Source organism: Mus musculus, chromosome 7 (assembly GCF_000001635.26).
Source record: "Mus musculus strain C57BL/6J chromosome 7, GRCm38.p6 C57BL/6J".
NCBI classification, from domain to species: domain Eukaryota; kingdom Metazoa; phylum Chordata; class Mammalia; order Rodentia; family Muridae; genus Mus; species Mus musculus.
Window position 1 is genome coordinate 38,888,426 of NC_000073.6, and position 112,346 is coordinate 39,000,771.

General features: G+C 41.3%; 1 protein-coding gene, 1 long non-coding RNA gene, 1 other non-coding gene and 2 pseudogenes across 7 annotated transcripts; 2 read left to right on the top strand and 3 right to left on the bottom strand.

Moving 5' to 3' along the window:
• Nucleotides 1-13,460: 13,460 nt before the first annotated feature.
• Gm21142 lies at nt 13,461-20,880 on the bottom strand (annotated as a pseudogene).
• On the bottom strand, nt 29,138-33,753 carry Gm21152 (predicted gene, 21152; annotated as a pseudogene).
• Nucleotides 39,340-91,507, top strand: Gm32110. 5 transcript variants are annotated; one of them, XR_391306.2, is made up of 5 exons: nt 39,340-39,458; nt 44,622-44,821; nt 74,568-74,714; nt 81,899-82,107; nt 91,465-91,507. It is a non-coding gene; the product is annotated as a predicted gene, 32110 (long non-coding RNA). The 5 variants fall into 5 exon arrangements; XR_391304.2 differs by lacking the exon at nt 91,465-91,507 and adding an exon at nt 82,738-83,134; XR_882004.2 differs by lacking the exon at nt 91,465-91,507 and having other exon boundaries at nt 81,899-82,718.
• Nucleotides 40,456-40,562, top strand: LOC115486858. Its single transcript, XR_003947205.1, has one exon. It is a non-coding gene; the product is annotated as a U6 spliceosomal RNA (small nuclear RNA).
• On the bottom strand, nt 63,849-74,073 carry Gm6833 (predicted gene 6833). The gene is made up of 3 exons (XM_003688835.5): nt 73,805-74,073; nt 67,788-68,543; nt 63,849-66,586 (listed from the first exon to the last, which is right to left on the bottom strand). Exons 1-3 carry the CDS (start codon nt 73,809-73,811, stop codon nt 64,782-64,784), a joined length of 2,568 nt encoding a protein of 855 aa, XP_003688883.1. The 5' UTR covers nt 73,812-74,073; the 3' UTR covers nt 63,849-64,781.
• Nucleotides 91,508-112,346: the final 20,839 nt, after the last annotated feature.

The window sequence follows — 112,346 nt, forward strand, 5'->3', positions numbered from 1 at the left end:
TGTCTTTTGCCTTACAGGAGCTTTGTCATTTTATGAGGTCCCATTTGTCGATTCTCCATCTTACAGCACAAGCCGTTGCTGTTCTATTCAGGAACTTTTACCCTGTGCCCATATCTTTGAGGCTTTTTCCCTCTGTACCCTATTTTAAGTTGGGTTATTTGCTTTGGTGGTGTCTATTTTTTTTGAGTTTGTTATATATTTTGGATGTTAGTCCACTATTGGTCATAGGGCTGATGGCTTTTTTTCTATCTTTAGGCTGCCTTTTTGTCCTATTGATGGTGTCCTTTGCTTTACATGGCTTTTCAGTTTCAAGAGGTCAAATTTAGTCATTATTGATCTTAGTGTCTAAGCTTTTGGTGTTCTGTTGAGGAAGTTATCTCCTGTACCAATGCATTCATGTCTATTTTCCAATTTCTCTTCTATCAGGTTGAGTGTGCCACTTTTTATGTTGAGGTTTTTGGTCCACTTAGACTTGAGTGAGTGTTGTGCAGGGTGATAAATATGGATCTATTTGCATTCTTCTACATGTAGACATCCAGTTAGACTTCTACCATTTGCTGAAGATGCTTTCTTTTTGCTTTGTATGTTTTGGGCTTCTTTGTCAAAATTCAAGTGTCCTTATGTATGTGTGTTAATTTGTTGACTTTGATTTGATTCTATTATCAACCTGTCTGTTTCTATACTAATAACATGCAGTTTTTAATACTACTGTTCTGCATACAGCTTTGAATCAGAGATGGCGATGCTTCTGGGTATTCCTTTATTGTACAGGATTGTTTTTGCTATCCTGGGCTCTTTGTTTTTCCATAGGAAGTTGAGAATTGCCCCATCAAGGTCTATAAAGAATCGCATTGGAATTTGAATGGATTTGTACTGAACATGTAGATTGCATTTGGTAAAATGACCATTTTTTACTATGTTATTCCTACCAATCCATGAGCATGAGAGATCTTTCCATCTTTTGATATCTTCCTAAATTTCTTCCTTCAAAGACTTCATATTGGTTTTTCACATGCTTTGTGAGAATTACCTCAAGGTATTTTGTGTTAGTTGTTCCTACTGTAAAGGATGTTTTACAAATTTCTTTCTCAGCCTGTATATGGTTTGTATACAGGAGGGCTACTGATATTTTTTTTTTAGTTAATTTTGTATCCAGTGGCTTTGCTGAAAAGATGAAGTAGAAATTTCTGGTTTCTTTGGAAACCAAGTTGTGACATGGAATGCTGTTTTGTGGAAGTTGTCTTATGAGAAGATGTGACATGTGAAAGGATATTTTGCTAGGCAGACATGTATGAGGATGTTTTGCTGAGGCAGACACATGAGAGGCTGTGTGATGTCTGAAAAGAGTGTAAGCACAACCCAATAGACCCTGAACAGTACTCTTGCATTGGTTTGCCTTGCAAAGCTTTGCTGGTTTTTGCTGATCTTCATTTCTCATGACTTCATAGAGAGAAACGCACAAAAGAACTTTGAGTTGCATTCTATTCTACTTCAGTGAAATGGACTAGTAGTGATTTGGTGGAGCCTCACAGGTTCTTCTGGATCAAACTGTTGCTACTAATAAATATTTGGTCTTTGCCTATTGGACAAGGCCACTGCTACTGATCTATCTTTGATATTTAGGACTGTACTGCTGATATACTGACAATGAAGATTGGAATCATCTAAAACAAGTACTTCTAAATAGGTGTACCAATGGGCTAGAAATGAGGTTTGAAGCATTTAAGAACGCTAACTAAAGTCAGTTTTGAAAAATCTAAGCCATCAAAGGGTAACACATTTTCTTTAACCATTTTTTCAGTTCCCCTCAACTGAACATTTAGGTTGTTTCCAGATTTTGACTATTACAAAGAATGCTACTATGAACATAGTTGAGGAAGTGTACTTGAGGTATGGTGGAGCATCCTTAGGGTATATGCCCAGGAGTGGTAGAACTGAGTCTTGAGGTAGATCTATTCCCAATTTCCTGAGAAACTACCAAATTGATTTCCAAAGTGACTTTTTAAGTTTTCTCTTCCACCAGCAATGTAGGAGTTTTCCCTTTGTTCCACATCCTCAACAGCATGATCTGTTCCTTGAGATTTTACCATGGCAAATCTTATCATTGTAAGATGTAATCTCAGAGTAGTTTGACTTGCATTGTTCTGATTGCTAGGGATTTTGAATGATTATTTAACTGCTTCTTGCCCATATGAGATTTCTTTGTCAAAAATTCTCTGCTTAGATCTATACCCCATTTTTTCTTGTTGTTTCATACAACTTTTTCTTTTTTTTTTCATTTATTTATTCATTTCACATCAGAATATTACTTTCCTCTCTACCCATTTCCCCCTTACTCTCTACTCCAAGAAGGAGTTGTCTCCATCCAAGGCACCACTACAGTCTGGCACATCAAGTCACTGCAGAACCAAGCACATCTTACCTAACTTAGGCCAGACAAGGCAGCCCAGCCAGGGAAATCGGAACCAAAGGGGAGCAACAGGTTAAAAGGCTGGCCCTGCTTTACTAGTTGGGGGACCAACATGAAGACCAAACTCCACATCTGCTACATATGTGTGGTGGACCCATGCCTAGCCCATGCTCCCTCTTTGGTTGGTGGTTCAGTCTCTGGGAGCCCCCAAGTATCTAGGAGAGTTGACTCTTGGTCTTCCTATAGAGCTCCCATTCTCCTTGGGTCTTCTCAGTCCTTCCTCCAACCCTTCCACAAGACTCTCTGAGCTTATTCTAATGCTTAGTTATGTGTCTCTGCATTGGTTTCCATTGCCTGCTGGATGGAGCCTTTCGATATGTGCTCGATTTATTAACTGGGTTATTTGATTTGTTGGTGTCTAGTTCCTTGAATTCTTATTTTGAGTTATGTATTTTGGATATCAGGCTTCTGTTGGATGGAGTGTTAGTGTAGATCTTTTCCCATTCTTCAGGCTGCCATTTTGTCTTTTGATAGTGCCTTACAAAAGATTTTTTAGTTTCATGAGGTCCCATGAGGTTAATTTATTATGAATTAAAAATGATTTCTTATTGATCTTAATTCTTGAGTTCTTGGTGTTCTGTTTAAAAAGTTGTCCTCTCTGGATATATGTGTGTGTGTGTGTGTGTGTGTGTGTGTGTGTGTGTGTGTGTGTGTGTGTGTGTGTTTGTGTGTGTGTGTGTGTGTGTATATCCCACTTTCTCTTTCATTATATTTAGTATATCTGGTTTTATGTTGAAGTCTTTAATCTATGGAGATTTTAGTTTGGGAAAAGGAGATGAATATAGATCTATTTGCATTCTTCTACAAGCAGATATCCAGTTTGATCAACACTATTTGTTGAAGATGCTTTCCTATTTTCTACTGTCTAATTTTGGCTACTTTGTCAAAAATAAGTGTGTGGATTTATTTCTTGGCCTTCAATTCAATTCCATTGTTCAACCTGTCTGTTTTTATGTGAATGCTAGGTAGTTTAATTACTATTGCTCTGTAGTACAGCTTGGTGTCAGGAAGGATGATAACTCCATAAGTTCTTTTATTGTACAGCGTTGTTGTAGATATTATATGTGATTTTTGTTTTTCTATATAAAGTTAAGTAGTGTTCTTTCAAGGTCTGTAAAGAAGTGTGTCAAAATTTTGCTTGGAATTGCATTGAATCTGCACATTGCTTTTGGTAAGATGGCCATTTTTTACTGTTTTAATCCTACTGATCACTGGGCATGGAGATCTTTCCATCTTCTTCAATTTTTTTCTTCAAAACTTGAAAGTTCTTGTCATTTGGATCTTCATTTGCTTTATTAGAGATACTGCATATTATTTATAGCTATTGTGAAGGGTGTTGTTTCCCTAATTTGTTCTCAACCTATTCATTGGTTGTATATAGGAGAGTTACTGTTTTGTTTTTTAGTGAATTTTGTATTCAGATATGGCACTGAAGGTATTTGTCAACTGTAGGATTTCCCTGGTAGAATTCTTGGGATCACTTGTGCATACTATCATATTCTGCAAGGAACAACACTTTGACTCCTTCCTTTCCAGTTTGTATACAATCATCTCTTCTAGTTGTCTTATTGCTCTTACAAAGACTTCATGTATTATATTGAGTCAAAATCATCGTCTAGTGAGATGATAATTTTTTTCTATTTCAGATAGTCTATATTGTGTTTACATTGATATATTTGTATGTTGAATCATCCCTACATCTCTCCTTTGACTCTGACAGGGTGTTTCCCCCACCCCCTCACACATCCACTGCTAACTCACTCGCCCAGCATCCCCATTCCTTTGAGCATCAAGTATCTATAAGATTAGGGCCAACCTCTTCCACTCAGGCCAAGCAAGGCAGTCTACTGCTACATATGTGCCTTGGGCATGGAACTGCCTGTATATGTTCTTTGGTTGTGGCTTTGTCTTATCCCAGAAGGCCAGGAGGATTAATGGAAATATGCAGCTTCAGGGGGTTAGGGGTCAACTCTAGAAAGTCCCAGAGTCCTTGGATATGGGAGGCTCCCAGGACACAATGGGGATGACATTTGCCAAAGTGCTCAGCAGTGTTGGAATGTAACCTGAAGAGACCACCTTCAGTAGTTAGACACTGCCCTCAGTGGAGAGATGGGAACACCAACCCACCTTCATATTTTTTGACCCAGAATTATTCTGTCTAAAAGAAATGCAGGAACAGAAATGGAACAGAGACTAAAGGAAAGGGTGACCAGTCACTGCTCTACCTGGGATCCATTCATGGGCCAGCACCAATCCCTGACACTATTACTGATGCTATTGTGTACATGCAAGTAAGAGCTTAATATGGCTGTCCTCTGAAAGGCTCTACCAGCAGCTGACTTTAAACCAACCACTGGGCTGAGATCAGGGACTCTTATGGAACAGTTATGAGAAGGATCGAAGGAGCTGAAGGGTGTGCCAACCCCAAAGGAAAAACAACAGTATCAACTAACCGGGACCCCTCAGAACTCAGTATAATTTTTATACCCACACTCTTGTGTCTGATTTTGTGAGTTTTGATATTCTCTCCTCACTGTTTACTTAGTTTGCATAAGTGTTTGCTTATCTTGCTAATTTTCTCAATGAATCGCCTGTGATTCATTGATTCTTGGTTTGTTCTTTATATTGGTTTCACTGATTTCATTACAAAAAGTGATTATTTCTTACAGTCCCTCTTGGATGTGACTTCTTTTTCTTGTAGAGATTTCTTGTGTGCTGTTAAGTTGCTAGTATCAAATAGTTCTACTTTATTTATAAAGGCACTTGGTGCTATGAAATTTCCTCTTAGTACTCTTTCATTGTGTCCCACAAGTTTGAGAATGCTGTTTATTCATTTTCATTGAAAGTCTTTAATTTCTTTTTTTGCCTGGCCCATTTTTCATTCAGTAGAGAACTGTTCAGTTTCCATAATACTTTAAGCTCTCTGTTCTTTCTGTTGTTTCTATCTAGCTTTAATCAGTGGTGATCTGGTAGCATCTAGAGGATTATTTCAACATTGTGTATCTGTATGGAGTTGCTTGCTCTCTCAGAGTATGTGGCCAGGTACTGGTATTCTGCTTTATGTGGTAGGATGGAAGAAAGAGGAAGAGACTATGTGAGTCAGTTTCTACATACCCTCCTTTTGAAGAAATCACTCATTACCTACACAATTCTAATGCATATGAGATTTCCTGGTTTGCCAGGTATGCCTCTAAACTAAGTTATACAAAGGCTCTGAGAATCCTTCAAAGGGACAACTCCATAAAATCTCAAATAACAATCACTGAAAAGGGCTACTCCGAAGCCTATAGGCCATCACTCTGGAATTCATGCCACAAATGATGGCTCTTCTAAAATTCTGTTCCTTTTCCCTGTTTTGTTTAAGCTATGCGTAATTATGTTGAGGAGATTATTGTTTAGCCGGTCAGTTTCCTTACCTGGCTCTGCACTTGGACTGCTAGTAGAGTTTGGTCTTGAATTTATTTTAGATTCTACACTATTTAATATTCTTTTAGAAATGACTTTCCATTGGCATTGTTTTACATGTTGGGTATAAGTATAAGTAAACACCATGAAAGCAAATTTCTCTGTATCTTGTTCCTTTAAAAGGATAGTGAAAAAAATAATCATGAAACAATATCCATAATAGGCAAATCTTTAGGTAATAAAGAAAGTAAATGTATCCCATGCTATAAAGACCAACTTGATTGAATTACTTTGTTTACAGCTCTCAAATCAGTTGATAGTCTTGATTTTCCAGATTTCTTTTTTATTATAAATTTAGAAGAATTGAAAGGACTAGAAGTTTTCTCAAAATGATTAGCTTCTAACTGCTCTTTTATTAGCTGTTCAAACATATGTAATTTCTTGTTAGTCAAGGGTCATTGGTCTACCTAAACAGGCTTACAAGTTAACGATTTTAAAGGGAGGGCAGTTGGTATGTGAATCATGGCTCCTACTCTAAATTTGGGAAGCCAATTCCTATTTTTTTCTGCTGTTGGACAAGCTGTGTAGGCTGTGATATTGTTGATAATTTTTATTTTTAAGGAATGTATCCCATTTTTTATCATTTTATGAGTTGTTTCTGAAATTGAAGGTGTTGTGATTTAAACCTCAGATTCCACATGCAAAAGATCTGATGTGGAAGGGTCATTCAGGGGATGGGATATGCAGAGGCTGTCTCTGAGTGTGGGTAGAAGGAAAAGAGAACAAGAAAAGGAGGCACTGGCTTTTTATAAGGTGAATAGTACATGTGATTGGGAGGATACATGACTCATGGTGACAGTGAAAATGTGTCACATCTTGGCCACTAGTGATAATGTATCCTGCTGTCATTAGGTCCTTGAGGGCAGGCTGGTAGAAATGCCTGCTAACATTCCTCTTTTTGTTTATTATTTTACAAAATGTGGAACCTGAGAGGGGTGATGTTAAGGCAGGGAATAAGAGTGCTGTGTTCTTTATACTACTTCCTGCTGTCATCTTCAGGGCAATGTTGATACTCACCATCAGAGAATATTCAAGACAAATTCAGTAATCATGTGCCTCCAGCTGTTAGAGGATATTTGAACCTGATTTAAAAGTTAGGGTGTGGCTTACCTCTTAGCACATAACTTTAGTCACTCTGACAGGAATACACACAAACCTTTAGAACTTACCTTTAATCCCAAACAATGAAGGAAGTACCCATTTTTAAAAATGAAGTGTGAATAGCAGAAAAGTGATGAATCAGTGAAAGGTTGATTGAATAGGATACACCCAACTCTCATGGGAAGAGAGACGAGGGAAGCTACTTAAGGGAGAAACATACAGTACAGGAAAAGAGAGTAAAATAGAGGAGTACAGTAAAATTCATGAAGAACAATTGATTTGAGAGGTAGAGAACAGAGCAGCACAGAGAGGAGGAAGAAGGCAGTCTTACCAGTAGAGTTTTAAGGAGACAGATTGAAGAGAGAACAAGCTAGACAAAGGTAACAACAGAACAAGCAAAAGAATGAGCCAAATGATTTTTTAAAAAAAGATTTTTAGAATAGTTTGATGTCAAGCATGGCATTTCAGAGGCTGAGAAAAAAAGGCCAGATTTATAATTCAGCTGGGAGATGACTTTGAGCTAGAACACCTGAGTTGAACCAGCCAGTTAGAGCTCAAAATGTCTCAAAAGCTGAAAATGTTCTAAGCCTAGATAAGATTTTACAGACGCTAGAAGCTTCCAGGTCTAGGCCAAGGTTAGCTGATAGAAGCAATAATCTTTGCAGACAACACAGCAGGAGAATAAAAGTTACTATTATGTCCAGCTCTGCCTAGGGTTTGGTAGTTCTATAATCGTAACTGATTGTTTAGGGATTTGTTTTTAATTTGTCATTGGAAAATGTAGAGAAAAAATGTCTAAAGCATGGTTTGATTAGTAAAAGCAGAAAAATGTGAAGGGACAGGAAAAGAAGTGTTCTCTTACGTATAAGGTCTTCAAAAGTCCAGGGGCTGGAGGCATTGAGGTGTTCCTTACGTTTTTGGAGGTTTGTTTGTTTGTTTTTACTAAACCTGATTGGTTGACATGGAAGCAGCATTTCTCAGGGAGGAAGAGACAAAGGCCATCTTTTTCAGCTATGAGAAGATCTAATCCCCTTTAGTTTTGGAATACCTCTGTAGCCAGGGATTTGATTTGTCCTTGAAAGGTGAGTATTGTTTGGCCCACCTGTTGCAGTTCCTAGATGCACTGAGAAGAAAACAAATGATAAATGATCCATAAAATTGACAGTCCTGCTGTCCATGTGACAACACATGCAGTTATTTCTATGACAGCCAGGAGAAGCAAGATTTAAGCTGCCTTTTTATTATATCATGCATCAATTGAGCCCAGGACCAGAAGTGGTAGGGGCTCTTCTCCACGTACCCAACCCCCTAATTTGGGGAAGAGAAATACTAGCATGCAACCAACTAGTAGGGCAATAATAGACTTGAGTACCATAAGAATCAAGGTATTATGGACTGTAGGGCACTGGGGATAATAAGGTATCAAGAGTTAAAGTTTTATATAGTCTAGAAGATTTAATGTCCCTACATAGTGTGTCCGGAATGCCTTGAAGCAGGTTGCCATGCCAAAGAGGATAAATTGAAAAAGGTAAGGAGTCATGACAACATAGGGATCAGGGAAGTTGGTGAATGGTAAGGTAAAGTAATTTGGAGGGTTATAGAAGAAGCTGTAAGTGAAAGTTGTGAGCTAGTTTCAGGAGGAACAGACTGCCAGAAACCTCCAAATTGGCAAGGTTGTGTGACATTAAGGAGCCAGTAGGCCAAGATCTGAGTCAAAAGCAAGAGACAAAATGATGGGTTTATATTATTTATGATAAAGGGTTAAAGAGGTAATAACCTTGGCAGAATGTATAATTATGCCTTCTACTCCTATATCCATGGATTGAGTAATTAGGATATTCTCTGGATATTGATCATGCTTACTGGATACCAGATGTTGATCAGTAAAGTTTACCAGCAATACCTGTTTCCTACTTAGGATTGTATCAGTCTTGGATATAGAGGTAGAGAGCACCCTCTTGTCAACAGAGGAGGGAATCACAGTGAGGATGCACATGTGACAAATAGTATTGACAAGACCACTGTGGAAAGCCTCTACATCTGTCTGGCTATTCTTTACAATAACTATTTGTCTGGTCATAGAAGACAAAGACAGAAAAGTCATTAAATTAAGGAAGGGGCATGGATACAGGAATGATGGGAATTCTAATTGTTCTATAGAAAACATCCCAGGACCTATTTGGAAGGTCTTTTTACTATGTGTGAGTGTTTTTCAAACCTCAGATCTTAATATGTAACAGTCACCCTAGACAGATGCAAACAAGGGGTAAATCTATGGCCAATCCAGTAGAGTTGAGCATAGCTGATAGAGTAAAGCCTCATTCTTCTGGAACTGGGGAAAAGGTGTTTGATCTTGGTGTCCTCTGAAACATAAGGGAGTAGGGAAATTATCTTGAGATGGAAAGAGATCAAATGGTGAGAGCACATGGCCTGAGAAGAGCCAGCAGCAGGTTTACCCAACTAGAGTGAAGTTCTTAGGATAGTTCAACAAGGATTTTTTTAAAGAAGAGGACAGTTTGTTGTGCCTTTACTGGGTACTGGGGATGTCAAGATATGTTAAAGGATTTAGATAAGTTTTGAGAAGTGAATTCTGGGCCATTCCAGTATCTACTACAACAGAAACGTTCAGGGATCAAAGCCATCCAGATGATTAAAGGCCCTTGAAAGAATATAATCAGTAAAAGCCAGAGCAACATGATATCTTCAGAGCCTAGCTACCCTACTATGGCAAGCCCTGAATATCCTAACACTAACAAAGCACAAGAAAATGACCTTAAATCAAATTTTAACTCAAATATGTAAAATAGGTGTTAAGACAACCTTTGTTACAATATGGAGTCACACACACATACACACTAACACCACCACCCTCAAAATAACAGGAAATCACAATGGACATTAGTATTTCTCAACATCAATAGACTCAATTCCCCAATAAAAAGATATAGGCTGACAAAATGGATGAAAAAACAGGATCCATTATTTTGCTGCATACAAGAAACACATCTCAGCAATAGACATAAACATTGCCTCAGAGAAAAGGACTAGAAAAAAGTTTTACAAGCAAACAAACAAAAGAAGCAAGCTGGAGTTACCACTCTAGACTTTCAACCAAAGTTAATCAAAGAGAGGTAGGGATGCACACATTGTACTCATCAAAGAAAAAGTATACCAGGATGATATCTCAATTCTAAATATCTATGCCTCAAACATAAGTCAACCCACATTTGTAAAAGAAACATTGCTAAATCTTAAACTATACATCAAACCCAACACAATAATGGGGGACTTCAACACCCCACTCTCACCAATTGACAGATCATCTAGGCAAATCTAAATAGAAATAATGGAACTAACAGTCATTATGAATCAACTGAACCTAACAAACATTTACAGAATATTTCACCTAAACACACACACACACACACAAATGTGCCTTCTTCTCAGCACCTTATGGATCCTTCTCTAAAACTGATCATGTATTTGGTCACAAACCTCAACAGACACAAGAAAATTGAAATAAGACCTTGTATCTTTTCAGACTCCCATGGATTAACGCTGGACTTCAACAAAAACAAAACATCAGTCCTGGAAACAGTCATGGAAATTAAACAACTCTCTCCTCAATAAGCATAGGAAGGAAGAAATAAAGAAATTAAATACGTTATGGAGTTCAGTGAAAATGAAGGATAAGGTACCCAAATTTTTGGGACACAATGAAAGCAGTGCTATGAGGAAACCAAAAAGAGATGAGAAAGTTTCATACCAGCAATTTAAATGTAAACCTGGAATCTCTAGAGAGAGAAAAAAGCAATTACACTAAAGAAAAATAGAAAGCAGGGAGTAACCAAACTCAGGGCTGAAATCAGTTAGGAATAAAACAATACAAAGAATCAATGAAACCAAGAGCTTGTCTTTGAGAAAATCAACAAGATAGATAAACCCTTAACCAAAAGACAGAGGGACACTATTCAAATAAATTCAAATGAAAAGGGAGACATAACACTGAGGAAATTCAAAGAATTATGTGCTCTTACATCAAAAGTACAGGGGTACCATGCCAGTGCCCATATCTGGAGTTAAAGCAGCACATAAGAAATGATATAATTAAAGATCTCCCTAATTTATGTCTTTCCATCTTTCCCTTCTACCAAAATTTTCCCTTATGAGGATAATGTGATTCAAGTGGTGGGATCTTTAATGTTGTCCTTGTTAATGTTCTCTCCAAGGGTTGCTTTGGACAGCAAATAGCCCTTGTTAGACTGGACAGTATTGGGTATTCACAGATGTTGTCAATTTGATATTTTGAAAATACCTAATCTATGAAAATCTATCTAAGTCTGGATACAATCAGCCAGTAACATTCCAATGTTTTTTTTCCCAGAAGAAAAGCAATCTTAGCATTAATAGAAAGTACAAAATAACCTGGATATAAAAATGGCACCCCATTTGAAGTCATTTTGTCACTGCCGTGGTAAGTAGTACAGCCTACTAATGGCATAAAAGAGATTATAGATAAATGTGTCTGAGTTGACTTCCAGTTGTAAACACATTAGTTAAATCTCCTATGTTTGTAGATAGATAACAAAAATGCACCTTGGCTAAAATATTACCTCTTCATCAAATGATGTGAAAATTGGATATTCTTATATAAAGTAAGAAACTTGATTCTGCCTGGCATGGTGGAGTATTCCTTTAGCTTCAGCCCTCTGGAGATAGGAGTACAGGCTGTGTTAGGTACAGGAGGAGACAGATTCCTCTAAGTTCAATACTATCCTGGTCTACATAGTTAGTTCTAGGACATCTAGTGCAATGGAGAGATACCATATTTCAAGAAACTAAAAGGAAATCAAAATAAAAGTATAGGCATAATTAGCTTGATGTAATATCACCCTGGAAAAGGCCAATGCCATATGCATCAGAGCCCTAAATGTAACAAGTGTGAAACTGTCAGAGCACAGAGTAGCACATAGATAGGCACAGGGATACGCAAGGATGTAGAAAAACCCCAGCCATGCAAGAAATCCTGACAGTTCACAAACTGTTCCTCAGGGTAAGTAAATGGATCCTTCCCAGCTAAGAAAGGAGTTGATATGGCCTCAAGAACAGAGGCAAATATTTTCTATAGATATCTTAGAAGATAAGTATCTAGATTATTTATAATTAGAAAAATATCAGCATCATAAGAAGAAAGGCAACTCAGTTTGTTGAAAACAAATAATTTCCCCAGACTCAGGAAGAATCAGAATTGTACAGTGAAACTTCAGGAAATGTCATCCAAAGTCAGTCAGAAAAGGAAAGACAAAAATCTCTGAGGGAATGCACAGGAAGCTATGAACTGTTGGTGGTGATGTGAAGTATTCCAGCCTGTTTGGATGTCAATTTGGAGGGTTCTCCAAAAGCCAAAACCTGGACTACCACATGGTTAAAGTATACCATTCCAAAGAACTCAGCATATTGGAGAGATCCTTGTGCATCAGTGCTGACTGTAGCCATATCTGCAATAAATTAGGGAACCAAGCTTGGTGTCCTGGAGAGACCCTTGTGCATTAGTGGTGATTGCAGCCATTTCTGCAATAAATTGCAAAATTAAAAAAAAAACAAGCTTGGTGTTCAAAAGCCTCATCATGGGTGAGGAAAACATGTTGGACATAGATAAAGATGTATTTTCAGCCATAAAGAAAATGAAATCATGTTATTTACACAAATCGGCATTCTGCCTGGGCCAGGTGAGATGTCTCAGCATACACAACAGCATATTGTTCTTGGAGAGACCCCAGTCTGAGTTACTAGCTCTCTCATGGTGCCTTTCAGCCTTCCTCAATTCCAGAACCAGAGTTCTGACACCCTTATCTTGTTTTGTTGGAAGTACACACACATGTTGCCAAAGAATATATAAAGAGGAGACACACACTTTAAAATAAATTATTTTCAGAAATGGATACAACTTGAGACAAATACATTTATCTAATTCAATCCATTTCAGAAACATATTCATCCTGATAATGTTTTTCTCGTGTATGAGTGCTAGGTTGTATATACATGAAAGCCTGTATTTCATCTCACAAATTGCAGGAAAAGTTCTGTTACAGAATAATGAGTAAGAGCTGGGGTGAGAGGAACTGGTAACAGCTCGAGTGTCTTCAGATTACAGTATAAATTTTAGGGAACACACCATGTTCAGTGACTAGTACAATGAAATTATCAAGGAGAATAAATTTATTACCACTATAGCTATTGATGAATTGCTTTAATAATAAATATTATCAGAATTTTATATCATATGATATATTTATGTAACCTATATCACTTGAGCAACCTAGATTTTTAAAAATCAGTCATGAGAATAAAAACAAATCCACTATATACCATGAATTAAAGGATTGACTTAAATTTCTCCAGTCAAATATTTACAAGTATGATAGAAAATTTGTCTGTCAATTTTTATAAACAAACATTTACATAACACAGATGTACCCATGTCACTACTACACATTCATATACTACTCATGTATATGTATGTATCAGTGTCTATATTTATCCTTGTCCACACTGAAAGATCTGGGCAGCTCTTACATTGCATAGCCATAATATGGGGAAATTTCCATATCTTTTTCCCTCTGGAGAAAAAGCTGCAGTTTCCCAGGAGAGGTGTACTTGGCAGCATTCTCTCACTCCTGTTGAGCCCTCCTCTTCATGGCCTCCCTCCCTGGCCTCTGCTCTTTTGTGATGGGCTGTGAGACAACTGGTCCCAGAATGTCAACTTTTCTCCATGGAATGGGTTGGCAGCTGAAGTCTTGCAACAGATATTGAGTTTGAGGTTCAAGAGGTGCTGGAACCTTGTTCTTGGCAGCAGAAAGAAGCTCCATCTGGAGGGAAGTCTGAGATGGTTCTCTATAGGATGTAGGCCTCAAGGTGCCTGACTGAGGCCCAGTGCTAATGTAGATGATGTTGGTTACATTAGATCGTGTGGAACTGGAAGAAATTGGCAGAGCTGGCTTGGCAGAAGCCATCAAAGATTTGCTGATAGAAGGTGGTTGGGATGGCTTGAGTGTGGTAAGCTGAGCTGAGAGAAAATGACACCTCTCAGAGTAAGCTGTAGTGGGCCTGTGTGAAGCCAGATTGAGGGGCTTTCTAGAAACAGGTCTGGCTTGAGGATGGTCCTGGGTTGGGAAAGGCAGAGCTACTAACCTGACCTTCCCAGCTGGGGGCAGCTCATACTGAGACTGAGATGGACACTCCTTGAGAGCACTGCTCTCTGCTCTCTGAACCTTGCCTGGAGTTTTGTCAGGGCCCTGGCACTCATGAGCCATATCCTGTAGTACTATTGTGGCTGGACCTGGCCCGGGATATTTGTTGTTGCTAGAAGTTCCCAGAGCCCGGGAAGAAGTGGTGGCAGCTTTCTTCTCACTCTTCATCCCCAGAGGGTGGAAGACCTGCTCAGACTTCAGCATGTGCATGCCAAGGTGGGTTCTAGGCTTTTTGAAGCTGCTGTGGCTAAGCTCGGGTAGATCCCTCTTTATCTTGGCTTGGGGATGGTGGGCTTCTCTTCAGCTTTGACTCTGTCCTTGACTTCTTGAGCTCCTCTGTTTTCTTGGAATTATTTTCTCTGGTCCATTTGGTCTTGTCTTGCCCTTGTCCCCTAGCTCTGCAGGGCATGATGGGTGGCACTTTGGGAGCTTTGCCCTCCAAGTCCTTAGCCATGTTGTCAATAGCCCTGCCACTGACCCCAACACTGGCCATAGCCCCTTCTCCCTCCACCAGATCCAAGTTTTGGATTTTGGCCTGAGGAGCTCCATCAATCAACTCAGAGGTGTCATGGTCTTTCTTTCTCACCTGGTCAGAGGACCCACTGACGACTCTGGAATTTTCTTGGGCCTGATCCCTCCAGATGACTGTGGAGTTTTTGGATTCAATTGCTGTTTGTATCTTTGTATTGATCTAGGCCTGTGAGGAAGTTGAAGAGTTGGGGAAGGTCAATATCTGCCACCAATGTAGTGATATTTGCAAAGTCAATAGTAGACACCATCAAACTGTTCAGTGTTCCTTTCTCTTCCAGACCTAGGCGGATGCCTCCCAAGCTGGCATTGTCAGAAGCAGATGTCTGTCTTATTCTCCCAGTGTCAGTGCAGTGCAGAGTCTGCTGCAAGTCAGGGTGTGATAAAGGGAGGAATGATGGGTCTTGATTTTCTTTAGTATCCTCATAGGCATCCCGAGGCATCAAGTGCTCAACTTCCATCTCATGCATGTTTTTAATCTCTGTTTGTTCAGAGCTTGGAGCTGCAGGCAAGGCGAGGAATTCTGCATGGCTACGGATAGGGGTTGTTAATGGCCCGTCCCCATCAACAGATGGTGTCTTCCTCTGGGAAACTGTGGTGCAAGTGATGTATAATTCTGGACTCTGTAGCAGAGAAAGTGTTTGGCCTGAAGGCGACAATCCCAGGGATGTATCCAGTTCCACCACTGCAAAAGAGTCAAGGAAGAAGTCAGTACACGGTAAATAAGATTTTCTCCTTTTGTAGCACTACAGGGAAATTGGTACCAGCATAGTGGGGTATCCCTGTGATAATCTGACCTTGTTTGTGAAAGGACTTTGGAACTTTGGGCTAAAAGATCCATTCGGTGTTAAATGCTCTGTGGGATGTTGTGTAGGAGCTTGGAAGACATGGTTGAGATCAATGCAGAAGATGGAGGCCTGACTTGTGAAATTTCAGTTTTGATTAGCTGGGGCTGAAGAATCAGCTGTGATGAACAAGATACCAGAACCACTAAAGTGAATCTTTGTGTTAGTGGGACTATTGATGCTGGTTAGCTGGAGCTAAGAAATTATCGGTGATTAAAAGGAGACCAACATTGTGAGGTGAAATCTTCTAGGAAGATAGGCAAGTTTGTACCTTGTGTTGTAGCTGGACTTGGTAATGTGTAAGAGTCACCCAGGTGGTACTGGTGTTGAAGGCATTAAGAGCATTTGAGGCTACAGAAGGCCATTGGTGAAAGTGCAGCCTCAGTTGCAATTGATGGCCAAGAACTGAAGGAGTCCTGCAAAGGAATTGAGGCTTGCCACTATGATGAGACCCTATGAGAAGCTATTTATGAGGACTAGTTGCAGTGGAAGACAGCAGAGTTTTGGAGATACCAGCACCATGAAATGGCCACCAAGCACAGCAGCAGCAGTGGAATATAGGCATCTGGAGCCTAGAAAAAAAAGTGTGTGCTACAAAGAGCAGAGCTGGAGCAGTGTTCCAAGCCTTTGGAGGAGCCCAGAAGATCATGAGTGGATCCCAGACATCGGACGGTTAGAGTTTGATTTTGCTTTTGATTGTGACTGTGCCCTGACATTTTTCCCTATTGAAGGAAGAAAGTGTTTTAAGTGGAGCCCACAGTTAAGAGACTTTGAATTTTTAAAAGACTTTGGTTTTAAAAGATATTGGCAATTTTAAAAGGATTGAACTTTTAATATGTAAAGACCTTGGGACTTTTAAAGTTATTTGGATCTTGGAGATGAATAAGAAAGTAAGGGTTGAAACTTAATAGTGAAGTTTGTGTGTCAAGTTGATAAGGGTCATTTGTACTGGCTGGTTTTGTGTGTCAACTTGACACAGGCTGGAGTTATCACAGAGAAAGGAGCTTGAGTTGTGGAAGTGCCTCCATGAAATCCAACTGTGGAGCATTTTCTTAGCTGATGATCAAAGGGGGAGGGCCCATTGTGGGTGGTGCCATCCCTGGGCTGGCAGTCTTGATTTCTATATGGGAGCAAACTGAGAAAGCCATTAAGAAATATCCCTCCATGGCCTTAGCATTGGCTCCTGTATCGTGACCTGCTTGAGTTCCAGTCCTGACCTTCTTTGGTGGTGAACAGCAATTTGGCCTCTGCAGCCATGGGAAAGGCATTTCTATGAGCTGCCTGCTATGTTTGCAGAAAGATGGTGACTGCTCTGTTGTTTCTGGTATCCATGCCATGTCAGGATTTCTCAGATGATTTTGTGTTCCTTTGAGTTTGTGTGATGTGTGGATGCATAGCCAACATGGTAAGGTTCAGAATTCCTTTGGCGTGTGGTCCTTACTTCCCTTCCCCTTTGTATAAAAAGATAAATTGCCTCTCATTTCCTTGGAGCTTTACTATTAGGTGGGTTATCTGGTCAATAACTTCTGAGAACTTGTCTCTGTGAACTTGTGCCAACAGCATTACACAGATACTCTCAGAAGCCTGGATTTTTACATGGGTTTAGATATCCAAATCCAGTCCAGACAAGAATTTCAACAACAGAGGCTTTCCTCCAGTCCCATGTTTCACAAGCTTCTTACAAGTGGCATGAAAATTGATATAAGAAACTGAAATCCTTGGGTTTGCGTGTGTCTCAGTATTAGAGAACATGTCTACATAATCTTAAAATTTTCGTCATGGGTCTCCTCTGAAGTACACAGCAAAAGAAAAAAAAAAGAAGTCACAGAATGGCAATTTCAGCAGTGGTACATGCACTGCATCTAACTCACTATATTATTTTAAGCGTAAGAGAATTCCAGGACAAGTGTTTGGGATCTGGGAGGAATATGTTCTCTAGCATGGTTCTTTGCTGTGTTAATCTGCAGAAAAATTTTAACTTATGGATGATCCAGTCACACATACTTACACACACACACACAATTCTTTGGTGTCTACTATAGCTCTGAGCAACATACCAGGAAAGAGTTGATTACAGTGTTGTTGGGACATGAGACTGATCACATTGGGCAGTGATGTATGAGTGTGGTGTGCTCTGTGGGCATAACTTAACTTAGTGTGGATACTACTCATTATGCCTTGCACGCTCTCTCATGATAGAGCCTGAAGGTGAGGATGGAAAGCCACAGCTGTACTTAACCTGGAAGGACCCACATTCTCCCTCTGTGTGGGACATCCATTACTGAAAGGTGGATTGCAGATCCCACTCCTTCCCCTCCTGACTCACTACTTACTAGGAAGACTGTTGTACAGCATGGCTTGAGCAAATGTGCAATACATGGTGGCAGAGGTAGAGAGAGGTGTTTGGACATTTCTTTAGCACCATCACCATCTCTGGTGATGGGGCAGAGGCCTGACTCTCAGGGGAAGAAGCAGAGCCATAGTCCTGAAGGCATTGTCTGAGTTCCCCAGGTATCAGAGGTCCCAGGCTGTTGTGCTCATAGTAATATATATGGCTACCCTCCTGGTATGAATGTACCAGGCTATATTCTTGATTTAGCACCACAGGTAGTGTGGCCTGAATAAAGCTAGCAGACAATGTTGTATAGAAAGTGCTATGGCATTTCGATCTAAAATTTTATTACACTAGACTGATGTAGATAAGGACATTGTGGTGTCCAGGAAACATTGAATTCCTAGGGTGCAGGTGCCCTCCAGTCTGTGCTTCCTGTGATATTCCACTCAAGAATACCTGGACAGGAGAGTGTGGAGTTGGAGACCTGGCTCTGGTCACTCAGCATTGTCAGCATAGTCATGCTAGAATTTGGGTTAAGGTAGTCAGTGCCCATGAGTGGCTGGAGAGAAGTTCTGGATGCTGATGGCAGGAGCCATGCTGAACTCACAGGTGGGAAGGAGGCACTGGCGTAGTTGCACACTATTCCCAAGGGTGTGGAATTGTTCAGCACAGGCAGAGAGAGCTGTAGAGTGCTTTCTGTATCAAAAATAGGTGTGCTTTGGAAATTTTCTGTAGGGAAGGAAGAGGACAGTGGGAAAATGAGATGGATGTTTTCTAGTGACATTTGGGGAGCTAGCTCCAGGTCCTACTGTCTGGGAGAGTGGTTCTAGACCAGTGTTCCCTCGAATATTTCCAAATGTTCAGACTAATTCTTGGTACTGGACATGATGACACTCACTTGATATCTGTTCTTCCTGTGTGGGCAATCAGTGCCTAGTTGACTTGGTAACCTTTGCTCTATTCTAAACACAGTTCGTTTTCACCTGCTTTATCTTGCTCTCATACCTACTCTGATATAACCTCATATCTGGGTACTGTAACAAAAGTGTTCAGGGGTAGGAGAGCCTGAGACAACTTCTCATGCCCCTAACTTTGCCCTGTTTTGTGCATATCTTACTTTATGTAAAGAGACAGGTCTCTCTACTTAGATATGGCTTGCCTTAGAATCAGAAAGACTGGTCTTGGCCTGACTCTGCTTCTAGAATGGTACTATCATGGATGTCTACCAAATCCACCAGCGTAACTTTTATTCTGAGCTTAAAAAATATATATCATGGAATTTCATAAGTGAATTCTGGGTTTCTTAATTATCCCTTACCCCTTCTAAGTCCTCCTGTGCCACTACAACTCCTTCTATAATTCATGACTTCTTATCATTTAAGTATACCTGTTAGACATTTATATGACTTGTTGATAATATTTCAGGGTACTTTTGTGTGTTTAGGGCTGACACATTGAGATGTGCTAACATATTAGAAATTCAACCCCAAATAAGACTGATTCTTCCTCTGTTACTGTTACTTACCTATGACTCTTCTGGAGGGGCAGCATTGTGAGAATTCCAGGTTCTGTGTCAGTTAGCGTTATACAGAGAACAAGTGACTGTGATGTTACCAGCCCCAACTGATATTATCCAACAAAACCTGTGTACACAAATCTTAGCAAACTCTTCACAAGATGTGATAGATAGTAGGAACAAGGGAACAGAGGGGGATTGTGTCCTCTATATATAACATGGAACCAGCACCCAGACAAACCTCAACAGTGTGCTTGCCTAGACAAGACTTGGGACATTGCAATGCCTTGATTCTTTTTCATTTTGAATCTGTGGTTCTTTGCAATATTTGGTCTTTAATTATCTTGGTGTTCCTTTAGGATATTCTCTGAGTTTTGACTTATTTGATATCTATGTTTTCTAGCCCCTCATCTTTATACTTTGGACTGTTTCGCTCTCTCCAGTTCCTGTGGGTCTGTCTTTCATATAACAGCCTCAAGATTTCTTTCACTGCATTTACTGACTTCACAGATTCCAGTCCCCTCTTAGATTCTCCCACATTCTCTTTTTAACTAAGATAGATTGAGTTCTCTAGACATGGTATTCACTCTCATCCTGTATTTTTTATTTTGTTTGTGTCAAGGCAGGGCTACTGTAGTCCAAGGTAGACTTAATCTGATCTTCATTATTTCAACCACTACATACTGTGTTCATTGATGAATCTGTTTATAGTACCCACATAAAATACGAATGTAGGTGTGCCACCATACCTGTGTGAAAGATACATTTAGAAAAGCACTGAATTTGAACAGTAACAGGGAAGCAGTAGTGGAGGGAGACCATCCCAATCATGGTATGGACTGTTAGATTCTTCACACTTTTCTACTTTATGTTTCTGTTAAATTTAACAACATCAATAATTACCTGAAATTTTTTCCTGTTTCCTTGCCTCTTAAGACACAACTATACTATGCTTAGAGCATACACTGTAATCTCCCTGAAGCAGATGAAGAAACAGTTGAGACTAAATAGTCAGTCCAAAATCATATTCTTATTAAGAACCAAAACTAAATGTGCTATTCAACTTGAGATATTTGTATCTTTAGTATCCATAGTCTTCTGAGGATTTAAATTTATACTAAAGATAAGGAAAGGTATGATCGACATTTTAAAGCTTCATTCCTTACCTGACATTGTCAAGGCAAGGGTGGGAGGGAATAGCAGTAATTCATGTTACAATGGAGCAGGATAAATGGTTGTCCTTGACTGATCTTCTCACCAAACTGGTCCCTCTGTCCACTAGCAGACATTTCTCACTGGTCATAGGTTGCCTGTGATCCAATTTGTTTACAGGTAGCTCCATGGAACCCCCAAGATTCTACCAGATGCTGGTAGGGTAGGAGAGAAAATGATGTCATAAACCAGGGAGTAGCCAATGACAAGGTAAGGATCTGAGGTAAAAGACAAGATTGGGTAGAAGCTATGAAGGCTGAGGTGTTAGCTGGCTAAAGGAAGTAATATTTTGGCATAGGTGTTCCTCTTCCTATGACATTTTCCCTAAAAGATCATGGCAATGTTTTTTATAAAGTTCATTACTAAAGATGTCCTGGGCACAGTTCTTTTGCATGCCGCAAAAAACCAGAGCTATCAGCCCAGACTACAATATCCAGCAAAGCTCTCAGTCAACGTAGATGGACAAACCAAGATATTCCATGACAAAACCAGATTTAAATGCCTTTCCACTAACCCAGTCCTGCAGACGATACCAGAAAAAAAATCCAATGCAATGAGGTTAACTAAACTCAAGAAAACACAAGAAATAAATAATTTCACACCATTAAACCCAATAGAAGACAAAATCACACACATGCGCATGCACTCACATATACACTCAACCAAGACTAACATCAAAATAACAGGAATTAAAAATCATTGGTCATTAATATCTCTCAACATCAAGGGACTCAATTTCCCAACACACAGGCTAATAGAATAATTACATGATTACATAAAATGAATCCATCTTTCTGTTGTGTATAAGAGACATATCTCACCAACAAAGATGATCATTATCTCAGTATAAAGGGCTAGGCAAAGCTTTTCCAAGGAAATAGACCCAAGAAATAACCTGGAGTAGCCATTCTAATATCGAACTAAGTAGACTTTCAACTGAAAGCAACCAAGAGAGACAGGGAAGAACACTTAATATTCATCAAAGGAAAAATCTACCAAGAGGACATCTTAATTCTGAACATCTGTGTCCCAAAAGCAATTACATCAACATTCATAAAGAAACATTACTAAAGCTTAAATTACACATGAAACCACACACATTAATAGTGGAGGACCACAACACCATACTCTTACCAATGGACAGGTCAACATACAGAAACTAAACAGAGAAATAGAGAAACTAACAGCATTATGATTCAAATAGACCTAAGAAGTATCTATTGAATACTTTATCCTAACACAAAAGAATGCACCTTCTCAGCACCTCATGGAGCTTTTCTCCAAAATTAACCATATAATTGGTCACAAAGCAAATCCCAACAGATACAAGAAGACTGAAATAACCCCATGCATCTACAATGGAGTACTTCTCAGCTATTAAAAAGAATGAATTTATGAAATTCCTAGGCAAATGGATGGACCTGGAGGGTATCATCCTTAGTGAGGAAACCCAATCAGAAAGGAACTCACACAATATTTACTCACTGATAAGTGGATATTAGCCCAGAATCTTAGAATACCCAAGATATAAGATACAATTTGTAAACGCATGAAACTCAAGAAGAACGAAGACCAAAGTGTGGATACTTTGCCCCTTCTTAGAATTGGGAACAAAACACCCATGGAAGGAGTTACAGAGACAAAATTTGGAGTTGTGACGAAAGGATGGACCATCTAGTAATTGCCATATCCATGGATCTATCCTATAATCAGCTTCCAAATGCAGACAACATTGCATATACTAGCAAGATTTTGCTGAAAGGACACAGATATAGCTGTCTCTTGTGAGGATATGCCGGGGCCTAGCAAACACAGAAGTGGATGCTCAGAGTCAGCTATTGGATGGATCACAGGGCCCCCAATGGAGGAGCTAGAGAAAGTACCCAAGGAGCTAAAGGGAACTGCAACCCTATAGGCAGAACAACAATATGAACTAACCAGTACCCCGGAGCTCTTGTCTCTAGCTGCATATGTATCAAAAGATGGCCTAGTCGGCCATCACTGGAAAGAGAGGCCCATTGGACTTGCAAACTATATGCCCCAGTACAGGGGAACGCCAGGGCCAAAAAGGGGGAGTGGGTGGTTAGGAGAGTGAGGGGTGGGTATGGGTGATTTTTGGGATAGCATTGGAAATGTAAATGAAGAAAATACCTAATAAAAAATTTAAAAAAATAAGATTACCATGGATTAAAGCTGACATCAACAATAACAGAAATCTCACAAATTCATGAAAAAATCCCTTTTAGCCTATGACCTCTGAGAAAGGATTACTAGTAGAAAAGGAAGGATATGGAGGAAGTGAACTTGTTTAGAAATGGTGCTTTGGAGCAAGTCCCATCTCTGTTGTCTGTAAATCAGCAGTTCAGTTCACAGGTTAGCAGCACAGCTTGATCCACTTGTAAACACTTCATGGATATAACAGCAATCCAGTTCAGTAGGTTTTGGATAGCAAACATGAATCAATAAGGGTAGCACAACCTAACAGAGACAACCACACCTCTCAGCCTCAGCACAAGGCAGCAGGAGGGACAGCAAGAACTCCAGAAGAAGTTTGCCTCTCTCAGAAAATCACAGACCTGAAAAGATGTGAGACCAACAAGCATTCCACAACTAGCTCTATAAGCAAAACTAGCTCAGCCTCGATCACTGTCTATCTAGTTCTTTTTATACTCCCTCTAAACATCATGTGTCCTTCATGCGTCTTGCCTCATCATGTGAGCCTGTCTTAGAATCACTTGACATCACTCTGCCAATCAGCCCAAGTCCACAGAAGTGGCAATGAACTGCACCACATAACCAGAAGTTTTTTGATATGTTCCTTTCTATGGAGTCCCAACAAATAGAGCTTAACTACTCAGTGCAGGGTGGACAAATATATGCCTCCTATTAGTGAAGAATCCTTGATCACCTGTCCTTTCATGTTCTTGCTTTAGCAGAACATCATTTTTCCTGTACCTGCTTCAATGAAACATTCTTTCACAAGTCTGTCTTAGCCTTTGACCTGTGTCCACTTCACAAAAACACTCCTTCATGTTTGCTCCAAGAAAACACCATCAAATACAACTGCCTTTCCAAAGAACCCTTAAGTTTCTACTCCAGGACACTATGAAAACAATCCTAAGAGGAAAGTTTATAGCACTAAGTGCCGTCATAAAGAGATTGGGACTTCTCAAACTAGCAAAAGTCCATATGATGACTCTAGACAAAAAAGAAAGAAAACACACCCATGAGGAATAGACATCAGGAAATAATCAGTATCGGGGTGAAATAAGTCAATTAGAAACACAGAGAATAATAAATTGAATCAACAAAAGTAAGAGATGGTTCTTAGAAAAAATCAACAAGATAGACAAACCTTTAGCCAAACTAACAATCAGGTAGTACACAACAAAATCGCAAATGAAAAAAAGGAGATATAACAACAGACACTAAGGTAGTTCAAAAATCATTGTCTTACTTTATAAGCCTATACTCCACAAAATTGGAATATCTAAATAAAATAGATGATTTTCTAGACAGATTCCAACTACCAAAGCTAAATTAAGATCAGGTAACCTATCTGAATAGTCCTATCATCTCCAAGGAAGTAGAAGCAGTCATTAAACGTCTACCAACCAAAAAACCCCCTGGGACAGATGGTTTTAGTGCAAAATTTTACCAGACTTTTGAATAAGCACTAAGGCTAATACTCCTCAAACTATTTCACAAAATAGAAACAGAAGGAACACTGCCAAACTCATTCTAAGATGCCACAACTACCTTGCCACCTAAAACACACAAAGACTCAGTGAAGAGAATTTCAGGCCAATTACACATATGAATATTGATGCAAAAGTACTAAATAAAATATTTGCAAACTGAATCTAAGAAGACAGCATCCACCATGATCACACAGTTTACCTTCCAGTGATGCAGCGATGATTCAATAAACAAAAAACCATCAATATAATCCACCATATAAACAAACTGAAAAAAAGAAGTGTTCATCTCTCTCAGTGCCCAAAATGTGACAGTCCCCAAACCTCCTTTGTGATAAAAGTTTCAGAGAAATTAAGGGTAAAGGCAACATACTGCAATGTAGTAAAGGCAGTTTACAGTAAGTCAATAGCCAAAACCAAAGTAAATGGAGAGAAACTCAATATAATTCCACTAAAATCAGGAAGAAGACAAAGCTGTGCACTTTCTTCATATCTATTCTACATCATAATTGAAGTGGTAGCTGGAGCAATAAGATACTGAAAAGGATCAAGATGATCCAAACTGTAAATGAAGAATTCAAAGTCTTGTTATTTGGATATGATACAAATATGATAGTACAGACCTTGAAAAGATAATATTCAATATGATATGGAAAAACAAATCCCAGACTAGCTAAAACAATTTTGTATAATAAAAGAACACCCAAAGGTATCACCACCCCTGATTTCAATCTATGCTACAGAGCTATAGTAATAAAAATAAAACCTTCATGGTATTGGTATAGAAACAGACAGATTGATCAATGGAATCAAATAGAAGACCATAAAATAAATGTACACACCTAAGGACACTTGATTTTTTGACTAAGAAAATGGAAAAAAGAAAGCATCTTCAACAAATTGTACCCATCTAACTGGATGTCTGCATATAGAAGAATACAAATGGACCCATATCTATCACCCTGCCCCAAACTTAAGTCCAAGTGGATAAAAAACTTCAACATAAAATGGGATAGACATAACCTGATAGAAGAGAAATTTTAAAGTAGATTTGAAAGCATTGTACAGGAGACAATGTCCTCAACAGAACACTGAAAGTTCAGGCACTAAAATCATCAATTACTAAATTGGACCTTCTTGAAAGTGAACCACTATGTAAGACAAAAGACACTATCAACAGGACAAAAAGGCAGTCTTCAGAATGGAAAAATTCCTTTGCCATCCTTATATCCAACAGAGGACTAATATCCAAAATATATAAACAACTCAAGAAATTAGAAACAAGCAAGCCAGATAACCCAATAAAAGTTGGATACAGATCTGAACAGAGAACTCTTGATGTGAGAATCTCAAATGGCTGAGAAATACTAAAAAGAAAAGTTCATCATCCTTAGCCATCAGGGAAATGCAAGTCAAAACTACTTTGGAGCTCCATCTTCTACATATCAAAATGGCTAAGATCAATAATACAAGTGACAGCTAATGCAGGAAATTATATGGAGCAAGGGGAACACTTCCCCACTGCTGATGGGAGTGCAAACTTACACAGTCACTATGGAAATCAATATGGAGGTTACTCAGAAAAATGGAAGTTGATCTAACTCAAGGTCCTGCAATGCTCAAAGGATCCCCTATCTGACTACAAAGACACTTGCTCAGCATTGATCTCTCTGGAAAGAAGACTATGGACACATGGGGATGGGAACAGAAGGGCTCAAGCAGGGGAATAAGGGGAGAGAGTAATGTGAAGGCAACTGGAATCTGGATTCATTTAGAGGGTTATGTAGAAACCTAGTGCAGTAGAATTTCCCCAGAATCCATGAGAGTGATCCTAGAAAATCTCTTATTTTCAAATCTTCATAGTGGGTATGGAGCTGAAACTGTTCATCTTCTATAATCAGGCAATGCTAACATCAGTGGTACTAGGACATCAACACAACCACAAAACCTTCAACTAACAGTTTGCCATGCCTGTGCTGGGCTAAGAGAGGCACCAAACTTTTGGGAGTGGCCAACCAGTGACTGGTCCAACTTGTGGCCCAAGTCAAGAAAGGGAGTCCACACCTGACATTGTGTGGATCCCCAGGAACCAGAGGCTAGTCAGTCCAGAGACTCAAGGTAGAACCAAATAGGACTTGAAATATTTTTCAATGAAATGATTCCTATTGATACTCTGCCTAGCCCAGTTGTCATCAAAGAAGTGTAGTTCAGCAACTGAGCTAACTAGATGCAAAGACCCACAGCCAAACAGTAAGTGATGCCAGGGAAACCCTGAAGAAGATGAGAAGAAAGGAATCTAGGAGTTAAAAGGGTAGAGAACACCATGAGAACACAACCTACAGAATCAACTAAGCAGAGCTCATAGTTGCTCATAGAGACTGAAGTGACAATCAGGAAACTGCATAGGTCTGAGCTAGTTACTCTGCATATGTGTTATGGTTGCATGGGGATGACTACCCATACTATGTGGTTGACCAGGATCCAGAGGTTAGTCAGCTGAGAGACCCAGGATAAACCAAATATGACTGGAATTCTTGTGTGCTCTTATGAGACCCATCCCCAACAGCAGGAATAGGGGGTAACTCTGACTCTTTTGCATGTGCTTGGGATCTTTTTCCTCTTAGTTTTTCTATTACCTTGTCCAGGCTTGACATGGCTGCAAACAGTTTTATTATAAATTGTTATGTCATTGTTTATTGATGCCTATCTCTGTGAGGCCTGCTATGTAGTTGTTGTTGTTGTTGTTGTTGAAGGTAAATGGAAGAGGAGTTGATCTAGGAGAGGGGGAATTTAGAAGGGTAACTGGGATAATTGGAGGTATGGGAACCTGTAGTCCAGATTTAATGTATGTAAAGAACAAAAAAATTAAAAATAAAAAGTTCTCTGGTAGAATTTTTTGGGTACATTATGTATACTATCATATTATCTGCAAATAGTGATACCTTTATTTCTTCTTTGCAAATTTGTACCCCCTTGATCTCCTTTTGGTGCCTTATTGTTCTAGCTAACACTTTGAGTACTATATTGAATAGATATGGGGAGAGTGGGCATCCTCGTCTTGTCCCCGATTTCAGTGGGATTGCTTCAAGTATGTCTCCATTTAATTTGATATTGGCTGTTGTTTTGCAGTAAATTGCTTAAATTACCTTTAGGTATGGGCCTTGAATTCCTGATGTCTCCAATACTTTTAACATGAAGGGGTATTGTATTTTGTCAAATGCCTTTTCTGCATGTAAGGAGATGATCATGTGATTTTTTTCTTTGAGTTTGTTAATATAGTGGATTATGTTAATGAATCTCAATTAATCTGGACCCCTGAGATCTCTCAAACACTGAACCACCAAATAGACAGCATACACCAGCTGATAAGAGGCCCCCAACTCACATACAGTAGATGTCTTCCAGGTCTGTGTTCATTAAGAGATGATGCACCTAACCCTCAAAAGACTGGAAGCCCCAGGGAGTTTATAGGTTAGGTGGGGTGGGGAGTAGAGGCATCCACATGGAGATGGGGTGGGTAGGGAGGAGATATAGGATGTGGAACAGTTCACAGGTAGATGGGGGGCTGGGGAATGGAATACAGAGTGTGAAGCAAATTAAAAATAAAATTAAATTTAAAAAAAGAAAAAGAGAAAAATGAAAGGACATGACTCTTCCTAGGAATGGTGGAAGAGATAAAAGAGAATGTATACAGAGGCAAGGACCTCTGGGAGTGTCCAGATGAGCATTTATGACCATGAGCTGGGCCATATAAGGAGAGGTAGGAGAGGAAATGGGAGAAACATATCAAGAAAAAAGGAGATGAAAATGGCCAAATAACCAAGTTTCATTTCTATTTTGGTGTTTCCTTCTATAATATATTAATCTTACAACCAAATTTTTAGTTCTATAAAGATATTTGTATGGGTTATGCAAGCTGCATAGGTCAGTTAAGGATGAATTCTTTCTTATTTGAGCAGGTAACAGACAACTGTCTTTTTTATGAATTAGTTCAATCAACAACAATTGTAAAACATCTTCATTCATGTCTGTTTGGTCTTTTTGAAGTCTTTCCTGTCTGTTGCCAAGATCTTCAGGGGATCTTGTGCCCCTATCATATTTGATCCATATTAGTGTGGAAGGCATCTGAAGCCGTTGCTCCTTTTCTGTTACACAAATACAAACCTCTCTCCCAAAATACCACATCCTTGGTCTGGTAACCCAGCATGGACTGGTGCAATTTAGCAGTCTCATTTTTCTTAGGGCCTGCTCTACTCTGACCTTTCTCCCAAAGAAATAGTAATGTTATCAATACCACCAAACTTATAACCACCTTCATTGGGTAATTAAAATAACTCAAAAACACTTAAAACATTTCAAGCAATTGTTACTGTTTCTTTCTCTTTATCTCCTTGCCTTTGTTTTCTACATTAGGAACCAAAGGCCTGGTTTTCTTTATTCTTCCATATATATTCCAAAACACTTAAACAATTAGCATTATTTCTCCCTTGTATCCTTAAAACAATGTAGTTTTTCGTTATTCCTCCCTTCTATGGAGATTAATATTGCTTTAAAGCAATTTAAAACAATTAATATTATTCATTGAGATAGGGTTTTTCTCTATCTCTACACTTGGTTTCCTACAATTGTGATCAAAAGCCTGGATTTCTACATTTTTCCATGTATACTTAAAAACAGTCTAACAATTACCACTATTTTTCCATTCTATTCTCTTTTTAAAAAGATATTTAAGTTTAATATAAATTTTATACAAAGAAAATGTGAAAACAATACTCCCATATGTTAAAATCAGTTATACTTCCCAAATAAGGCCAGCAAGGCTAGATTGTTTTTGCTGTTGTTGTTTTGTTTTGTTTTTTTGACAACCACAATTCACATTCACAAATTCTCTTACTCACTGTGTCTCTCTCTGTCCCTCTTTCTGTCCCTCTCTCCCTCTCTCCCTCTTTCCCTTTCTCCCTCTCCCCCTCCCCTCCCCCTCCTTCTCCCTCTCTCTCCTGTTTTCTTCTAGTGTTTCTTCCTTTCTTCTCTAGTAGGGGTAAAGTAGCTGGACAATGTGCATCTTAAATTCTCTTATCAACAATGAAAAGAAAGTAAAAGGAGACTAAAATGTACAATGGAATGTACTGGAATGATATACAATTAATATTTTTTCTGATATACAATTAATATTTTTTCTGATATACACACCTCACCTTTTGCCTCAATTGATGCTCATTTTACACAACATACAAAATGGAACTACAGCAGATGTAGTGTTAACGGAACCATAACTGGAAACAAATCACACACGCACACACACACACACACACACACACACACACACACGTACAGACACACACACATAAACACACACACACAAACACACACACACTTGTTTCTGTGTCTTTCGAGCCCAGCTAGCTTGTGTTTTAGAACATCGTATTATAGGATCTGTGAGGGGTGGATAGCTGAGAGGTAGATGGATGGCTTGTTGTGGCTGGTCCAGGACAGCACAGCCTAACAGCCCCGATCATAGTGTGCAACAGTGAGTCCCTCCCCTGGTTATCTGATGACAAGGGCCTATGTGAGAATAGCAACCCCAGGGCCCAGTCCTGCCACCACAGTGAGGCCAGTGGTCTCACTATCCAGCCCCTGGATTATCAAAGCATTCCATATATATATAGTCTTGCTTTTCTGTTTTATTAATAAGTTAAGGTCCATATAGATATGAAAAGGAAAAGTATGCTAGGTCAGTGACATCAGAAAGTGTACCTACTTACACCTAAAGTGTTTGGCTCATAGGCAGGAGCTGGGATGAGTCAAGTTGCTGTCCTGCAGCCAAGCCCACAGGCAGAGTCTGAGTGTTGGGAATTCGAAAGGTGGTAGAGACTCCTGGGACCCTTTGGGCATGATGTTTTTCCTGCTGGTCTCTGCACTGTGTTCAGACCTAGATGACCCTCGCTCCTCCTCGCTGATGCTCCACAAACATTCCTTGCTGCTCCGTGGAATGGAATTTCTGGTCTGGGTAGTTGGGGTGAGGCTGGTGGTCTGTAGTGGTTGGGGTCTAGACAGGCTGTTTGTCACACCTCTTGCTAACAAAGTCTTGGTTAGAGCCTAAGATCATGGAGGAGGGCATCTCTCAGGAGCCAGAAAGGTCAAAAGGTCTAGTTACAGTCCTTGTTCTTCATTGCTGACTCCTTTCTCTTTGGGGGCGCTGGCCTGTTCTGAAGGTCCTGACTGTGTGTTGGAGGAGCTGCCCTGCGATGACTTATTTCCTGTTTCTGTGCTTGCCTCGGCATGTGCTTCCTGCTGAAGGACAGTAACCAACCGTAGCAGACTGGGTACAGGACTTCATGTGCTCGGGCCAGTGGACCTGCTGACAGGTGTAGTCACAGTAGCCAGTGGAAACGGCCTCCTTCTGGCAGTTGCCACACCACTGCTTCTTGGTTCTCCAGCTTCAGCTGCTTCTTCACCTTAGCGATGAGCCGATCCCGTTCCTGTTCCAGGCTCTGCCACATCTCAGCCATGGTCAACTCCAAGTCGTGCTTCATCTTGTGGAGCTCCTGCTGGTACTGCCACTGCCGCTTCTCAATCCCAATCCTCAGCCTTCGAATCTCAGCTATTGTGCTCCCAGTGGTGTTCTTGGGGAGATCATTGTAGATTTCTGTCATCGTCCCCTTTATGGTGTCCATCATTTTGCTAGTGTACTTGGCAATGTGCAACCACGTTGGCTGAGGCGGTGACAATGTGCAGCAGGTTGGCATTGATCCCCGATGCTAGGGTGCTTGCAAAGCCCCAACTGCTGACAAGGCCTGCCGGCGGTGTGCTTGTCACCAGCTGGTCACCAGCACGATAGTGGATGTGAATGAGCTGATCTCCTTCTCCTGAACAGTTGGTGCATTCCACATGACCCGCTGCACAGCTGGGACAGTCTCCTTCAGTAAGAGCAATCTCTGCTTCTTCACTGGGCTTCCTGTGAAGGCAGAACCCAGCTCTGTGACTGTGATGGTAGACATCATGCTGCTGGTGGCTGCCACGGTAACCCCAGCTGCAGGTGCTTGTGTGGCTCAGTGGGTGAGTACCATCCACTCTGGGGGAGGCTGGTTGCCTGCCAAAGTGGAAGGTGGCATCTTGCTTATGCGACAGCACCTTGGACTCTTTCCTGTTTTTGTTTTTTCTTTTGGTTTGTTTGTTTTGTTTTTTTATTTTAGTTTGGGTTTTTTTGTTATGTTTTGTTTTTTGAGCCTCCTGCCCAGAAGGATCTTCTCCTAAGTCTATGACAAGTTTGTTCTCTGAGTCTGAAATCAAGCCCAAGTGCACTGTGAGAGAAACTGTTTCATCCTTTCCCGTTAGTTTGTCCTTTGTGGGATGAAGTAATGGCTTTGCTTTCTCTCCAAAGTCCTTCTCAGGCTCGGGACTAGCCCCGTCCTTGGTGGGTGTAAGGTCTACATTCTCACTGACAGGCAAGTTACTCTTTACATCCTCTTTGACCTCCACTTGGTTTGTGGGCTTGGGCTTCCTTTTGATGGCAGGGGCCTCTTTGTCCACCAAACTCCCTTCTTTGTCCTCGGGGGCCTCTGGCTCATTCTTGGGCTTCTGTTCCTCATCGCTGGAGTACTCGCTGTCACTGCTCTCTGACTTTTTGGAACCCTCGGAATCACTGTGCTCCACGGCTGTGTAAACATCCTCTGAGATCTCATTTATGCATAGCTGTGCTTTGCAACTCTATGGTATTTACCAGGCTGAGCTGGAACTGGCTTCGAACCTGCTGCTTGGGAGAGATGAGGGGCACAGGGACTGACTGCTGTAGGACTGACTCACTCAGCTCCTTCAGGTCCATCTCAGCTTTGCTTCGATCCAGGTTTGGCACTTGTGGAGAGAAAGGCTTTGGGCTGCCAGACAAACTCCCTGCTTGCTCAGTCTTGGAGGAGCCTGGAGAAGCTCTGCTCTTATCAAGGAAGTCCATAGACTCTTGCACTGAAGTGGTTGGATGGGGCCTCCTTCTTGGGGCCATGCTCCACATCAGAGCCCATGTGCACAGAAGAGTGCAAGTGAGAGGCAAGTCAGACAGGGAGATCTTGAGACTGATGCCCCACCCCCGCTCAGAAGAGACCTGCTCAGAATGATCTTAGGGGACGCTGGCATGTCAAAATTGAGCTTCACCTTCTCCTGCTTGTCTGTCTTGACAGTGCCGACGCTGGGGTTGCTGGGATCAAGCAGCGTTTGGTCCTGGTTATTGGGCATGTAAGGCGTCCTGAACAGAGAGTAATTAAAAACCCCAAACTTCCTCTGTATGTTCTCCAAGTAAACTTCCATCTCTCGAATGGTGCTGTTGAAGATACTTTTAGTCTTTTTCACAGAAAAGGGGATTTCTTTAGACATGAGGTAGCAATTATTGACTGGAACCCAGGCTCTGTCATGTTGTGCAAAGAAACGGGCATCAACCTGCCCATCTTTGTCTCTCGGAGCTTTCGCTGGAAAGAATGAAAACAATTTCAGTTTCGCCAAGACCAAAAGGTGCAGATTGCTACAGGGCTCACAAAACCAGTTATCTCATTTTTTTGGCAAGCTTCAAGATAACATTCTAGACATACTTCAATTTCATTCATCTCTTGCTCTCAGATTTTGATGACAACTTTTGCTATTTGCATCAACTTATGGTTTTGCTATTTGCATCAACTTATGTTTCCCCCATTATTAATAATGCAGTTATGCAGGCTCCACTTGGCATCAGCCAGGAAGGCTTCTGTATAGCTGAGCATCTTCGTTTTTGCATTCGTTTCCGATATACAAAGATCCATGGGGTGAAAAATATATTCTGCATAGTCGGGATGCTGCTTCAATGGAACGGACTTCTGAAATGCATCCATCCCTGGCTGCTTCATTTTCTGAATGGCAAACTTGAGCAGGTAGGACAGCTGTCCAATGGTTAGCATGGCCATGGCTTTGCTCTGCGTCTCGATGCTTTCTGCTACTGCAATCTTCTTACATTCCAGACAAAAACCAGTCCCCCTCTGGTTGTAATGTCTGTCTCAGACACTTAGTGTGATAAACCCTGAGACAGAGCTCACAGCAAAGAACTTGTCCTTCCTGGTGACAAACCCAGCTATAGAAGTCATTCCATCTGGCCTGCGGTACAACATCAACAGGGTCTATGGGGAGTGGCTGCTTCATACAGTAAAACGGACCATGTCTTAGCTCTGACTGTTCCTTATTGCTACTGTTCAGTAAGCCGGGTGTCTTTTTCTTTTTAATGGGGCTTGCAGATGAGCCTTGAAGTGAGTAGCCATTGGAGGAATGTGGAAGGCTGGGGAACTTCCATTTTGGGGCTTTCTCTGTAGAGACAGGATCTTTGGAGTGAATAGGGATATCCATTCCCTCCACCACCTCCTGCTCAGTTTTTATTTCCTCTTCAGCCAAGCTTTCCGACATTTTCCACCCCTGGCTTTATTTAATTTAATTTACGCAGGATGAGTCAAGTGAAACTTCATTGCAGAAAGACATTAGTACTGAAGAACAGGTAAGGTGCCTACGAGGGGAGAAGCTTTGCAAAATCTGTATGGATATTGCTGTCATTTTTGTTCTTTGTGGACATCTGGTCACCTGTAAACAGTGTGCTGAAGCGGTAGACAAATGTCCCATGTGCTACACAGTCATTATGTTCAAGCAAAACATGTTTATGTCTTAGTCCAGCACCACATGTTATGTTCTTCTTGCTCTAATTGAATGTGTGATGTGAGCGAACGTTAAGTAATGTGCCTTGCATTCCATTAGCATCTGCTGTTTCCAAATGGAGACAAATCTTAACAGCACTGTTTTGGTCTAAACATTCAATTTCTGGATCTTTCAGGTTATCAGCTGTACCCTTTATCCAATGTTTTACTCGATTTAAGCCTTAGACAAACAAGCATTTTATAACTTTTCACATGTATATTTGTAGTACACTGACTTGATGTCTATTTTTCATGCCTTTTGCATAAGCTAACAAATGGAGTATTCTGTATAAGCATGGAGATGTGATGTAATCTGCCCAATCGCTTTAATTTGCTTATTGTAAACAGGGAAAGAACTGTTCCTCACTGCTGGGAGAATAAAGATTGTTTTAGATGCTTAAAAAAGTAAAATTAACTCAAACAAATCAGAAGCCTCCCTTTATACCATTGACAAATGGGCTAAGAAATTAGGGAAACAATACCCTTGACTATAGACTCAAATAATATAAAATATCTTGGTGCAACTCTAATTAAGCAAGTGAAAGTTCTGTATGACAAGAACTTCTGAGCCCCTTAAGAAATTGAGGGAGACCTCAGAAGGTGGAAGAATCTCCCATGCTTATAAATTGGCAGAATTAACATAGTAAAAATGGCCCTCTTACCTCTTCAATGCAATCTCTATCAAAATTCCAAGACAATTCTTCACAGACATAGAAAGATCAATTCTCAACTTTGTATGGAAAATTTAAAAACCCAGGGTAGCAAAAAAAAAAAAAAAAAAAAACAACAAAAAAAAAACTCAACAATAAAAGAACTTCTGGGGGCACTCACTCTCCCTGACCTTAAGCTGTACTACAGAGCAATAGTGATAAAACCTCATGATATTTGTGTAGAGACAGATTAGTCAATCAATGAAATAGAATTGAAGACCTAGAAATAAACCCACACTCCTATGGACACTTTATCTTTGACAAAGAATCCAAACCACATAGAGGAAAAAAAAAAAGACAGTATCTTCAACAAATGAGGCTGGTCTGTCTGGCAGTCTGCTTGTAGGAGAATGCAAATTGATCCATATTAATCACCGTGTCCAAAGCTCAGGTAGATCAAGGGCCTAACTATAAAACCAGATACACTGAATCTAATAGAAAGAAAATGGGAAATATCCTTGAACGCATTGGCATAGGGGGAAATTTCCTGAACAGAACACCATTAGCTCATGCTCTAAGATCAACATTTAACAAATAGGATCTCAGGAAATGGCCAAGATGCATTTAGAGACATGTCCAACATCCTTATCCATCAGGGTAATGCAAATCAAAATGACCATGAGATTCTACCTTAAACCAATCAGAATGGCTAAGATAAACTCAAGTGACAGCACATGCTGGTAAGGATGTGGAGAAAGAGGAACACTTCTTCATTGGTAGTGGGATTGCAAACTGGTACAACCACTCTGGATATCAATCAGGTACCTCCTCAGAAAATGGAAAATAGTTCTATCTGAAGAACCAGCTATAGAGCTTCTGGGCATATACCCAAAAGATATTCCACCAAACCACAAGGACACATGCTCAACTATGTTCATAATACCCGGATTCATAATAGCAAAAAGTATGAAAGAACTTAGATGTCCCTCAAACAAAGAATAGATGCAGAAATGTGGCTCATTTACATAAGGAAATACTATTCAGCTATTACAAAGGAGGACATCAGGAATTTTGCAGGCAAATGGATGGAACTAGAATATCATCCTGAATGAAGTAACCCAGACCTAAGAGGACATGCATAGTATGTACTCATTGATAGTGGATATTAGCCAAAAATTACAGAATAATTATGATAACATTTTCAGACTGTAAAAAGTTTAACAAGAAGGGGAAGGCCCCAGTGAGGAATCTTCCATCAACTTAGAATGAGAAACAAAATGATCAGAGCAAGGGAGGGACCTGGCTGGGAGAAGTGAGGGGGAGTAGAAAGGGGGGCAGGGTCAGGTATGGGAATATACAGGAAAGAATCCCAGAGGGCCAAGAGAATGAATGGAAATATGCAGCTTCGGGACTTGGGGTGCAGAGGGAACCTCTAGAATGTGCCAGATAATTGGAATGTGAGAGGCTTTTAGGACTCAATGAGGATGACCTTAGCCAAAATGCCCAACAGTGGGGAGATGGAACCTGAAGGGACCACCTCCAATCCATAGACAATGCCCCCAAGTGGAGAGATGCTACCTTCAAATTTTGAACCCAGAATTGTTCCTGTCTAAAAGAAATGCAGGAACAAAAATGGAGCAGAGATTGAAAGAAAGAACGTCCAGTGAGACAGGTCCAACTTAGGATCCATCCTATTGGCCGTTACCCAACCCGACACTGTTACTGATGCCATGTTGTACTTGCAGACAGGAGCCTAGCATGGCTGAGAGCTTCTACCAGCATTTGACCAAGACAGATGCTTACAACCAAGAATTAAACTGAAATCAGAGACCCCTATGGAAAAGTTAGGGGAAGGATTTAAGGAGCTGAAGGGAATGGCAGCCTCATAGGAAGACCAACAGTATCAACTAACACATATAACCCTCAGAGCTCCCAGAAGATAAGCCACCAACCAAGAGCATACATGGCTGTTCCATGGCTCCAGTCACATATGTAGCAGAGGACTGCCTTGTCTGGCCTCAGTGGGAGAGGATGCACCCAATCCTGCAGAGACTTGATGCCCCAGGGAAGAGGGATGTAGATGTGGGTTAGGTGAGAGTTGATGGGTGAGTAGGTGAGTGGGTAAGTACCCCCTCATAGGCAAAGGGAAGGGGAATGGGGTGAAGAATGGGACACTGCTAAGTGAGGCAACATTTGGAATGTAAATAAGGAAATATATATATATATATAGTTTCGAGATTAGAAATGGGGGAGGATATAATTTCCTCTTTTCTAGAAACCTATAAGAAAAATAGCCTGTTGCTATGGGCAACAGATTCACGTATTTTTAAAGGCTAGGACAGATGCTAAATGATTAGAGTCCTTAGTCCTACCAATGTCTGCCTTTTAGAGGCCAAGACCAGATACAAGGCAATTGGTAGGGAGAGGCTGCTCTTTTGTGGCAGAAGGCAGAGCCCCTGAGATTAAGTAGCCATGGATGTGCAGTGAGTCCTGGACTCCCCAGTCCACATTCTGATCAGGAAGACTACGCAATGGGGGATGGCAATACCTTTGGGAAAGATGGCCATACCTCTGTTGCTCTGCTTTAATGTCAAAGAGCCGCATGTCTCTCTTCTGGCAGAGAGGGCTTTGGATTTTTTCTTCTGCATTGGCTTCTGGCAAGTAAAAAAGTTGCAAGATCATATCCTTGTGCTGCATATGGCTTTACAGTCTTGTTGGCTCCATTCCAGTATGCTGCTTCAGGAATGATCACACAAAGGGCCCAGCCTGCTCTATTCCCAGTTCCTGCTAAGAGATGTGGTAGTGTGGCTCACAGTTCTGCTCTTAGATCAGGGCCCTCATATTCCATTCCAGAGAGCCACTATTTTTGATGATTCATCTCTCTACCTACTGAGGCTCTCAAGTCTCTTCTGCCAAGTGTTTGCTATACCCAACTGACAAGATGTAAAAGAAACACTCACATGCTAATTGTGACAGTGTCCCACACTGCAGCCAGGTCAAACACTGACATCTTGTCCTGCTTCTTTAAGGATCCTCTACTGAGGATTCAAAATCATTTGTAATGCAAGATTTTTCTAAGCCTTGTTGGAAGGAAGCTTGAGATATGGATGATAGGGGTTATTTAATCAGTCATGACCAGCTTAAAGGGGAAGGGAGCTGGAGTTCTTAGGGAAATGAGACACTCCAGAACTAGAGGAAAGGGGGTTTCCAGGAAAGTCAAGTCCTTTGAGGAGGAATTCTGGCAGTGAGCTTCAAAGTCCTCTTTTCTTGGTTTTCAGCCCTGTGGACTCTGTGTGACTACTCTTGGAGAGGTCTGCCCAACCCCATTTGTAGGCAAAAAGTGTGAAGTTTATCTTGGGAGCTACTCACTTTCAGCAACAGACACAGCAATGTCAAGTTACCTGGATTTCTAGGGAAGACTGGGCAAAAACACTTCACAGTTGCATCCTGTCCTGAAAACTCTCTAGTTTCCCTTCCTCTTGAGTAGGAGCAGGTACCTCACTGGGCAACAGGTACCTCACTTGTCCTTCATCTGCTGCAGCCCTCTTTCCTGAGGCCCAGTCTCTTCCCTGGGCCATTTTCTGGGTTCTTTTTGCACTATCGAGATAATAAACACAAGTCTGAGTCTAACTGCCAACTTTAGGGTAATGTATCAATAGTGGACAAATACCTTCTCTGTGATAATATAAGTGAATCCAAATACAGAACACAGTCTTTGTGGTAGTTTAAAAGCACAGATGGCTGAAGGAACCATCATTGATATCAGGACAATTTAAAAAAAAATATATACGTGTTCTATCATTTATGGGGAAGTAAATTTAAAGATGAAAGTGGCCATTTAAAAATTGGATTTCAAGAATATGTTGTCTTTATGAGCCACAGGTGAAGGCTCTTCCCAACTGACAAAGCATAGCTGAAAAATCCAAATAGAATTTGTAACATCCATTTATGAAATGGGATGGTAGTGAGAAGAACAGAGAAGCAGCATCAAGACGTGGCTTCAGGTGGGCATAGTCTGTCATTTCCTACACACTCTGATCCTTGATTTCTTTTGTGTACTTTTTTTTTTTACTTTTTATTTATTTATTTTTTATTTATTTATTTTTTATATATATTTTAAAAATTAGGTATTTTCTTCATTTACAGTTCAAATGCTATCCCAAAAGTCCTGTGGAAGTTGTCTTGAGACTATGTTGAGACAGGTATCTCTGATCCATTTCACAGATCAGCTTCCAGTTCCCATCGCTCTATACTCTCATCTAGGCCCATTCCGAATCTCTCATCCCATTTATCCTTCGTTATTGGCTAGCTTCTGGAGTACCCTGATGGTATCTGTCTTTTTCAAGGCTCGCTCGTTTTTTTTTTTTTTTTTTTGTTCCCCTCCCCCTTTCTTTGCTTTGTTCAACAACTTTCTTGTTTACATTTCCTTTGGAAAAAATCCAATATGCCCAAGAAACAAGTTAAGCACAGCACACTGACTTGCTCCAGCCAGCATCAATGAATTGCGACTGGATTTCAGATATGGTGCCTTACTGACGCCACTGACATGACGCCATCAATGTGTGTCTGTCTCTGGCAGCACATGCGCCTTGAGGTTACCTCCGGAGCTGATAGAGACCTGCGCTTTGACGAGTTGCGGCTGTTCTATGTGGGCAGTTTGCAACTGTCTATTGCTGGAGCACAAGGGCTGCAGGTCAGAAATAATTAAGTATAGTGAGGCGAGCTGGCATAGGGAGGACGCAAGGGAGATGGGGACGAAGGAGGGCACAAGTGGGCCTGCGATATGGGCAGTAACGGCTGTAGTGAGGTCTTAGGATTCTTTTTTTTTTTTCCTGAGCAAGAGTGTGACTCTGGGTGTCCTAGAATTTACTCCGAAATTATTATTCATACTCTGTTATGGTGGAGTGGGATTTAGTTCTATTTCTGCTACTAAATACTTTTTATGATTTCCTTTAAAGTTTACTTTTCAACGGTAAAAAGAAAGAGTAGGTTTAGTTGGTGTTGCTAGCCAGATATGGATTGTTAGTGTAGCTAGTAAAAGTTTATTTTTTTATGCTGAGGGTCTTTACACAAGGTTTACACCCTAAATTCTTAACTACCGTCCTAAGCCCATCTCTCCAAGGCTACTTGCCAGCGGTATCATTTATCTTAGCTGAAGGTCAGGTCCTGACTCTAGTAGAAGTCTTTGACTCAAGGGTCAGGATCCTGAGGGAGATTCTCCAGTTTCAGGGCAGATCAAGGTAGCATCTCTCCAGATATGCAAAGCAGAGCATATCTTGGTCTCTGCTTATATACTGTCCAGTGGGTGTCATGGGATTCTAGGAATGTGTCTTGTTACCTTGAGTGAGTGATGAAACTGGATACTGGTTAATAGTTTCAGCCATAGTTGTGTGCAATGGGAGTCCTTGACTAAACTGTTTTCAAATGTCTAAAAGGCATTTATTTTACAGTGCTCACTACAGGTGGCATTGATGGTCCCAGCTCTTCTAAATTTATTTTTTTTTTCACTCTAAAGACAAAGTCTCCTTGTGTCACCCCCAAACCTGCTATGTAGTCAAGGCTGAGCTTGAAAGTGTAATATTCCGTGCTCGCTTCGGCCGCACATATACTAAAACTGGAAAGACACAGAGAAGATTAGCATGACCTCTGGGCAAGTATGACACGCAAATTCGTGAAGCGTGTAATATTCCGTGCCCTCTTCAGCTGCACATATACTAAAACTGGAACGATAAAGAGAAGATTAGCATGGCCTCTGTGCTAGGATGACATGCAAATTCGTGAAGCGTTCCATATTTTTAGACAAGAGGGGGACTTCATACTCATCAAAGGTAAAATCTTCCAAGAGGAACTCTCAATTCTGAATATCTATGCTCCAAATCCAAGGGCAGCCACATTCATTAAAGAAACTTTAGTAAAGCTCAAAGCACACATTGCCCATCACACAAAAATAGTGGGAGACTTCAACACGCCACTTTCACCAATGGACAGATCATGGAAACAGAAACTAAACAGGGACACAGTGAAAGTAACAGAAGTTAGGAAACAAATGGATCTAACAGATATCTACAGAACATTTTATCCTAAAACAAAAGGATATACCTTCTTCACAGCACCTCATGGTACCTTCTCCAAAATTGACCACATAATTGGTCACAAAACAAGCCTCAACATATAGAAAATTATTGAAAATGTCCCATGCATCCTATCAGATCTCCATGGACTAAGGCTGATCTTCAACAACAAAATAAATAATAGAAAGCCAACATTCACGTGGAAACTGAACAACACTCTTCTCAATGATACTTTGGTCAAGGAAGGAATAAAGAAAGAAATTAAGTACTTTTGGGAGTTTAATGAAAATGAAGCCACAATATACCCAAGCTTATGGGACTCAATGAAAGCATTTCTAAGAGGAAAACTCATAGCTCTGAGTGCCTCCAAAAAGAAATTATTGGACCCTTTTAAAATATCTAGCTTAGCTTTGGGTATCAGTCAGTGTTCTCTGTGATTCTCAGATGGGTTCTTTAGAGCAATAGTGACACCACAGTTGCCTGTTTGCTAAAATCTTTGCTTTTTAACAAGGATACAGGCTCACTTTGTCATTCCCAAAAATCAGTGTATGAAGAAAGACACCTATTAGAATTTTTGTGATTCTTGTGTATGAGAGCAAAGTACTGGGAACAATATTTGACAGAGATAGACTGAGCAAATGAAGTATGCACTGATTTATTTGATAAATTAATCGTGAGGGTTATAGTGTGCACACCTATAATCTAGGACTCATGAGGCTTGTACAGGATGACAATTTGAGGCCCTCTTAGCATCCACATCAAGACCCTGTCTGAAAAGGCAGACAAATGAAAGATTTCAAATTTTTGATTCCTAGGCATCTCTTAGGAGAGTTACCTAGCATAAGAGTCCCCAGAATCTACATATTTTTAAAATTTATTTTATGTCCTTTGGTGTTTTGCCTGCATGTATATATTTATAAGGAGTCAGACTCTCTGGAGCTGGGGTTACACAAGTGTGAACTGCCTTGTGAGTTCTGGGAAATAGAACCTGGGTCCTGTGGGAAAGTAACCAGCATTCTTAAACTCCAAGTCTTTCCAGCCTCAGAAATGGTTTTCTTTGAGTGTGTGTCTGTGTGTGTATGTGTGTTTGAGCGCACATGTGTGTGTCACGTATCCATAGAGGTCAAAAGAGAACTCAGTTGGATCTGAAGTTACAGGTGGTTTGGTACCACCCAGTGTAGGGGCTGGCACCTTTGGAAAAACAAGTTCACTTGGCACTTGAACCATCTCCTCAGCCCCCAGGACCTCTATTTTTTACTCACTTAATTTTTCATTTATTTATTTATTTATATATTTTGCATCTTGGTCTCAGGCCCCCTTTCTCCCCTCCTCCCAGCCCCACCCTCACAAATCCCTCCCACCATTATAACCTCCTCTTTTCCTCAGATAAGGCAAAGCCTCCCTGGGATATCAGCCTGCTCTGGAACATCAGGTCCAAGCAGTGCTAAGTAGATCCTCCTCATCGAGGTCTGGTCAGGCAGTCTAGCTAGAGGGAAGGGATGCAATGGTAGGCAACAGAGTCAGAGACAGCCCTGTTCCAATTGTTAGGGAACCCACATGAAGTCCAAGCTCACATTTGCTACAAATGTGTAGGGGAGGGGCTAGGTCCAGCCTGTATATACTCTTTGGTTGATGGTTCAGTCTCTGTTAGTCCTGATGGATCCAGGTTGGTGTTCTTGTGGTATACTTGACATCTCCAGCTTGCTTTGTCCTACCCCTGACTTCCACAAGACTCCTTGAACTCTGCCTGATGTTTGGCTGTGGTCTCTACATCTGTTTCTGTCAACTGCTGAATGAAGCCTCTCAGGAGACAGTTATGCCAGGTGTCTGTGTGCAAGTACGGCAAAGTAACAGATAACTTGGATTAGTTTATTGCTCCTCTAGTTATTATGTGAGTCTGTAGACTTGTGTGTATCACAGCACATGTGTGAAGGTCTAAGGACAGCTGAGGCAGTCGATTCTCTCTCTTCAGTATGTATGCCCTTGAACCTGAGCTTTTGTCATTAGGCCTGCCAGGAAGCACATTTGCCCACTGCTTTAGTTAGGGTTTCTGTACTGTGATGAAGCACCACGACAAAAGCAACCTGGGGAGAAAACTATCCCTCTCACATATCCTGAGTCACAGTCCTTTGAGGGAAGCCAAGGCAGGGACTCAAACTGGAAAAGAATCTGGAGGTAGTAGTGGATACAGAGCCCATTGCTTTTTTCATCCTCTTTTCTTTTTAAAGTTTTAGTTATATATTTTATATGTGTGAGTGTTCTTCCTTAATGCACATGAGAAGAAGGAATCATGTCCCATTACAGATAGTTATGAGCCACTATATGGTTACTGGGATCTGAACCTAGGACCTGTGGAAGTCCTCTTAACCATGGAGCCACGTCACCAGCCAAGCTCAGCCTGTTTGATTATAGACCCTAGGTCCATCAGCTCAGGAGTGGCACCACCTACAATGGGCTGGGCCACCACATCAATCACTAATTAATAAATACATTGCAAGTTTGCCTTCAGCCCAATCTCATTCAGGCATTCTCTCAGTTGAGATTCCCTGATCTCAGAAGACTTTCAGCTTGTCCCAAGTTGACACAAATGTAGCCAGAAAGCTCACTGAAACATCTTGCCAGCCCCTTAGTTTTTTTCTTGCTCCTGTGACTCAATGTCTGGCAGAAAAAAATGGAGCAAAGGTTTATTTTGACTCATGTTCAGAGATCTGCAGTGTATCATAGCACAGCAGGCATGGTGGAGCTGCTCACTCGATGGCAGTGTTGTATGTGAGAGTGACTGCTCATGTCATGACTGACCAGGCAAAACAGAATGGCTGTAATCACATCTGGAACCTTAAAAGCCACTCCTAATTATCCACTTTTATCAGGACAGCCGTTCTTTATAAAGTTTCCGCAAGCCTTCCTAAATAGCACCACTAACTAGGGAACAAGTGTACTATACACGCTCCTCTAGGGAACATTGTAGATTCAAACCATGTGTTCCCGTAGTGAATGAGATCCATTCATGTAATGTCTCCTGGTGATGGTGGGAGTAACTTTCTGTATCACTATTCCTTCATTTTTGCATAAGGAAAACATTTACTGGATTCCTTGTCACTGCTATACATATACATATACATATACATATACATATACATATACATATACATATACATATACATATACATATACATATACATATACATATACATATACATATACATATACATATACATATACACATATACATACACTCACATACACACACATATATGTGTGTGTTTGAAATTCTCTCCAAGCATGCAATAACAACGAGAATGCATTGTTAATCAGCAGAATTATAATCTGCTACATTTCATTACTTTATCATTTCATCTTTTCTATGAAGTATGTATACACACATGCATACATGTGCCTCAGGCTGCCCAGTGACAGGCAACAGATCCTCACCAGCATGCCCCATTCTGCATTCTGTTTCTTTTAAATGGTGGTATGTATGTGAGAGAAATGTATGTGAGAGAGACAGGCATTTTTGTGCTTTCACTCAAGAAAGCCTTGTGTGTAACAGCTTGAGAATAACAACAGGTGAGTATTGCTTATCCAAAATAGTTTGGACCAGAAGTGTTGCATACTTTGGCATTTCCTATACTTTGAGGATACTTAGGAATGAATTTGATGATAGGATAATCTTAATCTGAAAACTTAAATCTGGAAATTGATCTGAAATATAAAGGTTTTGCAAGATATTTTAGGGTCTGGGCTACTTTGTATGTTGGACTGGGTATTCTGTGCTTGCTCCATAGGTTGGCTTGGAGACAGCACTGCTTGACAGAAGATACCCTGCTTTCCTAATGCCCGCAAAAGTACAAGGCCCAACAGTGTGAACTTCCTGGACCTGCTTTACACTTGATGCAATCCTGGCCTTAGTAGAGAGGCCTGGCAAGTGGAGCTGGAGGTCTTGGATAGAGGAGAACATGGACACTGTGGTGCCAGCATTCCTCAGGTTGGTTGGTAATTTATAGTGTTTGTGTGTATGCATATGTATGTTCACCATGCCGTGTATGTCGAGGTCAGAAGACAACTTACAGTAGTTACATAGTTACTTCCATTATGTGAGCTTAGAACACTGAACTCATGTTGTCAGACTTGAGAGCAAGCTCCTTTACTCACTGATCCATTTTGATGGCCACATTCTTCCACTTAATAGTGTCTCCTGAAGGCACAAGAGAATCAAAAGACTAACACTGGACCTTACTTATCTATATATATTTTGTTATGCCACACAATGCTGAGGTTAGAACCCAGATTTACTATTTGCTAGGCAACAGCTCTACTACTGAGCTCTCCCAAAGTTAAATGTTGGGCATTTCTGCTGGGCAAACCCTTTCCCATATTGAATAAATAAACACATAGGCAATAGAAATTTCACGTCTGATCAAATTCATCCTCCTACTCAGGAGGTGGCACTGTACTATAATATTTTGAGTATCAGTAGAAGCTATGACACATGTCACGTGTAGCCCAGCATCAGTTTTTTTAAGTTCAATTCCCTAGTCTTTCAACCTGTGAAAGTCACTATTGAAGGATATTTTGACTCCATGTTGTATACAGTAGAGCTTCAATACATTCTCTTTTCAAGGACAGGGTCTCACTCTAGGTCTGACTGTCCTGAAAGTCATGTAGATCAGACTTCTCTTATATTCAAAGAGATCCTCGTGCCTTCTCTTAAGTGATGTGATTAAAGGCGTGAACCACTATACCAGGTTGTCAGTAGGTTCTTTAAGTTAGCAGAACTGTCTTGCTGTGAGCTGACCCCCTTGAGTAAAGCTTGGTTGTGTGTGTGTGTGTGTGTGTGTGTGTGTGTGTGTGTGTGTGTGTGTGTGTGTGTGTGTGTGTGTGTATGTATGTGTAGGGGGTCACACGAATTTGAGCCTGTTTGGATTGGGAGGGATTCTAGACCCTGGAGGGGTTTCCAAGGCTCTCTCTGTAGGCTGCATGGGCACTCACTCAGTTCACACTTGTACTCCTCTTTCTGAGAAATCCAGTCTCAGAGAAGTAGCTGCTAGCTTAGGTCCCAGATTTCCCTGTGCAGCTTCCATGCTGGTTTATAACGCTGGGAAGTGAGAGAGAAGTGAAGTCAAAACGTAGAGTTTGGCTGTGTTGATGGTGTCCTAGCCCTGGTCGGAAGGAAGAGACTAGGCTTCCATTCAAGCCACCATGGACATGGGGCTACTTAAGTCTAGTTCTTTGAAGAAAAGTGCCCCCTCCCCCAGCATAGCTGCTTACAACAGTTTATTAAAAGGCATGTAACTTCTGAGAGGTGGAAATACTTTTAGCTTGTCCTGCCTCATTTGTCCTTTAGTGTGCAGCATGCAGCTCAAAATTTAAAAACAGTATAGAGGAATATATGCAAAGAAATGTAGAAGGAAAATATGCAGAAGCAAGAAACTGCAGGTGAGAACAGGAGAGAACAGACCCATCAGACACAGGAAACTGCATGTGAGGCCAGGAGGGGACAGAGCTGTGGATGTCCCAGACACCTGAACTGGAAGAAAGAGCCATCAGATACTATGACAAATACATAAAGTAGGTTAGAGGAAAAGATGGATTGAATAAATGAACAACTGATACAGAAAAATGCTAAAGACTGCTCATTGTTCATGATGGTGGCTGAGTGTGTAAAGTTAACACAGTAATAATTAGCAAGCATAAATCTACCTCAAGATCACAGACACACTACTGCTTACACCTGCTAGGCAAGTGTTCTGCAACCGAGATCAATCTGTACCAAGGTTTCTCTGTAGCCCTGGTTGTCCTGGGACTTACTTTGTAGACCAGACTGGACTCAAACTCAGAAATCTGCCTATCAAGTGCTGGGATTCAAGGCCTGTGCCACCATGCCCGGCTCGTACCTTCCTTTTTTATGTGTGTGTGTTTTATTTTGAGCCCAGGGCCCCTTGCTGAGGCTAGCTTTGAAGCTGTGTTCTCCCTGGCTTAGCTTCTGTAGTAGGACAACAGGTTTGCACCATGAGGCCTAGCAACAATTCTGCATGCTCTGAGATCTCTCCCTGGAGATCTTGGACATGGAAGTGGTCAGCTTGGAAAAATACCAGCACTCAATACTGCAGGAGTCTTCTGCAGTTTGGTGTCCACTAGATGTCAGTGAGCTTCAGGAATGAAATAGAGCTAGGTCTTCCAGAGTCAGGGAGTGTTTTCCCTCTTTGCCTGGTAAAAATCGGGTTTCCTCAGGATGTCTGAGGATCCCAGCTAGTCTTTGTTAGTAGGAACCCAGAGCAGTCAGGATCAGTTATTTCTCTGTAAACAATGAAGCTGGAATGGGATTTACCACCTCAACAGAGCCAGGTAGCTTCAAGGAGACAGAAGTTAAGAGAAGAGAGAAAGGAGGAGAAGAAGCATGGTTGCAGATGATACTCATGAACTGGTGGCTGCTCAAGGGGGTAGAAAGGCAAGAGATTACCCCTCCTAGAGGACAGGATGGCAGGTATATTTCCAACAGGGGGCTGCTCCTATGAATGTAATGGAATTGGCTTGTCACTCTGTCTTTGTCTTGTTTATTTATTTTTTTTTCCATTTTTTATTAGGTATTTAGCGCATTTACATTTCCAATTCTATACCAAAAGTTCCCCATACCCACCCACCCCCACTCCCCTACCCACCCATTCCCCTTTTTGGCCCTGGCGTTCCCCTTTACTGGGGCATATAAAGTTTGCGTGTCCAATGGGCCTCTCTTTCCAGTGATGGCCGACTAGGCCATCTCTTGATACATATGCAGCTAAAGTCAAGAGCTCCGGGGTACTGGTTAGTTCATAATGTTGTTCCACCTATAGGGTTGCAGATCCCTTTACCTCCTTGGGTACTTTCTCTAGCTCCTCCATTGGGAGCCCTGTGATCCATCCATTAGCTGACTGTGAGCATCCACTTCTGTGTTTGCTAGGCCCTGGTATAGTCACACAAGAAACAGTTACATCTGGGTCCTTTCGATAAAATCTTGCTAGTGTATGCAATGGTGTCAGCGTTTGGATGCTGATTATGGGGAGGATCCCTGGATATGGCAGTCTCTACATGGTCCATCCTTTAATCTCAGCTCCAAACTTTGTCTCTGTAACTCCTTCCCAGGGTGTTTTGTTCCCACTTCTAAGGAGGGGCATAGTGTCCACACTTCAGTCTTCATTTTTCTTGAGTTTCATATGTTTAGGAAATTGTATCTTATATCTTGGGTATCCTAGGTTTTGGGCTAATATCCACTTATCAGTGAGTACATATTGTGTGAGTTCCTTTGTGAATGTGTTACCTCACTCAGGATGATGCCCTCCAGGTCCATCCATTTGCCTAGGAATTTCATGAATTCATTTTTTTAATAGCTGAGTAGTACTCCATTGTGTAGATGTACCACATTTTCTGTATCCATTTCTCTGTTGAGGGGCATCTGGGTTCTTTCCAGCTTCTGGCTATTATAAATAAGGCTGCTATGAACATAGTGGAGCATGTGTCCTTCTTACCAGTTGGGGCATCTTCTGGATATATGCCCAGGAGAGGTATTGCGGGATCCTCCGGTAGTACTATGTCCAGTTTTCTGAGGAACCGCCAGAATGATTTCCAGAGTGGTTGTACAAGCCTGCAATCCCACCAACAATGGAGGAGTGTTCCTCTTTCTCCACATCCTCTCCAGCATCTGCTGTCACCTGAATTTTTGATCTTAGGCATTCTGAATGGTGTGAGGTGGAATCTCAGTGTTTTTTTCATTTGCATTTCCCTGATGATTAAGGATGTTGAACATTTTTTCAGGTGCTTCTCTGCCATTCGGTATTCCTCAGTTGAGAATTCTTTGTTCACTTCTGAGCCCCATTTTTTAATGGGGTTATTTGATTTTCTGAAGTACACCTTCTTGAGTTCTTTATATATGTTGGATATTATTCCCCTATCTGATTTAGGATAGGTAAAGATACTTTCCCAATCTGTTGGTGGTCTTTTTGTCTTATTGACGGTGTCTTTTGCCTTGCAGAAGCTTTGGAGTTTCATGAGGTCCCATTTGTCAATTCTCGATCTTACAGCACAAGCCATTGCTGTTCTGTTCAGGAATTTTTCCCCTGTGCCCATATCTTCAAGGCTTTTCCCCACTTTCTCCTGTATAAGTTTCAGTGTCTCTGGTTTTATGTGAAGTTCTTTGATCCACTTAGATTTGACCTTAGTACAAGGAGATAAGTATGGATTGATTCGCATTCTTCTACATGATAACAACCAGTTGTGCCAGCACCAATTGTTGAAAATGCTGTTTTTCTTCCACTGGATGGTTTTTGCTCCCTTATCGAAGATCAAGTGACCATAGGTGTGTGAGTTCATTTCTGGGTCTTCAATTCTATTCCATTGGTCTACTTGTCTGTCAGTATACCAGTACCATGCAGGTTTTATCACAATTGCTCTGTAGTAAAGCTTTAGGTCAGGCATGGTGATTCCACCAGTGGTTCTTTTATCCTTGAGAAGAGTTTTTGCTATCCTAGGTTTTTTGTTATTCCAGATGAATTTGAAGATTGCTCCTTCTAATTCGTTGAAGAATTGAGTTGGAATTCTGATTGGGATTGCATTGAATCTGTAGATTGCTTTTGGCAAGATAGCCATTTTTACAATGTTGATCCTGCCAATCCATGAGCATGGGAGATCTTTCCATCTTCTGAGATCTTCCTTAATTTCTTTCTTCAGAGATTTGAAGTTTTTATCATACAGATCTTTCACTTCCTTAGTTAGAGTCACGCCAAGATATTTTATATTATTTGTGACTATTGAGAAGGGTGTTGTTTCCCTAATTTCTTTCTCAGCCTGTTTATTCTTTGTATAGAGAAAGGCCATTGACTTGTTTGAGTTTATTTTATATCCAGCTACTTCACCGAAGCTGTTTATCAGGTTTAGGAGTTCTCTGGTAGAATTTTTAGGGTCACTTATATATACTATCATATCATCTGCAAAAAGTGATATTTTGACTTCCTCTTTTCCAATTTGTATCCCCTTGATCTCCTTTTGTTGTCGAATTGCTCTGTCTAATACTTCAAGTACTATGTTGAAAAGGTAGGGAGAAAGTGGGCAGCCTTGTCTAGTCCCTGATTTTAGTGGGATTGCTTCCAGCTTCTCTCCATTTACTTTGATGTTGGCTACTGGTTTGCTGTAGATTGCTTTTATCGTGTTTAGGTATGGGCCTTGAATTCCTGATCTTTCCAAGACTTTTATCATGAATGGGTGTTGGATCTTGTCAAATGCTTTTTCTGCATCTAACAAGATGATCATGTGGTTTTTGTCTTTGAGTTTGTTTATATAGTGGATTACATTGATGGATTTTCGTATATTAAACCATCCCTGCATCCCTGGAATAAAACCTACTTGGTCTGATGGATGATTGCTTTAATGTGTTCTTGGATTCGGTTAGCAAGAATTTTATTGAGGATTTTTGCATCGATATTCATAAGAGAAATTGGTCTGAAGTTCTCTATCTTTGTTGGATCTTTCTGTGGTTTAGGTATCAGAGTAGTAGTGGCTTCATAAAATTAGTTGGGTAGAGTACCTTCTACTTCTATTTTGTGAAAAAGTTTGTGCAGAACTGGAATTAGATCTTCTTTGAAGGTCTGATAGAACTCTGCACTAAACCCATCTGGTACTGGGCCTTTTTTGGCTGGGAGACTATTAATAACTGCTTCTATTTCTTTAGGTGATATGGGACTGTTTAGATGGTCAACTTGATCCTGATTCAACTTTGGTACCTGGTATCTGTCCAGAAATTTGTCCGTTTCGTCCAGGATTTCCAGTTTTGTTGAGTATAGCCTTTTGTAGAAGGATCTGATGGTGTTTTAGATTTCTTCAGGATCTGTTGTTATGTCTCCCTTTTCATTTCTGATTTTGTTCATCAGGATTTTGTCCCTGTGCCCTCTAGTAAGTCTAGCTAAGGGTTTATCTATCTTGTTGATTTTCTCAAAGAACCAACTCCTCGTTTGGTTAATTCTTTGAATAGTTCTTCTTGTTTCCACTTGGTTGATTTCACCCCTGAGTTTGATTATTTCCTGCCGTCTACTCCTCTTGGGTGAATTTGCTTCCTTTTTTTCTAGAGCTTTTAGATGTGTTGTCAAGCTGCTAGTATGTGCTCTCTCCCGTTTCTTCTTGGAGGCACTCAGAGCTATGAGTTTCCCTCTTAGAAATGCTTTCATTGTGTCCCAAAGGTTTGGGTACAATGTGGCTTCATTTTCATTAAACTCTAAAAAGTCTTTAATTTCTTTCTTTATTCCTTCCTTGACCAAGGTATCATTGAGAAGAGTGTTGTTCAGTTTCCACGTGAATGTTGGCTTTCCATTATTTATGTTGTTATTGAAGATCAGCCTTAGTGCATGGTGATCTGATAGGATACATGGGATAATTTCAATATTTTTGTATGTATTGAGGCCTGTTTTGTGACCAAATATATGGTCAATTTTGGAGAAGGTCCTGTGAGGTGCTGAGAAGAAGGTATATCCTTTTGTTTTAGGATAAAATGTTCTGTAGATATCTGTCAGGTCCATTTGTTTCATAACTTCTTTTAGTTTCACTGTGTCCCTGTTTAGTTTCTGTTTCCACGATCTGTCCATTGATGAAAGTGGTTTGTTGAAGTCTCCCACTATTATTGTGTGATGGGCAATGCGTGCTTTGAGCTTTACTAAACTTTCTTTAATGAATGTGGCTGCCCTTGCATTTGGAACGTAGATGTTCCGAATTGAGAGTTCCTCTTGGAGGATTTTACCTTTGATGAGTATGAAGTGTCCCTCCTTGTCTTTTTTGATAACTTTGGGTTGGAAGTCGATTTTATCTGATATTAGAATGGCTACTCCAGCTTGTTTCTTCAGACCATTTCATTGGAAAATTGTTTTCCAGCCTTTCACTCTGAGGTAGTGTCTGTCTTTTTCCCTGAAATGGGTTTCCTGTAAGCAGCAGAATGTTGGGTCCTGTTTGTGTAGCCAGTCTGTTAGTCTATGTCTTTTTATTGGGGAATTGAGTCCATTGATATTAAGAGATATTAAGGAAAAGTAATTGTTTCTTCCTTTTATTTTGTTTTTAGAGTTGGCATTCTGTTCTTGTGGCTGTCTTCTTTTTGTTTTGTTGAGGGATTACTTTCTTGCTTGTTCTAGGGCGTGATTTCAGTCCTTGTATTGCTTCTTTTCTGTTATTATCCTTTGAAGGGCTGGATTCGTGGAAAGATAATGTGTTAATTTGGTTTTGTCATGGAATACTTTGGTTTCTCCGTCTATGGTAATTGAGAGTTTGGCCGGATATAGAAGCCTGGGCTGGCATTTGTGTTCTCTTAGTGTCTGTATAACATCTGTCCAGGCTCTTCTGGCTTTCATAGTCTCTGGTGAAAAGTCTGGTGTAATTTTGATAGGCCTTCCTTTATATGTTACTTGACCTTTCTCCCTTACTTCTTTTAATATTCTATCTTTATTTAGTGCATTTGTTGTTCTGATTATTATGTGTCGGGAGGAATTTCTTTTCTGGTCCTGTCTATTTGGAGTTCTGTAGGCTTCTTGTATGATCATGGGCATCACTTTCTTTATGTTTGGGAAATTTTCTTCTATTATTTTGTTGAAGATATTAGCTGGCCCTTTAAGTTGAAAATCTTCATTCTCATCAACTCCTGTTATCCGTAGGTTTGGTCTTCTCATTGATCTGGATTTCCTGGATGTTTTGAGTTAGGATCCTTTTGCATTTTGTATTTTCTTTGACTGTTGTGTCGATGTTCTCTATGGAATCTTCTGCACCTGAGATTCTCTCTTCCCTTTCTTGTATTCTGTTGCTGATGCTTGCATCTATGGTTCCAGATCTCTTTCCTAGGGTTTCTATCTCCAGCGTTGCCTCATTTTGGGTTTTCTTTATTGTGTCTACTTCCCTTTTTAGTTCTAGTATGGTTTTGTTCATTTCCATCACCTGTTTGGATGTGTTTTCCTGTTTTTCTTTAAGGACTTCTACCTGTTTGGTTGTGTTTTCCTGCTTTTCTTTAAGGGCCTGTAACTCTTTAGCAGTGCTCTCCTGTAATTCTTTAAGTGACTTATGAAAGTCCTTCTTGATGTCCTCTATCATCATCATGAGAAATGTTTTTAAATCTGGGTCTAGATATTCGGTTGTGTTGGAGTCCCCAGGACTAGGTGGGGTGGGAGTGCTGCGTTCTGATGATGGTGAGTGGTCTTGATTTGTGCTAGTAGGATTCTTTCGTTTGCCTTTCGCCATCTGGTAATCTCTGAAGCTAGCTGTTATAGTTGTCTCTGGTAAGAGCTTGTTCTTCAGGTGACTCTGTTAGCCTCTATAAGCAGACCTGGGAGGCTAGCTCTCTCCTTAGTTTCAGTGGGCAGAGTATTCTCTGCAGGCAAGCTCTCTTCTTGCAGGGAAGGTACCCAGATATCTGGTGTTCGAACCTGCCTCGTGGCAAAAGTTGTGTTCCACTCACTAGAGGTCTTAGGATCCCGTGGGGAATCCTGTGTGGGCCCTTGCGTGTGTCGGGCGACTCCGCTGGCATGGTACCCCGGTGCTCGAGTGGGGCGGAAGAGCTTATTTTTTTATTTTTAAAGGGAACCCTCCCCCCTTTTCTATAATAGAATTTTCTGCCCATTGACTTTGCAAATTGGTCGACAACTAGACTAACTCCATATGTTGCTCCCACTTCTTCCCTCTTAACTGTAGATGAGTTAGCATCCCCTCTGACTAGGTCAGTACATGGGGGCTTGACTTAGCTCAGCTGGATCTAACTAGGGACAAGTTGTTTATTTCCTTTCATTTTGGCAATGGTGCCAGTGGACTGGACTCTGCCCACCACGGGTGTCCTTAAAGGGCTGCAGGAAGGCAGTGGGGGGGGGGACACAGTGTGGGGAGCTCATCCCTGCTTACCACCTCCATGAAATGGCCTCTTTCACTTGCCAGACTGAGGCAGGCATGCTGAGTTCTGTCTGCTCTTAGCTGAGTTCTCTGTTCCAAGCACTGTACTTTTCAGAGTGTTTCCCTCCCTTCCCTGGAAATGCACACACTCTCTTCTGGAGTCACAAAGGGATATGATTTATAAAATAGCAGAGTGTCGCAGGGGGAGGGGATGCCTTACGAGGCCCATGCAGAGGCATCCTCTCTGAGGTATCAGCCGTAGGACAGGTCTATTATGAAGTAAAGTTTATTTGGGATATTGTAGGGGGCTCTGGGTAAGGGAATAGAGGCAGATGTGCCATGTGACACAGATTCACCTAGTATTGCTAAGGCAAACTCACATGTTGTTTTGTTGACCTATGGGAGACATGTGATGTTCAGACAGAGCGTAACTGAACTCAAAGGACAGTGATGGATGCTTGCATAGCTAGCTTTGCAATGCCTTGTCTCAAGTCTTCGTCTTCACTGATCTTCTCTTCATTGAGAGAAGTATGGAAGAGAACTTCTCCTGGTGTCCAGGCTGGTCCTGGCCTCTTCTGCTTACTCATGTCACCTCAGTGGAGGCTGTTTCTGCTGCATCATGGCACCACTGCTGATTTGTTTTTTGTTATCCTGACACTGCTGAACTGGACTCTCAGTTTCCTGACAAAGAGAGATTGGAATCACCCCAAAGAACTACTGCTTTTTAATTTTTTTAAATGGTTTTTCGAGACAGGATTTCTTTGTGTAGCCTGGCTGTCCTGGAATGCAGTTTGTAGACCAGGTTCAGAAATCCACCTGCCTCTTCCTCCTGAGTGCTGGGATTAAAGGCTGGCGCCACCATGCCCGGCTATGTATGTATGTGTTTAAATAATTTATATATATATTTAATAATTTATACATATATATATTTGGAAGAACTACTAACATTTTCACATCCCTCATCCTATATACCATCTTTTCTCCCCTACATTTGCAAGGTGGGTTAACAGGGGATTTGACACATTTGAGAACTCGTATTAAAAGTATGTTTTAAAAAAAAGAAAGTCAAAATATGTTTTTAAAAAATTGAAGTCAAAGACAGAGAGCAAAGAGGGAGTGGAGAGAGGAGAGGAAGAGAGAAAGAGAGAGAGAGAGAGAGAGAGAGAGAGAGAGAGAGAGAGAGAGAGAGAGAGAGAGAGAGAGAGAGAGAGAGAGGGAGACTATGAAGAGGTGCTGGTGAGGCAGGAATGAAGTCTTCTCTTCTTTAAGCTCCTTGGGGCAATGGTTTTATCTTTGAGGAACCTAAGAAGATTGGGATGGGGATGCTGGTCAAGTTCTGGGAAAGCTGGCTCTTTCATTGCTGTCCTGGGTCTGTGGAACCATCTGCTGGTAGGAAAGCACTGGTCCAGTAGAAGCATCTGTGAGAGTAGACCGGAGCTGCTGTCCTGGATATAGGCTGGAGTAAATACCTGGACTTGGCAAGATGCTGAAACACACACACACACACACACACACACACACACACACACACACATTAGAGGCAGTTAAGTAGACTTTGGAGAAAAACTTTTTCTGGTGTACATTTGAAATCTTAGATCTTTGTGGTTGCGGGGAGGGGAGTTTCCAAACCAGGGAACCGGAGAGGAATCCCACCCTCTGGAATAGGCAGCAAATGGGTGGCAGGGATAGTTATTCTCTTGGAATCTATTTGGTCCATGAGGTAGATTTGAGTGGGCTTTCTGGAGCTCATAAGAATCTTTTTAAGTTTACAAAAGAGATAATTTTTTTTAACAGCATGAAGTCTTTAAGGTGAGTTTAGGGAAGACACAAACCCTTTTGTAGAGAAGAAGGGGCAAAGAGGGCTTTTTTTTCTATCCAGAAGACTGAATTATATAATGTACATAATTATAGTATAATGAGAAACATTTTTATGTTTATATTTAAACGATAATTAAGGGGAACTCACATATTTGAATTTGTGAATATGATAGTTGACCATATAGATTTAGCATGAGAATACCTTAAGTCTATAGTTAAAAGACAACCAAAGGAAACTCAAATTTTGAACTTGTGATTAGGAAAGTGGATTGTATAGTGGTATATTTATTAGAGTTAGGCTAAATTATCAGAATTACAATGATTACTGTAAATAATCTGAACTCTTGAAGTTTTGATATAACAGTAGCATATTGAGGGGAAGAAATCTGAAGCATTTTTATCTTAAATTATTTTCTGTCATCATCCAAATGTGTATGCCCTCCAAGCTTTATATGTTATGATTACGGATCTCAAAACATCTTTCTAGTCTCTCAAATAATTTTTTTATATATTTACAACTTAAGCTTATATCCTCAGACCTTGCCTGAAGTTTCTGTCATTTTTATTTAATCATTTGCCATGGGACATAAGTGGTTGACCATTGGAGAACAGTCATTGAAAACTGATTTTTTGGAAAGGGAGTAGAAAAAGGTTACATCTTCAAAAGTTTCCCGCTGAAAGTTGTGGATATTTTATCATGAAGCCTGCTAGCAAGTCAAAGATGTCTCTTTTTGATAAGAGATCTGGTAGTCTTAACTAGTGTAAAGGCCTAGGTAAAATACTAAGGCCTGTCTTAGTTAAGGTTTCTTTATTTTTTTTAAATTTATATACTTATTATATTTAAGTACACTGTAGCTGTCTTCAGACACTCCAGAAAAGGATGCTAGATCTCCTTACAGATAGTTATGAGCCACCATGAGGTTGCCGGGATTTGAAGTCAGGACCTTCAGAAGAACAGTCAGTGTGTTTAACCGCTGAGCCATCTCTCCAGCCCTAGTTAAGGTTTCTATTCCTGCACAAACATCATGACCAAGAGGCATTTGGGGAGGAAAGGGTTTATTCAGCTTATACTTTCACATTGCTGTTCATCACCAAAGGATGTCAGGACTGGAACTCAAGCAGGTCAGGAAGCAGGAGCTGATGCAGAGGCCATGGAGAGATGTTACTTACTGGCTTGCTCAGCCTGCTTTCTTATAGAACCCAGGACTACCAGCTCATGGATGGCACACCGTACAATTGACTCTCCCACCTTTGATCTCTAATTGAGAAAATGCCTTACAGCTGGATCTCATGGAGGCATTTCCTCAAGAAAGCTTCATTTCACTGTGATAACTCCAGCCTGTGCCAAGGTGACAGAGAAAATGAGCCAGCACGAGGCCTAGATGGAACGCTGAGGCCTAAGAGGTTCCTTGCTCAGCAGTCTTGATGGAGGCTGGCTAGAGTCAGGTTGCCAGCTCTTCATTTGCTCTCTTTCCTGTGTTAGGTCTTGAACTGTATTTTTTTTTTCACCTTCCAGGCTTTGTGATTTCAGGGATTTATTCCAAGTTTTGTTTGTTGTTTTTCCTGGGTTTTATTTTTTATTAGATATTTTCTTTATTTACATTTTAAATGTTATCCCCTTTTCTAGTTTTCCCTCTGAAAAACCCCTAACCCTCCCCCTCCTTCTGCCTAACCAACCCACCCACTCCCATTCCTGGTTCTGGCATTCCCCAATACTAGTGCATAGAACATTCACAGGACCAAGGGCCTCTCCTCCCACTGATGACCAACTAGGCCGTCCACTGCTACATATGCACCTAGCTCTAAAAGTTCCACCATGTGTTATCTATGATTGGTGATATAGTTCTAAGGAGCTCTGGGAGTACTGGTTAGTTCATATTAATGTTCTTCCTATGGGGCTTCAGTCCCCTTCAGCTCCCTGGGTATTTTTCTGGCTCCTTCACTGGGGACCTTGTACTCCATCCAATGTATTTTCTGTATTTTCCGGGCACTGGCAGAGCCTTGCAGGAGACAGCTATATAGGTTCCTGTCAGCAGTCTCTTGTTGGCATCTGCCTAGTGACTGGGTTGTTTATGGGGTGAATTCCTGAGTAGGGCAGTCTCTGGATGGTCCCTCTTTCCGTCTCAGCTTCAAACATTGACTCTGTAACTCCCTCCATGGGTATTTTGTTCCTCATTCTAAGGAGGAATTAAGTTTCCACATTTTGGTCTTCCTTCTTCTTGAGTTTCATGTGTTTTGCAAGTTATATCTTGGTAATTCTAAGTTTCTGGGCTAATATCCACTTATCAGTGAGTGCATACCATGTGAATTTTATTGTGATTGGGTTACCTCACTCAGAATGATATCCTCCTGATCCATCTATTTGCCTAAGAATTTCATAAATTCATTGTTTTTAATATCTGAGTAGTAATCCATTGTGAAAATGTATCACAATTTCTGTGTCTATTCCACTGTTGAGGGACATCTGGATTCTTTCCAGCTTCTGGTTATTATAAATAAGGCTGTTATGAACATATTCGAGCATGTGTCTTTATTACAAGTTGGAACTTCTTCTGGGTATATGCCCAGGAGAGGTATTGCTGACCTGGTTTACAGAGTGAGTTCCAGGACAGCCAGGGATACACAGAGAAACCCTGTCTTGTCTTTGCCAAATTAGGTGCATCCTCTCCCACTGAGGCCAGAAAAGGCAGTCCTGTTGGGGAATGGATACCTCAGACATGGATGTCATAGAACAAGCTGCATGGAACAAAAGGAATGGGCCTCTCCATTCCCTTCTAAACACTGTGTTTATGCCCATATTAGTGCAGATGTTAGTGCTGCTGTAACTGCTTCAGTCTGCCTATTGGGTGGACACGTCCTTCCAGTGGTGTTCTTTGCTGATGGAGAGAGTTGCAATTGTTCAGGCTGCTAAGACTCAGTGGCTGTTGTTGTGGTGAGAGGGCAGCCTATTACCCAGAAATGAACTATGCCCAAATCAGTCCTTGCAAGACTCAGGGATGGTCTGGCAATCCAGAGTGCCAAAGATGGTGAGAATTGGAGCAAAGGCATACAGTACCATAGCTTAGCGTTTTTACTCCATAATACAATAGACAGCCCTCTGACATATTTTAGCAGCAGATACCTTGGATGAATGGAGACTGTAAGAAGTAATTGAGCAGGACTGTGCAGTAATGGCTAGGTCTATGGCAGTGGACATAACAGTCCAGATTCCAAGGAGCCATGGAGAGGCCTGAAACTTTGACTTTGCATCCCAGCCTTTATTCAATTCAGACCCTCATATTACATGACATTTCTAGATGGTAGAGAATATAAGAAGTGGAGCTTTAACTGAAAGTAGGGGACTCCCATGTACCACTTTCATCAAGTAGTAAAGTACTCTTCCCTGTCTGCACTTTGTGTGGAGTTTTTTCCTTTTAAAGATTTATTTATTTTATTTATATGAGTATACTGTAGCTGTCTTCAGACACACCAGAAGAGGGAATCAGATCCCATTATAGATGGTTGGGAGCCACCATATAGTGGCTGGGAATTGAACTCAGGACCTCTGGAAGAGCAGTAAGTGCTCTTAACCGCTGAGCCATCTCTCCAGCCCTCATATGGAGTTTTTTTAAATAAGAAAACGATGACTATTACATATCCAATGCATACTTTTCTAATTGTATGAATTAGTGATTTGCACATCAGTGTAGACTGTAGTATTGTCAGCAATATCTGTGTTAAAGCTAGATGTTGATGTCCAACAAGAGAAGAAAGAGGTGATGAGAAATATGTGGTATCTACAACATGGGAACTATTTTCAGCTAAAAAGGTGAAGAAAGTCACATTGTTTGCAGGAGATTGTGTGTAAATGGAGACAATAATATTGTGGCCAAATGTATCTAGGCCCAGAAAAAAAACTTATGTTTTCTGCCATATGTTGATCCTCCATAATACATATAGAGCTATTTCTGATTTGTAGGCAACATTTTGTAGAAGAAAGATGACTCAGGGTTGTGGTGAGAGGTGAGAAATGGACAGGTCTTGGTAACAGAGTTAGTGTGCTCAGTATCCAATATAGTTCAATGAGAATTAAAATCAATGAACATAATTGTAATATGAGAATAAAGTTTTGTTAATTGTTTAGTAATGAAAATTCTTTTGCTAAACTTCATTTTATGTTACATTAGTCCGTGGTTCTTAATTTGGAAACATAAAAATTTAATCAAGAATATCAAAATGAAGAGCTATGCATCCAACTCTTTCATGTCACTCCTAGGATGGAAAGTGATGGCAATGGTCCCATGCCCATGCTTCTCTCTGGAGTTAATGTAGCCCATGGGAAGTGCTATGACTAGAGAGCTCCATCAGCTACTGCTTCATGGCATTTCCTCGTACTAGCTCGTCCTTTTGTGGTTCATTTGATTCAGGGGTTGGGATATTTCATGCTGGCCTTGTTAGCTTTGTCTAGATGGGTGACCCTGGGCAGCAAATAGCCCTTGTTAGGGTGGAGATTATTGACTCTTGCTAGATGTTGGTCTATACCATGAATATCTATCTGCAAGATGGAGTCTATCATCCAACAAAACCCCATGAAAAGGGGTTTTCATTCCTTTCAAAAGTAGAAATGCATCTTAACATTACTTAGGAAGCACAAAATATTCTGTATAGCTTAAACACACCTCATATGAGGTTAGTGATTCACAGCCATATTGCCTACTATAGTCTAGAATAGCCTACTTCTGTCACTAAACAGACTTTTAGATAATTGAATCTGAATTGAGTTCCAGTTTAAAAATATATGCAGTTAAGTCCCACTGGGGTTTAGAAAGATTAAGAATGTACCCTCACTAAATCATGGCCTATTCATCAGATGACATGGGGAAACCTAGATATCTTTATGTAGAGAAAGAAACTTGATTCCACCTGGGGTAGCAGAGTATGCTTGTACTCCCAAAACTCAGACAAGAGAAGTTTGAACAAGCATAGCAAGCTTAGAAAGGAAAAATATAAAATATATGGTTTGAATATTAAAGGGGTACCAGGAAGTGAAATGAGCAAAATCCTGTGTTCTAAGAGATAAAAGGATTAAGGGAGTAGGACCTTGGGGAAAGATCCTACCCAGTTAAATTTAGATCCAGGCATGGTGGTACACACCTTTAATCCCAGGAGGCAGGCATGCTGATCTCTGCGTTCAAGGCCAATCTACAGAGCAAGACCCAGGATAGCCACGCTTAGGCAGTGAAGGATTTGGAAAACAGGAAGCCAGTGACAATGTAATAGTAGAAGGGGGTCATGTTCTAATTCCTGCCAACAGCAGAACTCCTCTGCAGCTTCATCCAAGGGGCTCTGACTCTAGAGTTAAGAATGGAAAGAACTATTGGAACAATTGATGCTGGTTAGCTGGAGCTAAGAATTTAGGAGTGATTATGAAGAAACCAGCATCACTGAGGTGATATCTTCTGGGAAATGTTTTCTGGGAGCAAAAAGAAGCTGTGTTCCAGAGAGAGCCAAGGTTGTACCTCCTGCAAGCTGGCCTTGGTAATGTGTAAGAATCACCCAGGTGGTACTGGTTTTGAAGGCATGAAGGTGTCATGAAGAACAGCTGAGGCTTGGCACTGTGAGGGGTCATGGAAGGCCATTGGAGAAGGTATAGCCTCAGCTGTAGTTGATGGCCCAGGACTGAAGGGGTCATGTAAAGGATTTTAGGCTTGGCACCATGAAGAGAGCCTATGAGAGGCTATTGGTGAAGCCTAGTTTGAGTGGAATACCCTAGTGTATTGGAGATGTTAGTACCATGGGATGATCACCAAGAACAGCAGCCATAGTGGAGTGGATCAACCTGAGCATAGAGTTCTACAGAGGGCAGAGATGGAGAAGTGATGCCAGCCCTTAGGAAGAGTCCAAAAGATTAAGTGGAATCCCAGACACTGAAACAAGAATTTGTAACATTGAAATTGCTTTGGAGACTCAAAGACGTTAAAGATGCTAGAGCCATGGCATGCTGAGGAAAGCTGCTAACAGGAAGTGGAACTAGCCAGGAGAAAGCAGTTTGTTGCAGTCAACGAAGATGAAAAATGAATGGAGACCACTTTGATATCAGCCATGGTGATGTAGAGTTTGGAATTTGCCCAGCTGGTTTCCTGCCTTGCTTTGGGGATTACAGTTAATTAGTTGGATGAATCTCAGAAGAGACCTTGAACTTTGGATTTTTTAACATTGTTGAGAATACTATAGACTATGAGGACTTTAAAAGTTTGACTAAATGCATTTTGCATTATGCTATGTTTAAGTATGCCCCCCACCCCCACCCATAGATTCATGTTCTATTGGGGCCAGGGAGTGGAATGTGATGGTTTGTATATTCTTGGGCCTGGGAGTGGCACTATTTGGAGATGTGACCAAGTTAGAGTAGGTATGCCTCTGTGGATGTGGGCTTAATATCCTCACACTAGTTGACTAGGAGTGAATCTTCCATTAGCAGCCTTTAGATGAAGACATAGAACTCTCAGCTCCTCCTGCACCATGCCTCCCTGGATGCTGCCATGCTCCCACCTTGATTATAAAGGACTGAACCTCTGAACCTGTAAGCCAGTCCCAATTAAATGTTGTTTTTATCAGACTTGCTTTGGTCATGGTGTTTGTTCACAGCAGTAAACCCCTGACTAAGAAACGGAGTAGGATGAGGGAAGGGGCGCTGGGAGGCAGAGGTGGTGGTGGTGGCTGGGGAGGGGGGGGACAGAAGCATGAGCACAGGCAGAAATAGAGAACAGAGAAAGAAGAGCAGTGGGACAGAGGCTCAGAGGGGCAGAGAGGGAGAAAAGTAGAGATAGAGATGAAGAGAGGCACAGAAGGAGAGGCAGGGACAGATGGAGGCAGATCCCTGTGAGTTCAAGGATATCTCAGTCTATAGTGTTAGATCTACGACAACCAGGGCTATGTAGTGAGACCCTGTGTCAAGACACTAAAGGGTACACACACACACACACACACACACACACACACACACACACACACACACAAAATCAAGCAAACAAATCAATGCATATTTTAGTTTACCTATGCCATATGTCCACTTAGGGACCTAGGTGTGACAAACTTGAAACTCTCATAACAGATTATCACATACAGTTCAAGGTACAGGGATAGGCAAATATATAGAGCCACCCAAGGCATCCTGGCAGAAGTTGACAAATGGCTTCTCAGGTAAGCAAAGTGGTCCTTCCCAGCAAAGGAAGCAGTTACTTGAGGGTACGGCTTAATGAACAAGAGGCAGTCATTGCTGTTATTACTGCAGATGGATTAATATGTAGGTTATTTGCAATTAAACAAAATATCTAAGTCATGTGAAACAAGACAACCCAGTTTGTAATTGATAAATAAAATGGCAGTCCTCAAAGTTTTAATACAGAGCACGAATGCATTAAAAAAGCATGTGGATCTAGGAGTTGGAGCAATGCGTAGTGAAACTTCAGGAGATGCCAAAGTCAATCAGAGAAGGAATGACAAGCATCTCTGTGGGAGGTCACAAGATGGAATTCTGTGCTCTGATGGTGGGGTGTGACATGTTTCTGCCCATTTGGGTGTCCTAATAATGGGACCTCCTAAAGCCAAAACCTGGCCTACCACATGGCTCAAGCAAACCATTCCAAAACTGGACATATTAGAAAGACCCTTGCCATCAGTGTTGATTATAGCAGTGTCTCCAGTACATTAGGGAACCAAGGTGGTATCCAACATCATTGTCATGGGTGAGAAAAACGTGATGGACATAGGGAGGAAAGCATAAGTCATAAAGAAAGTGAAGCTATGCTGTTACAGGACCTGCACTCATCCTGGGCCAGGTGAGATAGCTCTATAGAGAACACTTGTTCTTCCAGAGTCCTCAGGCTGAGTTTCTAGCCGCTTGTCAATGTTCCTCAATTCCAGACCCACATGTCTGATGTCATCCTCTGTCTTGTGTGGGCACTGCACACACGTGTTGTTCCAGAATGTATACAGGGGAGACATACATGCAAAATAAATATTAAATGGATGTTTTCTGAAATGGATCCAACGTGAGATAGGCATACTAATCAAATTAAAAACATCTCAGAAAGTTAGTCATCCTGATGTGTTCTCTGTCATATCTAGGTTCTAGATCATGTATGTATACATGTGTACATGAAAGCCTGTTTTTCCTTTCATGAAACATTAGGAAGTGCTCTGTCCCATGCAAATTATAATTAAGGGCTGGGGTGAGAGGTTTGAAATGGGAAGAACCATGGTAAGAGTGCTAGTGTGTTAAGTTGACAGGAAATCCTTTAGGAAACAGCCCATAATCAATGACCAGTACAGAGAAATTAAAAGCCAAGGAGAATAATTTTATTACCACCAGAGCTATGATGAATTGCTTTAATAGTAAATATGTATTACTAGAGTTTACATAATATGATGTAGTTATGTAACATATACTATTTTGTCAATCAAAATTAGCAATATTAAAGTTTTGAGAACAATAATAAAGACTTCTCCTGTATATACTATGGATTAAAGAACTGACATAAGTAACAAAAGCCTCTGTATATGCTATGGATTAAATAACTGACTTAAATAACAAAGCCCTGTATATGCTAAGGATTAAAGAACTGACTTAAATAACAAAGGCCACTGTATATGCTATGGATTAAAGAACTGACTTAAATAACAAAGGCTTTTGTATATGCTATGGATTAAAGAACTGACTTAAATAACAAAGGCCTCTGTATATGCTAAGGATTAAAGAACTGACTTAAATAACAAAGGCCTCTGTATATGCTCTGGAGGAAAGAACTGACTTAAATAACAAAGGCCTCTGTATATGCTATGGATTAAAGAACTGACTTAAATAACAAAGGCCTCTGTATATGCTATGGATGAAAGAACTGACTTAAATAACAAAGGACTCTGTATATGCTATGGATTAAAAACTGACTTAAATAACAAAGGCCTCCTTATGTACTATGGATTAAAGAACTGACTTAAATAACAAAGGCCTCTGTATATGCTATGGATTAAAGAACTGACTTAAATTACTCCAGTTAGTTTTACTGACTTGAAATATTTACAATTGTTATAGAAAATTTGTCTGTTCATTTATATAAGCACAAACATCTACATATTCATCTACATAGCTACATATTTACTTATGCATCTACACACTTATATGACCCTTGACGTTCTATGGATATATCTGTATCTGTGTACCTGTCATTATACACATCACAAGTACTATGTTACAAAGATCTGGCCAGCTCCTACATTGCATAGCCATAATATTGAGAAATTTCCATATCGGTTTCCCTGTGAAGGAAAATCTGTAGTTTCCCAGGAGAGCTACACTTGGCAGCATTCTCACGCTCCTGTTGAGCGCGCCTCTTCATGGCCTCCCTCTCTGGCCTCTGCTCTTTTGTGACGGGCTGTGAGATGACTGGTCCCAGAATGTCGACTTTCCTCCATGGAATTGATTGGCAGCTGAAGTCTTGCAGTCGATGTTGGGTTTGAGGTTTCAGAGGTGATGGTGCCTTGTTCCTGGCAGAAGAAATAAGCTCTCTCTGGAATGAAGTGTGAGAGGATGCTCTGTAGGGTACAAGCCTCATGTAGGACAACTGAGGCATAGCATTAGACTCACTGGTGTTGGCTACATTAGGTTGTGTAGCACTGGTGGAAATTGGAGGAGCTGAATTGGCAGAGGCCATCAGAGATGTGCTGACAGGAGCTGGTTGGGATGGATGAGCTGAGTGGGGATGAAGCCTCACAGGGTAAGCTGCAGTGGGCCTGTGTGAAGCCAGGGGGAGAGGCTTTCTAGAAGCAGGTCTGGCTTGAGGCTGGTCCAGCTTTGGGAAAGGCAAAGGTACTAACTTGACCTTCCCAGGCGGGGGCAGCTCATACGGGGGTGGAGATGTACAGTCCTTGTGAGCACTGATCTTTGCTCTCTGAGCTTTGCCTGGGATTCTGTCAGGACCCCGGCCCTCAGGTGGCATATCTAGCAGTGCTGGGGTGGCTGGGCCTGGGCCTCGATCTTTGTTGTTGTTGGAGGTTCGCAGACCCCCGAAGGAAGAGATGCCAGTTTTCTTCTCAATCTTCTTCCCGAGAGGGTGGAAGACCTGCACGGACTCCAGCATGTGCATGCCAAGGTGGGTTCGAGGCTTCTTGAAGCTGTTTTGACTGAGCTCAGGTGGGTTCATCTTCCTCTTGGTCTTGGGGATGGAGGGCTTCTCTTCTGCTTTGACTCTGTTCCTTGACTGCTTAAGCTCCTGTGTTTTCTTGGAGTTGTTCTCTGGCCCACTTGGTCTTTCTTGCCCCTGTTTTCTAGCTCTGCTGTGCCTGCTGGGTGCCTCTTTGGGATCTTTGCCCTCCAGATGCTTTGAGATGTTGTCAATAGATCTTTCCTTGTCCTTTGCACAGCCCCCACTCCTCTCTCTCCTGACCAGGTTCTGGTGCTGGATTTTAGCCTGAGGAGCTCCATCGAGCAGGTCAGAGGCTTTTAGGTCATTCTTTGTCACCTTTTCAGAGGAGCTGCTCATGACTCTCCAGCTCTGAAGGGGAGGGCCCCAGTCTAGGTCTTTGAGAGTTTTGAAGAATTGGGGTAGGTGATCACCTGCTCCCAGTGTAGTGATGTCGTCAAAGTTGTTTCTGGATCCAGTCTCATTCTCGAGCTTCTCTTGCTCTTCCAGACCTATACTGATGCCTTCCATGGTGGCATTGTCAGAAGCAGACTTTGGTCTTAGACTTCTTGTATCAGTGCAGTAAGGGTGCACTAAAGAAAGGCGTGATGGTCCTTGGTTTTCTTTAGTGCCCTCATAGGCATCCGGAGGCATTGACAGCTCAGCTTTCATCTCAAGCATGTTTTCATTCTCTCTTTCTTCCAGGCTTGGAGCTAGAGGCAAGGTCAGGAATTCCGAAGAACTGTACACGGGGGCTGTTAATAACCTGTCCCCATTGACAGGTGGTGTGCTCATCTGGAAAACCTCAGTGGAAATATTGCAGAGTTCTGGACTCTGCAACAGACTGACTGTCTGGCCCGAGGGTAGCAATCCTTGGGTCGTCTCCATGTGCACCACTGGAAAAGAGTCAAGGAAGGAGTCAGTGCTGATGAGTGAGATGCTCCCTACCCTACCCACATTTCATAGCACTACAGCACTCAGCCTCTGCAGGAGGGGAGGCTATTCCTATGATCTGTGCTTGAGCATCCCAGATAGCAGCTCTTTTGACAGACAGATGGTGACTGCTCTGTTTTTGCTGACCATGCCATGTCATGTTTTCTCAGATACTTTTGTGTTTCTTCAGATTTGTGTGGTTCTTGAGGCTTAGAGTCTATGGTTAGGCTACAAAATTTTCTTGATATATGCTCCTCACTTGTCTTCCCTTTTCCAATGATACAGTAATTCCCATTTTTAGGGCTTTGTTATTAGGTAGGTTGTCTGGGCCATAATTTTAAAGAAACTACCTGACTCTGACAACTTCTTTCAGTTTAAGGCATTACTCAAAACCCCAGAAGCCTGGCTTTTTATGTGGGTTTAGGCATCCAAAACTAGCTGGGCCCTCCTTTGAGACAAGCATTTAAACAAAAGAGCTTTCTTCCAGCCCTGTATCTTACAGACCTCCTGTAAGCAACATGCAAATTGATGTAAGAAAATGAAATATTTTGGCTTGGTTATGATTCTCCATTAGAGAAAACATCTACATGATCTTATATTGTTCTCAATGGGTCACCTCTGAAGTACTGCATCAGAAGGAAAAATAAGGAAATTAGCCTTGGCTGCCTTAGCAATGGTACATGTTCTGCACCCTACTCTCTCTATAATTTTAAGTGTAAGAAAATGCCAGGAGAGGTGCTGGGATATAAGAGGAATTCTTCCTCCAGGACAGCTTTTGAGTTGCATTGCTCTGGAGAGAGTTTTCAACTGACAGAAAAATCCCAAGTTTCCAAAACAAAAAGTCCTCATTGTCATCTATACCCCAGAGCAGTAGTTGAAGGTGTCAGTAACAGTGTGCAGGGATGTGATAGTGACTAACTTGTGCTGTCACATGTGTGAGTGTGGTGTGTTCCTGACATCACTGAATGCAGGATGGACACCACTCACTGTGCCCTTGCATTCTCTATCATTATTCAGTCTGAAGATGGGGATGAAAAGCAGAGCTCTATTTAACCAGTAAAGACTCATAATCTCTGGCTGTGTGGAATATCCACTACCGAAAAGTAGACTTGAGCATTTTTGGACTCTTGATCACGTGCCTTTCCCTCCTGAGTTTGTACTTACCCGGAAGACTGATGTCTGGCATATTTTGACCAGATGTGGAATAGGAGAAGCCAGAGGGGGAGATTGGTATTAGGGCATTCCTTGGCTGAATCTCCTTTCCAACCATCAGCATCTCTGGTTGAGGGGCAGACTCCTCCCTCACAGGGTAGGACATTGAGCTGTAGGACTGCAGACACTGTCCTAGTTCTCCAGGTATCAGACGGTCCAGGCTGTTGTGGTTGTAGTAGTACACCTGGCTGCCATCCTGGTAGGAAGGTGCCAGGCTGTATCCTTGATCTGTTACCTGTGGTGGTGTAACTTGGACAAAACTGGTTAAAAGTGATGGATGGAAAGGGGCTATGGTAATGGGATCTAAAATTTTATCACACTGGGATGTCACAGACAGGGAAGAGAGTGCAGTGTCCTGGTCAGTGATGGTCATATTGAATTCCTGGATTGCATCTCCCCTATCTTTGCTTTCTGTGAGATCCCACTTGAGAACACCTGGATAGAAGAGTGCAGAGGTTGAGTTCTGGCTCTGGTCAGTCAGCTCCACCAGCACGGTCATGCCAGCATGTGGGTTAAGGTAGGCTCTGCCTGTGATCAGCTGTACAGAAGTGTTGGTGCTTGGTGGCAGGATCCATGCTAAACTCACAGCTGGGGTGGAGACACTCGAGGTGTTGCACAACCTTCCTGAGTGTGTAGAGTTGCTCATCACAGGCAGAGAGGGCTGAAGAGCACTTTCTGTCCCAAAGAAAGGTGAACTTTGGAAATTTTCTGTAGGGAGGAAGAGGACAGCAGGAAAATAGTGAGGTTGATGATTTCTAGGTTCCTGTGGGGAGCAATGCTGTCTCCAGTTTGTACTGGCTGGGATTGTCTAAGACTGAAGTTCTCTCCAACATCCCAAATTGCAAATGAATCAATAGTACTTGATTCTTGGTACTCTTCAGGATGACACTCATTTGATGAGCTCTGTGTTCTTTCTCTGTAGGCAGAGAATTCCTAATTGATCTCATTCAACTTTTGCTCCAATCTAGGCACAGTCCTTCTTTTCCTGGTTTGTCTTGCTCCTATAACTATGATACTATCTCGTTACTCTGTCCCAGAGCAGAAATGTTTAGAGGGAAGAGAGCCATAGACAGCTTAGGCCTCTTGCTTTGCACTGTCCTATGCAGATCTCACTCTCTGTAGAGAGACAGGGTCTCTCTAATATATACAGATGGACCTGGGTCTGCCTATGGAGTGCTGCTCTCTTAAGTGAGTGCCAGCTCCACCAGGATTGTCTATATTCTATGATTAAAAATTAATGGCTGGGCAGTGGTGTCACATGCCTTTAAGCCCAGGGCTTGGGGGTCAAAGGCAGGAGGATTTCTGAGTTCGAGGTCAGCCTGGTCTCCAGAGTGAGTTCCAATACAGCCCAGGCTACACAGAGAAACCCTGTCTTGAAAAAACAAAAGAAGGAAGGAAGGAAGGAAGGAAGGAAGGAAGGAAGGAAAGAAAGAAAGAAAGAAAGAAAGAAAGAAAGAAAGAAAGAAAGAAAGAAAGAAAGAGAAAGGAAGGAAGGAAGGAAGGAAGGAAGGAAGGAAGGAAGGAAGAAAGAAAGAAAGAAAGAAAGAAAGAAAGAAAGAAAGAAAGAAAGAAAGAAAGAAAGGAAGAAAGGAAGAAAGAAAGAAAGAAAGAAAGAAAGTTTGCAACCCCATTGGAAGAACAATGTCAAACAACCAGAGCTTCCAGGTTCTAAACCACCAAACAAGGAGTACACATGGAGGGATCCATGGCTCCAACTGCATATTTAGCAGAGGATGGCCTTGTCAGGCATCAATGGGAGAAGAGGCCCTTGGTCTCATGAAATCTCAGTGCCCCAGTAAAGGAGAATGCAAGGGTACAGGAGTGGGTGGGTAGTTGGGGCACACCATTATAGAAACAGGAGGAGAGGGGTGGGATAGGGTGTTTCTGGGGGGGATTGGGAAAGGAGATAACATTTGAAATGTAAATAAATAAAATATCAAGTAGAAAATGATGCATACAGAATTTTGTGTATGAATACTGTTATTTAACTAATTCTTTACTCTTCTAGATCCTCCTTGGCCCTCCCATTTCTTTTATAATTGATGCCTTCTTATGATTTAAGTATAAGTCTTAAGTATTATTTTTATATCACTTTATAAATACTACCTGGTGATAAATTTTCATGTAGCTTGTACATATTTAGGCCTGACTATTAGGATTTGCAAACTTAATAGAAGGCTTTTTCATGAATAAGATTGTTTCTACCTTTGTAACCTTTGTTAATTTTAATTCTAACAGAATGGGAGCCTTGCTTTTCCATGAATAAGATTGTACTTCCCTTTGTTAATTGTAACTCTTATAGAGTGGGAGCCTTGATAATATCAAAAATAGCCAGTGTATACAAGAACCAAGGAACTCTTTCCTGTCTGGGCCAGTGCCCTGAGCAGACCTTGGGTGTGAACTCTGCAGCCAGAACCGCAACACCCAAAAGAAGCTCCACTCCCAGGTGCTGTAACATACCCTGGACTACAAGATCCCAGGGTCCCAGGATCCCAGGATCCTAGGAGCTTGGACACAACAGGATCTCAGGGTTCCAGAAGCAGCTTGACTTCCATGAGCTCTGAAACACCCAGGATCTTAGGATCACAGGATCACAGAATCACAGGATCACAGAATCACAGGATCACAGAGACAGCTGAACTGTGAGGAGTTCTGACACATCCAAGAACACAGGAAAGATAGGTTCCAGTCAGATATAGTGAGTGCAGGTAGTTCTAGAGATAACCAGATGGTGGGAGGCAATCCCAGCACTCTGGAGGCAGAGGCAGGTGGATTTCTGTGTTCGAGGCCAGCCTGGTCTACAAAGTGAGTTCCAGGAGAGCCAGGGAGTCACAGAGAAACCTTGTCTCGAAAAACAAACAAATTGTGTGTGTGTGTGTGTGTGTGTGTGTGTGTGTGTGTGTGTATGCAACAGAATCCAAGGATACATGGCATTATCAGAACCTAATTCTCAGACCATAGCATGTCCTGGGTACACCATCACACTGGAAAAAAGCAAGATTCTGATCTAAAATCACTTCTCATGATGATGATAGAGGACTTTGAGAAGGACATAAATAACTCCCTTAAAGAAATACAGGATAACACAAGTAAACAGCTAGAAGCCCTTAAAAAGAAAACACAAAAATCCCTTAAAGAATTACAGGAAACCTCAATCAAACAGGAGAAGGAAATGAGCAAAATCATCCAAGATCTAAAAATGGAAATAGAAACAATAAAGAAATCACAAAGGGAGACAGCCCTGGAGTTAGAAAACCTAGGAAAGAGATCAGGAGTCATAGATGCAAGCATCACCAACAGAATACAAGAGATAGAAGAGAGAATCTCAGGTGCAGAAGATACCATAGCAAACATTGACACAACACTCAAAGAAAAGCAAAATGCAAAAGATCCTAACTCAAAACATCCAGGAAATCTAGGACACAATGAGAAAAACAAACCTAAGGAAAATAGGTATAGATGAGAATGAAGATTTTCAACTTCAAGGGCCAGTAAATATCTTCAACAAAATTATAGAAGAAAACTCTCCTAACCTAAAGAAAGAGATGCCCATGAACATACAAGAAGTCTACGGAACTCAAAATAGGCTGGACCAGAAAAGAAATTCCTCCTGTCACCTAATAATCAAAATAACAAATGCACTAAACAAAGAAAGAATATTAAAAGCAGTAAGGGAAATTGGTCAAGTAACAAATAAAAACAGACCTATCAGAATTACACCAGACTTTTCACCAAAGACTATGAAAGTTAGAAGATTCTAGGCAGATATCATAAGGACCTTAAGAGAACACAAATGCCAGCCTAGGCTATTATACCTAGCAAAACTCTCAATTACCATAGATGGAGAAACCAAGATATTCCATGACAAAGCCAAATTTACAAAATATATTTCCATAAAATCCAGCCTTACAAAGGAAAGTAGATGGAAAAGACCAACACAAGGAGGAAAACTATACTTCAGAAATAATCAAGAAAGTAATCTGTCCGCAAACCTAAAAGAAGATAGCCACACAAACAGAATTCCACCTCTAACAAACAAAATAACAGAAAACAATCAGTTTTCCTTAATATCTCTTAACATCAATAGACTCAATTCCCAAAAGACATAGACTAGCAGGATGGACCCAGCATTTTGCTGCATACAGGAAATGTGCCTCAATGACAAAGACAAACACTACCTCAGAGTGAAAGGTTGGACAAAAATTTTCCAATCATATGGTCCCAAGAAACAAGCTGGAATAGTCATTCTAATATCGAATAAAATTGAGTTTCAACCTAAAGTTCTCAAAAAAGATAAGGACGAACACTTCATATTGGTCAAAGGAAAAATCTACTAAGATGAACTCTCAATTATCAACATCTATGCTCCAAGTGCAAGGTAAACCACATTCATAAAAGAAACTTTACTAAAGCTCAAAGCACACATTGTACCTACATAATAATAGTGGGAGATTTCAACAGCCCACTCTCATCAATGGATAGATTCTGAAAACAGAAACTAAACAGAGACACAGTGAAACTAACAGAAGTTGTGAAACATCAAATGGATTTAACAGATATCCATAGAACATTTCATCCTAAAACAAAAGGATATACCTTCTTTTCAACAAAAGGATGTTACCTTCTCCAAAATTGACCATATAATGGGTCACAAAACAGGCCTCAACAAATACAAGAAGATTGAAATAATCCCATACACCCTATAAGATCACCGTGGACTCAGGCTGGTCTTAAATACCAACAGAAACAACAAAATGATATGGAAGACATTCGAATGCTGATCAATGAATACAGTCCTTGGTTTGATCTTCTTGAGGACCTGGATGAACACTGCCCTCCGCACACCACAGGCAAGGTAGTGACATATGTGTGCCAGGTGTTCCCATGAGTGCTTTCCTGCTAGGTTTTCAAGGGGGAAATGTCTCTTGTAATCGTTTAAGTTAGTAGTGATTTTTGTTTCTGGATTATGAACTGCCGGCTACCAGTATGCATCTGTGATTTCTTTCTCATGCATTACATTGACTGTAGAAGTCCAGCAATGTCTGTACAGATGGATAACCATGTATAACTCACAGCTCTGACGTGGCAGTCTCAGCCAAGCCACTCTGAACTGAATGTAGACATTAAACTGCTACTTCAAAGACTTGGCCTCAAGACACTCTCAACATATCCAGTGAATTGGAATAAATATTAAAATGTATAAATGTAATAAAAGCTATTTTTAATACATGATTTTATAATTAGGAATAGAAATATATTTGATGTTTATTCTTTAAAAAAAAAGAATCAAGGAACTCTGCACAAGATGAATGTGACAGATTGTACGAGTCAGGGTTCAGAGTGGGGTAGTGCCCTCTGTTTATGACAGGGAACCTGTACCCAGACAAATTTCAACAGTGTAGTTGCCAAAATAAGGCTCAGGAAAGGACAAATCCTTAGGCCCTTAGATGTGAAATCTGTGCCTCTCTGCAGCATTCGGTCCTAAACTACCTGTGTGTTCCTTTAGGATCAACTGTACACTTTTGACTTCCTTTATTTCTTTACTTTCTAGCCCCTCATCTTTATATTTTGGATTTTTTTCCTCTTCCCAGTTCCCATGGCTCTGTCCTTCATGTAACAGCCTCAAAGTTCTACAGTAACTGTTTCCTCAGAATAAAGTCCCCTCTTAGTCTCTCCCACATTTACTTGCCTCTTAAGACTCAACAGTTCAGAGCCCAGAGCATAGTGACACTCTAATCCCCCTGAGATGGATGAAGAAGCACTTGAAAGTAAACTGTTGTGTCCAGAGACACATTCTTAGTAAAAACCAAAGCTAAACATTCAATTTGAGATATTCATTCAAATTGACATTCAATTTGTATGAATATCAATACCTATGGTATCCCTCACTAGTCCTGTATGGATTTTAAACATATATTTAAAAATCACGAAAGTTGGATCAAAACCAATTTTAAAGTTTTGTTACTTACCTGACATGATGTATGATGGAGAGTAACAGTAATACACAGGTGAACCAATCAGAAAAAATGGTTGTTTTTGTCTGATCTGCTGACCAAACCAGAGAGAGTGTTCAGTATCAGACAGCTCACTGGTCACTGGTCACAGGTTACCTGTGATGATCCAAATTTGTTTACAGGCAGCTCCATGGAAACCCCAGGATTCTACTAGGTGCTGGTAGGCTGGGAGGGAGAATGATGTCATAAATCAAGCAGTAGCCAATTGGAAGGTCATATTCTGAGCTCCAAGACAGGATTGGGTGGAGAAGATGCATGCCAGAAGATCAGCTTCATCCATGAAGCCTGAGTTGTGTGCTGATCAAAGAGTTAATCTTGGCATGGCAACCCCTCTTGACATGACTTTTAGCCTCTGAGATTATGGTAGTGCTTTTGATAAGGCTCATTGATGAAGGTCTTTCTAATGTACATATGATATAAAACATTCCAAAAGATTTTATCCCTTCAGTGGCCATTGTATACTCAGACAGAACCCTTCAGCAGGAAGGAGAGGAGCATATAGGTTGGGGCAACTTAGTTGAGAAACCATTTCAGTTAATCTGAGTTGTGAGCTGTTAGCATCTCTCTGTGACCAAAGGAAGAGATCAAGAGCTCCATTTTAGCTGTGTTGAAGGGCAGGGTTGTAGAGATTATGAATGCTTCAGTTTCTTCTCCAGGAGTCCTTTCTTCAGTTGTTCTGACCCTGGTTGACCTCACATCTCTCTTCTCTCCTCTGTAGGCTTTGATCCTTGGACCAGCTTGATCCTGCATTCTTACATTAGTGGGTGATAGCACTGAACTTCCAGAAGCAGTGGTCTTCATTTCATCTGACAAATGCTTGTAAAGTGGGTTCTGCCCTTATAAGTAAAGAACAGAGGAGCCAAAGGTAAGGCTGGCTGCATGTGTTCCCTTATTCAGACTTTCGTGCTCTTCTGCCCATTTTCTGCTATTTCTGGGTATTTTTCTCTCCTCTTCTTTTGTTTTCCCAAGTTAGGATTTCCTCTCTAGCTCATGTTCTGGATCTCTCTGTACATCACTGTCTGCCCTCAGACTCAATGGACATTCTTGTTGTCTTTGTCTCCCTGTTTTTGGTATCATGGTTGTGAGCTACCCAAGCTGGCTGCCTTCTCTCTTTGTCCCCACCTGAAAGGAGTGTGACAGTTCCTGTACCTTCTTCCTTCTTGTAACAGCCTGTGTAGAATTCTGGTTTCTGCCATGCTTGAGTCTGAGACCCATATAAATAGAGAGGGAGAGGAGAAAGAAAGAGGTGGAAAAAGAAAGAAGTCCTTAATTGGTACAGGATGTTGGGTTACATGAAAAAAAAATAGTGTAGGTATTTTTGTTCATTTGTGAATAAAGATCCAATCTTTTCCCTTTTTTGGTGAAAGAAAGAAAGAAAGAAAGAAAGAAAGAAAGAAAGAAAGAAAGAAAGAAAGAAAGAAAGAAAGAAAGAAAGAAAGAAAGAAAGAGAAGGAGAGAGAGAGAGAGAGAGAAAGGGAGGAGAGAGAGAAAAAATAGACTATTATTTGTATTTTCTTTTGTAATCCCATAGTTTCTGTATATTGTTTTAGTATTTTTCAATTAATTTATTTACCTTTTATTGAAACTAGATTATGTTTTCATAGAATATATCATGATGTTTGTTTCCCCTCCCTCTCGTCTGTCTTGCCCATCCCCAATCCCCCTGTCATCAGTATCCATTCCCTGTCTTTCAGTGGAAAAGAACATACTTCTAAGAGACAACAACCAAACAATTCCAAAGAAAATAAACTGAGATGAAGCAAATCTCTCATTCCCAAGTTGACGATGGTTACTGATGGGAGGAAAAGATCCAAAACTCAAAGCTTTTTTTTTTTTTTTTTTTTTTTAGCATCCACTGAGTTGATTGAATGTTTTGTACCAGTTTGCTTATATGGTGGATTACATTGATAGATTTTTGTATATTGAACCATCACTGCAGCCCTGAGCTGAAGTCTACTTGATCATGGTGGAATTTTGTTTTTGATATACTAGTTGATTTGGTTTGGAACAGTTTATTGATTATTTTTGCATCAATGTTTATAAGGGAAATTGGTCTGAAATTCTTTCTTTTTTGAATCCTTTCTGGCAAAGATCTTTCTAGTTTCTTTATGAATGCACTCACACTATGATCTTTCCTCTTAGCAGTACTTTCATTGTTTCCACTACATATGTTGTGCCTTCATTTTCATCCAATATTAGAAAGTCTTTATTCCTTTCTGGCCCAGTAGTCATTCATTGAGTAGCCAATTGTTTGGTTTTCAAGATTTCGTAGGCTTTCTCTTTTCTCTATTGTTGAAGTTCAGTTTTAATTAATGGTGATCATATAAGATGCAAGGAGTTGTTTCAAATATCTTGTATCTGGTGAGGCTTGCTTTGTGATATGGTCAGTTTTGGACCCCGAACCCCACACAGGTCCCATTCTCCTTACCGCTCCTACCCAGGTCTCTACATCTTTTCTAAGAGATTTTTAGCATCCTTACTTGGGCCTTCCTTCTTGTTTATCTATTTTTGAATCTGTGGAGTGTAATGCAGGTATGCAGGTATCCTGTATTTATGGGTTATATCCATTTATAAGTGAGTGGATGTCCTTTTGGATCTGGGTTACCTCATTCACAATATTTTCTAGTTCCATTTGTCAGAAAAATTCATGATGTCCTTGTTCTTATTGGTGTAGTGGTATTCCATTGTGTAAATGAATCACGTTTTCTGTATCCATTCTTCAGTTGAGGGACATGTGGTGTAAGGTAGAATCTCAGGGTCATTTGATTAATATTTCCCTGATGACTAAGGACTTTGAACATTTCAAATATCTAGCATAGCTTTGGATATATGCCAGTGTGATTCTCAGATTACAGTAGGGTGTGGGGTTTTATTGTTTTTCTCAGATTCTGTGATTCTCAGATTACAGTAGGGTGTGGGGTTTTATTGTTTTTTGTTTTTTGTGTTTTGTTTTTTCAGAGTAACAGTGACACCACAGGTGGCATGCTTACTAATTTTTTTTCTTTTTAAGAAGGAGCGATTGTAACTTTGTCAGCCTCAGAAAACCACATGAAAAAAGATACCTACTAGAGTTTTTGTGATTGTTGTTTATGATAGTAAAGTACTGGAGGGAGTAGTTGACAGTGATCGACTGAGCAAATGAAGTGTGTACTGATTTATTTGGTCAATTAAGTTTATCACAAGAGTGCACAGTCAGCAGGCTGGGACCAGAGGATAGAGAGGTTGAGGCCCTCTTAGCATACACATGGGGACCTTGTCTGAATAAGCAGACAAGTGAAGGGTTTCAAAAATCAGAGTTACCTAGCAGAAGGGTGCCCAGAATCTCTATACTTTTAAATTTTAGTTTATGTTTATTGGTGTTTTCCCTGCAGTTATGTCAATGTGAGGTGTCAAGAAGCCCTGTAAGGGGAGTTGCAGACAGGTGTGAACTGCCATGTGGGTGGTGGGAGATAGAACACAGGTTCTCTGGAAGAGTAGCAGTAGCCGGTGCTCTTCCCCGGTGAGTCCTTCCAGCCCCAAGAATCTATCTATCTATCTATCTATCTATCTATCTATCTATCTATCTATCTATCTATCTATCTATCTATCTATCTATCTATTTTTTCAAAAGATTTCTTTAATGTACCTCTCCCTTTCTTCCCCTCCCCCCCCACCTCTGTGTGTAATGAATTATCCATAGACATCAGAAGAGAACTCCATTGGACCTGAAGTTATTGGTAGTTAGGAGCCACCTAGTGTGGGAGCTGGAAACTTTGGAAATGCAACAAGCGCTCTTGATACCTGAACATCTTCCCAGCTCCCAGAATCTATTTTTTTAATCATATCACATTTTTCATTTATTTATTCACTTTAAATCCTGTCTGCTGCTCCCCCTCTCCTTTCCCAGTCTCACCCTCATATATCCCTCCCTTATCACCCTGTCTTCTTCTCAGCAGAGGCAAAGCCCCTCCCCACTCCCCTACCCTGCCTGCCCTGGGACATCAAGCCACAGCAGGACTAAGTGTATTCTCTCCCACTAAGGCCCAGCCAGGCAGTCCAGCTAAGGGACGGGGTGGGGGGCACTTCCAGTGGCAGTCAACAGTGTCAGAGACAGCCTCCACTCCAATTGCTAGGGGGCCCACATGAAGACCAAGCTACACAACTGCTACAAATGTGTAGAGGGCCTACGTCCATCCCCTGTGTGTTCTTTTGTTGGTTTAGTCTCTGTCAGTCCCCATGGGCCTAGGTTGTTAACTCTGTTGGTATTTTTGTGGTGTCCTTGACCCCTCCAGCTTGCTCAAGCCCATTCACAACTTTCCCACAAGACTCCCTAAGCTCTGCCTGATGTTTGGCTGTGGGTTTCTACATCTGTTTTCATCCACTGATGGATGAAGTCTCTTAGGAAGCAGTTATGCTAGGTTCCTGTCCACAAGCATAGCAGAGTATCATTAATAATGTCGGGGGTTGGCTTTCTCCCATGGAATTGGCTCAGGTTGAGCCAGCCAATGGTTGGTCATTCCCTCATTCTCTGCTCCATCTTTATCCCTGAACATCTTGTAGGTAGTACAAATTTTGGGTTCAAGGTTTTGTGATTATATTGGAGTCCCACTCTCTTCACTGGAAGTCCTGCCTGTCTACAGGATGTGGCCACTTCAGTCTCCCTATACCTCACTGGTAGGAGTCTAAGCTAGAGTCAACCTCATAAACTCCCTGGTTTCTCCCTTTTCCCATGTCTCCAGATAGTCCCACAGATGTCCCCCATCAATATCTGTTCTCTCTCCTGGCCCTCTCCCTCTCCATTCCCATATCTTATCCCCATCCCTATTCCCCTGCACACTCGCCTCCTACCCAATCTCCTCCCTCCATCCACATCTGAATTCTATTTTAATTCCACTTTTGAGTGAGACTCCACATCCTCCCTTGGGTCCTTCTTATTTCCAAGTTTCTCTGGTTCTGTGGATTTCAGCATGATTATCCTGTACTTTGTGGCTAATATTTACTTAGAAGTGATACCATGTGTATCTTTCTGTCTCTGGGTTACCTCATTCAAGATGGAAGTTCCTAGTTCTATCCATTTACCTGCAACTTTCATGATGTCTTTGTTTTTAATAGCTGAGTAGAAATTCATTTTTTAAATTTACCCCATTTTCTCTATTCATTCTTCATTTGATGGACATCTAGGTCGTTCCCAGTGTCTGGATATTATGAGTAATGTTGCTACGAGCATAGGAGAGCAAGTGTCCATGTGATATGGAGCATCTGTTGGGTATATTCCCAGGAGTAGTATATTTGGGTCTTGAGGTTAGAACTCTTCCCAATTTTCTGAGAAACCACCAAATTAATTTCCCAAGTGTTTGTACTAGTATCCACTCTCACCAGCAATGAACGAGTGTTCCCCTTGTTCTACGCCCTCAACATCATGCGTTGTCACTTGAGTCAGAGTGGTTTTGATTTGCAGCTGATGACTAAGGACATTGAAAGTTTCTTTAAGTGCTTCTTGGCCATTAGGATTTCTTTGTTGAGAAGCCTATAGAATGTGAAAAGATCTTTACCAACCCAATATACTAGAGAGGAATATATCTATATATCTCTTATTATATCTAAAATATGTAAAGACCTCAAGAAATTAGACACTAACAAACCAAGGAAAACAATTATAAAATCAGGCAGATAAGGTAACAATGTTTTGAAGAATGTTCTCAGGTGAGGTGTTTTTATGTAATTTTGGGGTCCCCTTACATGTTAGGTAGTAAGAATTTATAGGATGATTATAAAAATATTAGTAAAGGAACTCAAATTTGAATAGAAAAATATGCAAATACATTAAAAGCTTTTACAAATGGGTGGGGAAATAATTTTGTTTTGCTTATTTAAAAACAAAACTTTTTGATGACAATTACACCTCAATTTTTTATAGCAATCAACAGTAAACTTCACATCATGAAATGCATGTATTTTTCTATGAGTGAATCTGAAAGTTTTTTGATAATTTGAAGTAAAATGACACAGTGGTGACTCCACCTATGTCTATTAACTTATCTATGGAAAACTTGAAATAGCATTTGGTGAGATGGCTCAGCAGGTAATGGTGTTTGCCACCCAAATCTGACCACCTGAATCTCATCACCTCGTTCCACCGTGACAGAGAAGGGCTGACTTCAGAGAGTTGACCTCCGACCTCCAGACTCATGCTGTAGCATGTGTGTGCCAGCATTTACACATGCATGCCCACTCCAGTCAGTAGGAGTATGCTTCTAGATCTAACATGTTGGTATATTTGTGCAAGTTCTCTCCCTTTACAATGTGTGTCCCTGATACTGAACCCTTGTAGTCAGGCCTGGGGGCAAGCACATTTACCCACTGTTTTAGTTAAAGTTTCTGTGCTGTGATGAAACACCATGACCAAACACAACATAGGGAGAAAGGGATTTATTACTCTTAAGTATCCTGAGTCACAGTTTATGCAAGGAAGCCAATGCAGGGACTCACAATTGGGAAAAAATCTGGAGGCAAGAGCTGATGTAGAGACCACTGCTTTCCTAGCCCATTTTCTATTCTTATTAAAAGAGTTATTTATATATATTTTTTATATTTGAGTGCTTTTTAAAAAAGATTTGTTTATTTTATGTATATGAGGTACACTGTCAGTCTCTTTAGACACACCAGAGGAGGGCATCAGATCCCATTACAGAATGTTGTGAGCCACCATATGGCTGAGATCTTAGCTCAGGATCTCTGGAAGAGCAGCCAGTGCTCTTAACTGCTGAGCCATCTCTCCAGCCAAGTTCAGCCTGCTTTCTTATAGAACCTAGTTTCACCTGCCCAGGGACTGGACCATCTAAAATGGACTGGGCCCTCCCATATCAATCACTAATTAAGAAAATGCCCTGGAGGTTTTCCTTCAGGTGGATCTTCTGGAGGCATTTACTCAATTGAGACTCCCTGCTCTCAGATGACTTCAGCTTGTTTCAAGTTGATACAAAACTAGCACACATAGCCACAGAACCATTTTGCCAGCCCCTTAGTTTTTCTCTTGCTGCTGAGACACCATACCTGGAAGAGACAAGTGAGGAAATGAATATTTTGACTGGTGTTCAGAGATCTGCAGTGTATAGCAGCAGGCAGGCACTACTGAGTTGAGTTGGTGGTAGCTTGGTGTGTGGCAGTGGGTGCTCATATCATGGCTGACCAGGAAAAACAGAATGGGGAGAACCATGTCTGCACCTTAAAGGCCACTCCTAATTATCCACTTCTGTCAGGGAGGACACTTCCTAAAGTGTCCATAGTATTCCCAAATAGCATCACCAGCTAGGGAACAGTTGTTCAAAACAGCAGCCTCTGGGAGACATTGCAGATTCAAACCATGGGCTCCATAAGTGAGTGAGGTCAATTTATCTAATGACTCCTAATGTCACTACTGACAGTGCGCGTTACTTTCAGAAGCCCACTTTTCACTTTTGGACAAGAAAAATCATTTTTTCGGGATTCCTGGTCTAGACTTTAAAAAAATTCAGTATTTAAAAGAAATTATCTCCAAGCATGCAATAATAATCAGAATGCCTTGATATCATGAGAATTGTAGTCTACTAAGTTTTACTCCTCTTTTATTTCGTTGCTTATATGAAATATGGATATACACACATGCATACTCATGCCTCAGCCTGCCTACTAACAGGCAATAAATCATCACCACCATACCCCATTCTGTTTAATGGTTGTATGTATATGTGTGTGTGTGTGTGTGTGTGAGAGAGAGAGAGAGAGAGAGAGAGAGAGAGAGAGAGAGAGAGAGGAGGCCTTTTTGTGTCTTCATTCAAGAAAGCCTTGTGTGTAACAGCTTTTGAACAACAGCATATGAGTATTTCTCATTCAAAATGTATGGAACAAGAAGTGTCTCGCACTTCGGAGTCTTCTAGATGCTTTGAATATCAGCATGTATTTTTTGATTGGACAATCCTAATCTGAAAACTTAAAGGTGGAAATTGATATGAAATATAAATGTTTTTCAAGATATTTTAGACTCTGGGTTACTTTGTATGTTGGACTGGGTATTCTGTGCTTGCTCCATAGGTTGGCTTGGAGTACTCAGAGACAGCACTGCTTGACAGAAGATACCCTGCAATCCTAATGTCCTCAAAAGTACAACGCCCAAGAGTATGAACTTCCTGGAGCTGCTTTGCACTTGATGCAATCCTGGTCTAAGTAGAGAGGCCTTGCAAGTGGAGCTGGAGGTCTTGGGTAGAGGAGAACATGGACTCGGTGGTGCCAGCATTCCTCAGGTTGGTTGACTATGTGTTGTGTTTGTGTGTATGCACGTGTGTGTGTTCAACATGCCGTGTGTGTGTATGTCAGAGGACAACAGTAGCTACATCATGGAAATTATGTGAGTTTAGAATATTGAACTCAGGTTGTCAGGCTTGAGAGCCAGCTCCTTGACTCACTGATCCATTTTGCTTGCCCCATTCTTCACCTTAACAGTGTCTCCCGAAGCCACAAGAAAATCAAGAGACTATCACCAGACCTTAAATCCCTCTATTTGTGTTGTTATGTTCCACAGTGGTGGGGATAGATCCCAGGTTTCCCACTTACTATTCAACAGTTCCACTGTGGAACTTGCCCCAGCTCAACACTGGGCATTTTTCCTAGGAACCCCTTTCCCACATTGAATAAGCAGATACATTGTCAGTAGAAATTGCAGGCCTGATCACATGTGCACCCATGCTCCAGAGGTGGCACCATAGTTTAATACTTAGAATTGTCAACAGTAAAGACCTTGACACATACATGTATAGCCCAACATCAGTTTTTCAATTGTAATCCTGAACCTTTCAACCTATGAAAATTACTCTTGAAGGCTATTTTCACCCTGTGCTCTATACAGTAACACTTTAGTAAATTTTCTTTTCCAGGACAGGGGCTCTGTACCTCTGGATGTCCTGGAACTCACTACGTAGACCATGCTGGTCTTGACCTCCTAGAGTTACGTCTGCCTCTAACTTTTGAGTGCTGGGATTAAAGATGTGAACCACATTCCGGGTTTTCAGTAGGTTCTTTAGGATAACTGAATTGTCTTGCTGTGGGCTGACCTCATTGAGGAATGTTTTGTTAAAGCTTCAACCCCAATAAGCCCATGCAATAAAACACTACTCAATTAATATGAGTTCAAGCTGTACAAATAGATTGGGTAGATCTATCACTATACTACTATATTACCCAGCTATGTGTTGTACAGCACAATGCCTACATGAGAGTCACACTATTAATCCCAATTTTTATGTCAATAAATTCATACCATTGAAAACCTTACATTTGTGTCAAATAAATTGTATACCAATGGAAAGAGATTATAAACTTCAACTTTCTATCAATTATAAAGATTTCTACCAATGTAAGATATAGGTATGTAATGTTTTAAGAGTAAATTTGATAACCTATCCCTATTTGTCTATTTCTCTAACTTCGATGACATTTCTCTATTCCCCTTTTCTCTTCTATCCACTTCCCCTTTACCTGAGAAGGAAGGATAGAGAAGAGGAAAGGAAAGGTAGAAATCCCTGATTTTAAGCTCTCTAGTTCCCTCCCTGTCCAAATCTACATTTATAAAGTACCCCTTAAAAGGACAGCATATCTATAATTCATAAAAAAGGCAGAACCATGCCCCCCAACATAAGGAAGTAGGACAACAATCTGCTTTTGTCTGCTTCCAGCTGAATTGGGGAGAAGAATCTTTTTCTGGGGGCTCAAAGGGAAATAGGAAAGTTGGCTTTGTCCAAGGAGAGCTCGCTGGCATCATTTGTCTTCCAGTTGCTCTGTACTGAGAAAGTTCATTGCTTAGGTGGCATCCTGACTATGACAGTCTGAAAGGCTGGATAGGCAAGCTAGCTGCTTTAGAAAAGTTCTGGAAGCAAGTCTTTAAAAGAAGCAGCTTTGATGTAGTTGAGGCAGAATCCTTCACCGAGTAGCTGGTCTGTGGAAATCTCTCTATTTTGTCATGCTCTCTTCCTCGCCTCTTCTCTCCACCAGGAGAACCATTGAAAATGTGTGGCAGGTTGTAATATTGCTCTTGCCATATCTTCCCAGTCTTGGGGGATTAGTCTATTTTTAATAGTCCAAGAAGTCAGGATTTGTTTTACAGTTGGCAAATGCATTCCAAAAGTAGTGACACTTTCCTTAGATTTCCTCAGTTCTAACAGACCCACAGGTTGCCATTCAAATTCCTGATAAACCTGTGGCTGATCATTGTCTGGAGGTCGTTGTTGTACCTGAACTGGATAGACTAAAGTTTGCTTTCTAACAGCCTTTGGTTGGCTTTCTCTAAATTGATCTTCTATTTCTACCTGAGTATTTTCCTTAATTGAAGTTTCATATTCTCCCCTTAAGGTCTGTGCACATGCTTCATAGCTCTCCCTTTGTCTCCTCCTGTTCCTTGAGCTCCTGTATTCTCTGCTCAAGGTTCTGCCTCCACATTTTGATTTTGTCTTTATATTGCAATTCTGATACTCTGCTGTCCATTTTATTTTGATTGATTAAAGTGTTGTTCTCCAAGTTTTGCTTCCAATCCTTATTATCTTCCCTTTGATTCTCAGTCTGATCTTCGAGCTGTTGTATCTTTTGTTCTAGCATCTTTTCCAGCTCCTGTCTCCCACCTTCATCTTCTTCTTTCTATCTCTTATTCTGATCCATAATTTCCTGTGTCTTCAACTCTAGTGTTTCCTCTAGGCAACATTTCCAAGTCTTAAATTTCTCTTTCTGTTGTTCATACTGCTCTATAATTTCCTGTGTTTTCTGTTCCATAATCTTACTCCTCTTTATGCTGTCATTCTGATATTGCAGCATCTGCCTTAGTTTGATTTGCTAGGTTTAGTAAATTATCCTCTAGACTTTGCTTACTTTCACCTATAAAATCATGAACCTTTAGTTCTGGTGTTACCTGTAATCTCTTTTCCAAGGCAAAGAATTTCTTATCTAGGGCCCTATCTTTTGAGAAGACATAGTAAATCAAGAGAATATATATTGCAATACCGGTATATGACAAGATACCTATTTCTTTTAAATTTGTCCATGTCAAATCATTCAAAATATCATCCCATAAAAGTTATTTATTGTGTTTCTCATCTTTAAGTATCAAAAAAGTTATATTTCTCTCTTTATTATCAATGTATTACCTGATCTTTAGCGCTTTGTACCAGTGTCTCCCTCTGCTGTTCAATTTGGAACAGTGCAGTTCTGTCTAATTCTTTTATTCACAGGGAGGTGCTGACTGTAGAAAGACTGAGGCTTCTGTGCTTATGTTTGGATTGCAGCTGGCAGCGTGTGCTTGTGTGTGGATCTCAGGAAGCCTGCAGGTCAAACAAGCAGTCGGGAGATCCAGTCTGGCTGTCCGTTTCCTGTGTAGACTGGGTAGGTGGGTGGGTAGGGGAATTGAACAAAGAAAGACTCTCCCGGGCATAGATGCCCCCATCAGTTCACTGTGTCTGTCCCAAAACTACCTCCCAGGTAGTTAAGCCGAAGGGACTCCTGTCCCTCCCTGCGATTCTTACAGGGCAGTGCCTAGGTCCAGTTCCAGCCTGGGGTGCTGCTCCTGGCCCTAGCTCTCTGCCTGGGGGTTAGGGTAAAGAGCCTCTCTGCAGTTCTCTGTAGGCCCCTCAGACAGACACAGTCAGCTTTCAATCCACACACTGCTGCAGCCTAGATCGCTGCTCCAGCTCTGTATTCAGGGGTGGGGTTGGGGGTCAGTGAGCTTTTATCTCAGGTTAGTTGAGTTCTAATTAATATGATGGGTGCCAATTTGTTGCGGTAAAGCTCCAAGTCCCATAAGCCAATGCAATGAAAACACAACTCAATTAATATGAATGTAAGCTGGGCACCTAGATTGGGCAGATTTACCACTGCACTGTTCCCGAGCTATGAGATCCCTTATAACTTGACTTTTCTCTAGACTACCTGCTTCTGCTCCATTTCCCTTCCATCTTCTTGTCTTCAGTTTTCCTCTCCTTGTCTCTCCCTCCTCCTCCTTTCTCTCCCTCTCTCTCTCTAAAACTTTTTGCTTCACCTTTCCCTTCCACTGCCCAGTCACCAGCTTTAGCCTTTATTTTACAAGTAAAATGGGGAGAAGGTTCACTTGAAGTCACTTCTGTTCTGAGGCAGCCCCTCTTGGGGACACAGAATTAGCATCAAAATACACAGAGCACCAGGACAATCCACAACAGAGTCTATCTATCTATCTATCTATCTATCTATCTATCTATCTATCTATCTATCTATCTATCTATCTATTTATCTACCTATTATAGGTTCACATCAATTTGAGCTTGTTTGGATTGGGAGGGATTCGAGACCCTGGAGGGGTTTCTAAGGCCCTCTCTGTAGGCTGCATGGGCACTCACTCAGTTCACACTTGCACTCCCCTTTCTGAGAAATCCAATCTCAGAGCTGCTGACTGTGGTTCTCAGATTTCCCTGTGCAGCTTCCATGCTGGTTTATAATTCTGGGAAGTGAGAGAGAAGTGCAAGCAAAACGTAGAGTTTGGCTGTGTTGATGGTGTCCTAAGCCCTGGTTAGAGGAAGAGAAGAGGCTTCCTTTCCAGCCGCCATGGACCTGGGGCTACTTAAGCCTAGTCCTGTGAAGAAGAGAGCCCCCTCCAGCATAGCTGCTTCCAACAGTGTAAAAGGCGTGTGCTTTGTGAGAGGTGAAAATACTTTTAGCTTCTCCTGCCTCATCTGTCCTTTAATGTGCAACATGCAGCTTAAAAATTTAAACACAGTATAGAAGAATATGTGCAAAAGAAATGTAGAAGGAAAATATGCAGAAGCATGAAGCTGCAGGTGAGACCAGGAGAGAATAGACCCATCAGACACAGGAAACTGCATGTGAGGCCAGGAGAGGGCAGAGCTGTGGATGTCCTCACTTGTGTGAACACCTGCTAGGCAACTGTTCTGCAACTGAGATCAATCCAGACATTCTTTTTTTTTTTTTTCGAGACAGGGTTTCTCTGTGTAGCCCTGGCTCTCCTGAAACTCACTCTGTAGACCAGATACCTGACCTGGAAGAAAGAACCATAAGATACTATGACAAATACATAAAGTAGATTAGAGGAAAAGTTGGATTGAATAAATGAACTACTGATACACAAAAATGCTAGACTGCTCATTGTTCATGATGGTGGCTGAGTGTGTAAAGTTAACACAGTAATAATTAGCAAACATAAATCCACCTCAAAATCACAGACACACTACAGCTTACACCTGCTAGGCAAGTGTTCTGCAACTGTGATCTATTTGTACCTTTTTTTTTTTTTTTTTTGGTTTTTCAAGACAGGGTTTCTCTGTGTAGCACTAGCTGTCCTGGAACTCACTCTGTACACCAGGCTGGTCTGGAACTCAGAAATCCGCCCACCTCTGCCTCCAAGTGCTGGGATTAAAGGTGTACGCCACGACACCCAGATCGTACCTTCCTTTTTTTTATGTGTGTGTGTTTTATTTTGAGCCCAGGGCCCCTTGCCTAGGCTAGCTTTGAAGCTGTGATCTCCCTGGCTCACCTTCTCTAGTGAGACAACAGGTTTGTACCATCAGGCCTAGCAACAATTCGGCATGCTCTGAGATCTCTCCCTGGAGATCTTGGACATGGAAGTGGTCAGCTTGGAAAAATACCAGCAATCAATACTGCAGGAGTCTTCTGCAGTTAGGTGTCCACTAGATGTCAGTGAGCTTCAGGAATGAAATAGAGCTGGGTCTTCCAGAGTCAGGGAGTGATTTCCCTCTCTGCCTGGTAAAAATCAGGTTTCCCCAGGATGTCTGAGGATCCCAGCTGGTCCTTGTGAGTAGGAACCCAGAGCAGTCAGGATCAGCTATTTCTCTGTAAACAATGAAGCTGGATTGGGATTTACCACCTCAACAGAGCCAGGTAGCTTCAAGGAGACAGAGGTTAAGAGAAGAGAGAAAGGAGAAGAGGCATGGTTGCAGATGATACTCATGTACTGGTGGCTGCTCAAGGGGGTAGAAAGGCAGGAGTTTAGCCCTCCTAGAGGACAGGATGGCAGGTATATTTCCAACACGGGGCTGCTCCTATGAATGTAAGGGAATTGGCTTGTCACTCTCTTTGTCTTGTTTATTTTATTATTTTTTTATTTTTGAAGGGAACCTTCCTCCCTTTTCTATAATAGAATTTTCTGCCCAGTGACTTTGTTGTTGTCATGGAGAGATATTCATATCTGCAGCATCTTTGCATTGAACAGTATGTGTGTTTACCATTGAGCACTGTATATGACCATGAGTTCATGAATTTAAACAGCAAGTGTTGTTATCCCATAACAGGCAGACAGATCAGACAGAGGGAACTGAAGTCATTTAGGGACATTGATACCAAACTGAGATGATTTTTCTATTTTGGCACTTAGTGCCTGTATAATGACATTTCTTGGTGCCATCTAGGCTGTGATTGCAGTCTTCCCTCCTCATCATCATGGGAGACACGTTGGTGTAAGAGGGGATTTAGGTAGGAGGGATGTCTGAGGCCCTCAGTGCTGATGCAGGGGCCTGTGTTCATGCAATAACTGAGCAGCTGGCCCAAGCTCAGGTAGCTTCCTAAGTGGTGCACTTCCAGGGAACAACATACAGTGCTAGATTCCATGTCTTTATCAGTGTGTTGACAAGTAAGCTATGGTGTCAGGGAACTGCAGGATCCAAGATTCCAACAGCACGGAGGAGATTCCTTCCTCAGGAGAATTACCAGGCTTTCCTCAGGACTCTATTCTGAAAAGCAAATGTATCTGGAGAGGGTAATAAATAAACACTGCCATATAAAAAGGCAAATCTGTAGTCTGTGTCAGTGAAAGAGTCTGAATGTGAAGGGGAATAAGGGAGTTGGTAAAGATGCAAATTGGTCGACAACAAGACTAACTCCATATGCTGCTCCCACTTCTTCCCTCTTAACTGTAGATGAGTTAGCATCCCCTCTGACTAGGTCAGTACATGGGGGCTTGACTTAGCTCAGCTGGATCTAACTAGGGACAAGTTGTTTATTTCCTTTCATTTTGGCAGTGGTGCCAGTGGACTGGACTCTGCCCACCAAGTGTATCCTTAAAGGGCTGCAGGAAGGCAGTGTGTGTGTGTGGGGACACAGTGTGGGGAGCTCACCCCTGCTTACCACCTCCCTAAAATGGCCTCTTTCACTTGCCAGACTGAGGCAGGCCTGCTGAGTTCTGTTTGCTCTTGGCTGAGTTCTCTGTTCCAAGCACTGTACTTTTCAGAGTGTTCCCCTCCCTTCCCTGGAGATGCAAGCACTCGCTTCTGGAGTCGCATAGTACACACGAATTTCTCACTGTTCTTTCAAGGTGTCCACTGTTATTGCTGAATGTCAAGCAGAGAACCATCCTCAAGGGGTACGAGTGCTGCACAGAAATTCATTCTGATGATCAGAGAGGCTGTTCTCTTTAATTAGATAACTGATGAGTACCATTGAGTAGAAAAAGTTATGCTTTGTTGACCATATTCCTGGATTTCAATGGGTGATATTATTTTTTAGTATATGAGCTCTGTGATAGGCACTATTAGGAAGGGATAAAGCTGTGTGATGGATCACAGTGTGAAATCTAAGGCAGACACGTCGTTAACAGGTGTCCAGGAGATTTTTTCTTTTACCTATCTAGTTAACAGATACTGAAGTGGGCACTCATCCCTGGTAGCTCGTTTCTGAACACTGATGTTTAAAAATTGCTCCCCTGCTGAGGACCAGCCTCAGTCATTTTGGGGGTATCAAGTTGGATCAGTGTGACATCGTAGTTGCAGGCAACGATGCAGGTGCATGTTGACAAGGGACTCATTGTTCTGAACCTGTGCTTGGAGACAGCTTTCAGGTTTTCTCTCTGAGTTCACCTCAGTCTTTTATTGATGACACACTTCCTTGTTATAAAATAAAACAAAATCAAAAGGCTTTTTAAATACTTTACCCCCAAAAATCCCTATGTAAATATGTCACCAGAAAGCACAGTGCATACATAAATTCACAGTTCAGTGTCTGCAAAAGCAAGTTGTACATTAACTTTAACTCTCAGAAAAGCCTGCAAATCATAGATCATCTGGGCATAAACTTGCCATTACGGCACTGGCATGAAAACAGAAAGGTGCTAAACAGTTCAGAGAAATATTCATATTTTTAGCATGTCTAAATTTGCAAAATCTCTCCTGCCAGTTTGTTAAGCTCATCCAAATATCTATTTGTATAGTTGTAGTGGCTATTCCTGGTTGTCAACTTGACAATATTTGGAATGAACTACAATCCAGAATTGGAAGGCTCACCCGTGACCCTTATCTGGAGGCTTGGAGATCCTTATCTGGATCTTGGTTTGGAGATCTTGAGCCATAGTGGCTATGGATTCCAGAAGATTGAATCTCCGAGTTTAAGGAACACACCTTTAATCTGGGCTACACCTTCTGCTGGAGACAATATAAGGACATTGGAAGAAGGGAGTCTAGCTCTAGCTCTTGCTCTTGCTCCTTCGCCTGCTTGCTGCGTGAGACTGAGTAACTGCTAGATCCTTGGACTTCCATTCACAGCTGCGACTGAATCATTGTTGGGAATTGGGCTGCCGACTGTAAGTCATCAATAAATTCCTTTACTATCTAGAGACTATCCATAAGTTCTGTGACTCTAGAGAACCCTGACTAATACAATAGTGCTTTTCGAACTCTTTTCCATGTGCAATGTTAATTCCTCTGGCAGCTTCCCCCAGGGCTTCCTCACAAGACTGAATTCAATCTCTTAGAACTTGCACCCTAATTTCCTTAGGCAGGGGATGCCAGAGGTTCAAATCAGTGTGTTCTCATCTTTCCAGGAAGGTCAGTTCCCTAATCCAACAGCTCCCATGCAGGGTCTAAACCCTTTTATCCATCTATCATACATATATCTTCCCATTTTCCCCAATATTTCTGGATCAAACTTTCTGTTATTAGAGATCACTCCTTGTAGGGGTTCCACCATTGCTCACTAATTCAGGAGACCCAGCTATTCCTTCTTCTATCTTGTGCCTTGCAATTTCTGTGGACATCCCTGTCCTTAGTGATAAGGCCCAATGTTCATTTTCTTTCATTTTCGATGTTCAATTTTCTAAACTACTAAAGCTTCAGATTTCTTAAAAAACATTTCCCGCTTCAGATATTTCCTGGAAACTATGCAATCATCATGAGTTGGCTGAAGTTTCACAGAGAACAGTTAACACAGTCAGCCTCAGCATCCAGGGCTGCTTGTCCCGATATGCCTGGGTTGACTGCTTGAATGGCCAGCACCAAATAAGTCTGTTCTTTATAGACGTCGGAGCCATTTCCTTTCTCATAACACCCTCAATCCCTTTCCCAGAAATTTTTACCAGAGTTGTATTTGAGGACAAATATGGTAAAGAAAAAGGCAAAACAAACAAGCATACAAGACAGAGCAACACCGTCTTTCACCAGAAAGACAGAGATGCATTATTCAGGTTGACGGTGCTCCAGCAGCTAACACTGTGCCATGCAGTCACATTTGCAACCATGCCATACCTGACATTCCCCGATGACACATGAATGCCCATTTATGATCTTTCGGCTGTAGTGACAAGAAAATGACAGCAAAGCTGACAGCAGCCACTGCCCCTTCTGTTTCAGATGGAAGCCACCTCACCCCAACGCCCAGTGTGCCTTTTCTTTCTCAAGCCCTACATTTTGTCCTCATTGTGAGAAAAAAAAGTTGAGAGGTGACAATTGAATTGAAGTATCAAGTATACAAAGTCAGAGATAGTTCAACATTAAAGGTAGCAACAGGGTTTTAGTGTGAGTGCTGACCAACTGTGGTTCTCTCTCTCTCTCTCTCTCTCTCTCTCTCTCTCTCTCTCTCTCTCTCTCTCTCTCTCTCTCTCTCTCTCTCCCTCTCTCGTCTAAGAGAGGCTTGAGGAATTGTCACTTTCATGAGAAATACTTATAAGTTGAAGGGATACGAGCAATGTTTTGACAGCTGGTTGGGAAGTGGGTGGGAAGGCTGAATGTTCAGGTGCAATGACCTGGTCTTAAATGGCCCTCTAAGCCCCATGTTAAAGGCTTGTTGGGAGGGCACTGCTGGGGGAATGGCCTATGAGGTAAGCAGTGCCTTCTGTCTCTGCCACTCGGCACACCTATCATAAACCCAAAGTGCAGGACCACATCATCTGGAAATAGAACCTTCAGAATAGTAAGCTAGAAAATGAACTTCTAAATTTTATGAAGTAGATTTCTGTCCCTTACCGAGTATAATACTCAAATACAAATGCACCTAAGATTTTAATATGATACTTGAAAATTTGAAGAAAAAAAATCGAGGATGCTCTTCAAATACAGAGCAAAGCAAAGACTGAAAGGTCCTTCTGCATTCAGGAGATGATGCCAGCCATTAACAAATGCAATCTCATGAACTCAAAAAGGTTCTGCCAGCCAAGAGAAATATCAGTGAAGTGGCTGGCCACAGAATGGAATAAAGACTATATACTGTTACATCTTATAGAGAGGATTAATATCTAGAGTGGAGGGAACTAAAAAAGTAACAAACAATGACCTCATTAGTAACTCAGATCACTAATTAAAAGCTTGTTTAAAAAAGATGAAAATCGACTGGCCAAAATAAAATGAAAAGCATGTTCAACCTCACTGTTCATCAAAGTACAAATAAAGGCTAAATTGAGATTCATTTTACCCAAGTCAGAGTGGCACTACTTAAATGAAGACATGACAAACTCTGTCAAGAAAATAAACTGAAAAAAAATCTCCTGCATCACTGCTGAGGATATAAGCTTTTTCATCATGTATAGAAGTTCAAATAAGTCCTCAGACATTTACATACCTGATTCCATGCTGGACCCCATGTGAACCTTAGAACCCGGCAGGTAGGCCCCCCAATATCTGCAAAATGGCAGCAAAGACCTAACCTGTTAAACACCTAGTCCACAGTTCCAGGATCCAGGAAAGTACCTGAATGTGCCAGCCTTGCCTTTCGGCTTCTATAGGTCTGCTTCTTGATAACTGTTCTAGCTAACTGAAGTGTCACTCAGGATATAGCTGTTGTACTTAAAAGTCTAAAGACAGTGAGATTTAGGGCTGTGCCATTTGCACAAGTTCCCCATGCAGCAGCTGGTTAGTAGTATAGTTTTTATTCACCTTTAAGAGACACCATGTGTTTTCATTGCTAGAATTACCACACAGTAGGATCATAATGTTGGTTCTTCAAACAACTAAAATTGAATCTACCATATGACCAAGGCATTACCACTCCTGGGTATTTACAAAAAGGTTTTTAATTTGCTCTATTAGAGACATATTTCCCTGTCAGTTTTGATTGTAGCACACTTGTATTTGGCTCTCATATTGCATAACCAGAATCTATTCAGGGTTTTCTAGAGGAAAAAACTGATAGAATGAATCTGACTGTGTGTCTGTCTATAGAAAGGAGGATAATTATATTGGACTACCAGGCTATGGCTTAGCTCATCCAAAAATGGCTGTCTAGCACCAGACAGTGAATAGAACAGCTGGAAAAACAAAGAATGTATTAGCTGGTACAGGGTGCTGTCTTATATGAAAAATTCATTGTGGGTATTTTAGCTTATTTGTGAGTAAAAGACAAACTCTTTCCCTATCTCAGTGTATTTTCACAGATAGGAATGTGTTTAGCATTTTGAGGAAATGTGCGGAAATCTATCTTTCCTCATTTTGTCTTGTGTTATATCTCTAATTTCTATGACTCCCCTGTGTGTTCTTAGACTATGGTTCACAGAATGGGTCTAGTATGCATTCACGTGTACTTCGTATTCCTACTAAGTCATAAAGCACTAACTCACATGGCAGGGTCCATTAGTGATTATTAAAATGACACTAGAGCCACTTAATCTTTCCTCCAGCAATTACATGAGAACTTTTTGTCCGGAGCTTTCACACTGAGCTAGTGCTGTTGCATGTAGCTGTATGACCAGCTCAGTAGAGATGCCCATCTATGCAGATAGTATAATGTCTTGTAGTTTTTGGAGAAATCTCAGTACTAAGTTTCCATTATCATATGTCACCAGAAATGAGATTTCTTCCTGACACATCACTTGTCAGATAATGTGCCACATTTGCCAAGAGCATGCCTGCCTGAATGTAGGCTCACAGTTTGTTATATTTAAGAAACTAACATTGTCCTTGTCTTAGTCAGGGTTTCTATTCCTGCACAAACATCATGACCAAGAAGCAAGTTGGGGATGAAAGGGTTTATTCAGCTTATAGTTCCATACTGCTGTTCATCAGAAAGGAAGTTAGGAGTGGAACTCAAGCAGGTCAGGAAACAGGAGCAGATGCAGAGGCCATGGAGGGATGTTCCTTACTGGCTTGCTTACCCTGGCTTGCACAGCCTACTCTCTTATAGAACTCAAGACTACCAGCCCAGAGATGGTCCCACCCACGGGGAGCCTTTCCCCCTTGATCACTAATTGAGAAAATGCCTTACAGTTTATCTCATGGAGGCATTTCCTCAACTGAAACCCCTTTCTCTGTGATAACTCCAGCTGTGTCAAGTTGACACAAAACTAACTAGTACAGTCCTATTGCAGCACCCAAAATGAGTAGACCATCACCAGGACTGGATGGACCACTCTGAGATGAGAGGGATAGAGAGAAGTATGGGAAAAGGAAAAAGGAGACAGAAAGAGAGGGGAAAAGGGAAAGATAATAGGGTGTGATTTGCATTTTATTTTGTCATCTTATACCTTTTGTGCATTGTTTTAAATTTTTGCACATTTGTTTATTTACTTTTCCTTTTGTTGAAAAAGGCTTGTTGGGCTGGAGACTGGCTCAGTGTTCAAGCAGAGGTCCTGAGTTCAATTCCCAGCAACCACAAGGTGGTTCACAACTATCTGTAATGGGATCCAATGCCTTTTTCTGGTGTGTCTGAACATAGTGTCAGTGTACTTATGTATATAAGTAAATTAATGTTGTATAAAAAAGAAAATAACTTCTTTTTTCATAGCCTATATCCCGAGTTTAGTTTCCCTTGTTCTACTCTCTCTTGGCCATCCAGTCATCAGTATCTATTCCCTTTCTGTCTTTCAGTAGAAAACAACAAGCTTCCAATAGAAAGGAACCAAATAGAACCAATTAAAATATACTGAGATGAAGCAAATCTGTTATTTCCAAGTTGAACATGCTTAACTGATGGTAGGAAAGGAGTCATAAATCAAAGGTTTGGCCAGCATCTCCTAAGATGCTCAAACACTTGTATTTCTTTCTGTTTGTTTATATAGTAGGTTATATTGATGGTTTCATGTATATTGAACAATCCCTGTATTCCTGGGATGAAGCCAACTTGAACATGTTGGATGATGTTTTTGTGTGTGCTCAGATTTGGTTTGCTAGTATTTTACTGAGTATTTTTGCATCAATGTTCATAAGAGAAATTGACCTGAAATTATTTTTCTTTGTTGAATCCTTGTGTGATTTAGTATCAGGCTGACTGTGGCCCCATAGAAAGGGTGTAGCAATGTTCCTTCTGTTTCTATTTTATGGAATAGGTGAGGAGTATTAATGTTAGGTCTTCTTTGAAAATCTGGATTAATTCTGCACTAAAACCATCTGGGCCTTGACTTTTTGTGATTAGGAGACTTTTATTGGCTGCTTCTATTATTGTAGGGATTATAAGACTGTTCAGATTGTTTACCTGGTCTTAATTTAACTTTGGTAAGTGGAATCATTCCAGAAAATTGTCCATTTCATTTAGATTTTCCAGTTTTGTGGAGTACATGTTTTGAGAAAGATATAGTGATACTTTGGATTTCCTAAGTCTTTTGATATGTTCTCCTTTTCGATTTTGTTAATTTGGTTATTGTCTCTCTGCCTTTTAGTTAGTTTGGCTAATGGTTTGTTCATTTGCTGTTTTTCTCAAGGATTCAGCTGTTGGTTTTGTTGCTTCTTTGAATTGTTGTTTTTGTTTCTAATATATTGATTTAAGCCCTGAGTTTGATTATTTTGTGCTATCTACTCCTCTTGCCTGTGCTTGATTCCTTTTGTTCTATGGCATTCAGGTTTGCTATTATGAGATCTCTCCAGTTTATTTTTCCAGCTCTAGCTCTTGTATGCCCTTTGAACCACTAGGTCGGTCCCTGGGAGCACCAAAGGGTCCAAGTAATTTATTGATCTTCTTAACGAGTCCATATGCCCTTTGGATTCCTCCATCCCTCCCCCAACCAACTCTTTCACAAGATTTCCCATGCTCCCTCTAATGTTTGGCTGTTGGATTTTGTGTCTGTTCCATCAACTGATGAATGGAGTCTCTAAGAAGGCAGTGATGCTAGGTTATTCTCTGCAAGCATAGCACTGTATTGTTTTTGCATTTTTATTTCTTTATTTTACTTTGTAAATGCTAAATTTATTTTTATTGGATATTTTCTTTATTTATATTTCAAATGTTATCTCCTTTCCCAGTTTCCCTTCCTCCTGGAAACACCCTATCACATCGTCCCTTCCCCTGCTTCTATGATGGTGTTCCTACACCCACCCACCTCCTCACCCTCGATTCCTTTGCACTGGGGCATCTATCAAGCCTTCATAGGGCAAAGGACCTCTCCTTCCATTTATGCATACAAGGCCATCCTCTGCTACATATGCAGCTGGACCCATGTGTACTCCTTTTTTAATGGCTTATTCCCTGGGAGTTCTGGGGTGTCTGGTTGGTTGATATTCGTGTTCTTCCTATGGGGTTGCAAAAGTCTTTAACTCCTTCAGTCCCTTCTCTCTCTCTCTCTCTCTCTCTCCATTGGGGACTGGTTGTTCCTCATAGAATGGATTGCAAGTTGGTTCAATAATAGACTGGCCATTCCTCCACTCTCTGCTCCATCTTTGTCCCTATACTTTTTGTATGCAAGACAAATTTTGGGTCAGATGTTTTGTCAGTGGGTTGGTATGATTATCCTTTCACAGGTAGTCCTCCCTGCTACAAGTCTTTTTCACTTTGAGAGCACTTGGTGCTATAGATTTCCTCTTGGTTATGTTGTGCCTTCATATTCATTCAATTTTAGGAACCCGTTAATGTTTTCTTTACTTCTTCCTGTCCCAGTGGTCACTGAGTAGAAAGTTGTTCAGTTTCCATGAGTTTGTAGGCTGTTTGTTGTTTCTTTTCTTGTTGGAGTCCAGCTTAAATCCATGGTGATCTAATATGATATAAGGGATTATTTCAATCTTCTTTATCTGTTGACAAAGTCTTGCTTTATGACTAAGTATGTTGTCAGTTTTGGAGAAGGATCCATGAGGTGCTGAGAATAAGGTCCATTGTTTCGTACTGGGGTAAAATGTTCTATTAAATATCTGTTAGGTCCACATGATTCATAACCTGTTAGCTTCATTATTCTCTGTTGACTTTGTTTTCATGATAACCTGTTAATTGTTAAGAGTGGGGTGTTGAAGTCCCTCACTATTATTGTGTGGTGGTGTGATTTAAGCTTTAGCAATGTTTCTTTTATGAATGTAAATGCCCTTACATTTGGGGCATGTGTTTTCAGAATTGGATGAGTATGAAGCATCCTTCCCTGTATCTTTTGATTACTTTTGATTGGAAGTCTACTTTATCAGATGCTAGAATGGCTCTCCAGCTCATTTCTTGGGTCTGTTTGATTGAAAATTGCTTTCCACTCTTTACACTGAGGTAATGTCCATCTTTGTTGCTAAGGCCTGTTTCTTTTGTGCAACAGAATGGTGGATCCTGTCTATGCATCCACTCTGTTAGCCTGTTTTTTTCTACTGGGGAATCATCTCCATTGATGTTGAGGGATATTAATAACCAATGATTGTTTCCTCATGTTATTTTGGTGCTGGTTGTCATAGTGTCTGTCTCTTTCCCTGTCACTCTCTCTGTATTTCTGTCTCTCTCTGTGTCTATGTCTCTGTCTCTGTGTCTCTTTCTCTCTCTATCTCTTTGTGTGTGGGTGTGTGTGTATGTGTGTGTGTGTGTGTGTGTGTGTGTGAGAGAGAGAGAGAGAGAGAGAGAGAGAGAGAGAGAGAGAGAGAGAGAGAGAGAGAGAGAGAGAGAGATTCTCCTCTTTTGGTTTTACTGGTGTGAATTTTCTGCCACAAGTTTGGGGATGCTATGTCTTCATTTTTTTTTCCTTGAATTCTAGTAACCCTTTAATATCTTTCCTCATTGCCTGTGCCCTGGACAGCTCTCCATCCAACTCTAACTGCTCTTGGGGGTTGAGGGCGATTGGCAGAGAGCCAACAACACAGACTCCAGGAGAAGATGAGAAATGCTGCAGGAAGCTCATCTGAGCACTGCTGTAAGCTCCTTTAATACCCTCCACCCATGCCCCCTTTGGTCCCTAGAAAGTATCTATTCCAAACAGCAGTACCTGATTACCTGGCATTATTTGCACTAGCAGTGTTTACTCTCTCAGGTAGTCTTTAATTGGGTCCTTCTACAGGAATGCTAGTGCCACAGTCAGTCCTCAATTAGGTCCTCCTGCAGGAGATAGCTTTTTCAGCTGCATGGACCACACCATTTACATAGAAGCAGTCTTGCCATTCCTGATACATATCACCCTTTTGTTTTTAGATTTTGACAGCCTAGTGGGAGCTGGGGTGCCACTGCCTTGACATTACTGACCCTACCTCACAGGACTCCCAGCATACTGGACTGTACCTGTCTTAGGTTGTCCTATTTTCCAGGATTGACTTCCAGCCCTCAAAGAGATATCACTCCAGAGGCATGTCATACAAGGGGGAGATGAGGAACGGCCTACAGGATGGTCTCATGGATCTCTGCCATTCATGCTTTCATCACTTCCTTGGGGGAGGGGTTGTGCAATAAGGATTTTCAGGAGCCATCAGCACCTGGAATGTCACCTTATTTATTGAATGCTGTCTGGAGATATGCTGTGTGAAACACTTAAAATAATAATTATTACACCATTCCTCCCACCATAACATAAGTGGCTATCCAAGAGGGAATCAAACAGCTATTGTCTCACACTTTTCCAAGAATCTGGCATCAAGTGAAAGCAGAGATACACTGGCCATATTGAAACTGGCTATGTTCTCCCTTAACAGCACAGAATAGTTAAGGAATTCATTTGACCAAGTATCTTTAAGATATTGTTTTAGGACTTCAGTGGTATTATGTACCTAGTAAGGGGTTAGGCAGATTGTGTGAAACCTGGGGTCACATGCCAATAGAAACATGTCCCTAAAAAGGGCCAACTCTTCTGCCAGTGAGTCAATATGTTGTTTTAAAATGTGGATGGCTTGATAAAGATGTTGATTTAGTAACTCTTATGCCTGCAGTGCCTCAGCTGATTTAGAGACTATAGCATTGGTAGTCTCTGCTATAGTGGCTGTCTGGGTCAAAGCAACAGGAGCTGTTGTGGCCCCAGAAATACCTGCAATGATGGCTGCAATGATAATAGCTGTAATATCAAAATCCCACTTTCCCTGGTATAGCAGTTATAAGTGAGTCTGTGTCATCAGAGTGATGGCATGAAAGTGGGTGATATTTACCACATGCATCCAAATAGTGGCTTGTTCCCCCATCAGGATAGCTATTGTTGAATACCCCATCCAACAGGCAGTCAGGAGATATTTCTCATCGAATTAGTCAAGGCTGTCTCTGACAATGGAAGTATTAATGGCCAGAATGTAAAGGGGGAGGGTCAGACACAGACTGGGGTTTCTTTCCAGCCAACCTCATTCCCAATGATAACATTCAGTGGGGTTGCCCCAGTCCACATTTTCACCAACCAGTTTAAGTGGAAATATGTCCCACTAAAGTCCTACTAGACTTTGTAGGAGACTAAGGAAGCATAAATCAATCATATCAGAATCTAGTGGAATCCCTCTTAACATTGGGAGTAATATTGGAAGCATCATGTAAGGTAAACCTCCACATACCAAGTGTGAAGATAGATGACAATATTGCATAGTCCCCAGCAAATTTTATACCAAGTTCAGCCTGACAGTGCTCCCAAGGGATAGGAAGTCCCATGACAGTGGTCATTTGAGCGACCCTTGAACAGCAAGGCAGGGGTGGATGTGATATGCTTGGGGGATCCTTTGGGGATTTGTAATCATTAAGGGCAATGTGAAGTTCCATGCCTAATATGGTACCATAAATTAGATTACCATGAAAGTACCCATGAATCACGCCATGGGTAAGCTGGGGGTACTTCTAATGGGACCAGAGTGGAAGGACTAGTGAGTGAGGGACTTTGGACAGTAGCACTAGGGAATGGCTTGAATCCTGACAGCTGGAGAACTGGAGCAGAGGCACCCTCATCCTCGTTGCTAAAATCAACCTGTTTGCTCGAGAAAGTGGGATGGGATCAGTAATGAAAAGGTGAATATTATCCTGATCCTGGCAGTGTTTGCTATAGGAAGCCATTGCTTCCTCTGGGAAGAATTCTTAAGACTGGTGATGACTGTAAGAAGGATGGGGACAAAGAACAAAGGAGGGATAATCCCAGACTGTACCTCATGCTTACAGGCAAGGAAGAGAACCCGAATCCAGGAAACCAGGGTTCCACATGTTCTCCAGAGATATCCAAGCGGACAATATGGCAGCCTCCTCCCAAAATTGGTCCAGGTTGTAAGTCTTTACCTTGAGACCACAAGTAACCAGAAGAGTTTTCAGAGCCCCAATCAGGGGTTCCTTGGTGGTAGAGGGGGAGAACCCATGATGAAAAGCACAAAAGAAACAAATGATGAACATATGTGACAAATATGACAGAAGTGATGAAAGCCATGGTATAGTAAGCAGGGGACTCTCTCCGGTGTAGCTCACAGGTCTTATGCCTAGATGGTGTACCCAAGGAAGGAAAAGGCATTTGGGAGCCAATCCCTGGTACCAAAACATGGAAAACCAGTTCCTATATCAGATACCAGGACAAATCCAGACCAAAAGTGAAAAACATTCAAAGACAAAGAAGACAGAAAAGATGGCACCGCAGTAAGACCACGCAAAGACAAAGAAGGAAAATAATGGCCACTGCACACTCATTGCATGCTGGCTACATGCTTGCCACAGCATGCTCACTCAAAAATGAAGAAAAACAAAAAGATGGCTACTGCAAAGCTTACTGCACGCTCACCTCACGTGCACCTCATGCTCCTCTCATGCTCACCTCACTCTTGTGTCACACTAGTTGCATGCTTACCTCATGCTCACTCTTGAACAGAACTGAGAACAAAGGCAAGATTACTTGGGTGGACAGAAAAGACAAAGAAGTCAGAAATGAGGTCCAAGCTCTCACCTTCACAGAACCCAGAACATAAAACACTAAGGGTACAACTCACGGAAGCAGCAACTGAAGGGAGCACAACACCAGCACAGCGAGAAGAGCAGATCAGGCCAAACCAAGAGCACAATCCTTGCAGCAACAGGCAAAAACGAGCCACCAGAAAAAGGAGGTTTGCAGGCAGCCACAAAATGAGAATAATGAAGTAGTCCATCGACCACGTTGGGCGCCAGATATGGCCTGTGCTCTGGACAGCTCTCTGACAGACCCTACCTGCTCTTGGGGTTTCAGGACGATTGGCACAGAGTCAACAACACAGATTCCTGGAGAAGATGAGAAATGCTGCAGCAAGTTCATCTGAGCACTGTTGCAAGCTCCTTTAATACCCTCCACCCTAGCCCCCTTTGGTCCAAAGAAAGTATCTATTCTAAACAGCAGTTCCTAATTGCCTGGCATTATTTTCCCCAGAAATCCTTGTTCTCTCAGGCAGTCCTCAATTAGGTCCTCCTGCAGGAATGCTGGTGTCACAGACAGTCCTTGATTGGGTCCTCCTGCAGGAGATGGCGTTTGAGCTGCAGAGTCCCCAGAGTTTACATAGGAGCAGACCTGCCATCCCTGCTACATTCCTTTCTTCCTGTTTTGATGAATTTTTTCATTCAGTTGAGAGGTGTTGAGGTTCCATAAGTTTTCAAGTTCTCTGTTGTTTCTGTTGTTCTTTATTTCTAACTTTAATCTGTGGCAGTCTGATGGGATACATAGGGTTCTTTGAGTTGCTCTGAGTCAGAGTATGTGGTTAAGTTTGAAAAATATTCCATGAGGTACAGAGAAGAAAGTATATCCTTTTGTGTTTTGGTGAAATGTCCCATAAATATATGTTAGATCCATTTCTTTTATCATATTTCTTATCTCCAACATTTCTCTATTTAGTTTTTGTCTGGGTGACTTGTGTAGTGATGAGTGGGGAATTAAACACCCCACTATTAGTATGTGAGGGTCAATATTTGATATAAGCTGCACTAGTCTTCCTTCCTTCCTTCCTTCCTTCCTTCCTTCCTTCCTCCCTCCCTCCCTCACACCCTCCCTCCCTTTCTACCTTCTTCCTTCCCTCCTTTTCTTTTTTCCCTTCCTTCCTTCCTTCCTTCCTTCCTTCCTTCCTTCCTTCCTTCCTTCTTTCCTTCCTTCCTTCCTTCCTTCCTTTCTTCCTTCCTTCCTTTTACATTTGGATTATGGCTCCTTGTCCCTTCCCTCTTTCAAGTCCCACCCTTAAAGATCTCTCTATCCATCAACTCAGAGAAGGGGAAGCTCCTCCTGTGTACCATGAATCTTGGGGCATCTAATCCCAATAGGACAAAAAGAATCCTCTCTCAATGAGACCTGAGTAGGCAGTCTAGCTAGGGGAAGGATATTCGGTGGCAGGCAAGAGAGTCACAAACAGGCTCTGCTCCAATTGTTAGGGGATCTACATAAAGACCAACTTGTACATCTACTACAAATGTGTATGTAGCCTAAGTCTAGTTCCTGCATGTTCTTTTTTTTTAATTGTTTAGATGCTTTGAGCCCCCATGGGTCCAGGTTATTTAACTTTGTTGGTATTCTTGTGGTGGTTTTGACCCCTCTGGTTCAATCAATTCTATCCTCCACTCTGACACAAGACTCCTGGTGCACCTTCCTATATTTGGATTTGTTCTTTGATTCTGCTACAGTCTGGTGCTGGATGAAGCCTCTCAGGAGACAGTTGTGCTATGCTCTTGCCTGCAAGCATAGTAGAGTATCATTCATAGTATAACTGATTGGCTTTTTTTAATGGGATGGATCTCAATTTGAGTCAGTAATGTTCATCAATTCCCTCAATCTCTGTTCCAATTTAATTCATATATATTTGTATGCAGGGAAAATTTTGGGATGAAGCTTTTGTGGGTAGTTTTATTTCCCAATACCTTCACTGGATTTCCTACCAGGCTATAGGAGGTGGCCACTTCAGTCCCCATATCCCCTGTTGGTAAGTCTCATCTAGGATCACCTCCATAGACTCCCTGAACCTCCTCCATCCCAGGTCTCCAGCTGCTCCCAGAGATGTCCATCAATTGCAGTTCTCACACATAGCCCTCCCCAACACCCTCTCTCCTCACAGCTGATCCCTGTCCACATTCCCACCTCCCCCTCTCTTCTACCCAGTCACCCATCCATCCATCTTTGATGATTATTTTGTTCCCCTTCTGAGTGAGATTCATGGGAATTTTTCTTTGGACGGTATTACTTAGTTTCTTCAGTTCTGTGCATTGGAGCATGGTTGTCCTGTAATATATGAATAATGTCCACTTAACAGTAAGTGCATACCATACATGTTTTTTTATTGTTTTGATTTTTTTCTTTTCATTTCTTTCTTTTATTTTTTCTTTTTTTTTGCGGGGGGGATGGGTGTCTGGGTTTCGTCACTGAGGATTTTCTTTCTTTCTTTTTAATTGTGTACTCTATTTTTATTAGATATTTTCTTTATTTACATTTCAAATGTTGGCCCTTTCCTGATTTCCCCTTCCAAAAGCCCCCTATTCCATCCCCACTTCCCCTGCTCTTTAACCTACCCACTCCTGCTTCCCTTTCCTGGAATTCCCCTACACTGGGGCATTGAGCCTTAACAGGACCAAGGGCCTCTCCTCCCATTGATGACCAACAAGGCCATCCTCTGCTACATTTGTGGCTGGAGCCATGGGTCCCTCTGTGTGTACTCCTTTGTTGGTGGTTAAGTTCCTGGGAGCTCTGTGGTTACTGGTTGGTTCATATTGTTGTTCCTCCTATGGGGCTGCAAAACCCTTCAGCTTCTTGGGTCCTATCTCTAGCTCCTCCATTGGGGACCCTGTTCTCAGTCCAGTGGTTGGCTGAGAGCATCCACCTCTATATTTGTTAGGTACTGGCACAGCCTCTCAGGAGACAGCTATATCAGGCTCCTTTCTGCAAGCACTTGTTGGCATCCACAATAGTGTCTGAGTTTGGTGACTGTTTATGGGATCGATCCCCAGGTGGGGCAGTCCATGGATGGTCTTTCCTTCAGTTTCTGCTCTACACATTGTCTCTTTCTCTCTTCACATGGGTATTTTGTTCACCTCTTCTAAGAAGGACTGAACTATCCACATTTTGGTCTTTCTTCTTCTTGAGCTTCATGTAGTCTGTGAATTGCATCTTGGGTATTCTGAGCTTCTGGAATAATATCCACTTATCAGTGAGTGCATACTATTTGTGTTCTTTTGTGATTGGGTTACCTCACTAAGGATGATGTACTCCATTGTGTAAATGTACCATATTTTCTGTATCCATTCCTCTGTTGAGGGACATCTGAGTTCTTTCCAGCTTCTGGCTATTATAAATAAGGCTGCTATGAACATAGTGGAGCATGTGTCCTTATTACACATTGCAGCATCTTCTGGGTGTATGCCTAGGAGTGGTATAGTTGGGGCCTCAGGTAGTAGCATGTCCAGTTTTCTGAAGAACCATCAGAATGATTTCCAGAGTGGTTTTACCAGCGTGCAATCCCACCAGCAATACAGGAGTTTTCTTTCTCCACATCCTCTCCAGCATCTGATGTCACCTGAGTTTTTTATCTTAGCCATTTTGACTGGTGTGAGGTGGAATCTCAGGGTTGTTTTAATTTGCATTTCCCCGATCACTAAGGGCTTTAAACATTTCTTTAAGTGTCTCTGAGCCATTTGTGATTTCTGTCGTGAATTCTCTGTTTAGTTCTATACCCCATTTTTTTATTGGGTTGTTTGGTTTTTTGGAGGGATTAGATTCTTGAATTCTTTATATATTTTGAATATTAACCCTCTATCAGATATGAGAATAGTGAAGATTTTCCCCCAATCTATAAGTTGCCAATTTGTCCTATTAACTATGTCCTTTGCCTCACAGAAGCAATCAGTATCATGATTTCCCATGTATCATTCTTGATCTTAGAGCATGAGCCATTGGAGTTGTGTCTAGGAAATTTCCCACTGTGCCAATGACTTTGAGCTTCTTTCCCACTTTCTCTTTTATTAGATTCAGTGTATCTGGTTTTATGTTGAGGTCCTTGATCCTTGGACTTCAGCTTTGTACAAGGTGACAAATATGGCTCTATTTTTATTTTTCTGCATACCAACTGCCAGTTATATGAGCACCATTTATTTAAGATGCTTTCTTTTTACAATTGTATTTTTTTGCTTTTTTTCAAAGATCAAGTGTCCATAGGTGTGTAATTTTATTTCTGAGTCTTTCAATTCTCTTTTCTTGATCAACCTGCCTGTCTCTGTCCCAATACCATTCAATTTTTATCACTATTTCTCTGTAGCACATCTTGAGGTCAGGAAGGGTGATTACCTTAGAAGTTCTTTAATTGTTTTCAAAATCATGATTTTTTTAATTTTTTTCCATATGAAATTGAGAATTGGTCTTTCCATGCCTTTGAAGAGTCGTGTTGGGATTTTGATGGGGATTGTGTAGAATCTGTAGATTGCTTTTGGTAGTAAGTTCATTTTTACTATGTTAATCCTAGCAACCCATGAGCATGGGAGATCTCTCCATCTTCTGAGGACTCTTCAATTTCTTTCTTGAGAGACTTGACGTTCTTGTCATAAAAATCTTTCACTTGTATTGTTAGAGTTACCCCAAGATGTTTTATATGTTATTTGTGACTATTGTGAAGAGTGTTGTTTCCCTATTTTCTTTCTTCACCCATTTATCATTTGTACAAAGGAAGGCTAGTGATTTGTTTGAGTTCATTTTATATCCAGTCACTTTGATGACATTGTTTGTCAGCTGGATAAATTCTCTGGTAGAATTATTGGGATCACTTATGTATATTATCATATCATCTGTATGGCTGTTCTTAGAAAGGTCTGTCAAAGCCTTAATTGCAGGCAAAAAGTGTGAAGAGTGTCTTGGACACTACTTAATCTCAACTGCAGGTCAAAGCAATGCCAAGTTACATGTACTCATAGGGAAGATTTGTTGATCCCATCAGTTGAGAGGCAGAGGCCAGACTGGTATGCATTGTGATTTCAAGGCCAGTCTGGAGTACATAGCTGATCTTATCCTAACAGCAACAATAACAAAACAAACAAACAAACAAACAAATCCCTGTTTTCTTTTGCTTCTCTGAGTACATGTTTGACTGAGAAATAAACCAAGGTAGTTACCATTTTTATATGCACAATCTATTTCTTCCTTGAACTGAAGATTGAATCTGTACTTTATTTATTTAGAAAACAGCCCCACATGCTTAGCATCAAAGTTGAATATCTTTCTGCAACAATACACATGCAGTAGTTACTCATTACTTTCCAAGCAGTTGATTTAAAATAACACATATACACACTCATACGTGTATGTATGTGTGTGTGTGTGTGTTTGTGTGTGTGTGTGATTAATATTTTAAGCTATTTTAAATAGTATTTACTTCTAGTTATGTACTTAATAGAGTTGAAGCTAAGTTATGCAAAGGCACTTGTTGTGTGATAAAAGGGCATTGCAAGGGTGTGAATCACCAGATCAGAGGCTTAATCTTTGCTGTGTCTCCTCTCTCCCCTAATACTGCTCTAGTTCTTGATTGCCCTTCCAGGCACAGGTCTTTTCTTCTCAAATACTGAAACTTTGGATTTGTGACTCTGCATCTCAGCAGCTATTTACATGGGGAGAAGGTGAAAAGCCAGGTAGCAGAGGGAAATAGGCCCTTAATTCACAGCAGTTACCAGGGCAGGTAGTGGATCATTCCAATCAATGATATGGTCCCTCCTCTTCTAGTGCCTCTGTGAGAGGTCCCTGAGGAAGACACTTAGATTTGATCCTGGCATCTATTCCTAGCTAAGACACTGAATTGGCCAATTCAGACTCTGGGCTTTGATTTCTTTTGAACTGAGTCAGTTTCCTGAAAGTTGTCTTAGGATCCCTGATTCATTTCACAAACCAGCTTCCAGGTCCCTTTACTCTGTATTTTCATTTTGGCTTAATTCTGGCGTCTCTCATCCCAGTTACCCTTCATTGTAGGCCAGCTTCTGGAGAGCTCCAGGACTCACTCATTCTTTTCCCTTTCTTAACCTTGTTTGGCAGCTTTCACCCACAAGAAATTTTTCTTATTTAAATTTCCACTGGGGGAAAATCACTTATGCTCTGTAGGCAGGCGGGCCCCTAAAAGATGGCACCAGCCTCCAGTACACCTTCTCCATCAACATTGCTACTGCGCAGGCGCTAGCCCGAATCTGGCAACAACCCCTCCCAAGCGGGCGCATACAAATCAAAGTGCTGACAGACTGATCAATCACAGGAGGACACATAGCTCTCCCCAGTGCTGGGGTGTATATAAGCAATCCTCCCTGGGTTTCCGGAGTTCCCGTAGCATCAAGGCATTCCAGGAATAAAGCTGTTGAGAAGAATCAGACCATGTTGTGTTTTTCCTTGCAGGACAAGGTGGGCGCAACAAATGCTGGGCTAATATCCACTTATCAGTGCGTACATATTATTTGAGTTCTTTTGTGATTGTGTTACCTCACTCAGGATGATGCCCTCCAGGTCCAATCATTTGCCTAGGAATTTCATAAATTCATTCTTTTTAATAGCTGAGTAGTATTCCATTGTGTAAATATAACACATTTTCTGTATCCATTCCTCTGTTGAGGGGCATCTGGGTTCTTTCCAGCTTCTGGCTATTATGAATAAGGCTGCTATGAACATAGTGGAGCATGTGTCCTTCTTACCGGTTGGGACATCTTCTGGATATATGCCCAGGAGAGGTATTGCAGGATCTTCCGGTAGTACTATGTCCAGTTTTCTGAGGAACTGCCAGACTGATTTCCAGAGTGGTTGTACAAGCTTGAAATCCCACCAAAAATGGAGGAGTGTTCCTCTTTCTCCACATCCTCGCCAGAATCTGCTGTCACCTGAATTTTTGATCTTAGACATTCTGACTGGTGTGACATGGAATTTCAAGGTTGTTTTGATTTGCATTTCCATGATGATTAAGGATGTTGAACATTTTTTCAGGTGCTTCTCTGCCATTCGGTATTCCTCAGGTGAGAATTCTTTGTTTAGCTCTGAGCCCCATCTTTTAAGTGGGTTGTTTGATTTTCTGGAGTCCATCCTCTTCAGTTCTTTATATATATATATTGGATATTAGTCCCCTCTCTGATTTAAGATAGGTAAAGATCCTTTCCCAATCTGTTGGTGGCCTTTTTGTCTTATTGACGGTGTCTTTTGCCTTACAGAAGCTTTGCAGTTTCATGAGGTCCCATTTGTCAATTCTCAATCTTACAGCACAAGCCATTGCTGTTCTATTCAGGAATTTTTCCCCTGTGCCCATATCTTCGAGGCTTTTCCCAACTTGCTCCTCTATAACCCATAATTAGCCTCCAAACGATGACACCATTGCATACACTAGCAAGCGTTTGTTGCAAGGACTGTGATATAGCAGTCTCTTGTGAGACTAGGCCGGGGCCTAACAAACACAGAAGTGGATGTTCACAGTCAACTATTGGATGGATCACAGGGCCCCCAATGGAGGAGCTAGAGAAAGTATACAAGGAGCTAAAGAGATCTGCAACCCTGTAGGTGCAACATTATGAACTAACCAGTAACCCCGGAGCTCTTGACTCTAGCTGCATATGTATCAAAAGATGGCCTAGTTGGCCATCACTGGAAAGAGAGGCCCACTGGACAGGCAAACTTTATATGCCCCAGTAGAGGGGAATTCCAGGGCCAAAAAATGGGAATGGTGGGGGAAGGAGAGTGGGGGGAAGGGTGTGGGAGACTTTTGGGATAGTATTGGAAATGTAATTGAGGAAAATACGTAAAAGAAAAAAAAAGGTAGAAAGGTGTTTAGAAAAGGCCAAGCTGTATAGATGGAAAGGAGGAGATGACATCCTCCTATGTGTTTTGAAGACATTCCTCAACCAACAGGAGTGTTGTGGCAGTCAGGTCCCCTATTGTGGATTTATTCTCATGTGTCTCCCAATAAAACCCTTGAATATTATCCCATTGCTGTAGCTCAATTAGCGATTTTGGGCATTAAATCGTGTATTCAACATTTTGGAGCACCCCCTCAGAAAATCATTACACCTTATAATGCTAATCAAATACAGATCCTAAGTTCTTTGATAGATGATTGGGACCTATTGTGCTGTAGTTTTGATGGAGAATTAGATAATCATTATCCCAAAGATCCTTTGCTACAATTTTTTAGTGAACATCCAGTGATTTTCCCCAAAGTCACAGCATCTAAACCCATATCAGTTGCATTGGATATTTATACAGATGGTTCTAAAACAGGTGTTGGTGCCTATGTAGTTAATTCTCAAAAACAACCTTTTCATTACAATCCTGGCACACCACAACTTCCTGAATGTAAAATTGTGTTGGAAATATTCAAAGCTTTTAAGGAATCTTTTAATCTAGTCTCTGATTTGGCTTATGTAGTAAATGCAGTGCGTGCATTAGAAATTGCAGGACCCATTAGACCTACCAGCCCTGTGTGCACCATCTTATTAGAGTTACAAAAATTGATTTGGAAAAGAACACATAAATTCTTTATTCAACATATTCGAGCTCACTCTGCCTTGCCAGGCCCTATGGCAGAAAGAAATGCCTTAGTGGACGCTAGCACTCGCATGGAATTTATTTTTCATGCCACCCTACTGGAGCTTGCAAAAGATTTTCACCGATTGTATCATGTTCCTGCTGCCACACTTCAGCAGAAATTTGATATCTCTCGAGCCTTAGCACGAGATGTGATGTTACAGTGCCCACAGTGTGTATAATTTCACCACCCTCCTCATGTTGGTGTTAACCCTCATGGATTGCTTCCTTCAAAACTGTGGCAAATGGATGTTACTCATGTCTCAGCATTTGGAAGATTAAAATATGTTCATGTTTCAATTGACACCTGTTCAGGTGTCGTTTTTGCCTCCCCCATGCCCGGTGAGAAATCCCACAATGTGGTTGGCCATTGCCTAGAAGCCTGGGCAGCTTGGCGAAGGTCAGATAGTTTAAAAACTGATAATGGCCCCGCATATACATCAAAAAAATTCCAAACCTTTTGTAAAATAATGCAGGTTAGTCACTCTACTGGCCTTCCCTACAATCCAGAGGACCAAAGCATTGTGGAAAGAGCACATCGAACCTTAAAAGAACTCTTACAAAAACAAAAAGGGGGAATCGCCAATGGCCGGCCACCCAAAGAACAATTATCTTCAGCACTCTTTACTTTAAATTTTTTAATTCTGGACAAACATGGTCATTCGGCTGCAGATAGGCATGCCATCACCTCGCCTATCCTTAAACAGGATGTCAAATGGAAAGATGTCCTAACTGGAAAATGGTATGGCCCAGATCCCGTTGTTTCGAGATCCAGGGAGCTGTTTGTGTTTTGCCACAAGGTCAAGAACACCCGATTTGGGTACCAGAGAGGCTGACGCGAAAATTGCTCCCCCTGACAAAGATATAGATTGTAATAGTTCCGGAAGGACATGTTTTTTTAGCAGAGTGTTGGCAGGGTATGCTGCTGTGCTTATGAAACTTCCCACCTTTGTGCCTATAGTAGATTTTGAAATGTTTGCCACCTATGCCCATTAGGTGCCCGTTGTATAAAGTTGTACAAGATAATTTCTCTCAGTCTCTTGAACAGATTCGCCTCTTATCTGAGTAGGAAATTGGTCGGCTAAAGTGGAGCAGTTGTCCAGAAAGCTGCTCTTCCAGATTGCCAAACTCAACAGCACTCGACTGGACCCCATCACCTTGGGGGACGTCACCTCCTGGATCACCAATGCCTTCTCATTTTTTAAGGAATGGGTGGGAATGTTGGCCTGGGGGGCAGTGGTACTCCTGGGTTGTGTCTTTTGTATCTGGCTATTGTGTAGATTCAAACGAGAGCATGCTCAGTATAAGGCAGTGGCGTACCAAGCATTGATGGCACATCTCCCAATGTTTGGCTGGCCTCTTTAAAAAATTAAGAGTTTGCCCTCGGTCATCTGGCAGTTGTAGTCACACAGATCCATGGTATCCAGTGACAGGCAACTTTCCTTATGCACAGACCGACCTAAGACATGGGGCCTGGAGGTGATAGGGTAACCCTAGGATGGGCAAGGCTGTGACATGAAAGGATCGACCTAAGACAGGAGCCGTGGCCGTTGGACAGACATGCCCAGACCTAGTTCAGCATCATATTATTAAACAAAAAAGGGGGAGATGTAGGCAGCCAGGCACCTAAAAGATGGCGCCGGCCTCCAGTACACCGTCGCCGTAAACAATGCCACTGCGCAGGCGCTAGCCGAATCTGGAGCCAACCCCTCCCAAAAGGGTGCATACAAATCAAAGTGCCGGCAGACTGACCAATCCCAGGAGGACACATAGCTCTCCCCAGTGCCAGGGTGTATATAAGCAATCCTCCCTGGGTTTCCAGAGTTCCTGTAACATCAAGGCATTCAAGAAATAAAGCTGTTGAGAAGAATCCGACCATGTTGCCTTTTTCCTTGCTGGACGAGATGGGCGCAACAATGCTCGAGTAACAACATAAAAACAGTACATAGACTTACTCTAGCCAGCCTCAGTGGAACACAACCAGATTTCAGATATGGTACCTGGGAGTCATGCTATCAAGACACCCTAGATGTGTGTGTTTCTGACAGCACATGCACCTTAGGGTTAGCTTCAGAGCTGAAGGAGGGTGGGCTATGCAGGCCTGCACTCTGTCGAGTGGCAACTGTTTTCTGAGGCCCCTTTACTTTACAGGTCAGGATTAATGAAGTATAAGGAGGAGGCAAGCTGGCATAGAGAAGACAAGAGGGAGATTGGGGACTAGGGAGGGCACAAGTGGGCCCGTGATATTGGCAGTAATGGCTGTAGGATTCCTTTTGCATTCTGGGTTTGTTTATTTTTGTTTGTTATGATTTTGTTTTTGCATAAGGGGCTCACTGGGTGGCCCTGTCTGGCCTAGAGTTCATTCCTGAGATTATTAGTCAAATCCTTTATGATGGACCAGGATTTACTTCTATTTCTGCTACTAAGTACTTTTATGACCTCATTTAAGGCTTTCTTTCTTATGAGTAAAAAAGTATGTAGGTTTAGCTGGTGTAGAAGCCAGAAGGTAGAGATGGGTAATTAGTATAATAAATTTTAAAACTTGTATTTTATTATGCTGAAGGTCATTACACAAGGTTCCTACCCTAAATTCCTAACTGCAGTACTAGTTGTACTTCCTGAAGGATCCTAACAATGTGATTTATCTTAGCTGAAGGTACTAGTTGTACCTCCTGAAGGATC

Excerpts from the sequence above, each read along its gene's own strand:
- Gm6833 (XM_003688835.5), bottom strand. Across the intron at positions 66,587-67,787 it reads GCCAGACATCAGTCTTCCGG|TGGTGCACATGGAGACGACC; the intron begins GTAAGTACAAAC and ends ACTCTTTTCCAG.